The sequence below is a fragment of the Phodopus roborovskii genome, unplaced genomic scaffold, assembly GCF_943737965.1.
Source record: "Phodopus roborovskii unplaced genomic scaffold, PHOROB, whole genome shotgun sequence".
NCBI classification, from domain to species: Eukaryota; Metazoa; Chordata; class Mammalia; order Rodentia; family Cricetidae; genus Phodopus; species Phodopus roborovskii.
In genome coordinates, this window is record NW_026125540.1 from 5,167,058 (window position 1) to 5,281,347 (window position 114,290).

General features: G+C 39.9%; 2 protein-coding genes across 3 annotated transcripts; both read left to right on the forward strand.

Moving 5' to 3' along the window:
* The first annotated feature begins 2,181 nt into the window (after positions 1-2,181).
* Positions 2,182-66,473, forward strand: Naa15 (N-alpha-acetyltransferase 15, NatA auxiliary subunit). Its single transcript, XM_051176896.1, has 20 exons — positions 2,182-2,399; positions 24,957-25,041; positions 27,728-27,832; positions 30,447-30,604; positions 31,431-31,565; positions 32,768-32,921; positions 34,462-34,581; positions 37,787-37,882; positions 37,996-38,102; positions 40,276-40,348; positions 45,406-45,575; positions 47,041-47,193; positions 48,239-48,367; positions 49,945-50,158; positions 54,766-54,959; positions 57,132-57,240; positions 59,744-59,842; positions 61,489-61,632; positions 62,867-62,964; positions 64,079-66,473. Exons 1-20 carry the CDS (start codon positions 2,346-2,348, stop codon positions 64,277-64,279), a joined length of 2,598 nt encoding a protein of 865 aa, XP_051032853.1. The 5' UTR covers positions 2,182-2,345; the 3' UTR covers positions 64,280-66,473.
* Positions 66,474-90,144: 23,671 nt separating this feature from the next.
* Rab33b (RAB33B, member RAS oncogene family) lies at positions 90,145-101,066 on the forward strand. 2 transcript variants are annotated; one of them, XM_051176913.1, is made up of 3 exons: positions 90,145-90,332; positions 90,522-90,789; positions 98,459-101,066. In XM_051176913.1, the coding sequence occupies exons 2-3, from the start codon at positions 90,541-90,543 to the stop codon at positions 98,897-98,899; spliced, it is 690 nt and encodes a 229-aa protein (XP_051032870.1). In that variant the 5' UTR covers positions 90,145-90,332; positions 90,522-90,540; the 3' UTR covers positions 98,900-101,066. The 2 variants fall into 2 exon arrangements, with proteins under 2 accessions (XP_051032870.1, XP_051032869.1); XM_051176912.1 differs by lacking the exon at positions 90,145-90,332 and having other exon boundaries at positions 90,465-90,789.
* The last annotated feature ends 13,224 nt before the right edge of the window (positions 101,067-114,290 follow it).

A 114,290-nucleotide genomic window follows, 5' to 3' on the forward strand; every position in this document is an offset into this window, starting at 1 on the left:
TTCCAGAGGATCCAAGTGGGTGGCCAACAACCACTGTAACTCCAGCTGCAAGGTATTTGACACTTTTTTTTTTAATGACCTCTACACACTCGTATATGTGCACACAAACACAAGCAAACAAACAAAAGCTCCCCACCCAAAACCCTGCTGTTTAGATTTGGATGGGGCACTATCTGTAATGTCAGCATTAGAGAAGCAGAGGAGGGGGAGGTGAGTTCAGGGTAAGCCTGGGCTACTTACTTAGACCAACAAACAAAATTGTTATTTAGTGGAAGGGGATTGACAGTAGCGGAGGCAACCAGAGAGATGGTAAGGGGGAGAAGTGTGTGTGAGAATAAGATTGAAATATATTATGTACATATCTGAAAATAATGCAAACCATTATTGTGTATAATTAAGATGCTAATAAAACATTACAATTTTAAAAAATTGTATGTACAATTAAAAAAAAAAAAACCAAGAGTCGGTTTTTTTTTAGTGCTGTGGGTATAGCTAGCTCAATGGTAGAAGTGCTTGTCTGGCAGGCACGAGGCACCAGGTTACAGATCCAACAGTAACATCCCAAGAAAGGCTATTTATTTGTGTCTTTGTATGTGTTGACTTTTCTTTATTTTATACCTATGAACATTTTGCCTGCTTGTGTGTATGTGTACCCTGTGTACAGCTGGTGCCTTCAGAGGTGCTGGGGCCCAACCTAGGTCTTCTGTAAGAGAAACAGGGCTCTTCCTCCATGAGCTCCATCTCTCCAGCCCCATAACTTCATTTATTATGTGTGCCAATATGGAGGGCAGAGAATAACTTTGTGGAACCATTTTTGTTTTTCCACCTTTATGTGAGTTCAGGGTTCAAACGTTAAGTGTTGGACTTGCATATTAAGAGCCTTTACCCACTGTGCCATCTCACCAACCTAATTTTCCTAAATCTTTAGAGAGATCATAGTGTTCAAGGAGCCCGTAGGGTTTGACTGCTATAATCCCGCCCTTTGGCCCTTTGGTTTTTCGAGACAGGGTTTTTCTGGGTAGCCTCGGATGTCCCGGAACTCATTCTGCAGCCTAGGGAAGTTAAGGAACAATTTGAAAACCATAACGTATCTGTTTTCAAAAGAAAGTCAAAGTCTTGCACAGCTTTATGATTCATGATGCATAGAATACTACAAGGCTTGCACGAGACAATCGAGGGTAAAATGGCTCTTATGACTCAATGGCATGTCACTCTGTAAAGGTTTTATTGTCAAGTGTTAATGACACGTCTGCAGGTGGAAGGGCTCCTCTTCACTTTCAGGTCTAATCCTGCGGAGTGGAGTTTGGCCTCTAGGGTTTGAGGATTTCTGGTAACTCCAGGAGTTTCGACCCTTGGCTCTACTACATCAAGGTGACTCACACTGCTCATACCTCAACCCTGCATTATATGATCAGCAATGAAATACACACATACACTTCAACCTTCAGAGGCTCCTTTGGCAGTACAAACATGCCACTTCGAATCGCTAACGACCTTTCCTGGCTATCTTAACCATAGTCAACAAAATGTCAGATACCCTGGCCAGCCAAGCCCATTTCGTAGGTCGAGCTCTTTGACGCTTTTCAAAGACGATTACGCCCTCACCTCTTCGGATCGGTTCACAAGTCCCCGCTTAGGCGAAGGTTTTCTCATCTAACCCTTCGCCTCTGCTCACAATTTAGGCACCTGGGCCGTGAACGACTACATCTCTTCTTAAAACAACCTCCACCGGCATTTTGGCATTTGATGCTCAAACTGATTACACCACCTGGGCGAGTCTACCCCAATGAGTGAAAGGCCGGTTTAGCGAAGAAGGAGCAAAAAGGCTGTTTGCGCCGAGGAGGCGGCGGAAGCGCCGCTGGCGCACCCCCCCCCCCCAGGCGCTCCGCACTGGAAGGACCGGCGGAGCCAACCCGGCTTCGGCCGTTCCGCAGGCCCGGCCGGCCTCCGCGTTCCCGGCAGGCTCCGGTGCAGCGAGGGTGGGGAGAGCGGGTCACCGCGCCTGCGCGTTGGGAGGTGTGACCCGGGTGGGAAAGCCCTCGGCGTCCGCCATTTTGGCTGCCTCTGTCGGTCTTTTCAGTTACCACGTGAACCGCCGACGGAGACCCGTGAGGGGGGAGGTGGCGGCAGCGTTAAGTGAGAAAGGGGGGAAAAGGGAAAAGAAAAAAAGGGGGGAAAAAAAGGAGGCGGAAGGGGTGTCAGGACAGGGCGGCGCGGCGACACCCGAGGCCTAGTGGCGGCGGTGCGGATTCAAGGCTGAAGCGGGCTTGGGAACGGCGGCGGCGGGCGGACAAACGGACTGACCGAGCCGGGCGGTGGCGGGAGCCGCGGGAGGAGCCGGAACCATGCCGGCCGTGAGCCTCCCGCCCAAGGAGAACGCGCTCTTCAAGCGGATCTTGGTGAGTGCGAGGCTGCGGGCGGGCGGCGGGGAGCGTCTCGCTGGGAGCCGGGCCTGTCACTCCCAAGCCCCGGCCGGCGGACGGGCGGGCGGGTGGACGGGCAGCGGGCCACCCCGCGGGGACCCCGCCTGGGTAGTGCTGGCCGGCGGAGCGCACTCCTTCGTCTCGCCCCGGCGGTGCCCACCTCGGTCCGCGCGCCGCGTACCGCGGCCTTCGGAGGCCTCGGTTCCGGACTAGGCCCCGACTCTCCGGCTTCCACACGGCTGCCTTTTACCCTCCTAGAGCGAAGGGAGGAGCAGCCCGGCCTCGAGCGGGACAGCAGGCTGCACGGGCTGCGAGTCGCGGGCCCACCCGGGCCAGGGATCCTGCTGGCTGGTCGGGGTGCCACCCTCGGGAGGAACAGGTGGTGTGGCTGAGGCCCGACTCATTCATTGCTTGAACGCGTTTCTCCCTCCACGGCCCGTCCCTCCCTCTTCCTCCCCACCTGGGATTCACCTGTCCCCGCCCGGGATCACTGGGACTCCAGAGGGGGGGGGGGAAGGACGGAAAAGCGAAGGGAGCTTTGCAGTCTGCCACCTCCATAAAGTCCCTTGCAGACTTGACCCCGCAGCCCCTGGGCCTCTTTTTATGGGGGGGGGGAAGAAGACACATTTCTTAGTTTGAGAGCAAACCAGCCCCACCCCGCCACCCTTCTCCGGAGGTGGGACTCATTTTTAGGGGCGGTCCAGTAGGAAGTTCTAGTACAGACTTTTACTTACACCGTGAAGTTTTAAAAACACCGACGCAAACACTTAGCAGAAAATAATATAAAAATCTTCTGAGATGGATCTTGTTGACGCTAACTCTGTGTTTCAGATATTTGCAGTTTGCCTAAAAAATGCATGCACTGATACTTAACAGAGGTACTGGATTGAACCTGTTAACATTGTAATCTATGCTCAGGAGTCTTGGTGTTGTCATTAATACATTGTAGCACTTTTGTTGTTGTTTGGTATTTAGTGTATGAGTCTCTTCTTTTACGCAAACATTTCTGTGTGAAAGAACTGTATTTGCCAAATTTAAGACTTGAATGGCAGTGGTGTTGCACACCTTTAATCCCAGCACTGGGGAGGAAGAGGCGGGTGGCTCTCTTGAGTTCGAGGCCAGCCCGGTCTACAGAGTTCCAGGTCAGCCAGGGCTATACTGAGAAAAAACAGGGAGAGGAAGAGATTAATTTGAACTTGAGTGAGTGAGTGAGTGAGTGAGTGAGTGAGTGAGTGTGTGTGTGTGTGTGTGTGTGTGTGTGTGTGTGCCTTTTAGCTCGCAGTTATAATTCACTTGCTTGACAAAGAAATATGGAGATCTAGGGTTTGAAATATGGAGATCTAGGGTTTGTTTTTTCTTTCTTTCTCTAAATTACTCAGCAGTTGGGAGCACTTGGGCTGCTCTTCCAGAGGTCTTGAGTTTAATTCTCAGCAACCACATGGTGGCTTACAACCATCTATAATGGGATCTGATGCCCTCTTATGGCATGCAGGCGTACATGCAAATAGAGCACTCAAATACATAAAATACATAAATCCTAAATAACTATTTATGTCGAGGTAATTGATTTTTCAGAAATATCCATGTTATGTTGTAAATTAATCAGTTTGTGTTGAAAAATGATAGTCACATACTATTTATTGGTATTTCGTTTTCAGACCATTTGAAGTGGAATTGTAGCATATCTCCCCTTCCCCCTATGTTCTGAGACATCATTTTCACTGTCTGAAAACAACAAAAAAATTTAAAAAGACATAAACCAGATTTGGCAGCAAGTGTTTTCACTCACTGTGCCATCTCATCCACTGAAGAATAATAGTGGCTGTTATTTCTGTGCTGGAAATCTAACCCAGGGCTTTGTGCATTCAAAGCAGGTGATCTATCACTGAGCTACACTCAATTATGTGAAGACTAATTGATGTGTAGGTGGAACTATAGCTTTTTTTTTTTTTTTTTGCGTTTACCCACCCCCCTTGTCCCATTATTTATTTATTTTTTATCCTTTTTATAATGCTGGAGGTTAAACCCTGTGCTAAATACAAACAGCACTATGTTCCCAAAACCCCTCTCCCTCTGTGTATACTGAAAAAAAAAAAAAAAAAGAAAAAAAAAACGAGAGTAGGAGAAAACACTTAAGTCTTTTACCTATATTTAACAAATTGCCAATATTATTTTTTCTTTCCATACATAGAAAAAAACTGTATACTTATGCTTCACTCTTTAGGAATAAAGACATTGCTCTGTATAGTTGTAATACCATTAACAGTTTTTTTCTAAAATTCAAGTTTTTCAACTGTTAGTGACACCTTTCCATTGCTTTTTGTTTTTGGAGACAGGGTTTCTCTGTGTGGCCTAGGAGTCTGTCCTGGAACTTGATCAGTAGACTAGGCTGTGCTTAAACTCTGAGTGCTGGGTTTAAAGGCATGCTCCACCATGGCAGGCTGAGTCTCTATGTAGTTCAGGAAGGCCTCCATTTAGTATTCCTTGTGCCTCAGCCTTCCAGTACTTGGATAGCAGGTGTGAGCCATCATGCTGGATAAAATCAACTGTGTGCCTTTGTATAAGATACACGTGTTGGGGTTGACTCCAGGGTGTTGCACATGCTAGGCAAAATACTCTCTACCCCTAAGTAGTTTGTATCTCCTCCCCTAAAATTACTGTATTTTGAGAGAGCCATAAAGTCAAATGTAGCTTGAGGTATTCTTTGTATATTTTACCTACTTTTCCAAATATTATATCTTATAGTTGATTGTAACATTGACAATGTCTGCCAATTTTATTTACATTTCCCAAGTTTTATTTGTAGTTGTGCATGTGTTTAGCTCTATGCAGTGCCATTACATGTGTAGGTTCTGTCTCTGCAGTCAAGATATTATAGTTCTATAGTAACACAAAGGAGTCCTGTTCCCTTTTAGAACCACAACCACCTACACCCTTCCCATTCTTTTCTCTTACCCTTCAACTATGACTAGTGTGTCTCCTGTTCGAGTAATTTTCAAAGACTTTAGTCATAAAGTGTATATAACTTACAGATTGGCACTTCTTTAGTGCAGCAGAATTTCCTAGTGGTTCATCCAAGTTTTCACTTGTATCAGTAGTCTGTTCTACTATTATTGCAAAGTAATATTCTGCAATATAGACTTGGGGAGTTTGTTTAACCATTTACAGAATTGCGGTTCTTGGTTGTGGTGGGACAAAAATCTTTAGTTTTGTTGGTAAAATCACAGTGCAAAAGGATTTATTATTTTAAAGCAATTTTATTAATTGTATGTTTATGTGAATGTGTGCATGTGTGCCTTCATGCCAACACATACATGTAAGGGTCAGAGAAGAGTTTTCCAGAATTGGTTCTCTTTCTACTATGTGGGCCCCAGGGATGAAATTCAGATCTTTAGGTGGCAAGCACTTTTATTCACTGAACAGTTTTGCTAGCCAATTAAAGGATTTATTGTGATAAGGCTTAAACAAGAAAAATGTGTAAATCTCTAAATGGAATAAGAAAAAAAGAGATACAATGTTTTTATTATTGACATACATTAGGAATGAAGAAAATGTTACAGAGCAAAATAATAGTTTTGTTTTAAAATCGCATCTGTTTCAGTTTTTATAGTGTTAGCTAGCTCTCTTGCTTTTTGCTTGTGTGTGTGTGTGGGGGAGAGAGACAGACAGGAGAGGAGTGGGATGGGGTGGGGTGTCTCTCATATAGTTCTCAGTGTCCTCGAACTCAAACTATAGACCAGGTTGACCTCAAACTTACAGAGATCCGCCTGCCTCTGTTTTCTGAGTGCTGGGATTGAAGCGACATTCCCTACAATTCTGGGGAGCTTCCCTCACTTTTTCTTGTCAGATAAAGAAAAGTTGGACATATCCTAGTGCTAAAATCAAGTGTTGGTAGGTTGGTGACAGTAGCATTCATTTCATTGTGGTGTTCCATACTTAGTAAACTTACATAGGGCCAGCCCCATATTTCACAGAATGATGAACTGTTTCTGGCTCTGTATTTTAATGGAAACTGATATAATAATATCACTTTATCACTTTGCACAATTTCATAATTTCTACAGTGGATTTACTTGGCTTAGTTTAGTTTGTTTGATACCTGCAATAACATTTATTGCATATTTGCTTCTCCCTTTCTCCTCAGTGCTGTTTTCTTACTAAGCATTATTATAAATTGACAAAAATATGTGTAAAATATTTCTTGTCTTCAGTAAAGACGGTTAATTGGTATTCTATTATATTACGTGAGGTTTTGCTTGGTTGCTTACCAGTCCTTTTAAAATTTCACATCCTCTTAATATATTTAGAAAATTAAATTATTAGAAAATTGTGGTCTCTGCAAACCTTTCCTGCTGTTTGTTCATCTAAATTAGTGATTCTCAATCTTCCTAATGTCTCAACCCCTTAATGCAATATTTCATGTTGTTGTGCTCCCCAACCATGAAGTTATTTTCCTTGCTACTTCATAATTCCAGTTTTGCTGCTGTTATGAATTGTAATGTAAATATCTGTGTTTTCCAATGGTCTTATGCAACCTCTGTGAAAGGGTCATTCAATCCTCAAAGGGGTCATGACCCACAGGTTGAGAAATGCTGATATAGTTTTGAGAATTGCCCTAGAACTCTCTTTGATTTTTTTTTTTTTTTTTTTTTTTTTTTTGAGACAGAGGTTCTCTGTGTACCCTGTCCTGGAACTCTAGCCTCAGACCCAGAGATCTGTCTACCTTTGTCTCCCAAGTGCTGGGATTAAAGGTGTGAGTCATCAATGCCCAGCTTTATATCACTTTCTTGGGATCTAGGTTTATGGTATGAAAGATGTGCTTGAAAGGTGTGGCCAAAACTCATACTTTTCAGATTTCAGCCTCTTTAAAAAGTGGAATATTCTTAATACCTGAAATCACCAAGATGGTTGTTGCTACTGCTTTGTCCTTCTCTCTATATGTTAACGTGAGTGATAAGAAAGTAAAACCCAAGTTGAGAATACTTACCACTGTTGATAAAATAAGTGTTTTGGGGTTGGAGAGATGGCTCAGCAGCCTCTTCCAGAGCACCCAGGTTTAAATACCAGCACCCACATGGCAGCTTACACTTGTCTATAACTTCAGTTCCAGAGGATCCAACACCTCCACACAGATATACGTGCAGACAAAACACCAGTGCACATAAAATAAAAATGAATTATAAATGTTGTTTTGAACTTTAGTTTGTGTGATTTGCTGTAAGTTCCAAGGACAGAATATTTCTTAGAAAAAGGTTAGAAGCCAGGCAGTGGTGACACATGCCTTTAATTCCAGCACAGGGGAGGCAGAAGCAGTCAGACCTCTGAGTTCAAGGCTAGCCTGATCTACAGAGTGAGTTCCAAGACATCCAGGGTTACACAGAGAAACTGTCTCTAAAAACCAAAAAGAAAAGAAAAAAGTGTTGTAGGTTAGATAAATGGCTCACAACCAAAAGTATAAGAAAAATGTTAGCATGATGACAACTTGGTGATAGTTTGTGTTTTATGGAACACCTTTCATTTCCCAGGCTGTGCTTTGGAACCTTCAGAGTAGCCTCAGATTTCTGAGTACTAGATTGTGGGTGTGTGCTGCCATGGTTCCACTGTGTACTTTTGAGAGTTCTTTCTTAATCTCTAAAGCTTGCAAAGCAGACTTCAGACTTTAATTTACATATTTATTTATTTCATTTGTGTACTCTTGCATGTACATGCCCATAAACACATGCCGAAGCAAATGTGATCAGAGGCAGTTTGTGGGAGCTGGTTCTTTTTCCACCATGTTGGCTCTGGGGGTCAAACTCAGGTCTTCAGGCTTGGCAGCAAGCACCTTTACCTGGTGAGTTATTCTGCCACACTCAGAATACCCCCCCCCCCACCAAGACAGGGTTTCTCTGTAGTTTTAGAGCTTGTCCTGGAACTTGCTCTGTAGACCAGGCTGGCATTGAACACATAGATTGCTTGCCTCTGCCTCCCAAGTGCTGGGATTAAAGGCATGTGCTAACACCACCCAGCTTCAGGCAAACATTTTTATTACACAAAGAGACTGAAGTTAAATTAGGATTCACACATAGAGCTTGGAGTCAGGAATCAGACTTTAATTTTCAGGGTAATTAAATCATACTTATCTAGTATTTACTATTGGGGGAGAGAGATGAGAGGAGAGAGTGGAAAAAGAAAGAAAAGTGTCTTTATAACTAATGACAATTAGGTTAGCTTTATGTGGATGAAATTCATATTGGAATTATTAACAAGTAGATTTCCATATACACAGGAATGATCACCTGCCTTTTTTATATTATATCTGTCCAAGTTGGAGATCAAACCCCTTGGCACATATATGCCAGGCTCAGCTATCATTTAAATTTCAGGGTAACATTATTTTAGTTTTGTAGTTGGTTTCCTTTTTCCTTTTGAAATTAGTTTGAATATGTTTCTGTCTCCCTGCACTACATGCATGTAAACCAGGGCTGCTAAAATCTTTTCTACTTGTGACTTCCTTTTGCCTGAAAATTTTATAAACTTCTTACTGGAGATACTTGAAGTAGAAACTCAGATCATACTGATTATAAATAAACATTTATTTATTAAAAACTTTAATGTTGGGGTTGGAGAGATGGCTCAGTGGTTAAGAGCACTGACTGCTGTTCCAGAGGACCTGGGTTCAATCCCCAGCACCCACATGGCATCTTGCTGCTGTCTGTAACTCCAGTTCCAGGAGATCTGACACCTTCACACCAATGCACATAAAATAAAAAGTTAAATAAATTAAAAAATGTCTTTATTAGCATATCTTAGTTACACATGACAATGAATTTCATTAAAATAATTTAAGAAATATCTTAAAAAATTTTACATTTATTTATTTTGCATGTTTGGTGTGCATATCACAATACTCATGTGGAACCAGAGGACAACTTTCAAATGTGTGTTCTTTTACTTTGTGTGTCCCAGGGTTCTAATTCAGGCCTTCTGGCTTGGTGTGGTAAACACATGTACCTGGCCTTAAGGTTGTTTTTGTTTTTGAGACAAGGTCTCATTATGTAGCCTAGAATTTGCTATGCAGACCAAGCTGGCCTTGAACTCTCAGAGATCTGCCTGTCTTTGTGCTGGGATTAGAGGCATGCACCATCAATGCCAGTCAAGAAAGTTAAGACAGTTCTTTGGTACACATTAATCTTACCAATTAGTAAAGAGAAAACTAGACTGTAAACTGTGATGGCTGGTTTTAATTGTGAGCATGACAACTATAATTACCTGGGAAAGAGTATCAATGAGAAATTGTCTAGTCCCAGCACTGGGAGGCTGAGGCAGGTTGATCTCTGAATTGAAGGTCAGCTGTAGGTGGAAGTTTCGTACCACCAGCAGCTCCTAAATAACAGTAGCTCCCAAATTAGCACATGGAGGCTTATATTAATTATAAATGCTGAGTTGATAGCTCAGGCTTATTACTAACTAGCTCTTAAAACTTATCCTATTTCTGTTAATCTATGTGCTGCCCCAAGGCTCCTGGCTTTTACTTCTCTGGAATGTCTTGCTTACTCTGCACCTTGCTGGCAACTCCTCTGACTCCACCTTTCTTCATCCCAGCATCCTTAGTTTGGTTGTCCCTCCTGTAGTTTTCCTGCCTGGCTACTGGCCAATTAGCTTTTTATTAACAATGAGAGCAATACATATTCACAGTGTACACAGATTGTTCCACAGCAGTCAGCCTAGTCTATAGAGTTCCAGAGAAGTCCTTTTTTGAAAAACAAATACAGGGAAAGGGGGACGGGAAGGACAGGGGTTATCTAGATCAGGTTGACTTGTGGGCAGCAATTGGGAAGTAATGTTGATTGTGATAATTGATATATGAGTATCTGCCCAAAATGGGTGTCATCATTCCATAGTAGGGTTAACTACAACTGAATGCTAACATGAAAACTTATTCATTACTCTGTTCCTGTTTAGCTCTGTGTTTGCTAGGTCTGTGTCAGCTTAACCAAACATAGAGTCATTTGGCAGAGAGAATCTCAGTTGAGAAAATGCCCCTAACATTGGCTTGTGGGCAATCCTGTGGTACTTTTTTTGATTAATGATTGATGTGAGAGGGCCTGGATCAAGGGGGCTGTACCACCCATGAGCAGGTAGTCCTGAATGCTGTGATAAAGCAGGCTGAGCAAGCCAAGCCAGAAGGAAAAAGCCAGAAAGCAGCACTCCTCCCTGGGCTATGCGTCTGTTCCTGTCCTAACTCTCTTGTGTCATGAATTGACATTATTCAGGGAAAAAAGATGAAATAAACCCTTTCCTCCAAGTTGTTTCTTGTCAAGGTATTGTATCAAAGCAGGAGAAACCCTAACAAAATAGCTCTTGATGTGACTTCCCTGCAGTAATGCATTATAACATGGAATTGTCCTAAGTTGCTTTTGTCATATTACAGCAACAGGAAATGAAATTAAGATATATACTAATGAGATAGATGTGCTTTGTTTATTTTTACATGAAGAATTAATTAAGTCTTGACTGATCCCCATCACAACTCATCCACCCCTACTCTCCAGACAGGGTTTCACTATCTAACAGCATTGGCTGCCCCTGGAACTTGCTTTGTAGACCAGACTGGCCTTGAACTCACAGAGATCTGTTTGCCTCTGCCTCCTGAGTGCTGGGATAAAAGTGTGCACCACTATGCCCAGCTCTGTTTTCAGTACTAATAGACGGTACTCTATTCTTACGAAGCAGACAAAAGTTTTATAGGAACTGAAATTACGGTTACATTTCATAGATACAGTGAAGCCATATATATATATAGTCCAAGATCATTTGGGGTGCTCACATAGACTCATTTGATAGTAGAACTGCCATCCCAGCTATTGTGAAGCACTGACTAGAGTTTTCCAGAGGGAAACACTTGGCACCCTGCAGAATGGAGGTCTGGAGTGCTGCTGACCAAGTGGTCTCAACTGGATGGATTACTTTCTAGTGCACTGTCTTATTTTCTTTAATACTTCTGCTTTTAAGAATGTACATATGATAGAGGGTTGATTCAAATACAGTTTTTGTTCATAAAAGTGTGTTTGTACACGAGAGAGCATAAACAACTTGGTGTTGGGAAGTTTCACTTCCAAGAAAATGCATGGTTCTGTCCTCATATTTCTCTTGGGCCTATATTTAGCTCGCTGGAGTCCTTTAAATGTTCAAGTCCCTTCCTCCCTCCCTCTGTTCCTTTTTCCCTCCCTCCCCTCCCATCCCCTTCTCTCTCTCTCTCTCTCTCTCTCTCTCTTTTTTTTTTTTTTTTCCCCTTCAAGACAGGGTTTCTCTGTGTTAACAATCCTGGCTGTCCTGGCACTCCCTTTGTAGGCCAGGCTGGCCATGAACTCACTGAGATCTGCCTGCTGTTGTCTCCAGAGTGCTGGTATTAAAGGCCTACACCACCACCGCTGTCTGGCAACTTAATTTCTTTCTTCCTTCAAGGTTTTGTTTTTCTCCAATATAATTATGACCATTTGATATATACTTAGCTGTATATTTATCACATATCTTTTGCAATTAAAATGTGGGTTTTATGATAGGGACTGTGTTTTGTTAATTGCTATGTTCATATTGGGTAATGTATATATATAGTATTTATAATATGCTATATATATGCATAAAACAGGTATTAAAATGCAAGTACAGAGCAAGAGAAAAGGCTCTTTGGATTATGTTTGCATGAGTATTTTTGGAGAAGACAGTTGAGCTGGGCCCTTGGCTATATTAAATTATACAGGGTAATTGTAGGATATTGGGCAGAGTCTGTGTTGTTTGGTAAGACCTTGGAAATTGCATTTATGAATGAATCATGGTATTAGTTCATTTGGTGGCCTATTGTCATAAAAGCATAATAAAAGGAAATCTTTGTCACTATTTCATTTTTGCTTGTTTTAGCATAGAGAAAAAAACTGGTAAAGTTAAAGGAGTTTGTTGTTGGGTGCCTGATGAATTAGTCTCTATAAGTGATTTTTACACAGCTAGAGTGGGGGCTATTATGTGTAATGTTATAACTATGAATATAAATGTTCAAAAACCCTCCCCCCCCATGGGGTTTCTCTGTATAGCCCTGGCTGGCTTCAGACTCAGAGATCCTTCTGCCTCAGCCTCCTGAGTTCTGGGATTAAAGTTGTACACCACCACCACCTGACTTAAATATGTTATATTATACTTTGTGATTGTTTTTCCATACAATTTAAAAATCAAGTTGAGGTTTTAGGTTTGATGAGGGTTGTGAAGTTGGTGTACGAAAGAGAGTAAGCTGTTGACTTGAGCCAATTCTCAGATTTCACCTTTTTTTTTTTTTTTTTTTTTTTTTTTGAGACATGGCGTCTCTGTAACTTTGGAGGTAGTCCTGGAACTAGCTCTTGTAGGCTGATCTCGAACTCGCAGAGATCCGCCTGCCTCTGCCTCTGCCTCTGCCTCCTGAGTGCTGGGACTAAAGGCGTGTGCCACCACCGCCCTGCCAGATTTCACTTTTTAACTAGACTACTTTCTTTGTAGGCAGTATCATGTGGATAAGAGAAAATGGATTCTTAGGAAAGTTTGTTCTGATAAGAATGTCGTTTTGTGTGTGATATTAGGATGTGGAGGGACCCTAATGTGGTTGTAATCTTGACTTTGAGGATTTCCTTGGAATAGCAAATGTACACTTAGGTATCTAAACTCTTAAGTGTGCTTTGCCTTTTTTGTATAGATTTATATTAAAGCTGTGACTTAAAAAGACAAAACAGGGCCGGAGAGATGGTTCAGTGGTTAAAAGCACTGGCTGCTCTTCCAGAGGTTCTGAGTTTGATACCCAGCAACTGCATGGTGGCTCACAGTCATCTATAGAGGGATCTGATGTCCTCTTCTCGTGTGCAGGCATACATGCAGATAGAGAATTCATACATAAAATAAATCTAAAAACATCAGGTTTTAAGTCAATAGTAGTGACACAGTCATGGTATTCTGGGAAGTGGAGGGAGGATTGAGATGAGAGTTGGAGGCCACCCTGGCATAGTTTGAAGTCATTCTAAGTTTCTTAGTGACATCCTGTCTCAAAACCCCAAAGGTTAGGGATGTTACTCAGTAGTAGAGAATTTACTTCACGTTTCAATCTCTAGCACTACCTCTTCAATCCTCTACCAAAAAAGAAACAAAACACCAAACCAGAAGCAAAACCTAGTTTAATTTGTTGTGTGTAGGTCTTTCATTCCTTGGGTGGTGATGGCATACACCTGTAATCTCAGCACTCAGGAGGTAGAGGCAGGCAGATCGGATCTTTATGAATTTAAGGCCCGTAATATATTAATTCTAGTGGAGCAAATGCGAATATTCAAAATGAGCATTGCTACAGAGTTTGCTGTTTACTGCCTAACAGCATTGTAGAGACCATACCGGATCTTTGTGTGAGCTCTTCAGTCTAAGCTGGGCCTTGGCCCTCATGTGCACATCACCTGAGGCACCCTCATTTTTTTTTTTTTTTTTTTTGCTATTTTAGTTGCCACTGCCATTATGATAGTATGATAAGGCAGTTCTCTCTCTCCCCTCCCATACCCTCCCTCCCCCTGAGTTTTAGAAAGGAGTTGTGTCCCCCTCTCCCCTCCTTTCTTTTTTCTTTTTTTCTTTTTTTTTTTTTGAGATAGGGTTTTTCTTTGTAGCCCTGGCTATCCTGGAACTCACTCTGTGTACCAGGCAGGTCTGGTACTGCCTCTGCTGGGATAAAGACATGCACCACCACACCTGTTTTTTAATTCTGTGTGTTTTTCACATCATATATCTTCATCCTATTCATTCCCCGTCCCATTGCATCTGTCCCTGCCCCCTCCCCCAATAAAGCAAAATTCAAGAAAAAAAATGAAGAAAATAAAAATGAGAAAAATGTTTTGAAAAAAGGAAGAAATAAAAAATCTTGTCCTGGAAGCTGCAGTGGGACCCAGTAAGTCACGCTGTATAACCCCTTGACCATACAGTTCTACTTGCAAGTGTTCACTGTAGAGTCATTGGTCTGGTCCGAGGCTTCTGGCTTCTGCTACACTATTGATGCTGGGCCCTTACAGGACTCTTTTTGGATATCCTGTTTTTACCCTGTGTTGTGGAAACCCTGCAGTTTTGGGTCTGTAGGTCGGGTTCCTTCATGTACTCCAGCAGATAATAGATAGGGTGGATGTTGGGATAGGCCAACTAACTAATAACCCTGGGTCTGGGCCTGGGCACCTGCAAGGTTGGTGTGCCAGATGAGAAATGGGGACAGCTATATAATTTCATGGCTGCCTCACCTAAACTTGTGCTGCATGTGTTGGCTCAATTGTGCTGCCCTAATGAGGTGGGGGGCCTGCTCTCCTAAGTGTTGAAGCTGGTGGGGGTCAGAGCTCTCCCACTCTTTGACCACAGGGTCAACTCTCCTACCTGCCTCCTTCTGGCATTGATGGGCGGGATGGGGGGGGGGGAGGGTATTTTCCTTGCTCCTGTTGTCACAGGACAGATGGATAATGGGCTCTCCCTTCCGTGGTCAAAGTTTTGGGGCTGACATCTTCACTAACAGTGTTGACTCAATTGTGTTGCCTTGACAAGGTTCAGGGCCTGCTCTTCTGGGTGTTGCAGCTGGTGGGGGTCAGGGCTCTCCTACACTTAGGACCACTGGACACCTGACGTCTTTTTTGTTTTTGTTTTTGACATGAGAGTGTCCATGTCCCTTGGTACTGGAGTTAGACAGTTGGGAGCAGACATGTGAAATCTGGCATGTTTTATGATCCGTGAATGGGACTGTAGTGCCAGAAACTTGTGGCAGCTGTTACCCTCTGTTCTGCTGGTAATATTGAATCTTGTAGTTTTCACTTTTTGAGCTCCGAACCTACAGAGACCCCCCCCCAAAAAAAAAGACTTCCTAATGTCATTATTCTTCAAAAGTATTGGTGTAAAATTCCCATGGATCTTTCTATATTATTCTGGGACTATATACTTGTTGCTTTAAAAAGCAACTGACATATTAAGTGCCAGTCTAAGTGGTGCACACCTAGTCCCAGGGATAGGGAGGTAAAGGCAGATAGGTCTCTGAGTTGAAGCCAGACTGGTCTAAATATTGAGTTCTATGCCAGCTCCATAGTGAGACTGTCTCCAAAAATATATTTACCTTAAGGAGCATTTTGTTTTATGAAATGCTAATAACATTTTTTTATAAACTGTACTTAGAAAAATTAGAAGATGTATTTCAGTTCTTCAGTTTTCTTTTGAAACTTGACAAGCTTTTAAAATATGGGAACTTTGTGTTCGGAGAATTAAGGAGAGACACTTGAAGCTTTCATAAGGACCAGCTAAAAGAATAAAGATGTTTTTATTGAAATAAGCTGGGTGGGAGAGGAGAGTCTCTAAAACCTTATAGAGCTAGACTCAATTTTGGAAGTTAAAAGGAGGTATAGTTTAGTGGTCCAAAAAAAGGGGGGGGGCTGCTAAAGTAAGATTTAACAAGTATTTTATAGTATCCCTTAATCTAAAGAGACCTTAAATCTCATATGCTGGTGCTGGAACTCAGGTAGATCTGCTTTCCCCTGTCTCTCGAGTCTGAGATTAAAGGCATGCACCACCATACTTAGCCTGTTTCCCCACCTTCACCCCCAAGACAGAGTTTCTCTGTGTGGATGTCCTGGAACTTGCAGAACAGACTGGCTTCGTATTCACAGAGATCTGCCTGCCTCTGCCTCCCAAGTGCTAGGATCAAAGTCATGAGCTACCATGCCTGGCTTTTAAGACTTACATTGTATATGTAGGAGTGCTTTGCCTGAATGTATGCAAGTGCGTAGAGGTCAGAAGAAGAACTTCAAATCCTCAGAAACCAGAGTTACATATGGGTCATGCTAGGAACTGAACTTAAATCTTGTGCTAGAACAGGAAGTATCTTAACCATATTGTGGGTTTTGATGCCCTGTTTTCAAGGCACCATGCTGCTCCTTTGTTCAGTCATGGCATAAAGGATAGTGGGTAAGTAGTCATTTGATGTCTCACCCCTATATGCCTTCCTTTTACTCATTTTTATAACCAAGTTGAGATATTCCTGTTTTTGAATGACACTTTTCATACTGAGTCTTGTTCGTGTCCTGTGGAGAATGTTATTGATTTTGTTCAGCAGGTCAGTTAAACTCAAACTGAATGTCCTAACTCTAATGTGAATCTAATATCAGTTTCTTTTTCAAAACTCTCATGTTTCTGCTTGAGTCTATCCTTCATATGCCCCTTCTCACCTCATAGCCATACTGTTCTTCCAGTTCAAATTCTTTAATGTGAATAGGATTAGATCCAGACATGCAGAGTTTAGGGGTGAGCCCACAAATTCATAACTTTGTATGGTTGCTTTCCCCAGTTCTTTTGTTATGTTCTTTCTGAGTGGTTCGTGCCTCTCTTTTCATCCTCTGGGTAGAAAGCTTGGGCTTTAATTACTCTATGGTGTCCTTTTGAGACTATGCTTTTGGTCAGAGGTTAATTCCATCTTTTTTGTTACCGAAGAAGTAACTTTTTTTAAATAAAGATTTTATTCACATATTATGTATACAGTATTCTGTCCACATGTATCCCTGCAGGCCAGAAGAGGGTGCTAGATCTCATTTTAGATGATTGTGAGCCATCATGTGGTTGCTGGGAATTGAATTCAGGACCTCAGGACCTCTGGAAGAACAGCTGGTGCTTTTAACCACTGAGCCATCTCTCCAGCCCCAGCTTTTGATTTCTGATATTTCCCTTTTCATTTCACCGACTGAAATTGCCTTTTTTTTTTTTTTTGGGGGGGGGGGTGTGTTTTCAAGACAGAGTTTTGCTATGTATCCCTGGCTGGTCTACAACTTAATGTGTACACAAGACTAACCTCAAAGTCACATCTTTGTCTCCTGAGTGCTGGGACTAACAGTCATGCAACTGTTACACTCAACTTTCTGAGTTTAATTGCTTTTATTTTTCTAATTTCTTAATATATAAGCTGAATTAATTAAAACTTTTGGTAATAGACTTTTTCCCCTCCCTGATTGCTTTTATAATTTTTTTTTTTTTTTTTTGAGACAGGGTTTCTCTGTAGTTCTGGTTGTCCTGGAACTCACTCTATAGACCAGGCTGGCCTCCAACTCAGAGATCTGGATTAAAGGGATGTGCTACCACAGCCAGTGCTTTTACAATTTTTTGTCTTCAGAACATTTGTTTGGCTCTTTTTTTTTTTTTTTTGCACAGGGTTTCATGTAGCCTACCTTGGCCTCATACTCCCGTAAGCTAGGATTATAAACATGTGTTACCATACCTGGTTTCAGTATTTTTTCACTTATTTTGGCCTTTATCTTCTCTGGCACATGAGTTATACTTGATATTGTTGTTGGAACTCTATTCATTTACTTTGAACTATTTAAGCTTCCATTTAGAGTCTATTACCTTGGCTTCAAGTTTTCTTTAGTGTTTCTATAAACACAATGGTTTCAACATCACTGTGATGTCTAGTAATATTTTTAGTTTCTGTAAGTAACTTTATTTTTGATAGTTTTCCATTCAGGATTTCCATTTCTATTGAAGTTTTTAAATTTCCTGATTGTGTTCAGGTTTTAATTCTTACATATTATAGAAACTTCTTTGAAAGTCTTTGCTGCCTCCATCATTATTTCTGAGTGTGAAATTTGTTACTCCTGTAGACCATGGGTCACTTTCCTGTGTACTTCTATTTCTAGTAGTACTGTCCTTTCTTCATAATTTAAGATACGATGAACAGGCTGTTGAATATGTGGATCCTGTTGCATTTATTAATAGCATTTTGTCTTGGCAGACATTTCTTTTTGGGGAGAGAGGGCGTGCATTAGCCTTTTCATGATTGTCTTTTTTTTTAAATTTTAATTTTTTTTAGACAAGGTTTCTTGGTAGTCAGGTAGGCTTTGTGGGCTTGTATTGCTTTATAGTTGTCCTTTCCCTGGCTTAAGTGTGGTGTGGGCCTGCAAAGATTCCTAAGGAAGTTTCTAAAGCTTGTATCTGTCCACACTTTGTTGCCCTTCCTGAGAGAGTCTAGCTGTTTGTTCAACAGTTTCTCACTCTATAGCTGCTCAGATTGTGACACTGCTGAACGTTTTCCACCTCTAGTCTGCAGTCAGGAAAATGCCTTTAGGCAGAAAAGGGGATTTACCTCACCCCTGAGATCACAGTCCTGTATTGTTTTTTGTTAAACAGCTGCTAACAGATATTTTCAAATTTGTTGTATGCTTTTATATTTGGCATATGTCTAAGTTGATGGCAGTTATCCTATTCATTTGGAGGCAGCTATCTCAAAAGTGTTGTGTGGGTGCCAGAGATGAGGCTTTATTATCTATTAGAATAGTCCACTCTGGCTCTCTTTACCCTGTTTTCTGAGGAGGCAGGTCGCTGTCTCTCTGTCTCTCTTTTTTTTCCTCTTCTTCCCTTACTCCCCTACCTTCTTCCCGTAAACTTCTCCATGTAAGTTATGTCTAGGGGGGGAAAAACAAGAACAAAACACAGGTTTTGTTTGGGGGGGGGGTGCAAGGTTTCACTGTAACAGCTATAGCTGTCCTGGAACTTGCTTTGTAGATCAGGCTGACCTCAAACTCAGAGATCTATCTCTGTCTTCTGAGTGCTGGGACTACAGTTGTGTGCCACCACCACTCCCTTCCACTGGCTTTCAGTCTTTTAAAAAATAATAGCATACTGAGAGTGGGTGGTCTCTGTTCTATTTAATTTTCATTTTTCTGATGCTTTGTTGAATATCCTCCCCCTTTGGTTTTTCGAGACAGTTGTGTAGCTTTGGAGCCTGTCCTGGAGCTTACTCTGTAGACCAGGCTGGCCTCACACTCACAGAAGTCCACCTGCCTCCTGACTGCTGGGATTAAAGGCATGTGCCACCACTGCCCTGCTTTGAGTATCTTTTTCTAAGGTAATTGTACGTGTGTGTGTGTGTGTGTGTGTGTGTGTGTGTGTGTGTGTGTGTGTATGCGTGCATGCGTGCGTGCGCGCACACGCGCATGCACGCTCTTACATTTAAGAGAACTTCATTATATGACAAAAATATGCAAGCTGAAATACAATTAGCAGGGTGTTTCAATCCAGCACTTGGAAGGCAGATCTCTTAATTTGAGGCCAGCTTGGTCTACAGAGTGAGGTCTAAGACAGCTAGGACTGTTGTTACATAGAGAAGCCTTGAAGCCTTGTCTCAACCCCGCCCATTAAAAACTTACTGGCTATTTATTTGTTTATCTTTTCAGATAATTTTCTTTTTGAGTCAGGGTGTCACTACATAATCCTTGCTAGCCTGAACTTGCTATGTAGATCATGCTGGTCTCAAACTCACAGTGATCAACCTCTTCTCCCATCCACATGTTGGGGCTAACTGTTTTTATTTGAGGAGGAAGATTTAAAAATATATTTTAATATAGGCCCTAGCATGTGTATGCACACATGCATGCATGGATGCTCTTAGAAAAACTGAGGAAGACTCCCAGAGGGAATGGTTCAGTAGTTAAAGTACTTGTTATTCAAGAATAAGACCCTAGACCCATATAAATGCTGGGTGAGAGGTGGCAGGCCACCCACCTGGAATTCTTGCACTCCAGAGATGGTCCTAGGGGATCCTTGCCCCCCTTTGGCATTTAAGTGTGTGGCACTAGAAAAACAATACTTTCAATAGTAGAGAATGAAAGAAACCCATTAGAAGGAAAGAATGGGCGCAGAGTCCATTCTGGAGAACTCCCGGGATTTCTCTGTTCTTCAAGCTGAGTGAGAAGCCACAGAGGCTTGGAGCCACTGCTTAAAGCAGGACGTTTCTGTATTTTCAGTAACATCATTTAAAGAGCAAAGAGAACAAAAGCACTGTGGTGGTTCTGGGTGGGCAGAGGTAGAATTGGTGCTAGGAAGAGGCTTAACCTGAGCAGTGACAAGCTCATTTCATGCCAGGAATTCAGAGCAGGTGTCATGGACTATTTGCTTAAGATCTGGCCTATAAAATGCCTCAGGGTAAAGGGGAATGACTTTTGAGTAACAATTACAGTGACTCAAAGCAGAATCCTGGTCTGAGCTATAGACCCAGGTGGGCCATGAAGAGATAGTTTCACCATTTGTACCCTATTTACCAGAGGATTGGAACAAAGGCAGGCTTAGTGTCTGCCTTGCCTAAGCAGGGAACTGGAAAGAGATAGGGTTGACTTGGCTCCCCCACAGATTGCACAGAATAGGATCACTTCATGCTGCTTCCTGACAAGGGACTGCAGAGGCACATTTTTATACCCCTAAGCCCCCTCCCCCCTAGTTTAGTGGCAGAATGGGCTGCTTGAATAGCACCTGTGTGGAAGATGACCTCAAGCTCAGGCAAAGACCACATAAATTGCTGTACAGCTACCTCATTCTCTTTTTCTTAAAAGAAAATAGTCTGCTGGGTGATGGTGATGCACGCCTTTAGTCCTAGCACTTGGGATGTAGAGGCAGGCAGATCTCTGAGTTCAAATCAAGGTCAGACTGGTTTACAGAGCTGGTTCCAGGACAGGATATGCCCCAAAGTTAGAATAACTGCCTTGAAAAACTAAATAAATAAATAAATAAATAAATAAATAAATAAATTAATAAACAAACAAACAGAATCTTTGATAATTTATTATATTAATTAATATATTAATAGTGTATTTAGATCATATATGTATATATGTGTATATATATCTGTATATCTGTATATATATACACATACACACACACACACACACACACACACACATCTATCTTCAATCCCTCCCCTCCATCCCATTTCTACTTTTTCTATGATTATCAGCACGCCCCCGCCCCCATCTACTCCTGTGCTGCTCCTGTGCACTAGAGCATAGGGTGTCTGTCTATCATGGGCCCCCTAGTGGCATTTAGCTGCTGCTCTTCAGCTAGATGTGGGGCTCCCTTTCCTCTCCATGCTGGAGTGTTGACTGACTTAAATCTTGTGCCAGGCAGCTTTATTTAATATCTTTCTTTAGTTTAATGAACTGGCTTTGTCCTGCCCAAAATTCAGATTCTCTTGGAACTGGGAATAGATCTCCCTGATGAGTGCTGAGATCATTTAAGGATTTAAGGTTGTTTAGTTATACTTCCTCCTTTAACTCCCCTCCCCCCACTTGTTTTTTAAGTTTTTTGTTTTGTATTGAGACAAGGTCTCACTATGAAGCCCTTGGCTCAAATGGAGCTCACTAGCTCAAACTTTCAAAGATCCACCTTAAAGGAGAATACATCCACACCTGGCTTTCATGATTTTTTAAATTAGTATTTTGTGAGGGGGAGAGGGAGAGGTGAGTGTCAGTGCCTATGGCAGCCAGACATTGGATACCCCTAGAGCTGGGTTTAGAGGTGCTTATGGGCCACCCAGATGCTGGGAACCTACCACAGGTCTCTGCAAGTTCAGTATGAGCTCTTGCCACTCTGCACCATCTCTCCTGCCTTTCTTTTTATCCTTTCTTTAGCTGGAGCTACCTCATCTCTTCCCTTCTTTGTTATTATTCTCTGCATTTTTTTCTCTTAAAAATTTCTTTTAGCACTCAGGAGGCAGAGGCAGGTGGATCTCTGTGAGTTTGAGGCCAGTCTGGTCTACTGAGTAAGTTCTAGCCTCCAAAGCTACAGAGAATCCCTTTTTTAAAAAAAGAAAAAAAATTTCTTTTAGATATAAAAACATTTTTATTTTATGTGTGTATTTTGCCTGTGTGTGTGTGTGTATACCACATGCATATCTAGTGCCTGCAGGGGTCAGAAGAGGGTGTTGGATCCCCTGAAATTGGAATTAGAGATGCTTATGAGCTGTCATGTGGGTGCTACTGAGATTCAAGCCTGTATCCTCTCAAGAACCAATGCTCTTAAGCACTGAATCATCTTTCTAGTCCCACTTTTCCTTTTTCTATTCCCCATTTTGTTTACTTTCTGCTCTTCTGTTTTTTATCTGTTGCTCTAATACTAATCCTAATCTGCACATATCAATCTTAATTGGTATGTGTCTTTTTCATTTTTACCTTTAGTTGATGAGTATTTTAGCATGCATTATAATGTACTTTGTTCTTTATCTCCCTCCCAAATTATTGGAATTGAAGGGATGAATTTTTTATGTTCACTGTATTTTCATAGTGGACTCTTTTCATTGTGTGTTTATGTCATAAAAATAGTATTGTATTCTCAAAGGAATACTAGAGAGCAAACCTAGTGCATTGACTGATTGTGAGCTTAAGGCTTAGCTGTGAGCTGCACCTCCAGTCTAGTGGGGAGGAACTCTGCCTTACTGTAATCTAGTCCCTCTTCAGTATTGCAAATACTTTCTACTGAAAGTGATTAAGTAAAAATTCCAACCAACCACCATGTCTCATTTCAGAGACACATGAAACATGGAAATTCAGAACATAAGACTTTACAATTATTAATTCTGCAGTGGTGTACTCTTTGAGAGTAAGGTGGAATCCCAAATAATTCAAGAGAATGATTATAAGACTAGATAGCAAAATCAAAGCGTATACAGATTTCTGAATGAATTCAAAAAAGAGCAGAAGCAGACAGATAAGGACATGAGCACAATATAAAAGTAGAACTTAACAGAGAAATACTGAAAAAAATTAGGAATTTTGGAAATGAAAAAGTAAATTGAGTAAAAAATTCTGAAAAGCCTCACTTACAGAATAAATAAGTTAAGAATGTGAGGGCATTCCAGGAGTGGTGGTACTCACTGTTAGTCCCAGCATTCAGGAGCAGAAACAGGTATATCTCTCAGTTTGAGGTCTCCATAGTAAGTTCTAGGACACCCAGGGCTAATCAGAAAAACCTTCTTCAGGGGAAAGAAAAACAAAACAAAACAAAGGAATATGAGAACTTTGAGACAAGGCAGATTCATTAGGTCAGACAATGGCACAGATAAACTAGAGTATGGATATAGGACACCATCTAGCACTGTGGGCATAGATGAGAGAAGTTCAAGTTAAAGAAATAGAACACATATTCAATAAATCACAGCATGAAATTATTAAAACCTAGGGGAAGAGGTGACTAGATAAGTCACACAGAAAAGACTTGAAACGAGCTTCCTTATATGATATTGTGAATATATAGAACAAAGAAGGTTGAAAGCTAGCCTGGCAGTGGTGGCCTTTGATCCCAGCATTCAGGAGGGAAAAATAAATGATAAAGAAGCTTGAAAACTGCAAGAGACTGGCTTTGGGTCATACATAAAGGCAAATCCATTGGAATAACAGTGGTTTTTTTCAACAGAAGCTCCAAAAATCCAGAGGGCACAAAGTCTGAAAGAGAATAACTGCTGATATAGCAAAGCCATCCTTCATAATTGATGGGAAAAATAACGCTTTCCATGACAAATACAAACTAAAGGAATTTGCTTAAGACCACTTATAGTGGCACCACAGACAATATTGGAGAGAAACAAGAAGAATAAGTAAAGTGCTGCTAGAAGCTAAATAAGTAGGTATAAGGATTAGGAAACTATCAGTACAAATGCAACAATGGCAGGTATTAATACATAGCTCTCAGTGCTAATGGTTTTCTTATTAAAAGGCCCATGAGCAGACCAAGTTATAAGACAGACTCCATCTATTTGTTGTCTAAAAGAAATCTCACTGTGGATGAGAGACATACTGTCTTAGTTTGTAAAAAGATAACTTTTTTGGGGGGAGGCGGGCGGGCTCCAGTCAGTTTCTCTGTGTAACAACCCAGGCTGACATCAAACTCACAGAGATCTGTCCACCTCAGTCTTCTGGTTGCTGGAATTAGAGTCGTGGGCCATTGACACCCTGCTGGAAAAATATTTCAAGAAAATGGAACTAGAAATCAAACAGGTGTAACAAGCAGTATTTATTGCTGACAAAATAGAGTTGGAATCAAAATCCTTTTCTTGTGATTTTTTTTTTTTTTCTTTCCTTCTCCCTCCTGCCTCTCTTCCAACTTCGTTTTTCTCTCCCTTGCCTTTTCTCTATGACACACTAATATGCTGTGGTGCAGGTTCTTTTTTTCCAGTCCTTTTGCGCGTATTTATTTAGTCCATTAAGCTTAAAGACTACCTTAGTTAGAAAAGTGTAATTTTAAAATATAATTGCTGTTTCCTTTTCATTTTTTGTTGTTGTTTAGTTGGTTTTTTGATAGTCTCTCTCTCTGTAGATCAGGCTGGCCTCAAACTCAGAACCCACTTGCTTTTGCCTCCTAAGTACTGGGATTAAAGGTGTGAACCACTATTCCTGGTCTGTACCTTTTAAATCATATTTTCACTTTTCCCATGACTCTGCTACTAGATTTTTTAAAAATGAGCTTATGGTTTTTCAAATATAAATTTTTCACTTTGTCTTGGTTTTAATTTTTGTATTTAAGTCTTTCAACTTTTGATGATTGAGCTTTAGGTGTATGAGGCAAGTGCTCTGCCACTCGATTGCATCCTCATCCCCTTTTGGTGACTGTTTAGTTGGACTCAGAATCTGAAAATAGCATTCTTTTTAAAAGCATAAAAAACTAATAATGAACTTGGAAAGTTTCTGCATTTATTGATAAATTGACATGCTTTCTTTTTTTTGACAGAGATGTTATGAACATAAACAATATAGAAATGGATTGAAGTTCTGTAAACAAATCCTTTCCAATCCCAAATTTGCAGAACATGGAGGTAAGGACATAGTATGCACCTTTAATTAGATTTGGTATTATTGAATGACTGGCTTCCCTTATTTTGCTCTGTTATTCAGCTATTTTTATTTTCCAGAGTAGACCTTTACCTCATATGGGGAGATAAAACTTAATAATACATTTTGAGTTAAATACCAAGAAAATGATAGCACATTTGATTTAAGCTTTGGTTAAGTCTTCTAACAGCTAATGGAAAGGCAGAAGAGTCCATTTAGGCCTAATGTTTGTTTTAATTAATGTGTTTACAAGAAAATTTTACTTTAGAACTTTGAGGTGAAAGAATTTTATTCTTTACTGTGAGCTTGTTCAGAAAGTGATCATTTAGTTTATCTTAATTAGCTCATCACCACTGAGTCTTGTTTAAGACATTTGTATTCACAGCCAGATATGTAGCTTTTGTCCAAATAATGGTGGTTGATTAGATATTTGTAGAACACTTGCATAGTATGTGACTAAACTTATAAAGAAATAAAAGGAAAATAACAATTTTGTGGGTTTGATTTCTACAAATTTGGGAAACATGACTTACTAATATTTATTGACATTATGTATTGAGGAGGGGAGAATGATAGTTCACTATTAAGTTTTTATTCCTTCTCTTCATGTATTAGGTTCCCCTTTGTTTAAGGTTTTACTTATGCTGCAGTTTGGAGGTGAATGCAATGACAGTAAAAATACCTAACTTGATCTTCTTTCTTATTGAAAACCTCTCTTCAGTTATCTGGATAGTAGGTTCTTTTGTATTCTATTTTTGAAGTATGTGTTCTGGTAAAGGAATTTTTAAATTAATTGTGGTAGTTTCATAATCAGAAAGTGTCTTCCCTCTCTTTTTTCTAAAACATTTTAGGAAGAAAAATATTTTCCTTGTATTTTAACAGATTGAAATTAGGTTGAAAATCAAGTAGTCACTGGAGATACTTTTAGACAGATAACATCTTAGGGCTTTAATTTGTTAGTTTGTGAGAACTGCCATCTTCTAAGTCCAAGGGTTACATATGCACACATATCTGGGCCCATGCATATCTTTATTCTTTCCTGTAGTTCTAAATATTTTTTTTTTCCTTTTTTTTTTGTGTGTGTGTGTGTGTGTGTGTTTGAGACAGGGTTTCTCTGGGTAGCCCTGGTTGTTCTGGAATTTGCTTTGTAAACTAGGCTGGCTTTGAACTCAAAGAGATCTACATGCTTCTATTAGGGTTAAAGGCTTGTGCCACCACCACTTAGCTTTAGTTCTAAAATTTGATCTTAAAAATTAGGCAAATCAAAATATTTTTATTTTAGCGCATAAGATTTCTGCATTTCAAGACTTACGATTACTTTTTTGAGAAGTTACTATTTCCCACAATACTCTTAATTTTAAAATGTTCTACTTTTTAAAATTTATTTTTACTTTATGTGCATTGGTGTTGCCTGTGTGTATGTGTGGTTGAGAGTGTCAGAGCCCTGGGACTGGAGTTACAGACAGGTGTAAGCTGCAATATGGGTGCTGGAAATTGAACCCGGTACTTACCCACTGAGCCATCTTTCCAGCCTTACCCCCACCCCACTCTTAAAGTGGTATTGGGAATGGTGAGCTTCTGCCATCTTTAGCTGCACTCGTCATAGTAATCAAAAATACATTTCTGAAAGTCAGAAGTGTAGGGGATGTATAGATGGCAGTGGATAAAGTACTTCCTAAAGCAAACATGAAAAGCTGAGTTTGAATTCCTCTAAACCACAAGAAAAGCCAGACAAGGCAATGTGCACCCTTGTAAGCCCATTATACTTATGGGGAGATAGGAAACAGAGACAGAAGAAATCTCAAGAATCTGGGAAGCCCTATTTTATCATACAGAATTGCAAATGACACCCACATGGCAGCTCACAACTGTCTTTAACTTTTAGGATCTGACACCCTCACACAGACATGAAGACAAAACACAGATGCACATAAAACAATAAAAATAAATAAATTTTAAAAAATTAAGTCTGTTTTTAAGATAGTGTTTTCTATTTTAAAGGAATAGGTATGTTTGTAGTCAAGGTCATGAATTTCCCTAACAATGCCAATAAAGTAAGTGACTATTACTAGATAGTCTGCTTAGTCTGCTCGTATATTTTGTGGGGTTTGTTTTGTTTGTTTGTTTGTTTGTTTGTTTGTTTTGAGATGGTTTCTTTATGTAGTCCTGACTGTCCTAGAACTTGCTTTGTGGACCAGGCTGGCCTCATACAGAGATCCACCTGCTTCTGCCTCCCAAATGCTGGGAATAAAGGTGTGTGCCACTACTTTACTGCCTGGTGATTTTGTGATTGTTATTTTATTTTTGTTGAGACAGGTTTTTACTATGTTATCCTGGCCAATCTAGAATTTTGTATGTAGATTAGGCTGGCCTCAAAATTATAAGAGGTTTTTCTGCTTCCAAGATAAATGTCACCATGCCTGGCTAGGCTTTATCTTAAATTATTTGTTTAAAAAACAGCAAAAAATTCTATGAGAGCCTGCAAGAACAGAATCTAGAAGTTTTTGCATGTTGGCTTTTAAAAGTATTTTCATTTAGTACAAACCTGGAAATGCCTTACTAATGTTTTGAGACTAATGTCTCAAAATGTTTGTATTCTTTGCTTTTGAGATTATAGTTATTTCTTACTGATTACTTTCTTCCACATTCTTTTCTTTGTTATTAAACCAGAAACCCTGGCTATGAAAGGATTAACATTGAACTGTCTGGGAAAAAAGGAAGAAGCTTATGAATTGGTTCGCAGAGGTTTGAGAAATGACTTGAAGAGTCATGTGTGTATCCTTTTGAAATGTATTTAAGCTTGAGTGGGCTGTTCCCTCTTACCGTGAGGTAGTGCTTTTTTTTTCTTAAACTGAATGAAAACTGTAATCTATGAAACTTCTTCTCACTTTGGGAGAGGACATTGCTATGGCTTGAGTATTTATATTCCTCTAAATTCATATGTTGAAGCCTGGTCACCAGAGTGATGGTATTAGGAGGTTGGGTTGTCTGAAAAGTGATTAGGGTGTGGGGATAGTGCCTTCAGAAATGGAATTTGCATAATAGACCTTTTGGCCACATGTTATGCCATCTATGAAGGAGATAGCAAGACTCACTAGGTAATGGATCTATAGAAGTAGTATGAGCAGCAAATTTTTTTTTTTGTTTATAAATTACCCAGTTTAAGTATTTTGTTACAGCAGACTAAATGGGCCAGACAGATAACATGGTGACTTCACTGATCCGTGATCATAACTTTGGAGAAGTCATACTATAAGGAATATTTTTTAAAGGTTTATTTATTGTTCATTATGTATACAGTGTTCTATCTGCATGTATGTCTACATGCCAGAAGAGCGAGCCAGGTCTCATTACAGATGGTTGTGAGCCACCATGTGGTTGCTAGAAATTAAGCCCAGGTCCTCTGGCAGAACAGCCAGTTCTCTTAACCACTGAGCCATCTCGCCAGCCCCTGTTATAAGGAATATTAAAGAATCACATACTATATTGAGTAAGAGGCTGTGAAGTATAGTAACTTCACTTAGACCTTAAGCCCTACTGAGCCCTTTCCTGTTATCTTAGGACTTAGTTTCCTCATTTGTGAAATGGGAATATTTATACTCTATTGGTTGTAGTGACTTAATGTTGAAATATTATGTTCTGTTAAGCGATTGATAAGGGCTGTATTAGAGTAGAAATGCATTCAGGAAAACATAAACAAATGTACTTTGGTAGTTTTTAGTCTCTGTTAAGGACCTGTACCTGTTTGTGGGCTGGCATAATTAAGAGCTGAGTCATTTAGCATATTTTCAAGTGATTAGCAGTGTATCAGGACAGTACAGGTGAAGTCAATAGTCTGTTGAAGATAAGTACTAGATACTATATAGAACATTTTGAGTAAATATGAAGCACGGCTTGTTCAAAGAAGTGCCATACATTGTGCAAAGCAGAAGTGCGTCAAGAGTGATCAGACTAGAAAGGTAAGTCAGGGCTCAACAGTACAGTTGTAGAAACCTCCCACTTTGGATGTTGATGTATTAGCATTCTGCTCTGGATTAACTTACCCACAGTTGATGTAACTAACTTAATTTAAGTTAGATTTATTTTATGAGTATGAGTCTTTTGCCTGCATATATATGCATTTATACCATGTGCCTCCCTGGTGTCTTGGAGGCCAGAGAGGTTGTAAGATTCTCTGGAACTGGAGTTACTGATGGTATGAGTCACTATGTAAATCCTGGGAAATGAACCCAGGTCCAGCAAGTGCTCTGAATCACTAAGCTGTCTTTCTAGTCCTCTGATGAACTTTCTGGGAAAGTTAAACTCTTTGACTGTTTAGGGGAAAGAATTAAAGACACATTATCTTGGTTTTTAGCTTTTGGGTTTTAAAAAAAGGATAGGATAAAAAAGAGGGAACTGGGATTGACATGTAAAATAAGCTTGTTTCAAATTTATATTTAAAAAGGGGGGAGGAGAATGCTGGGACGGGGGGGGGGGGAGAGAAAAGACCAAAGGGGCAGTAGGATTGACTGATTAAAGTGATACAGTAAAAAGTGCTTATACTAGGTGAGATATTATTGCCTCATCCATCTCTCGTTTCTCTGTGTAGCCCCAGCTCTCCTAGAACTCTGTAGACCAGACTGGCCCTGGATACTGGGATTAAAGGCATGCACTATCATCATGCCTGGCTATATAGTATTTTTATCACCAGTTGTCAGTTTCCTTCCTTATCTATTTTATGTAGGAAATAAACCCCAATTATTGAGAGTTTGTATCAATTACTTTTTAAATGTAGTGTTTTGGTTTTATATGTGATTGAGTGAGTTTTGGGAACTTTGTTCTATATGGAAGCATTGTTCTAAAGATCTTTTAGCCAAAGGAAAGCTCCTCAGGATATCATATAAGTTATATATCATGGAACTATTTCTCTTAATGCTAAAGCTTATTCCTTACATTTATGTGGTGTTTGTTTTGTGTCAGCTAGTGATCACTTTCATGAATATTATTTCAGTTATCATTATTTTGCTCTGATGTGTAGGTATTTCTATTTATGTTTTGTAAATGAGAAATGAAATAAAGCTAATTTATTTGAGGTTATAGCATTGATAAAACAGGTTAGATTTAATTGTCTATGGCTTCAAATGCTATGTTCTGTTCATTAAATTCTCTTTTATCTTTGTAATTTTTTCCCAGTGTCCTTGTTTACATTCAGGAATTTACAAATGTTAGCTTTCTAAGTTTCTTAGGAGATTGTTTGGTGTGTATGTGTAAAACATTTTTGTTTTGAGACAAGGTTTCACTGTGTATCCCTGGCTGACTTGCTGAGTGCTGAGATCAAAGGCATGTGTATACCAGGCTGGGAATAGTATTTCTTGACATACAGGTTATATCCTTAACTAAGTTCCTTTAGGTTGGCATGTTTATGGCCTTCTTCAGAGGTCAGACAAGAAATATGATGAAGCCATTAAGTGCTACCGAAATGCACTGAAATGGGATAAGGACAATCTCCAAATCTTAAGGGATCTTTCCTTACTACAGATTCAAATGCGAGATCTTGAGGGTTATAGGGTAAGTAAAATACATATTTTTTTTTTTTTTTTTAGCGTAAGAGAAAAAGCTTGTTACTTAGAACTTTTATTATATTCTGGTAAAGACATTTCTGCTTTTTTGTTTTGTTTTGTTTTTGTTTTTGCAAGAAATGTAACTGACTGCTCCCCTTAGTGAATATACCTGTGATTGGAACAGTTAGGTTTTAAAAACAAATCTTTTTATTGTGAGATAGAGTAGATGTATTGTATAGCCTTTTACTCATTTTGTTAAACATTAATACTCAGAGTGTTGCTATTAGTACTTTGTAACTCTAGTCTTGTTATTTTCTGTAAAGCAAGTTTTTAAGTTTTGTGTTTATCTCTTTATATTAAGAACATCTAGTAGCTTCTGTTTAACCCTTAAATCAGTCTTGGGTTTATTATTTCTTCTTTAATATTCTAGTTCTTCATGTTAGTTCCTGCCACAGTGTTTCTTTACATGCCTTAATTAAATATTTGGGGTATACTTTCTAAACAGTTTGATTTGCTGCTTTTGCTTAAGGATATCTGGTATCAAGTTTAAAAAAAATACTATAAGATTAACACTAGAGGCTTCAAAGTATTTCTTTGTCGCCATACAGCTATATAATATCAGATGTTGAAATTTTTCTAAAATAGCAGAATGGTGTTACAGAATGAATAATTGTGAAGCAAATTAATGTGATCTTTTGTTTTTTTAGGGCCCTGAGAATGAAATCCAGGACCTTGTGTGCTAGTCAGTAGAGAAGCATTTGCTTTAACTGTAAACCTAAGTGTAAGTTTTTGTTTTGTTTTGTTTTTGTTTTTTTTTTTTCTGCTCCTTGAAGGAAACAAGATACCAGTTGCTTCAGCTTCGACCTGCACAGAGAGCATCATGGATTGGTTATGCTATTGCTTACCATTTACTAGAAGACTATGAAATGGCAGCAAAAATTTTAGAAGAATTTAGGAAAACACAGCAGGTAATAACAAGCCAGTGTATTGCATCTGATTTTATGTATAACTGAAAGAAATTTATATAGTTTAGCCAACATTTTATTTGGAAAGTAGCTTCAAACTTGTTCACAATTGAAAGAGTAATAGAAAAAAAACTATAGGAATTACCTATATTATATAATGGTAAACTTGTGGTACATGTACTTTAAAAATCTTTGTGGTTAATCTGCTTACATTTTCTTCCTTAAAAGATTGCAGACATGTTCTTTTACATACTTCACCATGCTCCTAAGAATTACTGTAATTGTTATAATTACAGATGGTATCACAGATGATCAAAATTAGACTTATTTCTAAGCTATAGTACACAGTGAAAATTATCCTCATTTTTTTCTTCTAACAATTTTGTTTTCAATTCCATTGTCTGGTTTTGAAGCATACCTGTCATGTGGTAATTTCTTGGGAATCTATATGAAATAATTTTTAAAGAGTTTATATTTTCTGGGGTTGCAGAGATGCCTTAGTGGTTAAGAATACTGACTACTCCCAGAGAATCTGAGCTCAATTCCCAGCACCCACATGGCAGTTCACAATTGTCTGTAATTTAATTGTCCAGTTCCAGAAGATCTAACACCCATGGCAAAACACCAATGCGCGTGCACACGCGCGCACACACACACAGACACACACACACACATACATTGGATTTGTTTGCCTTTCCTCATTGTTAAAACTGTACCCTACACAGAAATCCACAGACTAATGATGGTTGTTTCTCAGTTCAGCACATCAACTGGCATATAACTTGCTCCATTGTATTACTGTGTTAGGGTGGTATTTGCAACTGTAAACTTGTTTATGCAAAACCTAAGACCAAACAGCTCATCTGTCATCACATTTTGACCACCAGCCTTCAGCATTCACTGCCTGGGTCAGTTGTTAAAATGACAACTTTGAAGTAGGGATTTTCTCACTCCCTTTTTTTTTTTTCTAGATTGTCGTTGGCATATTTCCCTTTCCATTTATTTATTGTATATCAGAACTTATGGATTATTTTATTCAATTTATTATAAGCTATTCTTTATTTAACATTTCATAAACAGATATTTAGGAATTTTAAAAGTATTGCTATTAGCCAGGTGTTATCTTTTTGTTTGGAGGTGTGCAGATAATTTTCTAATACAAAAATACAATTCTTATTGTTAATACTCCTTGTGTCTACATGCAGACATCTCCCGATAAAGTGGATTATGAGTATAGTGAACTCCTTTTATATCAAAATCAAGTTCTTCGGGAAGCAGGTCTCTATAGAGAAGCCTTGGAACATCTTTGTACATATGAAAAGCAGATTTGTGATAAACTTGCTGTAGAAGAAACCAAAGGTATTTAAAGAAATATATATATATATATATATATATCATATATCATTGTAACTTAATTATAGCCAAGAGTTTGCTGAAAATTCATACTTGCTGGTGACAGTTACATATAATTCAGCTTGTTGATGATGGGAAAATGTATCAGTCATACATTTTGAATAATTGTGATGAAGGAAAATAGACATTAAAGATGAACATTGTTGATAGAGGAGAAAAGACCACAAAATTCATTTACTAAAACAACTTCGGTAAAGTGTTTGTTTTGATTTTTTATTTTATTTTATTCTCTTTAAAAGGGACTATGCTATGTCTCTTCTCTAGTCTCAAACCCCTGGGCTCAGTGGTCCTTATTCTCTAGCTGGGAGTAATTGAGACTACAGAGTTAAACTTAACACCCATTGTAAGCATCTTCTCTGTAAAGGGTCCTTGTTTTGAAAATACAGGGATGGGGCTATATCTCAGTTGTAGAGCACAAGCCTAGTATGTGTGAGTCCTTGAGTTCCAATTCCCAGTACTGCAAATAAATTAAAAAAAAAAAAAAAAAAAAAAGAAGAAGAAAAAGAAAGAAAAAACAAGGAACTCACTACAGGATTTGGCCAAAACACAGGAGATAATTGTAATTTTATAGAACAAGATTAACTATTTTAGAAATAACTCATTGGAAAAATTACAGTGTAAGAACTGTATACCAGATTTTATTACCAGTAGTATATATTTATAAATTAGTCCTTACTAACATACGTAGAGGAAGCTGGATTTAGCGGTCCGTTCCTGCAATTCTCCAGTGAAAGGACTAAGGCAGAGTCAAGCGTTTGAGGCCAGCCTGGATTCTAGAGCAAGATTGTGTCTTAATCCCCAACTCCCAAAAGACCAAAAACAAGCAAATAAGAAAATAACAACAGCTAAAGCAGACCAAAAGAATTCCCAGATCTCTTTGTGGTTTATCTGAGTTTCTTTGAGAAAGAAGACCATACATTCTAGAGGGAAAGGAATAAGATTTGGATTCTTTTGTGATAAGAGAGGTAGGTCCTTAAATAAATGTCTCCAAATGCTGTCATTATTCCTAGGTTGAGAAAAATTGAGCTTTGTAGTGCTGTTCATTTTTTAGTTGATTATTTGAGAGTAGGTCCTTTTTGTTGGTATAGGTTAGCCTTTTTAGGTATTCTGTTAATGTTCTGGCCTGGCTGGATATCTCTTGTGTGCATTGTAGGATGTTTTTACAGTATCCAGAGATTTGTCCAGTTAGAAGAGCAAGCAAATGTCATTAAATATTGTCAAATGCACTTTGGTTAGAGCCCAACCACATGTTGGAGTTCAAAGTATAATTTTTACAACACTCTGAAAGACCCTTCACTTACGTTATATCTTTCTTAAAATACTGAATAGTAGTGACTAGTTTGATAATTCTAAGCATGAGAGGGAAGCTGGAAACTCAGGAAAACACTATCCACTGTCAAACATTAATTCAAAATGAGACTGTGGAGAGAAGTTTTAAGGGATAGTTTTCCTTAGACATTTTAATTATTGTGTTTTTGTTAAACAGGGGAACTTCTGTTGCAGTTGTGTCGTTTAGAAGATGCTGCTGATGTTTATAGAGGATTACAAGAGAGGAATCCTGAAAATTGGGCCTATTACAAAGGCTTAGAAAAAGCACTGAAGCCAGGTAGTGTGACTTGATAGTCACTGTTTTCATCCTTTTCTCTCTTTTTCTCCCTCTTTTGTTTTTTTTTTAGACAGCATTTCTCTGTGTAGCCCTGGTTGTCCTGGAACTTGTCTATAGATCAGACTGGCCTCGAACTCACAGAGATCTGCCTGCCTCTGCCTCCTGAGTACCTGGATTAAAGGTGTGTACTATCATAGCTCAACTTTGTTTTTGTTTTTCTTCATCCTTTTCTTAATGTATGTTTTATTAATTGTTTGTGAAGTGCAGCCAGAAAAAGGTGGTGAAGACTGTAGAAAATCTAGAGCTAGGTCCCTAGGAGGTGAATTCTAGACCTGCCAGGGCTACATAGTGAGACTATGTCTCAAGAAAACTAACCAAACAAGCAAAACAAAGCCAGATTGGTTCAAAGTCTAACATGCTAAATTTTGTTAGTTTGTGCTTATCTCTGTACTTGAGAGGATGAAGTAGGAGTTTGAAGATAGTCTGACTTGAAAAATTAACTTCAAGGCCTGATTTTACATACTAATATCCAGAAATAATGAAGCAATGTATCCAAAATTAAATATAAGGACACTTCTCAGTCCTATAAAAGATTGAGAATATTCTGAAATCTATTTTTACAAGATGATAGAATTGCTTGAAAATGGCCAGTGAGATGACTTGCATGTTGGAAGAAGAGACTTGACTCTCAGTCTCTGACCTTAAAATGTGTATTAGAATTCAGATGCATATGTGTGCACATACCACACCACATCACACTCAGAGAAGTAAATGTCATAAAGGTAAATTTTTATGTATATGAGACACACACACACACACACACACACACACACACACACACACACACACACCAGTTTCTCTGTAGCTTTGGATCCTATCCTAGAACTCATTCTGTAGACCAGGCTGGCCTCGAACTCATAGAGATCCACCTGCCTCTGCCTCCTGACTGCTGGTATTAAAAGTGTTTGCCACCACTGCCCAGCAGTGTGTGTTCCACTTTTAACATGCCTGATACCCTTAGTGGACAGAGAAGGCATCAGACCCCCTTGGACTTGGATTACAATTGGTTGTGAGCTGTATTCGGAATCATGACCAGGTCTTCTGGAGGCTATCCAGTGAGTGCTCTTAACCATAAAGCCATTCTCCAGCCCCATGAATTTTTTTTTTTAGTTAAAAAAAGAAAAAACTAAAACAAACAAACAAACAAAAATATACCTTTAACCCAAGTAATTAGGAGGCAGACAGATCTCTGTGAATTTAAGGATAGGTCAGCAAGGGCAATGTAGTGAAGCCCTGTCTTCCAAAAGGAAGGAAGGAGGGAGGGAGGGAGCAAGGAAGGGAGGATTTGAAATAGTGTTTTTTCTTGGTGGGGGGGGATCTTTCTGTTTCTTCCTTGGCTGGCCTCAGATTCAGAGATGGCCTGCCCCTGTATTCAATGTACTGATACATTGTCATACCCAGCCCGAACTAACTTCTGAAAGAAAAAAAATGGTAAATCCACAATTAGCTTTAAAATCATGTAAGGGACTCATAAATTTATTCTTACTGTAATGGGCCTCTCTCTGAAAGAAGAAACCAGCAAAATCTCTGGTGAGCTGTGGCAGGCAGGCAGCCCCTTCACCTTGTGAATGTCACCATGATCCACATGCAAAGTGGTTTTGTGAGAAGATGTGTTAAATTTCTATCTCTCCCTCTTTCCCATTAATGGCCTAAAAAAGCAAAAGAAATCACTACATCAGTAACAGCTTTGCATAACCTGCACTCATTCAAGTAGAAGCTGACATGAAGAAAACAGGTAAAGTTTTAAAAAAGTACAAAAAGGAAGAAAGGTGTAGAAGTATCTAAACTGCAAGCTGGGAAGACTCAGTATGTACTATTGGGTACAGGTGATTGAGAACCAGTTGTTCCAAATACTGAGCTTGATAACCAAATGATCACCAAAAATTAAACATCAGCAGAATGTGGTGGTGCTGCCTTAAATCCCACGACTTAGAAGGAAGAGGTAGGTGAATGTGAGTTTGAGGCTAGCCTGGTCTACAGAGTGAGTTCCAGGACAACCAGAGCTACACAGAGAAATCCTGTCTTGAAAAATCAAACAAACACCACACAAGAAAAGATCACCCACACACTCTGGTTTGACCCAGTTCATCTTAAGGCTGAAATAGTGGTCCATTTTTCATGTCAATGATACATACAAGAGAAACCTTGCTGGTCATTACTTCAAATCAGAGACTTACACTTTCATAGGAACATCATCATTATCATCATCCTGTATTAGATAATGGAGGAATCTAAGATGGATGCAATTATAGCCACAAAACATAGTTATGAGAAAATACTAATTAGAAATCTGAGAGTGTAAAACCTACTTACTGAAATAAAAATCCTTCAATGCTATATTATTTTTAAAGCTATTTAATATGTATTTATACACATACATTTGTGTGTAGCGGGGAATGCTGGTTGATCCAGAAAGAAGGCTTTGGATTTCCTGGACCTTGAGTTGTGGACAGCTGTGAGCTACCTGAAATGAGTGCTGGATATCTCAGTTTGGAGAATTCTAGATCACAGACCATCTCTTTTTTCCTGAAATGAAGATCTGAAGAGACCCATTAAGACAGAGACCACATCAGACAAAGGGGAATTAGGGAAATGAAAGATTAAACTGAAGAATGGCTTTGTGCTGAGAGTAAAGGAAAACAAATATGAAGACATGGAAATAAGGGACACATCCAAAGGTTCTAAAGAAATCAAAGTTTGAGAGCTAGAGTGGAGAAGCTCAGAACAGCCCTGTACAGTAACTTAAGGTTTTTACAGGAGTCCTGAGGTTTTAAATTAATTAGTTCCTTTGTATGGCTAATGAGTATTTAACATACGAAATTATTTGGAAATACTTTAAAATGATTGTCGATACATTTAATTGCCAAGGTTACACAATTTTCTTGTACAATTTTCCCTTTTACTTTTTTGTTTGTTTGAGGCAGTCTTGCTATGTAGCTGTGATTGGCTTGAAATTTGCTGTGTAGACCATGCTAGCCTCAAACTCACAGAGATCCACCTGCCTCTCATTGTATTTTTTAATTTAGATTGTAATTTTTTATTTTGTAAACTTGTAATTGGGTAGAAATATATAATTTGTATGAAACATGTAATTTGTAATTACATATAAAAAGGAATCTCTCCCCTCCCCCCCCTTTATCTACAGCTAATATGTTAGAACGGCTAAAAATCTATGAGGAAGCCTGGACTAAATACCCCAGGGGACTGGTTCCAAGAAGGCTGCCATTAAACTTTTTATCTGGTAAGTAGAGTAATTGCAAAGGGAAGAAACAATGTTGTGATTTAAGTATGAATATGTATATGAAGGCTAATGTATGCATTGTATGAGTTGTCAGCAGAATCTTTCTCTTCCAGGAGAGAAGTTTAAGGAGTGTTTGGATAGATTCCTAAGGATGAATTTCAGTAAGGGTTGTCCACCTGTCTTCAATACTTTGAGGTCTCTATACAGAGATAAAGAGAAGGTAAAGTCAACCACGATGTCCTCTGTTCTCAGAATCTGCCTGGCTGGCTCTCCGTTCCCTGGGCCCAGCACTATCTCTTGTGAAACACAAAAGTCTCCTGGCTTACAGTGGGAATGCTTCTATTCCCTTTTCTTTTGTAATCTGTTTACTCTTTGGTGCTTTAGTGACATCAGTATTTGCTTTCATTTCCTTTAGCTCACACTAACATTTTTTTTTCCTAACCCCTTTTTATTGTTAAAAGTCAGAGTGATTTTTTTTTTCCTTTTCCTTGAAACTCTATTTTAGCCTTGTAATCTTCCATTTTTATTTAATAAGATAGTACTGTCAGAAGAATTTTTTTTTTTTTTCTTTTTTTCTCTTTTTTGGTTTTTTAGAGACAGGGTTTCTCTATGTAATAGTTCTAACTGTCCTGGAACTCATTCTGCAGATAGATCAGGCTTGCCTCAAACTCCCAAGTGCTGGGATTAAAGGCATGTGCTACTACCTTCCAGTCTTTTAAAGGGGTATTTTAATCTTTATGTTGATTGTTTCCTTGTAAGTACAGTGTCAGCAAGATATATTGGGTTAAAAACATGGAAGATAATTGGAAAGAACTAGAAAGGTGGGAGAAATTAAGCATGCATAATACAGAATGTACATTTAATTGCCAGTTTTCTGTGGAAAGGTCCAAGATATAGGCTTTATTGATTTCTCCTCTTTTCCTTACATAGGTCACATCCATAAAAATCTAATTTATTCTAGTTTTGGTGCAGTAGCAGTTCTTTTGAAGCAGTCTTATGTATATAATCCTATATTTTTTTTTATAATTTTCTTCTAATCTTTTCATAGTGTTCAACTAATTTTTGACTTTTACTAAGTTTACATGATACTGGACAAATTTGCGTTATGATAGTCTTTCAATTGTTATTAAATGCACCTAACGTGAACAGTTTGGGAATGTCATATTGCACCTTGGTGTAAATGTGTAGCCCGACTTGTGAAGAGGGCACAGGTGTACCAGAATAACCTGCTATGACAATTCTGTGCTTATAGTCCACTCACAAGGAAAATTGCAGTAATATGTTTGTTGGCCACGTAAGCAAGTTTCTTCAGTAGCAGAAATAATTAAGGGTGAATTAATTAAATAAATAAATCATAGTTTTTAAATTTTGTTTTTATATTTGGTGTGGATATTGTGCTATGTTGCCTAACCTGGCTAGAATTTCTGGGCTCATTTGATCCTCTTGCCTCAGACACTTGAATAGGACTATAGACACCTGCCACTGTGCTCTGCTTAAACTAGAGAATTAATAAAATAAAAGTACTCTGTGCCTCTGAGGAAGCCAGAAGTGTAGCTAAAACTTAGGAAAAAGTACAGCCTGGACAGACAGGTATTTTCCTGGACTTTAAGCACCCCACTTTGCTGGAATTCAGGGTTAATGATATTTTTCTTCTGGATTATGAGAAGAGTTCATTTACTAGACACTTAGAAAAATGCCCATTTCACATAACATTTAATTCATTTTATTTATTTGAGACGAGACTTCAAGTATCAAGCTTCAGGCTTGCTGCATAGATGGGGCTGGCCTTGATCAAAGTCTTGAACCTTCTGCCTCCACCTCCTATGTGCTGGCATTACATGCATGTGCCACCATGCTAGGGCATGACATTTAATTCTTAATTATAAAGAGCAAGTGATAACTGTTGGTATTCTTTATATGTTTTAAGATAAAAATTTAGATGTAAGTTATCTACAGCATTGCCTATGTCCAACACTCATCCACTGCTGGTTTAGTTGATGCTTTCTGTTCTATCAGACAAATGATGGTTTTAGGAGGCTGAATATTAATGTGTGTCTTCATTTTTAGAATTTTTTATTCTTTTTTTTTTTTTTTTTTTTTTTAAGATGGGGTTTCTCAGTGTAGCCTTGGCTGTCCTGGAACTTGATCTGTAGACAGGCTGGCCTTAAACTCAAAAAGATCCGCTTGCCTCTGCCTCTCTAGTTCCAGGATTAAAATGTATGCCACCACTGCCTAGCTGAGACTTTGTAGGTTTTTTTGTGTAGAGGTTAAAATACTCTTAAATGGAGGGGATGTGTGTAGGAATATTTATTTAATCCTTTATTATAAGGAACATATTTTGCATAAGAGCAGTAACTTGCTTTTATTAAAATGTGCTTATTTTTGTACTCTAGGTGGCAATTGTAGAAGAACTAGTAGTTGGTTATGAAACCTCTCTAAAAAGTTGTCGCTTATTTAACCCCAATGGTAAGTACATGCATTTTTAGTAGATTATAAAATTAGCATGCAGTCTTCATTATTTTGATGGCAAATATAGTGCATTTAATTTCTTTTTCTAGTATGAAGATTCATTAATTACAACATGTTATGATGTTTTATTAAGAATCATATCAATTTATTGGAAAGAAAACTAAGTCAAATTTAAAGGATCTATAAAACTTGATTTGATAATAAAAATCATCTTCCATTTACTCATCACTTAGCTGCAATAATTTTAAATTCATGTCCAAACATTTCATCATAGTCTAAACTTCTTGTCTCTGTACTTTTACTTTTCTTTTTCTGTTTTGGTTTTCTTTTTTCTTTTTTTTTTTTTTTTTTTTTAAAATCTGTTTTGGTTTTCAAGACAGGGTTTCTCCATGTAGATGGAACTCCATCTGTAGACCAGGCTGTCCTCAACTCACAGAGATCCCCTGCCTCTGTCTCAGAAGTATTAAGATTAATGGCATGGGCCATCATGCCTGGCTTTCCTCTAATCTTAAATCCCAAGCTTTACATTATTTCATGACGTTTTCAACATGCCTCAGAGAAGAGTTCATTTCAAAGAAAGCTATAACCTACTGTTAGTGGCATGGTCTCATAATCCCATCTTTTCAGAGTATTTGAAGCAGAGAAGTTTAAAAAGTTGAAGGCCTCTGGACAAGGGAGACCCTGTGAAGATGGGGTTTCTTTCTAGCCAGGTCCCATAGTCCCTTTAGTCCCAAATAAACACACAGAGACTTAAATTGACTATAAACTGTCTGGCCGATGGCTTAGGCTTCTTACTGGCTATCTTTCCTACCCATAGCTATGAATTTATATATTTCCACATGGCCTTATTTTACTGAGAATGCCCAGGTATCCTGCCTTCCCAATAGCCACGTGGAGTCTCCAGTGACTGCTTCCCAGAATTCTACTAGTCTGGTAGCCTCACCTATACTTTCTGTCTTCCTACTGACCAATCAGCATTTATTCATCAAAAGAAACATATTCACAGCATACAGAAGGACATCCCCCATCAGCTCCTCTTTTCTGTCTAAATAAAAAGGAAGGTTTTACCTTTAACATAGTAAAATTTTATACAACAAAACAGTTATCAAGCAAGAATTGTAGTTAACAATATTTTGTTCATTAACATTTGGCAAAATATAAAGAAAATATTTTATCCTATTTTTGTGAGTCTAAAGTTTTATATGTAACTTATCTTTTATCATAATTAAGAAAAACCAATACCATAACTGTCTTCAACTCCATCAAAGACCACAGAAGGATAATATATAAACTCTAGAATTAACAGAGACATCGCACTGCCTGGACAGTCACGAAAAGTTTCTCTGTAATGTTGGGGCATCCGTCTTCAGCCCATAGGCCATAGTGTCTAGCTGACTTTTTGATGAAGCAGGAAGGTGGAAGGACCATCCTGTCCCTTAGCAAGTTCAGCAGTCACTTTTCTTTGTAACCTGCTTGTCTAGTTTTGACAGCGTGCTGTCAAGCAGTCTAGGCAAGAACAGTTTCTTGTCCAAATGGCTATTCCTGCCATGTAAAAGGCAAACTCCATAATGAGTTTTCTTCGATGCCCATCTTCCTCTCTGATTTAATTGGTGTTGCCAGGAGCGGTTATGTCTCATTGTCATGAAAAACCTTAAATAATCAGTTTTAAATGCCATATTCTTTAGGTCTTTGAAAGGTTTGAAGAATGCCTATTCATCTCAAATATATCTCTATGTCTAGAAAACTAACATGACTATAAGTTTTGACTATTATAGGTGATTATTATCTGTATTTAAATATATTACATTTTAAATGAGCTGTTTAAATACAATGCCTAAACAAGAATAGAAATATACATATTACAAAATTGACCTTAAATTTGTATCAATAAACCAAAATCCATACCAATGTAAAGTGTTCATTTTTTTATTAGCCTTGTTGCAAAATTTTGAAAAAGAGGGTTGCTGATACAGCTCAGTGGTAGAGTATTTGCTTGGTGTGTCTTACCAGGCCATAGAGTTCAATCTTAAGTATACCATGCTCCCCCGACCCAAACACACACATACACACCCCTTGCAAATCAGTATTTTCATGGATACAGAGTTAACTCAGTGTGTAAAATATTTGCTGGCAAGTGTAAGAACCCCCAAGTTTGATTTCAGTGCTCACATTAAAAAAAAAAAAAAAAAAAAAAAAAAAACAATGCCTGGTGGCATGTGTTTATATTCCCAGTGTTAGAGAGGATTTGCTAGATAGCCAGCCTAGCCTAATTTGCAAGCCTAGGGTCCCAGTGAGAGACCCTATCTTAAAAACAAGGTACATTGCAACTGATATGCAACACTTGTTGTTTCCTCTATCCTCCACATATTTGTTCACTGCGTCTCACTCAAATAGGTACGCATGGGCACAAAATAAATATGTCTTTAATTCTTATTAACCAGTTTACAATCACATTTTCAGTTGTATTTGTCTTTCCCTCCCTTCTAATTCAGTCCCCTTTTGTCCTTCTTCTCTTTCCTTCTTTTTTCTCCTTTCCTTTTTTCTAGAGTTTGAGACAGGGTCTTACTTTATAATCCAAGATATTTTTGAATCCAGGACAGTTGTCTTAGTTAGGATTTCTGTTGCTGTGATAAACATCATGACCAAAAATAACTCGAGAGAAGGGTTTGTTGCAGTTTATCTCAGGTCACTCATTGATGGAAGTCAGGAAGGAGTAGGGTAACAAACATTTTGAAGGCAGGAACTGAAGTAGAGGTACTTACTGTCCTGCTTCCTAAGGCTCAGCCTTATTTCTTAGGCACCACTGACCGTGGGCCTGGGCCCTTCCATATCAATCACTAATTTAAAAAAAGGCACTACAAACTGCCCACAGGCCAGTCTGGTGGGAGGGAGTATTTTCTCACTTCAGGCTTCCTCTTCCTAAATCACTCAATTTGTGTCAAGTTGACATAAAATTAGCCAGCTCAGCAATACTCATTTACCTACCACACCCAGTCCTTCCCTTTATTTGAAGATCCAAATAACAATTCATTTTTCTCTATCATCTGTTGAACCTGGAATTTATTTATTGGAGATTGAATTTTCTTAGTTTAGATTTGTTATGTATACTTTTTTCTGCCCTTACAAGTTTGTTTTTTTTTTTTTTTTTTCTTAAATTGGTAGTTAGATGAAATGGATTATCTTCTCTGCTTAGCATTAGCCACATAGAAAAGTCTGGTTCCATAGTTCTCAATCTTCCTAATGCTGTGACCTTTAGCACATTTCCCATGTTGTAGTGCCCCAATCAATCTATAAAATTATTTTGTTGCTAACTATAATTATGCTACTGTTAATGAATTGTAATGTAAATACATCTTGTTTCATAATGGTCATAGGCAACCCTTGTAAAGGGGTTGTTTCCCACAGCTTGAGAACAGCTCATCTAGTTCTTTACAGTACAGTTCAAATGCTGGTTAGTAGTTACATGTATATAGCTAATGTCTGTTCTACTGAACAGGGCAGGTGAGAAACATGTCTGTTGCTCCAGGACCTTCTAATGGATAGGCTTTAGTTAATGGTTTGATAAAGGTTGATTTTTGGGGGGGGGGGCTGGGTTTCTCCCCTCCTTCTCTCCCTCCCTCTCTCTTCCTCTCTCCCTCTCTCCCTCCCTCCTTCCCTTCCTCCTTCCCTCCCTCTCTTTTAAACAAAAATGTAAGCTGAGTGAGCCAAAATGATTTTCTTCTATCAGGAGGCAAGTACTGTTATTTTGAAAGCTAAATTTTATTTCACTTAAAATTTGATTTCCAAAAGTTTCAGCTTACATGGAAAAAGACATAATATTTTTTTTTCTCCTATGCTATACTTTGATTCTTTACCAACTTTCAAAAGATTAGACTGGTTCATTGCATCCTTAATCTTGGCAAGTCGTTTTATTTTATGTTTTTTTTTTTTTTTTTAAATATGAATTCAGGGCCTGGTAATTTCTGAGTTTAGTCCCTGGATCCCACATGGTAAAAGAACTGAACTTACTTGAATAAGTTGTCCTTTGACCTGCATGTGATGCATATACTCACAACAAATATAATAAATGTTTTCAAAGAAAATAATTTACACTTAAGCATTCTTTCAAGTGCTGTGGTGGTAGGTGATAACTTACTTGCTGACAAGAGCTTGAGCACTTAATCTTGTGCAGTACCACTGAAGATCTGGAATCATTTTTCCCACAGAGTTCTGGCTTCAGTAGTGGACTAGCCCACCGTGGGACCTGGGGTACACATTGCTAGTAAGCTGGCCATTGTTTCTAGGTCTCAGATTAATTTTAAAAGTACTTTTAGTGGTTTCATTGGTTAATTGTCATGATATTCCTTTGATTATCAGCATTTTTCTACATATTTTACAAATGTGGAAGAGGCTCAATGACATACCCATGAATATGCAGGACTTTTGTTACAGATCTATCAGATGGGGAGTTGGTGAGTTCCACTCCTATTATTTGTCCACTGAGCCACCTGTTCTTATTAGGGAAAAAATAAGCAAATAGAATTTGAAAGCAAATATGGTTTTGAGGTTATAGAGATTTATATTTAAGGACAAAATTTTTGTTGTGTGAATTGTATGTTTAACTTTCACATATACTTATTAAGATTACTTCTTGAAAACATTACATCTTGAACTGAAATATAGAGGAAGAAAGTTTTTTGTTTCCCTTATTTTCTTTGGATATAGGTCTTATTCCGTCTATGTTGTTGATCTTTACATGTTTGGCATAATATTAAAACATAAAATAGTCACCAAAAAAATGTTCACATCACAAATGTATAGGTGGGTTAGTATATTACTTTGAAACTTCATTAGGCAGTCACACTTTTTAAAATCTTACTGTATGCAAGGTATTATGCTAAGGTGCATCTAAGATACAGAATAGAAAATGTGCTTAGCTGTAGATTATATCTAGACACATGCATAAGCTACTTTAAATCTACTTTCCTTATAAATGGAGGGGCCATAATGGGGGTTGGATATTCTCTTAATGTTTGTAATGTCTAATCTTGATTTCTTCATTCTTCCCTTTCAAGATGATGGAAAGGAGGAGCCACCCACCACATTACTTTGGGTCCAGTACTATTTGGCACAACATTATGATAAAATTGGTCAACCATCTATTGCTCTGGAATACATAAATACTGCTATTGAAAGTACACCAACATTGATAGAACTCTTTCTTGTAAAAGCTAAAATCTATAAGGTAAAATATTTATCCCCTTTTTTCTTGTAACAATGATATTAGTCATAATTTTTGTTGTTGTTTTATAGCTTCTAGCTAGAATTGTATGAGAAATATTAGGCTGATGTATTTTTGGAGTTGTCATGGTAATGTTTATTCATTCATCAATAACTGTACAAACAATACATGTGCATGTACATGTATATGTTATTTACTATAAATTATATGTTTCTGCTTATAGTTAAGTATGATCACATTAGAGGGATACTCTCTCAGCCTAGATACACACAGGAGGACCTAGACCCTGCTCCAAATGATGTGACAGACTTTGATGACCCCCATGAAGGCCTCACTCTCCCTGGGAAGTAGATTGGGGTGGGGGTTGATGGGGGCTATGGGAGAATGGGAACTGGGATTGGTATGTAAAATAAAATTGTTTCAAATTTAAATAAAAAATTGAATAAAACAAAAAAAACAAGAAATGTATTATCACATGTAAGCACCTCATGCTAATGAAGTGAGACAGAAGTTTATTTTGAGTGTACATGTTGCCATCTCTTGACTCAGTTCCTGAGTTATGCATGAGACTCTCCTGTTACATGTTCTGAAGTCTCACAGTTGCCTCTTCTCTATCTTATTTGCCAGTATATCCAGTAATAAGGCCTTTTAAAGGAGTTACTGTAATTTATTTAGTAAGAAAATAATGGAATTTAATAGTATTTCAAAGTACTTTATGCCACTCTTGTACTGTGTTTTGAATGCAGAGCTTTATATGCACTATATAGATATTAATACCAAGTTGCCGCCATCTGCATATTTTGTTTATTGCTGTATTTTATTTGAGGCATGGTCTTTGTAATCTAGGCTGGCTTTGAAAGTAGGACTTCTGATTCAACCTCATAAGTGTTGGTATTACCAGTGTGTACCACCTGTGTTCCAGAACTTTGAAAATATTTGTAAACTTACATTTATTTATTTTAATGGAGGCAGCATGTGTTCTATATATAGCATGTGCATGTAAGTCAGAGAAGAACTTAATTTTCTTTCTACCGTATGGTTAGAAACATTTGAACAGGTTCATCAGGCTTAGTAGCAGTTTCTCTTTAACTGTTGAGTAGCCATCTTGTTTTCTACCTCAAATGTTTTAAAGCCAAGTTTTACATCTTTACCAGATGTGCTAGATAAATTAATTGTAAATAGGATAATGGGGAATGTCCATTAATAGCTGTCTGACCTTTGACTGTTCGGCAACTTGATGGTGGGTTCTGGGAATATTCCTGTTTTAACCTTTCCCAGTAATAGGATGAAAGACTCAAGCTACTTCAACTGGCTTTCTTACGTGGGTGCTGGGACCCAAATTCAGGTCTTGAGTCAGGAGAATACATTTTCTTTCATTTGTTTTTTTTTAGTTATTTATAGGTTGTAAGTTATTTAACATAGTAAAATTATCATATTTACTGATTAATTTTGTTTTTGTACCTTCAAGCATGCTGGGAATATTAAAGAAGCTGCCAGGTGGATGGATGAAGCCCAGGCCCTGGACACAGCAGACAGATTTATTAATTCCAAGTGTGCAAAATACATGTTAAAAGCCAATCTGATTAAAGAGGCTGAAGAAATGTGCTCCAAGTTTACAAGGGTTTGTATGGCTAATGTTCTAGAGTATAAATAGGGCATGGTTGACTTTGTACTCATACCTTTCTCTTTCAAAGTTAGTTCTTTTTATGTGTATAGATACTTTACCTTCATGTGTGTCTGTGAAACCTGTGCATGCCTGCTGCCCACTGAGGCCAGACTCAAGCATTATGTTTCCTTTAACTAAGGTTAAGACAGTCGTGAGCAGCTACGTCAGTGCTGAAAGTTGAACCTGAATCTTCTGGAAGAGCACCCAGTTTTCTTAATCATTGAGCCATTTTTCCAGCCCCTAAAGTTTGTTGTTAGTATCGCAATTGTCCAGATATTAAATTACTGTATTAGAGAAAGAATAGTCAACATTAGATATTTTTTTATATTGTTGGACAATGGTTTTCAAAACTAATTTGTAGGTGATTGTGGTGGCACATGCCATTAGTCCCAGCACTAGGAGACAGATCTCTTTGTTCAAGGCCAGTCACTTTACAGAGTGAGTTCTAGGAGAGCCAAGGTTACACAGAAAAACTCAAAAAGTCAAAACAAAAACAACAAAGAACCCCCCCTCAGAAAACAAAACAAAATAAAAAACAAACAAACAAAACAAAACAAAAAAGCCAAAAAACCAAAACTGGCTTGTAATGATTAATGTTGAGAAGAATGTTTTAAGAGTTAAGGGAATTAGTTATTACTTCTCTGTCATATGCTAGTATTTAGTATGTTAATCCCTGCCATCCAGTTATTATAAACCTTTTGTGGAGTCATTTGTAAGATTATTATCTTTAGTGCTTAGAAAGAGAATTTAAGCTAGGCGGTGATGGCACACACCTTTAATCTTGGTACTCCAGAGACAGAGGCAGGCAGATCTCTGAATTTGAGACCATTCTGGTCTACAGAGCAAGTTCCAGGACATCCAATACTGTTGTACAGAGAAACCCTGTCTCAAAAAATTATTTCAGAAATGTGATGATTTGACCATTATTCTTTTTTAAATCTTACGATACTGTAATGTAATTGGTGGGGATTGTCTGGAATCACTGTGTGATTTTCATTAGGAAGGAACATCAGCAGTAGAGAACCTGAATGAGATGCAGTGCATGTGGTTCCAGACGGAGTGTGCCCAGGCATACAAAGCAATGAACAAATTTGGTGAAGCACTTAAGAAATGTCATGAAATTGAGAGAGTAAGTATCTAACATATGTGAACTTCTAATTTTGTTTGGTTAGATCTTGAAGCCTTTGGGAAAGCTATCATATCTCCCCCCCCCCACCTCCCTCCTTTATAATTCACAGTGTGTGATTTTAGAATGAGTAATAACCATATTCAAGTTTAAAAAATGAAAATATCTTCTGTTATCTTTTATTCCTTTAAAAATCCTTTTCGAAGACTTGAGGAAACCTTTGTGTCCTGATGATGTTTTTAATACAGTTCTAACTTTTGAATTGCAGCTGCTTACTTCCTAATACATAAAAGCAAATTAATTTCCAAGTTTTTTTCATTGTGGTTTAATTCATGCTGTCTACACTTAATAAAGATTTGAGCTTTGAAGCTTTTTTGCTGTCTTTCTATGTCTTTCTATTTGCAGTGCAAGTAATAATTTTCTTATAAAATAATTTTTCAGCCCAGGTATACTAATGTGTTCTTGTAATTCCAGTAGTTGAGAATAGAGGCAGGAAGTTCTGGAGTTCAAGGCCTATTACCACTGTTTCTTTGAGGTCAACTTGGGCTATGTAAGACCCTGTTTGGGGCTGGAGAGATGGCTCAGAAGAACACTGGTTGGTCTTGAGAGGTCCTAACTTCAATTCCTGGCAACCACCTGATGGATCATAATCACCTGTAATAAGATCTGGTGCCCTCTTCTTGCTTGCAAGAATAGATGCAGGCAGAACACTGAATACATAATAAATAAATAAATCATTTACCCTGTCTGAACATCACCACTACCTCCCAGATGAAAATCATTGTTTTTGGTAGTCTTCACTATAAATATATTTCTATAACTAGTGATGGGCTGTGGGGGGGAGGGGGGTTTTACGGATAAACATAGGTTCTGTTATTAAGTTGATACTTGTAATATCAAGTGTAGCATATCTTTCTTGGTTGAACTATGAGGTTGCTGATTTCTTGACTTATTGGCTACTTAATTTTTCATTTACTTAAAAGTGCATGCTACATGCAGTTCAGATTTAGAGCCTCAAAAAAAAAATCTCTGTAGTATATGTGCCAACTATATAGCAGTGTCATATATACCAGTTGGTGGGTAGTTTGTCAGAAGTTTTACTTAAGTAGGACTGAAGAAGGAAATATATATGAGCATAGTTGAAGCGTTATTATTTATCCCCTTTCACTTAAATAGTTCTTTGCTAGGTGGACGCCAACTCTAGTTTTTAATGATTTGTTTATTTACTTATTTATTTTTAGTTTTATGTTCATTGGTGTTTGCATTTATGTCTCTGGGAGTATGTTGGGTCCTATGAAACAGGGTACACAGAGAGTTGTGAGCTGCCATGTGGATGTTGGGAATTGAACGTGGGTTCTCTGCAAGAGCAGCCAGTACTCTTAACCACTGAACCATTTTTCCAACCCCTGCCAACTGTAGTTTTTACTTTATGTTCCAAATATATCAAATGATTATAATTTTTTATGTTTTTATTTTTCATGCTAGTGAAACAAGCAATCCCACTGTTTTGCTTCTATTGTTTTTTTTTTTTTTAGACAATGCTATACTCCACTGTGATAATAAAAAGATAATTCTGTTAGCATTTTATAGAAATCACCGATGACCAGTTTGACTTTCATACATACTGTATGAGGAAGATCACCCTTAGATCATATGTGGACTTGTTAAAACTAGAAGATGTACTTCGGCAGCATCCATTTTACTTCAAAGCAGCCAGAATTGCTATTGAGATCTATTTGAAGCTTCATGACAACCCTCTTACAGATGAGAATAAAGAACACGAGGCTGATACAGGTATAACATTAGAGATTTATCATTATTTACTCTTTGTGTTTATAGATACTTACATTCAGGAATAATGTAGTTGCCCTGCCCCCAGAGATTTTATTGAGTGTCTTGGTGGGAGGTTGTTATCCAAGAATAGAAAATGATGGGTGTTTTGACAATTTGTTTAAGCAATATAGGTTAACACCACTTACACTTCCAAAATAAGTTAGACTTAATTTGGTGTTTGATTTTGTTTTTGTTTTGAGAGTTTTGTTTGAGCATTTGGTGGGTGTCTAAGGATCCAATCCAGTGCCTTTTCCTTAATAGGCATTCTATTATTGATCTACTTTCCCAGCCAGGGATTTAATTTGTGATTAGATGTTTTTACCTAACAAGCTTGAATCACCTAATTTTCACATTTAATGTCAGATTTACTCAGCTAACAATAATACTGTGATTGTTAACCATATAATTAGTGTGGAAATTCTACATTACTTAGTGTTGACTCTAACTTGATACTCCTTAGAAAGAAAAATTGTTACATTTATTTGGTGTATGCATTTGTCTGTGAATGGGTTCTGTCTTTCCATCATGTGAGTTCTAAAAATCTAACCTAGGTTGTAATACTTGGCAGCAAGTTCCCTTACCCACTGAACTACCTCACTTGCTCTAGTCATTGCTTTTTTAGTAGCAGTTTGTAATTAATCCCATAAAAGATGCATTGTGCTTGAACATTAGAATCTAGTATAGAGTTAAACTACAAAAATTCAGCAGAGAAGATAACTCACCCCGACAATCCAAGAACTCAGGAAGGTAGAGGTGAGTTCAAGGTCAGTCTGCGGCATAGAATGAGAACCTATGATGAAAAAATACGATTGTTTGGTTTTGTTTTCAGGACAGGGTTTTGTCTGTAACAGTCCTGGCTGTCTTAGAACTTATTCTGTAGACCGTGCTGGGATTAAAGGCATGTGACACCACAGTTCATTGAAAAAATAAGTTTTAAAAGAAGATTAGAAAAATTGCTGTGATTCATTTTCACTTTACCATTCTTTAGTGAGGTATCAAGATTTCTAGGGAGAAGCCATCCCTAAACAGTTATTTGAGAAATAATCTCAAAGTAAAAGTGGTCTTTCATATATGATAAATATATATGTTTTTTTAACTTATGACAACTTTACTATATTGAACTAATGTGAGTCCTTTTAAGATAATAGCAGATATATGACCACAGTCAGGCATGGAGACAGATATAAGAGAATTTGGACTTCAAGGCTAGTTTGTAGGATAGCCTCGGGTACATAGTGACTTAGTTAAGGTTTACTTTGGTGTGAAGAATCATCATGACCAAGGTAACTCATCTTATAAAGTAAAATATTTAATTGGGGTTGGCTTTGTAGTTCAAAGGTTTAGTCCTTTATTGTTGAGTCAGGAACCATGGTGCTGGATAAGGAGCTGAGAGTTCTACATCTGGTTCCCCAGCCAGCAGGAAGAGTCAGTGAGCCACTAGGCTTCCCTTGAACTTCTGAGATCTCAAAGCCCATCCCCAGTGACACAATTCCTCCAATAAGGCCACACTTCCTAATAGTGCCACTCTCCATGGGCCTGTTGGTGCAACAAACTCTGTTAGAAGAGGCAAATGTTGGAAAAGTAGCTCAGTTGGTTCTTTTAGCACATGTGAGGCCTTGCAGTATAGTTTTTTTTTTAAAAAAAAAAAATACAGTCCATTTGTCAAATCGACATAGTGATCTGACTTTGATACTAGTTAGTTATGAGAGCTTTACACATAAAATTGAAAGTACTGAGTATCTTCCCTGCTGCCTAGAAAATGTGCTCATTTTAGCATAGTATTTATTATATATGGCTTGTATATATAGCACCATTGAAAATCTTAAAGTTTTGGAGTCAGCCTGAAGTAGGCCTAAATCCTTGCTTTGACTTTCATTGTCTCTTCAAAAATCCACTTGGCCCTACATCTCCAAATCCTTAGTTTTCTAATATAGTGATCTGTCCATATCATAGGATTATTTTAAGACCCTCTTTAGCTACTGTGTTCTTGAGATTTAAAACCCCTTACATAAAACAATGTAGTATTTGCATAAAACCCATTCACATGGTTTAAATTATCTTTGGATTACCTATAGTGCCTTGCATGATGATTAATTTTTGATGAACTTTTAAATAGTGTTATTTTTGGAGAGGGGACTGTAGACAAAGGGAAAAGTTTACCCCGTCAACATAATTTTTATTGTTTTTAGTTTTTTTGAGATAGGGTCTTACTTAGTAGCCCAGGTTATTCTGGAACTCACTAAATAATCCGTTCTAGACTGCAAAAGGAAATTGGAGAGAAATAAAAAGGCCAAATAAAGAGCATTTATTTGCAACTGAGTAGTTTCATCATCTTTCTTCTGCTAGTAAAAATATGAGAGTCTAGCTGGTCACTGGTGGCACACGTCTTTAATCCCAGCACTCAGGAGATAGACACAGTCAAATCTCTTGCGTTGCTGGTTTTCCTTTCCTGCCAGGTTGGTCCTACAGCAGCTTCAGCCCCAAATAAGCTCACGGATGCTATATTAATTATAAGTCTGTTGGCTGATGACTGGGGCTTCTTATTGGATAGCTTTGTCTTACTTATTAACCCATTTCTACTAATCTATGTATTTCCACATGGTCTTATCTTACCGGAGAGCACCTGGTGTGTTCTTTCTTCCCAGTCCTTACATGTCGACTGTTTCTGCCTACCTTTCCCAAAATTCACCTTGTCTCCTAGTCCTGTTTATTTTTTTTGCCTTATCAGCTAACATCGTTTTATTCATCAACCAATAAGAAAATCATATATGTACAAGGACGTTGCCTGTCACCCTTGAGTGTTCGAGGCCAGCCTGTTATACAGAGCAAGTTCCAGGACTACCAAAGCTACACAGGGAAATCCTGTCTCCAAAAAGCAAAACAGAGAGAGAGAGAGAGAGAGAGAACACCTAAATGTCTCTTAATTTTTACATGTTTTCTTTGCTTTTTCAATCCAAATTTGATGTGATTCTGCATATACAATTCTATTAAGAATATAGTGGCTCTTTCTGTGAATTTTATTGTTAGGAGTCCACACATACCTTTACTGTATTTAGCGTCTCCTTTTTGTTGTTTTCTTCAGGGTTAATGTTACTCTAGGCACTATCTTTCTGAGTTCTGGATTTTAGTGTCCAACCTTTCGCTTGTTTCAGCCCCGGTACTTCTTTAGATTGTTTCTCTTGCATTTTCTATTACAGCAAGAAGAAACAGGTGTTACACTCAATACTTGGATTAGAAAATCACTTTAGATAGCTAGGTCACTTAGTTTATTTGATATGTTTTGTAGCACTATTGATACGTCCCACCATGTTCTCTTAAACTTGCCCTTTCTCAAGGTCTTTTTTTTTTTTTTTTTTCTTTTTCCCTTTTTCTCTTCACCCCTTTCTATTTTCCTTTTTGTCTTTTTCCTTTTTTTTCTTTATATAGGGTCTCACTACATAGCCCTTGCTAGCCTGGCTCACTGTTTAGAACAGGCTAGTCTTGAATTTACTGAGATTGCCTGCTTCTTCTAACTTCCAAGTGCTTGGGATACAGATATGTGCCATTGCTCTCTGCTTTAAAAACAAAAATGTAGGATCACTCTATCACAGTATGATTTTGTTTGTTTGTTTTGGTGGGGGGTGTTGTTTTTCTCTTTTTTCCCCCTCCTGAAAGGGTTTCTCTGTGTAACTTGCTCTGTAAACCAGGCTAGCCTCGAATTCATAGAGATCCTTTTGCCTCCGCCTCTCGAATATTGGAATTAAAGGTGTGTGCCACTACTTCATGGCTACATTGTTGTTTAATATGTAGACAATATTGCCATACACAAAATAAAGTTGGCTTAAAATGAATAAAAAAAAAAATTAAGAGCAAGGAGTGGTTAAGATCCAGTACTTGTAGAAGACCCAAGTTTGGCTCCTTCCACCCATGTTGGGTGGCCTACAATTGCCCATGTCTCTGACTCTAGGATGTCTGACATTGTCTCTTGACCTTTGTAGTTATTGCAATTACATGCCCCTCACCCCTTAAATATTTAGTTAAATAACTAAAGCCTTAGGGGGTAAAAATTAGAGCCTGGTGAGATAACTCAGTAGTTAAGAAAACTTGCTACTCCAGCAAATGATCAGAGGTTAGTTCCTATGCCCACTTCTGTTTCAGGGGCGATAATGCAGCTTGTCATAATCATTGTTTTATTGCTGTGAAGAGATACCGTGATCAAGATTAACTATTATAAAAGAAACATTTAAGAGAGCTTGCTTGCTATTATCATTATGATGGCAGGTATGGTAGTGAAGTAGTTGAAAACTATATCCTGTTCATTTAGGTATCAGCCAAAGAAAGAGAAGCTAGTCCTGTCATGGGCTTTTGAATACTCATAACCTATCCCTAGTAATACACTTCCTTCAATAATGCCTTACATCCTAATCTTTCTCAGATGTGCCACTCTGATGACTAAGCATTCAAATATGTGTGCCTGTGGGTGTTATTCTTATTCAAACCACCACACACCAGTAAATTTTGAAAGTTTCTGAGGTAGTTACAGTGACTTATTTTGTTAATGTTTATAATTCTATTAACACTTCCTACAGCAAACATGTCTGACAAAGAGTTAAAGAAACTACGTAATAAACAAAGAAGAGCGCAAAAGAAAGCTCAGATAGAAGAAGAGAAAAAAAATGCAGAGAAAGAAAAGCAGCAGAGAAATCAGAAAAAGAAAAAGGACGATGATGATGAAGAAATTGGAGGCCCCAAAGAAGAACTTATCCCAGAGAAATTGGCCAAGGTATTTCATAGTTGTGCCTAGCACAAGTGTCTGAGTGCCATGGCAGACTTTGGTATTTTAATCTTATTTATTTATTTATTTATTTATTTATTTATTTATTTATTTATTTATTTATGTGTTTTGTGCAGACATGTGTGTATGTTTGTGTGTGGCTGTGCTTGTAGAGATTAGAGGACAACTTGTGGAAGTCAGGCTCACCTAAGTTACCATGTCTGAAAAAAATTGCTTTGAAAGTGTTTTTTAAAAACCAAACTTTGGCTGGGTTGTTGACTCAGGAGGCAGAGGCAGGCAGATCTCTCTGAGTTCAAGGCCAGCCTGGTCTACAGAGCAAGTTCTAGTACTGGCTCCAAAGCTACAGAGAAACCCTGTCTCCAACAACAACAAAATAGTCTCTATTTTATGGATTTTAACCATTGTGCCCAATTATTGATACTTAATAATTATTACCACATGAGTTATTTTGGTTAGTAACCTGTCTTCCTTTTGACCACAGGAATTCTATCCCATGGAGGTAATGTTTGTGTAATGCATTGTGCTAAATGGATAGAATAAATGCATTTTAGCATCACTAATCATTTGAAATCTGAAATCATTTTCTTCACTGCCTTATGTAAGAATTAGGATATGAAATGAACAGTTGGGAGAATACATGTAGAATTATACAGGACAAGTATTTAGTACCTTCCCTTAGGCATAGCAATAGTGGTGTAAGAAAGCAATTTGGTTTGATGATCATATGGGAATATTGGCATGTTTAAAGTATGTAATTACTAGGACAGAACATTGTTTTCTGAGCTCTCTGCAAAGCGGAACTGCTATGCCAGGCCTCCTTTAGAAGGTTTTCCTGAGTCTGAGCTGCAGTGTTGTTTCTGTGCCAGGTGTCACAATATGGTTTAATGATTATTAGTAGCTAGGGCTGTAGATTTTCAGAACTAAGTGTTTCTGGGTGCAGTTTGAGAACATAGAAGGAGCCCCTCCCATTTATTTTTCCCCCCTGATTTCATCTGCTAGGAACATAAAGACACCTCTTTTCCTAATTAAGTATTTCAAAAATGCCCTTATCCAGTAGCATTCACACTTATCTGATAGTGGCAAGGTCAGTTTACATCAAGCCTTCATAATTAGTAGTTGCAACTTGAAGACTATTTTAAAAGTCGATGCCAAATAGCCTGAAGTGGTGTGTGTTTGTATGTGTGTGTGTGTGTGTTAGTGTTAACTCAAGATAGCATATGTATGACACAGAACAAAACCATTAAATCTTCAGTAATTCTATCCATGGAGAAATGGAAAGTGCTATAGGTTTAGTTAATAAGTTTGGTACTCAGTCAGCTAAAGATAAATCTTTAGCCCAGGCTACCCTCAAGCTGGTGGCAATCTTCCTTCCTAAAACTCAAGTGCTAGGATTACAAGCATGAGCCACCCATGCCCAGCATATGATCTTTAAATTACAAATTGCCTGAAATCTAATCTTCATGAGATAGAGACATACTGTATAGGAGTTTATCTTTCTGTCTCTCAGCATAGCAACAAAAATGTTTAAATTGTTTCTCTAATTTAGCATAAATTCTTCATATACTACTGGTATTTCTGTTTATATACTTTGCAAGGGCCATCAAACTGTAGTGTTCTTTTTACAAGAATAAATCATTTCTTTTAGATTTACTTTATTTTATGTGTATGTGTATTTTTCTTGTGTGTGTGTGTCTGTGTACCACAGGAGTGCCTGGTGTCAGCAGAGGTAAGAAGACAGTGTTGGATTCCCTAGAACTGGAGTTAATGTATGATTGTTAGTTCTCATGTGAGTGCTGGAAACCAAACCTGGGTCTTCTGCAAGAATAGCAATTGCTCTGAACTACTGAGCCATCTCTCCAGCACATAGTCAGTTTTTTAAAAGCTGTTTTTATAGAACACTAGTATCCATTTCATGGCTTACAGCAGTCTGAACTCCACTCCTAGGATATCCCATACTCTTCTGGCCTCTCAGGGCACTGCATGCTTGTGATGTATAGGCACACATGCAGACAACACCAGTATGCTTAAGAATAATAAGATTTTTAAAAAATCATTTAAGAATTCTATAGTTGTCTTTTTATAGATTATAAAAGGTTAAAATTTGACAGTGTATTTCTGGGAATCTTAGTTCCTTTTGTATAATGTCTTTTATTTTGTTAGGTTGAGACTCCATTGGAAGAAGCTATTAAGTTTTTAACACCGTTGAAGAATTTGGTGAAGAACAAGATAGAAACTCATCTTTTTGCCTTTGAGATTTACTTTAGGAAAGGTAGGTATTAGGTTACAGTGGCCCTGATCAAACTGATCAGGTTTTAGGGTTAGTGTCACCCACCACTGTTGCATTTCTTGGCAGATGCCAATATAGATTTCTGGTAGAAATGCATGCTATGTACAGAATGTTGTGGGAAAATAACAGTGATACTGTTTGATTTCTTAGAGAACACAAAGCCCAACAGTACATACATACCCAGGATTAAGTTAGCAATAATAATCACCTCATGTGTGATTATTTAGGATTTTATGAATAAAAATACTTAATATAAATTATATATATATATAATTAATGTTTCCCAGCATTTTGGAGGCAGAGGCAGGTGGAGCTCTGTGAATTAGAGGCCAGCCTGGTCTACAGAGTGAGTTCCAGGACAGCTAAGGTTGCTCAGAGAAACCCTGTCTCAGAAAAAAAGAAAAAGAAAAAAAAAATTAAAGAATAGTGGGTGCTACAGTTGAGCTTCAAATAACTTTTAGCTGTTACCATAAATGGAAACTAGTCTCTGAACTGGATCTTTAGTTTTCATGATTGTGAAAGAGTAAGTGTCCATTAAGAACACTAGAACATGTGAACAGTGTTGGGTGTTTGCATTTTTTGGAGGGGCCAGAAGAATGGCCTTGTCTTTCATATTTAGAATGCTCGTGTGTACACACACACACACACACACACACACACACACACACACACACACACACACACACACACACACACGTACATTTTTACGTACGTACACACATACAGTTTCATAGTATTGGGTTTATGTAATTTGGGTAATTCATTGGAAAGTTTATTGTGGTAGTGTTAATTGAAGTAAAAAAGAAACTGATTATTAGTAAGAACAGTCTAAGGCTGTTACTTATCATAAATAAGTAATTGTTGTAAAGCTAGTCTTAGCTACTGGGAAGTTGAGGCAGGAGCATTGACAATACAGATAAACTGTAATATAACTTTTATTTTGAAATAGGATGCAGAACTTAGTATTAATTGTTTATTAAGACAAGTCCTTGTGTTTCCTGGATGGCCTGGAACTCAATGTGTAGGTCAGGCTTGACTTTAACTTGTCAGCAATCCTCCTGCTTTCGCTTCTTGAGTCTGGGATCGTGGGTGTGTGTTAGCATGCCCAGCTGTTGGAAATGGATCAAAAGATAACAATTGTTTCTTGATGGATTTTTTTTAAGTAGTTAAAATTTATCTTAACTATATTTTCTATTTTTCACAATTGAAACTTTGAAAATAAGCTCATTAAATAGGTAATTTTCCCATTTTTTAAAAACACTTAGCCCCCTCCCCCCTTTTGGGATGGGGCAGAGAGATAGGGTTTCACCATGAGCAATGGCTGGCCTACTTGCTTTTGCCTCCTGAGTGCTGGATTTAAAGGGGCGTACCACCAATCTTGGCAAACCCAGTTATTTTTTTTTTTTTTTTTTAATTAATCTTAAAGGGCCAGTGTGATGGTTCACCAGATATCCCCATGCTGGACATTTTGAGTTCCAACCCCAGAAACCATTTGCAAGGAGAAAACTGACTCCTGTAATTCAATGACCTCCACAAACACACACAAAATCAGTCAGTCCGTACAATTCTTAGTGCAGTGTAGCAGCTGCTCTTGTAATCTCAGCAGGAGGTGCATGAGTTCTAGGGCAGCCAAAACATAGTGAGATCCTTGTCTAAAATGTAAATTAAAAACCAAAAGTGTTTCTACGTGGAACCCCCAGATACACTGAAGTTGCCCTGCCTAAAGGGACAATGAAGGGCTCTGTTGAATTGGCTTCTTGGCTGTGTTCTAATCTCAAAGGTGCCTCAGCATCTTGCACTGGTGTCTAATAGATGATGATTAAAGAGCATGGCAGGAATTTTAATGCTTTCTTTGTTTTGGGTCCATGGGAAAGAAATTATTTCAAAGTAACTTAGGGTTTTATACTTTGATATTTGAAAGATACCAAATTAGGAAAGTCTCAACAAAGAGGTGACTATCAAGAAGACTCAGTGTAAGTTTCTGTTTAACAGGTGGAGGCACCGCTGAGACTTGGGAAAGGTAAGCAGGTGGGAATAGGGATAGTGTAGAGCAATTAGAAAATATAGTCTTGGTAGATGCATCCAGAGTTGTCAGAGGAGTCAGAGATGGACAGTCAGGTGGAAAGGGGAATTGTGTGTCATTAAACAGAGGAGAGAGTTTTTCTAAGGAATGTAACATGTCTTTATTTTGATTAAAGGAAAATAGAAACAAGATGTTTTTAAATTTTTTTCTCTTTTTTTATGATACTAGTTCATGTATCACAGAATGCCTTGTAAGTTCTGTTTTGTGGAACCACTTAAAGAATGGCATATGAACATAACTGACATGTAGCCAATTGGAAGGAAAGTGTTTGCTTCAGAGGTTTACAGCTCGAATGTGATTGAGTCTAAATTCACTTTTTGTGTTTCTAAGGTCCTTGGCCCTTCCAGGAAGGACAACTTATTTTTTATCAAATTATCAAATTACTGTTTTTTCTTTTTATAGAAAAGTTTCTTTTGATGCTACAATCAGTAAAGCGGGCATTTGCTATTGATTCTAGTCATCCCTGGCTTCATGAATGCATGATTCGGCTCTTTAATTCTGGTAGGTTTTTATTTTCATACTGGACATATTTGATTAGTAGCTGGTACTGAATGTAGGATTGGAGGGTTGCTCATTTGGGTTAGAGATTTTGCTGGTCCTTCAGAGAACTTGAGTTTGATTTACAGGACCCACATTAGACAAATACCTCTTAACTCCAGCTCTGGGTTAACCAGTGCCAATTTTAGGCCTCCAGTGACACCTAAAAACACATGGCATACACATACATAAGTAAAAGCAATAAATATTTAAAAAAAAAAAAAAATCTGAGGGCTGGAGAGATGACTCAGAGGTTAAGAGCACTCACTGCTGCTCTTCCAGAGGACCTGAGTTCAATTCCTAGCAACTATATGGTGGCTCACAACCATCTATCTGGTGCCCTCTTCTGGCGTGCAGACATAACACTGTATACATACTAAATAATAAGTCTTTTTTGTTTTCTGAGACAGGGTCCCTCTGTGTAGCTTTGGAGCCTGTCCTGTAACTCATACTGTAGACCAGCCTGGCCTCGAATTTACAGAAGTCTGCTTGCCTCCGCTTCCCAAGTGCTGGGACTAAAGGCATGCACCGACACTGCCTAATCTAATTAAAACTTTAAAAAATAAAACTAAAAAGAATCTGATCTAAAGTCGGCCATTTTAAAGTTATTGCATATTCAGTTAGATAAGAGAAAAATTTTGTGATCTTAATTTAGAGGCCAGAAATGCTATGTAGTGTTGGTATAGAATTGTTTGGTTCACGTTTTTTGAGAATCTTATTTTGCTCTCTTTCTCTGTTTCTGTAGTGGGAATTGAACCTAGTCCTAGCACTTGGTAGGCAAAACACGCTTCTGCTAAGTTACAACCTATCTATAAGTAAATTTTGTTACTTTAAAATAATCACCTGAAAAACGAAAAACAATCATGTGCTTTTCAGTTATTTTGACAATCAGAGCAATACATTGTCAGTGTGTGTTAGAAACTTAGAATACACACTGTTTTCAAGTCATTTCTTTCCATCTGGGATAGAAATGTTAGGGTTACAGATGTTCCTGACTGTATCTGGCTTTTTAATCCAAGGTTCAGGAGTTGAGAGCAGGTCCACAAGTGCTTTTACCTGCTAAGCCATCTCTCTGGACCTCCTTCCTTCCTTCCTTCCTTCCTTCCTTTCTCCCTCCCTCCCTCCCTCCCTCCCTCCCTCCCTTCCTTCCTTATCTATTTAAATTTATTTATTTATTTTGGGGAGCCAAGTTTTCTCCACGTTGTCATGACTAGAACTCAGTATGTAAACCAGGCTGACTTTAAACTAACCTACCTCTGCCTCCTGAGTGCTGGGATTAAAGACATGAAAGAAAATCTACTTATTGTTTTCAAAAGTATAGTAAAATAATAAGTATAATTTACTGAGTACCAATTACATAATTTTTGAGCTTTGACACATAGTAGCTTTTCCTTAAGGCATCTTTTAGGTTACTTCTCACCCTCTTTCAAGTTTGTTTTAAAGTGAATAGCTCTATCCACAGTTCCTGAAGATAAAGGTTGGTGAAGTTGGTTATATTTCATTTTTGCTTTATCTAGTAAAGGCTCCTTGGGTGTAGAGGACAATGAACTATTATAAGCTTTATCAGAGTATCTAGCTGCTAAGAGTTGTCTTTTTAATTTATTCAACAGTGTGCGAAAGTAAAGACTTACCTGAAACAGTTAGAACAGTATTAAAACAAGAAATGAATCGTCTTTTTGGAGCAACAAATCCAAAGAATTTTAATGAAACTTTTCTGAAAAGGAATTCTGATTCATTGCCACATAGATTATCAGGTAATTGCTTTATTTGGTCCTTCCAGTAGCCTTCTTGAACAGCTTTAGCATTTTAATGAGTCACTGTCAAGGTAAAGTATATTACTTTGCTCAAAATGGCAATATGTACTACACTTTTTAGTAGGAGGAAAACAGGCAGCATAGAGTTAGTTGCTGCTTCTGTTTTAAATTTTTGTGAAATTTAAATTGTTACAATAAAACAAGATATGTTGTTTCTACTGATTTAGAGTCAACATTATAAACAAATAAGTACAACTGATTTTTTTTTGAGGGGGGGAGAGGGGATAAGGTCTCACTGTGTACTCCTGCCTGATCTGAAAGTCACTGTGTAAAGAAGGCTAGCCTCTAATTCACAAACATCCGCCTGCTTCTGCCTCCAAGTGCTGGGACTAAAGGCATGTGCCATCCCACCTACAAGTACAACTGAAGTAAGTGGGTTTTATCTCCAGTACCTACCCACCCCAGGGTGAACTTGTGTATATTATAAAGCTGTGCGAGTAGAGCTTGTGTTCTTCTCATGCTTCCATTATTGTGATTATAAAGCTCACTGAAAGTGATTTTGATTTCTCATACTTATGTGTTTATCAGACTTGGTAAGCTAAACACCTGAAAACCATCTTACATTTCAGAAAGTTTGAGGCAAGAAGAGTTAATCATGGTGAACCAAAGTCTGGGCTTCATTACTGTGCTTTTATAAAATTGTTGGCACACACTATTAATCCCAGAACTCTGGAGGTAGAGGCAGATGGATCTTGTGCCTGCCTCAGTGAGCTTTGTTTCAGACCAAACAAAGCAAACCTCGCTAAAGCCTATAGCTTTGTATGTCATTGTGGGAAGATGAATGCAAGCTTTCTTTCGTCTTAGGCCTTTCAGCTCCTGGCTATTTTCTCATTGCCTTTTCCCATGTGAAATTACTGAACCATTTGAAAATGGCTCACAATCTCATAACACCAAGACAAATATTAGAGTATTTGTATTGCTTCATGTTTTTTGATTATGTATGATTTAACTAATATTCTGTTCCATTGGGCAAATCTGTTATGGTTCTTAATCCTTTCTCTAACTGTAGGCAATTTAATCCTCTTTAGGGTGTTATTTTAATAAGAGTGTCTCTCCCATGGCTGTAACATGTAGCACTGCTTGAGCATATGTTCTATTTTAAATCAGAATGAATAGATACCAAGACTGTTCAAGGTTCCTAAACTAAGGCATCTCCCTTTTCCCTCCCATTTAGCTGCCAAAATGGTATATTATTTAGATTCTTCTAGTCAGAAACGAGCAATAGAGCTGGCAACAACACTTGATGGATCCCTCACCAACAGAAACCTTCAGGTAGGGAGGCCTACTCATTCATATTTTATAATATATATATATATATATAATCTCTGTAAGAGAAATTAACTACTCTTTTACTTCTCACTAAAAGTTTTGAGGGGCTGTATGTGCATATGTGTGTGTGTTTGTGTTCTTGTGCACAAGTATGCCAGGTTAGTTGGTATATAGAGAATAGTTTATGTATATAACTTGAAATTACTTAAAAATATGTTATGAAATTACATGTATTCAGGCTGGGATATGGCTCAGCAGTTAAGAGCACTGGATGTTCTTCCAGGATACCTAGGTTCAATCCCCAGCACCCACATGGTGCTCTCTTCTGGCATAGAGACAGACAGAACACTGTTCTTTAAAAAAAAAAGACAGACAGTGAGGAATGCACTCAAGTTAGGGATGGTTGTGAACCAAACTTGAGGCCTCTGCAAAAAGCAACAAGTGCTCTCAACTGCTGAGCCATCTCTCTAGCATCAAGATTCCTTGATTTGAATTCAGAGTTTAATGACAACAGGAATATATTTTGTTGTTTGTTAAGAAGTCTTGGCTGGAATAGACTTCACTATGTATAACATAGACCACACTGGCTTGAACTTATAAAAGTCCACCTGCTTCTGCCTCACAAGTGCTGGGATTAAACATGGGCTATCATGCTTGCTCATTGCTTCCTCAAAAGAAGGAAAGTTAATATCCTGTATGCAGAAACTGGCATTGACATTGTAAGTTTAACATTTATGCATAGGGCCAAGCTATGCTGAGTTAATGTTATTTCATAAGGTTGTGTACTTGCTCAAAGTACCCCTTTAAAAAAAAAACAAAAAAAAAAAAAAAAAAATATGGCTTTAATCCCAGAAGCAGGAGGATGTCTTAGTTCTTCGAAGTAAGCCTTGTCTACAAAGTGAGTTCCAGGATAGCCAGGGCTACAGAGAAACCCTTTCTCAGAACCCCCATCCTACCCCCCAATAGACAACAGCATCAAAAATGGGACTTACAAGCAAGAGGAAATGTTTTTGTTTTCCTTAAGAATATTTTATTCTTATTTTGGAAATGGTTGAAATGTCTCATGAGAAGATCTGTTTTGTGCTGAATTCTAACATGACCTTTTCTTTTTTTTTAGACTTGCATGGAGGTATTGGAAGCCTTGTGTGACGGTAGCCTAGGAGACTGTAAAGAAGCTGCTGAAGCTTATAGAGCAAATTGTCATAAGCTTTTCCCTTATGCTTTGGCTTTCATGCCCCCTGGATATGAAGAGGATATGAAGATCACAGTTAATGGAGATAGTTCTGCAGAAACTGAAGAACTGGCCAATGAAATTTGAACATCATTAAACAGCAAATGGAATGACTTTGGACCATATCTAGTGTATAATATTTTTGTCACGCACCTGCTGCATTGCTCTAACTTACACAGAATGAGAGGAGTAAATGTTCTTGCCTTCAAATAGTCTTTTACGTTTTTTATCCTGCTGAAAACTATATATAAAATACCTAACAATACAGGATATAGGTTCAGTTTCTTAAAAATTAAAAGCTGCTAAAATTGAGAGGTTAAAAAAATTCCATATCCTACCTTCCCTGCCCATGTTTTTAAACTAATTTATATAAAATCTGGAGGCTATTACAGCTAACATAGCAGGTGTGTGGCAGAAATATTACCTTAAATTTGTCTTGTGAGATTTTACTATATCTCAGACAGCATAAATGCTGTTTTAGCACTGGATTCTTTCACTGAGCACAAAGAGTTGTTGGGGCTTTAGCATCTGACTGATTTTGTTACGGGGTTGATTCTTGACCATAGGAAGTATGCAATGTGAATCACTATGTACAGAGCCATCTACAACAGACGCTTGACATTGTAGAGACTGGGACACATAGCTACCAAGCAGATTATATGAAACCTAGAAGGTGTTCAGTACGCGTGTTGTGTTTCCAAAATTTGCTGTACACGATCAGTTTGGTGTTCTTGTACCACAGTTTTTAACCGAAGGAACCAGTTGGAACAATCTCAATTTTAACAAAAACTTGAAGAACTAAAATAACAATGCAAACTTTTAGCATTGGTTTGGCCAAACTTGTTAAAACTGTAATGCAAGAACCAAATGCACTGTGATGTGGCACCAACTAATTAGCAAGCATGAATTTTTCACCTGAGAGTGAAAAAAAAAAAAAAGAAAATCTACCATGGCTTGAAGTTAAAGAGCAGAACTCCTGACTACCATTCTATGACTGATCAAGAGACTAATAGCTAAAAACCTCAGCAGGCCTTGTTCACGATATGCAGAAAAAAAGTGCTGCAGTTTAGATACCTCTGGAACTTTTCCACAGTGTCACAGGTTTGTAATACTTGAAGCCCTTCATTTCTAAGAATATATTTCTTGCTCAGTTGTTTCAGGCAAGCCCAAGACTTTGTAATTTTTAAAGGGCCCAAGATTTTTTTTTTCAATAACAGACCAGCTTCTTTTTCCTGCAGTTACAAATGTAATTTCTTTTTTGTTGTCAAACATAAGGTACCAAATATGATGCAATAAATTGTTTTGAAAAACAGTTGTGTGAATATTTCCACTAATCCGAGTTGGGCTTCTGTGAAATACACAGGTGGAAACAGAGATTGCAAGCCAGAGGCAATGGAATGCACTGTAGAGCTAGTACAGATGGGAGCTTTTTAGAGCGGGCTAAATGATGGTGTCAGGGAAGTTCCAGAATGAAGTAGAATGCTGCTCCTTTGTTCAGATTTCACTGAGGGCTAGGATTGTGGCAGGTTCTATGAATGTAACTCATAATCTGAAAGGAAAACTAAACACGACTATTTTGATTGGGAAAATGAGCCTTAAATACGTCAAACCTGTACACTGAGAACTAGCCTCAGGCTCAATATTCTCTTTATGTTTGCAAGGTCTGAGCAATTAAGTTTAAGTAAAATGAATTAAGTGTATATAAAATTGAACTTTTGTAGTATTTTAGTTATAGATAGTTCATATGCTAAAGGGAATTTTCAGATGATCAAATCCTTTTATCTCATAGTACATGATCTGCATTCCACATCCCAGTCTAACAGGTTAGTGATGCAAAGATAATTGCAGTCTGAACTCCAGTGCTTTGCTTTAACAGGCCCTGTCTCAGGAACATCTTAACAGATGGCAAAAAAAAAAAAAGTAAACTTAAAAAAATTCTTATGAGTGGCAACTGAGGCTCTTATTGTATGTTTAAAAAAAAAAAAAAAACAAAAACACTAGTGCTGCCTCTGCCACTATTCAGTGTTGGAGGAGGCACCAGCCATATAGTAGGTGTGTACGTGTGCATTTGTTTAGACTCTACTGTATATCACAGTGAAATCCGTCTATTTGTCTTGACAATGTTCAACGATGTAGATTGTCTTAGGCTGAACACTCAGAAGTACTGAGAACTCTAATGCAGATGCCACCCAAGAGGAGCTAAATTCCTATCATGTATATTGTATTCCAACACAATTTTACTGGAACTATTGAATAAATCTTTTATTTTCTTTCAGGTTTACTTGATAGTGTATACATTGTCTGGTGTCAAAGGACCTTGACTGGGTTCACCTAAAACATTGTACTGTACTCTCTTGAGTATATCAACTGGATCATTTCACATTTATCCCATCCATATTCAGTTAATTTCCAGTGATACTGTGGGGGAAAAACAGGGTTAGATAAACAAGTTGGAAAAATGCAGTGTGATGTTGTAATCTAAACAAGTGCCTTATGTTTATTGCTAAGAACTGGTGTTATCAACCCTTTTAATAAGAAGGGGTTCTCTCGGCCTGTATTAATATAGGAAAGTAAAGATCCCTTTTGTTTTTCTTTATATTTACTTATTGTCATTTCTCATTGAAAAGCTAAACTCTGACTAGCTTAGTTTACTTAGCTTTAATTAGTTGAGTCATACATTTTCACTATTTTTTCTGTATTTATTATGCACAACAATAAAATGATCTCTAATAGCATGACTAAAAGTAGTGCCGATGTCACTGGAAAGCTTTCTGGGCCTTATTAGGCCCTGTTTTTTTCACCATGATTGTACTGCATGCTCTATTGCTCCCAGAGCTGTGAAATGAAAGCTGTGTTTGTATGAAGAGCTCAGAGAACCATGGTCCAGAATCAGGTGGATTGTAACAAATTCAGAAAAATCCTTTTTGGTCACTCGGTAAGACTAGTTCCATTGCCATGCATAGCCTCCATTTGGGGAAAGCTTAAAAAAGTAGAGTAATGAATATGGTAGGTGTTTCTTTTAGATAATTACAGTCCTTGAATTCTGAAGACAATGATACTAAGAGAATTCAGACCAACCTTTCTGATGGAAGGGGTCTTCCTTTTTCTGCCTCATGCTCCTGATTTTTTAACTGAAAGATTATTAATACCATTTTGCTATTGTCTAAATTTTGCTGAACCAGTTGTTTAAGTCCAAGACACAAACAACAAAACTATGTCATACCAGGAGAAACAGAAATGGTTTCAATTTTTGCTGGTTAGAAACTACAATTTGTAGCAATAAAAAGTTTTTGGAAAAGGTTATCAAGTTCACTTTTCCCTTTTACAGCTATGAGATGGACATGGAAAGTCTTTGTAGTGTCTAAGAGGTACTGGAGAATTCTGTATTTAACAGAGAATATCTTATGTATATTCTAGTTCATATAGTAAAATGACTACTTCCATGAAAGCATACTCATGGAAATACTAAAAACAAGCAAAGGGTGTTGTGTGTGCTGTAACCCCAGCACTTGGGAGCTGGAGTTGAGGGCCAGTATGGAAGGAAAGAAAGAAAAACTTAGGGGGAAACTAGAAAAGGAAAGAGTCTAACAGACTAGTTTGTTAGTTCATGCACTTAGCTCTGACGGATCATTTTGGGGTGGAAGGAAGAGAAGTTTGGTATAATATAAATTGGAACTTGGTGTTACAACCCCAGTGTTCAATCTTCTTAAACCAGACTATAGCCATTGTTTCAAGGCTGCTTATACCAAATGTAAGGGTGTTACTAGCAGTGCCGAAAAACCATTCTGAGATCTGTCATATTTTTTGACAGCATTTCACTATGTACCACTCCTTGCCTCAAACATAGAGGTCTGATTCCCTCTCCCTCCTGAGTGCTGGGATTAAATAGTGTACCACCATGCCTACTTATGAAAGTTTAAAAAGATGAGTGGGGGGGGCATGCACATTTGTGTGAGAATGCATGTGTGGAAGTAAGAACAAGTTCGGAATCTCACCATCCACCCTTATATGTGTTTCAGGGATCATACTCAGGTTACCAGGCTTCATGGCACCTTAACCTGCTGAGACATTTCACTGGACCTTAAGTGAGGTCTTGTTCTCTATTTCAAGAACCTGTATTTCATGCAGATGATTTATTTCTATACGTTGGGAATCTCAATGTGCTGTAAAGATGCCTGGGTTCTCTGAGAACACACTTGTCTTCTCATTTAGGAGTAACAGGAAGTGAGGTGGTTTTGAGAGTGTTTCAGATCTCAGTTGACTTCAACTAATGATGCTTATCTTCTATGTTTACATGTACATGACTGGCACATGGGCCCTCTGTGCTGTCTTTGATTTTCCATTGTTTGGTCCTGAATGAATTTGCCACCTGTTTACATTGTAATTGGAGTTTTTCAGGACACATAGCTATTGTTCTTCCAAACTGGCTTTTCTTAGGAGCTCTACCTATCTGCCCTCAAGTACTCATATTGCTGCTTTGTGTCTTTTAAAATGAGAAAGTTGCCATTTAAAGTAGATGGTAACAGGACTACCCCCTGGTTTCTGGAATACCAAATATTCATAACTCTTCCTTTGGTTAACTTAGTTTAAAAAGTGAGAGTAATAGACATATTTAGGAACATGTATTCAGCATTACTTGTTCAGAAGTTCATTAAAAAGGACTTAAGACTAAGCCAACTGCTTCACTTGTTTTTGTTTTGTTTTTTAGAGTTGAAAGTTTTAAGTACTTCATTGAATATAGCATTTTCAGCTTACAGAATAGAACTATGTGAGTGAAATGTCCAATTGTAGCATGAAGTTACATGACTCCTGGTTTGGCTCAAATTCTGTTATGTTCACACACCTTTAATCCCAGCACTCAGGAGGCAGAGGCAGGTGTACAAAGTGAGTTCTGGGATTGCCAGGGCTGTTACACACAGAAACCCTGTACCAAAAACAAAATCCTATAAGTACATTTTAAATTTTGCTTTTATTATATATAGTGTGAACGTGGAGGTCAAAGAACAAATTGCAGGGGTCGGTCAGTTCTCTTCAGGGGTCAGTTCTCTTTACCCACCATGTAGGTCCCAGGATTTGAACTCATATTGTCAGGTTTGGTGGCAAGTGCCTTTACCCACTTAGTCATCTCTTCAGCCTGTAAATCTATAAAAATCTTAAAAAGACAGTCAGGTGGTGGTGGCATATGCCCTTAATTCTAGCACTCTGGAGGCAGAGGCAAACGGATTTCAATGAGTTTGGATGCCAGCCTGGTCTACAGAGTGAGTTTCAGGAAAGCCAAGACTGTCACACGGAGAAACCCAGTCTTGGGAAAAGACATAGTAATGAGAGTGATGCATAATAGATGTTCAAACTCTTTTTGAGGGTGGTGTGAATAAAATTGCCCCACAGATGTAGGAAGTAGCAATGACAGTGAACTTAGGTCATCTGCAAAATCTTAAATTTCCTATCTCTGTGGTTATAGAAGATTCATCTTGGTCCTATCTGTTGGCCATAAGGAATCATCTCAAAATATTGCAGATACATTTTTATTGATTTTATCAGTATTTTTCCACATGTAATCTGTGCTCTCTTTTTGTAGTTTGTCAGAAATGGTTGTGTCTTAAAGAGATGGTGCTGGAAGTACCATCTCTTTAATTTTCTTCACTGTCATGATACTGGTTGGCAGTGAACGAACTCCTATCTTTAGCAGGCTCTTTCTAGCTATTGTCATGCCTATTAGAAGTGACTGACTGACTGTAAAGGATGCCATTTCAAAGAATGTAAGGCCATTGGTGACAGACATACTACATATCTAGACTTTTAATGGCTTCTCCACACCATAGTCAATGACAGTCATCAGTCTAGTCTGCCAGTGCCTTCCTCTATGTGGAGGAGATGGTTCAGTCCTTGAAACTGTAAGCTTAACATTGGTTCTGTATTCAAGTTCCAGGAGAAGTCTGAGAACATTAGCAAATTTGATTAAAATGATCTGCAGTTAGTGTAATCACTATTGACAGCTGCCTGACCCTGACCTTTCCAAGAGATTGTAAGGTACATCCAAAGTTAAGAGGCAGTCTCAGTCAAGTGTGTATATGCCTTTAATCCTAGCAGTGAGAACTCAGAAGCAGGTGAATCTCTTGACTTAGAGGATAGCCTAGTCTACAGAATGAATTCCTGGACAGCCAAGAGTACACAGAGAAACCCTATCACTAAAAGTAAAAGGAAAACTGGGAGTACAGAGATTGTGACTTCTCTTATACTAAGTAAATGAGCCCAGAATTTTAACTCTGTTAAGAGCTTTCTGATTGGTTTCTCATCTACAATGTCTTGATACTTCAGTCATGTCTACTGTACTGAGGTACAAGTAGAGAACAAAGAAAAGGCTAACCTGTTTGTTAGTTTACTTCATTGAAAAAACTTTACATTTTCCCTAGAAAACAGCACTTGTAAGTGGGCATTGAGTAAATCCTTGAGCTTTTAAATAGGTAGATCTAGTATTTGTGAAAACAATTGAGTCTGACCACTTGTTTCCCCTACAAGATTCTGTTAGCTATAAATGAACACTTACTACAGTGTTAGTTGTGACAGGAACTTTGGTAGTAGAGTGTTTGGTAAGGAGGGTGACAGGATCCAGACAGGATCAAGTAAACTTACCTTTTGAGGGTGTTTGCTCAACACCCTCAGATCTAGCTAGTATTTTTAGTAAAGGAAGATACTTTTGTCACCATGCCTCAGTTGTGTCTGGAGTGTTTTTCGGCAGTTAATAGTTATTGGACAAGTAGTAGGATTGATACTATTCCTTGCCATTCTTGGGTTTGTCTTTTGTTCCTCGCCTTGGCACACCTGGAAGGCTACCCTTTCCATCTGTCTTCACAGAAGGTCCTCCATTAGCAGGTTAATCTCTGATCTTGTGATTCAACTGTCAAGTACCAGCACAAACCCCATGAAGTTTAGTCCCCTGGCAGTATAATGGAGTTAGGACAGCTTGTAGATGAGTTAGAATCATGTTACTAACTGACTTAGATATCTCAGACAGTGTACCAAAAATTCCTAGGTCAAATAGTTGGAAGGGTTAATGTTTTTGTTCCACCGTTTAGTCCCAAATAAACACACAAGCTTATATTAATTATAAAATGTTTGGCCGATGGCTCAGGCTTCTTACTGGCTAGGTCTCTCTTAGTTATTAATCTATAACTATCAAAAAGGAAAGATACAATGCAACTGATACAAAATATCCCAGGAGGGAGGGTGGGTATGGAGGGGTATCAAGGTTATCACAAGGGAGCCCACAAAAACAAGCTGGGCTCATAGGCCCTCTCAGACTCTGAACCAACCACTAGAGAGCCTGCAAGGGACCAACCTAGGCCCTCTACATATCTGTGACAGTTGTGTAGCTTGGTCTATTTGTAGGACTCCTAGCAGTGGAATCAGGGCCTGTCCCTGTGGTTATTTTGTATATGATCAAACAAATAAGTGTTAGGAGCAGTTTCCCACCAGCCTGGTCCCACAGCAGCATCAGTCCCAAAATAACACACAGAGACTCTATTAGTGATAAAGTTGTTGGCCAATGGCTAGAGCTTCTTATTAGCTAGCCCTGTCTTAAAAATTAACCCATTTCTATCAATTTAAGTGTTTCCACATGGTCTCATCTTATTGAAGAGAGGGTCCGGACCTCTTCTCTCATGCCCTACATCTTGACATTCCTCTACTACATCTCCCAGAATCCTCCTTGTCTCCTAGTCCTGCCTATCTTGTTGTCCTATTGGCTAACAGTGTTTTATTCATTAACCAATACGAGAAACATATTTATAGAATGACATCTCCCATCATCTCCTCTTTTCAGCCTAAAATTTTAAAAAAGGGTTTTAACTTTAACATAGTAAAACATATAACAAAATAGTTATCAAATAAGAACTACAGTTAACAATATTTAGTCCACTAACTTTTAGCAAGATTTAAAGAAAATATTCCATCATCTATCCTATCTTTGTGAGTTTAAAGTCTTATATGTAACTGGTTTTTAATCCTAACTAAGGAAAACTATAATCATAACTATCTGTATTCAACTCCCTCAAAGACCACAGAAGGATAATATATAAACTCTAGAAATGACAGAGACATCTTGCTACCTGTCAGTCACCTGAAGTTCTTCTGTAATGTTCCATCTTCAGCCTATAGGCCAGTGTGTCTGGCAGATTCCTCAGCAAAGCAGGAAACTTTAAACTGTCCACCTGTATTGGCAGTTTGTCAGTCATTTTTCTTGGTGTCCTGCAGACTGTCTGGTAGACTCTTCCATGGAGCAGGAACCCTACAGCATTGCCCATCTTGTTTCAGCAGTCACTTTTCTGTGGTTCCTACACATCCAGTTTATAGCATAAAGTCAAATAATCCAAATGGCTATTTTGGTTTCTCTGTGTAACGTCTCCACAGGCTCCCATGTTTAAACACTTGACACCCTGACTGGTGGTGCTGTTTTGGGTGAGTGTAATTTAAGACCCTGGGTCCAGCTAGAAGATATAGAATCATAAAATGGGGCTTGAGAGTCACAGGCTCTCTCCACTTCTGGCCTGAGCTCTGTTTCCTGAACAGTCAAACTGTGAGCAGGCAGCCAGCCCCCTATTCCCATCACCTTGCCTTCCAGGCCATGATAGACTACAGCCAGTCAAAGCATGAGCCCAAACAAATCCTTGCTTCCTTCAGTGTTTCTATCGGGAAAAGGAACTAACTACACAGGTCAGAGGCAGACAGGGGCCTGACCACATGTCCCATGGAGCAATGACTCCATTTTCACCTAGTCATCTTTTGCATGGATGTTGGGGAACAACCTACTATAAATAACCACTGTCTTCATGTTCTTCACTAGTGTGTCTGCACTGGACCAGATGGGGGACCCGGACACTGCATTTTTATTGCTACACAACTCCTTGTGATACATGACCTTTTGTGAATGAATGACGTCCAAAGCATGATGGGTATGGTACAGAAGTAAAGGACACCCAAGGCATCACGGGTACAATAAAGAAAAGCAATTTAGGAAATGAAGCAGGGATCTTTATGGATTTATAAGCTCTGTGCTGTGACTTTATGTATATTTTCATTATCTTCCACATGCTGGTGACATTCCACACACTGGCCTGTCATTCACTCATGCCTCTATGGAGTCCCTGAGGACCCACTATGTGCCAGGTACTATTCCAGGAGTAGGGGAAGAATAAAAAACAAACAGAAAAACAAACCTTTTTTGTTTTGTTTTGTCTTCTGTTTTGTTTTGGAACTTTTCTTGTACTGGAAGAAGATGACAAAACAGAGGGCAGAGAGTTGCTGGAATTTCAACATGATCATCTGAGAAAATCTTATGGTGAACACAATGCTAAGTTTCTGGGATCTGACACCCTCTTTGACCTCCATAGGTATCACCCACACATGAGTGCATACATGCCAGCAAAATTCTCGTTAATGTAGCATAAAAATAAATCTTAAAAACAAAAATACAAAAAAAAATGAATATCTGAGTTGGAGAAATAACTCATTTTCTACCCCAGAATGCAAAATGCAATAGTTAGGAGAGACATGGATCCAAAGACTCCCTGACTCCCTTCCTCCCTCCCTCCCTTCTTCCTTCCTTCCTTCAGTTTTTTGTCTGTGTAGCCCCACTTGTTCTAGAACTCACTCTGTAGAGCAGGCTTGAAATCAGAGATCAACCTGCCTCTGCCTCCCAAGTGCTGTGATTAAAAGCTTGTACCACCTCCAGGCTTAGTTTTCAAGTTCTTAATTCTATCCCATAGCTTAAAGCATCTTCATCATGCTTAAGGGACATGTGCATTTACACACCTGGTCAAGATACAAACATGCCTACACACATACACACAACTCTTCTAACCACAATTAGAATTTCTTGACACAGAGTGCTCTGTGTTTCCCTCTCACTCTTGCCCTATTAGAATCAAACTCCATAACGAGTTTCTTTGATGTCCATCTTCCTTTCTGACGCAGGTGGTGTTGCCAGGAGCAGTTGTGCCTCACTGTTAAGAAAAACCATAAGCTATTTTAAATGCCATATGCTGTAGGTCTTTGAAGAATGCCTGTCCATTTGAAATATATTTTTGTATATCTAGAAAAACTATAAGTTTTGACTATTATAGGTAACTATAATCTGTACTAAATTATACATTACATTTTTAAATGAGCTATATAAAAACAATACCTAAACAAGAGGAGAAATATACATATCACAAAAGTGACCTTAAATTTATATCAATAAATGAAAATCCATGCCAAAACAAAGTATTTGTTTCTATACCATAATCCCCTTTTTACCTTTAAAAAGAGATTGGTTGTGATCATTAACTAACTAACCCTATTTAAATGAAAACAAACATTTATAGACAATATTTGGGAATTTGGGTGTCATTCTTTCCAAACTGTTTTTTGATGGTAGGGTGTGCTGTCATGGGGATACTAAGAAGATGCAGAAATCCAGGCTGTAGTGGTCTGTAAGGCTACCTTGGTCCAGCTGTTTTGAATGTTGGATCACCTTGGACACTGTTTCAGCAGGTCTTGCTTGATCAAACCATGTTAGTCTGGAAGGAATCTATAGCTTTTCATTTTCTGTGGAAATAGAAATAGAAATTCATTTCCCCAGTAACCTGTTTTTAGAATTAAATTTTGGAATCAAAGCATTTTTAAAATATATAAATTGGATTAATTCAGCAACATTGATAATCAAGTGTATTGTATCAATTGTTCCTTCCTTAGCAATTGAACAATTTAAAGACAACAAAATAGCATTCAGTATCCAGGCCCCACGAATTTGGCTCAGGTAAGACAGATAACCCAGGGACGAGAGGAAACTCTGACTGCATTTTTGGAGAGGCTAAAGGAAGCCTACCGTATGTATACACCCTTTGATCCTGATAGTAACGAACAAAGGGGCGATGTTTCTATGGCTTTCATTTGGCAGTCGGCTCCAGATATTAGGACTAAGTTGCAGAGGCTAGACGATTTACAGGATTATAGTTTACAAGACTTACTAAAAGAAGCGGAGAAGATCTTCAACAAGACGGAAACACCGAGGAAAAGGAAGAAAGACTTAGAAAGTTGCAGGAGGAAAGAGAGGACAAACTAAAGAGGGAGTTGGAAGAAAAGGAAAAAGGAAAGAGATCATAGGAACTGGAGAGAATGAAGCAAAATCCTGGCCACCGTAGCCCAGAATAGTCATAATTCAGGGAGTCAAGAGAGGAAGGGAGATGGAAGGAGGCCCCGGGTAGATCGAGACCAGTGTGCCAACTGCAAAGTAAAAGGCCATTGGGTCAAAGATTGCCCTAAGAGACTTAGAAATCAGAGGCGAGGAGACAGACCCTGGAGACCAACTCAGCTTCTAGCTCTAGATGAAGACTAGGGTAGTCAGGGCCAGGAGCCTCCCCCCCTGAGCCCAGGCTAACCTTAAGAGTCGGGGGCAACCAGTCACCTTCCTGGTAGACACTGGAGCCCAACATTCGGTTCTCACCGAAACTGATGGGCCACTGAGTACCAAAACAGCCTGCGTACAAGGGGCCACAGGAGGAAAACAATATCGATGGACCACGGAGAGGAAAGTTCACCTCGCATCAGGTAAGGTCTCACATTCCTTTTTGCATGTACCAGACTGTCCATATCCATTACTGGGCCGAGATCTACTGACCAAATTAAAAGCTCAAATTCATTTTGAGGGATCAGGGGCCAAGGTCTCCGGCCCGCAAGGGGCTCCACTTCAAATATTGACTTTGCAATTGGAAAATGAATATAGACTTTTTGAAAAGCCTCCTGAGCAACAGGAAGGAATGGAATTATGGTTAAAAACAATACTCCCTGGCCTAGGCAGAAACGGGGGGCATGGGGCTGGCCATACAACAGCCACCCCTAGTTATACCCCTGAAGGCAACAACCACCCTGTCTCCATTAAACAATATCCTATGTCCAATGAAGCATACCAGGGGATAAGACCCCATATCAAGAGACTGTTGGAGCAAGGGTCCTGATCCCTTGCCGCTCCCCATGGAATACTCCCCTCTTGCCTGTGAAGAAACCAGGAACAAGTGATTACAGACCAGTCCAAGATCTCAGAGAGGTTAACAAACGAGTGGAAGATATCCACCCCATGGTGCCAAATCCCTATAATTTGCTAAGCACACTGCCGCCCACTCATCTATGGTATACTGTCTTGGACTTGACAGATGCCTTTTTCTGTTTGAGACTGAGCCCTCAGAGTCAACCCCTGTTCGCCTTCGAACAGGAAGGACCCTGAACTGGGCATTTCGGGACAACTGACCTGGACGAGCCTACCCCAGGGATTCAAGAACAGCCCTACCCTTTTTGATGAGGCCCTTCACCAGGATTTGGTGGATTTTCGAACCCAGCATCCATCCCTGATAATGCTCAATATGTGGATGACATCCTACTTGCAGCCACCACCAAGCAGGACTGTAAAGCAGGTATCGGGGCCCTATTGCAGAAACTGGGGGACCTAGGCTACAGGGCCTCTGCTAAGAAGGCCCAAATATGCAAGAAGGAAGTCACTACTCTAGGATGCAATTAATGGATGGACAAAGATGGTTAACCCCTGCCCGCAAAGAGACCATATCCCGCATCCCCGTTCCCAGAAACCAACGCCAGTTGAGGGAATTTTTGGGGACAGCAGGCTTTTGTAGGCTCTGGATCCCGGGATTCGCAGAAATGGCAGCCCCTCTCTATCCATTAACCAAACAAAATATTCCCTTTGAATGGGCTGGGGAACAGCAGCAGGCCGTCGATGCTATCAAACGAGCCCTGCTGTCCTCACCAGCTCTAGGGTTGGCAGAAATCACCAAGCCATTTGAACTTTTTGTTGATGAAAAGCAGGGCTTTGCCAAAAGAGTACTTACCCAAAAATTAGGGCCTTGGAGGCAGCCCATTGCATATTTATCCAAGAAACTAGATCCAGTAGCATCAGGATGGCCCCCTTGCCTACGGGTGGTAGTGGCTATTGCGGTCCTCATCAAGGACGCTACTAAATTAACTCTGGGACAGCCCTTGACCATATTGGTGCCACATGCCATTGAATCTCTCATCTGTCAGTCACCAGACCAATGGCTATCCAACGCCCGCCTAACCCATTACCAGTCCCTGCTCTTGGACGCGGACAGAATTCAGTTTGGGCCAACCATGGCCCTGAACCCAGCCACTCTGTTGCCGCTGCCAGAGGGACCCGCATCCCATGACTGTCAGCAGATCCTTGCAGAAATGCATGGAACGTGGCCTGATCTAACTGATCAGCCCTTGAAGGATGCAGACCTCACTTGGTTCACAGATGGCAGCAGCTACCTATTAAATGGTGAGAGATGGGCAGGAGCTGCAGTGACGGATGCCACAAAAGTCATATGGGCCACTGCACTCCCCAGAGGTACCTCTGCTCAGCGAGCCAAGCTCATTGCTCTGTCTCAGGCTCTCCAAATGGCAGCAGGTAAGAAGCTGCCCACTGATAGCTGGTATGCCTTTGCCACTGCCCATGTCCATGGGGAAATTTATCGGAGAAGGGGCCTTTTGACATCAGAAGGCAAAGAAATTAAAAATAAAAATGAGATCTTGTGTTGTTAAAGGCCCTGTTCCTTCCCAAGAAACTGAGCATAATGCATTGCCCTGGACATCAAAAGGGTTGGAAAGCCTAGAGGCAAAAGGAAATTGCCTGGCTGATGAAGCAGCCAAACAAGCAGCCTTGGGCCCCCAACTATTGACTATAACCATATTGACTGAAATGGAGATAGCTAAGGCCCCAGACTGGGACTATGATGAAACAGATTTGGACATTGTTCAAAAACTGAGTGCAGATTATGACCCCAATCGACAATGCTGGGTCTACCAAGGAAAGACTGTGCTGCCTACAAAAATGGCAAGAATATTGATAGACCACCTCCATAAACTGACTCATCTGAGCGCCAAAAAGATGAAAATTTTGCTAGATAGGCAAGAAATTGGAACTTACCTTCACAATTGGAATTTATTACTGGAACAAGTAACTGCCAACTGTCTGGCCTGTGCCCAGGTCAACCAAGGAAAAAACAAACTGGACCCTGGGATCCGGCTCCGCGGCCATAGGCCTGGTGTTCATTGGGAAATAGACTTTACTGAGGTTAAACCTGGCATGTATGGTTATAAGTTTTTACCAGTTTTCATAGATACTTTTTCAGGATGGGTGGAAGTGTTTCCCACCAAACATGAGACTGCAAAAAATGGTCACCAAGAAACTCATGGAAGAGATCTTTCCCAGATATGGGATGCCACAGGTAATAGGATCAGACAATGGGCCTGCCTTCATCTCCCAGGTGAGTCAGGTGGTGGCCAGGTTGCTAGGGATCAACTGGAAACTGCATTGTGCGTATAGACCCCAGAGTTCAGAACAGGTAGAAAGAATGAATAGGACAATTAAAGAGGCTCTATCCAAATTAACGCTTGAAACTGGCTCTAAAGACTGGGTGCAGCTCCTGCCACTAGCCCTGTACCGGGCCAGGAATACCCCAGGTCCTCATGGCCTAACACCTTTTGAAATTTTATATGGTAACCCACCACCAGCTGTATCATTCTTTGATGCCAATATTTCTGATTTTGCAAATACTCCCTCCATGCAGACACATCTATGGGCCTTACAGATAGTCCAACAAGAGGTCTGGAAGCCTCTGGTGGCTGCCTATCAAGAAGGTCGAGAGGCACCCCCCCCCCCCCAACCTCATTCCTTCCAGATTGGCGACTCCGTCTGGGTCCGGAGACTGTGCTCCTGACAACTCCCACTGCCCTGAAAGTAGACAGGATTGCTGCCTGGATCCATGCGTCCCACGTGAAGGCCGCACAACCAGAACATCGGACCCAGGACCAGGCCACCCCACCTGAACCAGCATGGAAAATCCAACGCTCACAAAATCCTTTAAAGATAAGATTATCCCGCTTGTAATGTTTCTTAATATAGTTAAAGGGACACTTTGTTCTGAATCACCTCACCAGGTCCAGTCCTTAACATGGTGATAGGAGATGTCATTCTGTAAATATGTTTCTCATACTGGTTAATGAATAAAGTACTGTTGGTCAATAGGAAAACAAGATAGGTGGGACTAGGAAACAAGGAGGAAAGAGGAAGTAGGAAGGAGGAGTCAAGATGGAGAGTCTGGAGAGAACAGGACACCAGCCGGCTCTCCAGTAAGATGAAAGCACATGAAAATACGTAAATTAACAGAAATGGGTTAATACTTAAGACAGAGCTAGCCGATAAGAAACTAGTACCTGGCCAACAGCATTATATCAAACACAGAGTCTCGGTGTATTATTTGGGGCTGGTGCGGCAGTGGGACAAGACCAGCGGCAGGAGGAAAAACTTTACTTCTTACAACATGGTACATAGAGAATCCAGAAACCAACCTCCGTATTCCCTTGGGGAATTCAACCCAGGCGGTAGGCGCATGGTACCCTACCCTATCTTTTGATCTATATGCTCTAGCTAAAAATTCTTGGGAAAGCACTAAGAAAGATTCTTACCCTGAGTGCAGATTCTGTAGCTGGCATATTTGCCCCAGGGGGTCCCGAACTCGCACCTGTGGAGGACCAGAGGCATATTACTGCGCCTCATGGGGATGCGAAACATATACTAATGCTTGGTGGTCAGGAAAGGGAGGGGGGCCAATCAGATTTACATTCCCAATGGCCGGAGAGTCAAAGATAAATATGACTTTTACGGAAGAGGGAAAACAACTGGGTGCTGCCTGGGTAATGGCAGGACATGGGGTCTCCGATTATATGCAGGAGGAAAACCCGATCCTGGTATAATATTCACGGTCTGACTCGGGATAAACCAACCTAATCCACGAGCCAATCGGACCAAACTCTGTCCTTCAGACCAACGGCTTCCTTCCAAGCCCCAACCAGCTCCCCCTAAACCACCACCCCCACCGGAGAACGCCGCCATCACAGTGGCCCTGGTCACTGAGAGTCCTAGTGTCACCCATTTAGTCCCAATTCCAGGTACCGGGGATAGGCTATTAAATCTGATTAAAGGGGCTTACACGGCCCTCAACGCTACGCACCCTGACCAAACCAAAGACTGTTGGCTCTGTCTCCTTCCGGGCCCTCCATATTATGAAGGTATAGCTATTAATGGGAACTTTTCAAACCATACCAGTCCCCCTAACAATGCTCAAATCTCTCCAGTCATGGTTTAACTCTCCCTGAAGTCACAGGGTAGGGACTTTGCTTGGGCACGGTACCCAAGAGCCATCAGAATCTATGCAACTGGACCCAATGGGTTTTATCAGGCATTACCTCTCAGTTCCAAATGGGACTTATTGGTCATGTAGCACTGGGCTGACTCCTTGTGTCTCAGCTGGAATTCTAAATCAGACCTCTGATTTTTGTGTTCTAATTGAATTATGGCCTCGTATTATCTATCACACCTCAGAAACTATTTTTGAATTTTTTGAAAATAGACATAGAGTCAAAAGAGAGCCTGTGAGCTTGACCTTGGCCCTTCTGATGGGGGCAGGAATAGCGACAGGGATTGGGACAGGGGCGGCTGCACTAAGCCAGACTAGTCAATATACATCTCTTCATGCAGCCATGAATGCAGATTTACAAGCCCTTAAGAAATCTGTCAGAGCCCTCAAAAAACTCCTTAACTTCATTGCCTGAAGTAGTCCTTCAGAATCAGAGAGGGATCAATCTATTATTTCTGAAGGAAGGGGGCCTTATGTGTCACCCTCAAAGAGGAATGCTGTTTTTACGTGGACCAAACAGGAGTTGTGACTGAGACCCTAGACAAACTACAGGATCAGTTGGCAAAGAGACAGAAAGAATTTGAAGCCCAACAAGGATGGTTTTAATCGCTCACCTTGGTTCACGACCCTGATAAGCACCATCATGGGATTGCTGATTATATTTCTTTTAATTCTCACCTTTGGTCCCTGCTTTTAGAATAGACTAGCACAGTTCATGAAAGAGCACTTGTCAGTAATTCAAACCTTAGTTTTAACCCAACAGTATCAGAGACTAAAACAATTAGAAGTTGAAAAACCATGAATAAAGGGTTTTATTCATTTCATAGAAAAAGGGGGGAATGAAAGACCCCCCACTATGTATATTGCCTGCTTGAGCTGCTCTTGCCAGGGCCAAGTTATGGGAAAGTAAGTTATGGGAAAGTACAAGAGGGACCAGTTCTCATCTGACTCCAACCGTAGGATATATGTGGTCTACGGCTTAGCTAAAAACAAGGTCAGTAGAACAATATCTAGGAACAGAAGGTCCTGGGAGCGTTCTATCGAAACCACCAGAATGCTGAGATAGTCATAACTGAATTCCTTGTGCCTAACCTGAATAAACAACTCTGTCCTTGGTTGACCACAATCGCCTTATTTGAATAGACCAACGAAATCCCTGTAACCATGCATCTGCTTCTGTAAGCCCGCTTTTTGCTGCCCAAACCCTATATAATCCCCTGAAATTCTAGTTTGGGGATGCTCAGTCTCCCGAAAGACTGAAGTGTCCACAGGTACCTGTGTGAGCAATAAATAGCCTCTTGCGCTTGCATCCAGTGGTCTCTGTCTCATCTCTCGGAGTAGGGGGTCCTCTTGGATGACCCAAAATCACTGGGGTCTTTCACAGCAAGGTTTGCACTTATGCTGAGTGAAGAAACTTCCTTAAAGAAGCCATGTAAATCTCTGCTTGTCTCTAGCAAAACAGAGCCCAACCAAGAAAAAAGTTGCTATCAAAAAAGACTTGTCTCTGTTATTTAGTTTTTAAAATTCTTTCTTAAGCTTTTGTCAAGATTTAAGTGAAAATTCTTAGTACCCATGTTGTTTGCACTATTTTGTTACTAGCAGTGTTCCCGCCAGCCTGGTCCCAGAGTCGCATCAGCCCCAAATAACACACAGAGACACTGTATTAGATATAAAGCTGTTGGCCAGTTACTAGCATTTCTTATTGGCTAGTTCTGTCTTAAATATTAACCAATTTCCATTAATCTAAGTGTTTCCATGTGGTCTTATCTTACCGGAGAGAGGGTCTGGACCTCTTTCTCTCAAGTCTCTACATCTTGAATCTCCCACTACATCTCCCAGAATCTTCCTTGTCTCCTAGTCCCACCTAGGTTGCTTTCTATTGGCAAACAGTGTTTATTCATTAACCAGTAAGTGAAACATATTTACAGAATAACATCTCCCATCAATAAAGCTTGCCTGAAGATCAGAGTGCAAAGCTAGCCATATTAATTAGCCAGAGGCCAGACAGTTGTGGCACACACCTTTACTCCCAGCATTTAGGAGACAGAGGCAGATCTCTGTTAATTCAAGGCTACCTTGAGCTCTAAAAGAGAAACAGAGCTCAAACAAAGATGATTTCAGTACTTGGGATCCCATACCTTTAATCCCAGCACTAGAGAGGAATATACGGCTGGAGGAGACAGGAGCTCAGTACTGTCTGAGGTTTGGTGGAGACAAATGCAGTCAATCTGGATGTAATCTGAAAACAGGATCGCCTTTTCAGTCTGAGCATTGGCAGAGGTGAAAACTCTCTAGTGGCTAGCTACTTTTCTTTTCTGATCTTCAACTATAATTCCAATATCTGTCTCTGAGTTTTTAATTATTAAGAACAATTAGAATTCTTGCTACATGTCCCTAATGTGTGAGCTGGCTCTTTGGAACCTATTCCCCATACTGGTTTGTCTCACCCAGGCTTAATACAAAAGGAGGAGCTTGGTCCTAGCTCAACTTAATTAATATGCCATGCATTGTTGACACTCATGGGAGTCCTGCCCCTTTCTGAACAGAAATAGAGGACTGAGTGGGTGGGGGAGGACAAAGGGGAGGTAAAGGAGGGAGCAGGAGGAGAGGAGGGAGGGGAAACTGTGGTTGGGGTGTAAAATAAATGAACAATTTTAATTAAAACAAAGAAACAAACAAAAGCCAAGAAAATATCCCAGGAGGAACAATTTGTACCTAGTTAAAGAAATACACGAAAAATGTGGATTGCAACAAGGAAAGGAAGTTTCAACCAGAAAGAATTCTGAGAAGAAGTAGGGTGGAGTCAGAGGATGATCTTGTTCATCTGATCTCCCATCTTCATCTCCCAAGGGCCATGATTCATGTGCAAGGATTCAAATGCATCACCATGCCCAGTTTTACATGGTCCTTCAAGTCGAACCCAGGACTTTGTACATGCTCTCTAGGCTCTGTACCAACAGCTACATCCCCAGCTGAAGAATTTTTCAGTGATTTTTAAAAATGACTATTTCTGGTACTAGGGATAATTCTGTGCCTCACACATGCTGAGCATGTGATCTACTATTCAGCCTAGAATTGCTTTACAATTCTATTAGTGTTACTTAAGATGGCAGTGGGAAAAACAGTGCATCCAACCCCTGTAGCCACCAAAGGGTGTGAGTGAAAAGCCTAGTGGCTATCCCATCATCCTGTTTTGGGGAAATCTTTCTTTCACTATACAGGTTCACTGTAGGAAAAAAACAAGTTTGGTCATTCATAATCATTTGTTGTAAGGCTGTTGACATTTCTAAGGGGTTTTCTTCAACACTGGGGGTCTTTGAGAGGCAAGTGCTTTGCCACTGAGCTGCATCCTGGCTCTGTGTTGGCATTATAACATGTTCTTCATATATATGTTGGTTTTATTATTTGACTGTGTGGACACATTAGGTGTACTATTATTATGTGGACATGGTTGGGAATATTGTTTATTTGAGAGCAGATGTTGCTAAATTCAGCAGGTTGACTTTGAACTTGGCATCCTCCTCCTGCCTTACCCTCCCAAGGTTCCCAGCTATGTGCCACCTAACCTGGCTGACAAACATGAACATGTTTTTTTTTTTTTTCTTCTTCTTCTTTTCACAAAATGTATTGAGCCTATGCCTTTTATATGCCAAGCATATGTTCTACCACTTGGCAATGCAGATAGGAGTAATAAAAAAAAACCTTTGGTATTTTATCTAGTTGTATATTCAGGAGTATTTCCAGAATTGGATGTCTAGGCAAAGCCCATGTGCTTTTTTTTTTTTTTCCCTAAAACATCAAGTTGTGTCTCACTATGTTTTTGTGTCTGGTAGAGCATGGTCCCTCATTATTGCCATCTTTTAGACAAGGACAGTCCATACCGATGATTTTCTTCATGAAATCTGAAGTCATCCTTGAAGCACTCAGGCCCTCATCTAGGCCCTTGCTTTGACAATCCTACAGCCATGAGAGGCTGCAGAAAAGACTCTGCAGGATGTAGACCCCTGACTAAGCAGGATATGCACAGGATATGCTGTGCCCTAATTACTGGAAAAAAAAAAAAAAAAAAAAAAAAAAAACCAACAACAACAACAAACCAAAAAAAAAAAAAAAAAAAAAAAAAAAAAACCAGAACAAAATAAACAAAATACAAGATATTTCCCCACATGGTAAAGAACCAGACAAAGGCTAGGCTAACAAGCTCTGGACCTGCTTTACTGATAAGGATAGAATGCAGTAACCACAGCAACCGCCACCAGCAGCAATTTTCCTGCTGCTGTAGTTAACCAATCACCTTAGAACAGGTATCCCTAGTCTGGAGGTGCACCAACCCTGAGACTGTTAATATGCAACTTACAGGTCCCCAAATCCCCCTTGCTCTATCTCCAATAAATGTCTTGCATGACTGTGGCTCAAAGTCTCTCTCCTGCTTTGCCACTTCATCAGAAGGACAAGAGACCCAAGTTCAAACTTGCATCAGATCTGGTCTCTTGGTGGTCTTTGGGGGTCCAGACTCTGAGCACAATAATCCTGTCAAATTTTACACCACATTTTCCTCTATAAATTCCATTTATTTGGCTATGTATGGTGGAGCATGACTTTAATTCCAGCATGGGGAGACAGAGGCAGGAGAATCTCTGGGAGTTTCTACAGAGGGATTTCCAAGATAATCAGAACTCCATAGAGGCTGTCTCAAAAAAAAAATCCATTTATTTGTTTTCGACATGGTCAGGGTCTGGCTATATATGAGGTTGGGAATGAAAGTATAGGAGCTGGTTGGTTGGCCAAAAGAAAATGCCAACTATATTTATCCTCTGCCTCAGTATCCTAGTATTCTAAGTACTGGGATTAAGGCATGCACTACAATATCCAGACATACATTTACAATAGAATTTATATAGCACCCAAACTGCAAGACAAAATGTTCAAAATGTCCAGGATGTAATCCCAAATTACTGAGCATACAAAGAATGAGGAAAATCTCAGTTCTCCTAGGAACAACAATGCTAACACTAAACATAGATGGAAGAGTTATCTGGTGAAGTGTTAACCATTTAATGAAGGTTAATCCTCACTGGTCTCTCATGTCTGCAGATTCAAGCAAGGGGATCAACAGCTTTCTGATGGGAGATGTCATTCTGTATATGTTTCTCATACTGGTTTAATGAATAAAGCACTGTTGGCCAATAGGAAAGCAAGATAGGCGGGACTAGGAGACAAGGAGGAAAGAGGAAGTAGTAGGAAGGGGTCAAGATGGAGAGTCTGGAGAGAACAGATCAGCCATTCCTCTTCTCTCGGTAAGACCATGTGGAAATACATAGAAATGGGTTAATAATTAAGATAGAGCTAGCCAATAAGAAACTAGTAACTGGCCAACAGGATTATATCAAATACAGAGTCTCTGTGCATTATTTGGGGCTGGTGTGGCGGCGGGACAAGACTAGGCTGCCGGCAGGAAAAACCCGTACTCCTTATAGCTTTCTTCCTGGGCTGTCTTTTCCAGGGCATTTATATAGCTCTTATCTTTGTAGGCCAAAGATAATTCCTTCTTGTTGTTCCAAGGGGAATCTTGTTTGCTCTCTAGGATGAAAAAAAGGCACTGCTTGCAGTGATACACTGATGAGGGATTTCCTTCTATATATTTGTTTCTCTTATTGTTTAATGAATAAAACACTAATTGGCCAGTAGCCAGGCAGAAAGTATAGGCGGGGCTACTAGATGAAGAGACTTCTGGGGAGAGGAGGCAGGGAGAAGCTGCCAGGGAGATGCCATGCTGCCAAAAGAGTAACATGCAGGATTACAAGTAAGCCACAGACTAGTGGCAATACATAGTTTATTAGAAATTGGTTAATATTTAGAGAGAGCTAGCCAAAAAGTAGCTTGAGCTATCAGCCAACAATTTTATAGTTAATATAAGTATTTGTGTGTTTATCTGGGGCAAAGTGGCTGTGGGACCAGGAGGAAAAGAAACTCCATCTACAAGACAGTATTTATGATTCATTAAAGCTTGCCAGAAGATTCAGAAAGCAAAGTCAGCCACAAGCCACAGAAGCCAGGCACAAACGTTTAATCCCAGGAGCCAGAAGCTAGGAGGTGATGTTTGATCCTAGAATTCAGGATTAAGAGGTAGACGGATCTCTGGGTCCAAGGCCACCCAGATCTACACAAGATTGAATCAGTCTAAAAGAGAATTATAGTTTACACCTTTAATCCCAGCACTAGAGGGGTATAAAAGTCAGGAACAAGTAATCACTATGAGGCATTTGTTCTCCAGCCACACTAAGAAGAGGCAGCAGTTTGAGACTTGGTGAAGAGGTTGTACATGGATCAGCCCTTTCAGCCTGAGCTAAAGGTGAGATCAAGTGACCAGCTGATTTGCTTTTCTGATAATCAGCTTTAAGTTTTAATAAACCATATATAATAATCATTACAACTATCATTCTCCACGATAAAGATGTGCAGATTCGTTTGCCATTTATGAAGACCAGTTTTCCTGAAGAACTATTGTCCTGTAATGTCACTACTTATATAAAACAGGCATCACCAAAGCCTCATAGCATCCATGCTGGGAATGGGGTACACGGTGATACTCTGCCTCTTGTAATAGGTACCCTTTCTTTCTCACCCAAGAGTCTCATGTCTCTTGGTCATTACTAGCACTCAAACCTGTTAACTTACAAATTGTGTTAACCGATCCTTCAGAGTTCTTAACTCTAAACATTCTACAAGTAACCACTAGCAACTGCATGGGCCAGGCAGGCCTTGAACTCACAATCTTTCTGTACCAGCCTTCTCAGAGCTGGGATTATACGCATGTGCTATTACACTTGACTTCAATAGCATTTTGAAGCCAATGGAAAAATCCAGCCAGGCATAATGCTCCCATCTGTAGTCCTAGCACTCAGGGGGCTGAGGCAGGATTACCACAAATTCAGGGCTAGTTAGAGGTATATTGTGAGTTCTAGACCAGCTTCAGCTACGGTTCTTTGGTAGTGGATGAAGATGACTTAGTGGTTAGAGTGTTTGCAGAGCAAGTAAGAGGCTCCAAATTTGGATCCACAGAACCCAGAGCAATTCTGAGCAGGCCTGGTAGCTCTCCTGTAATTCCTACTTTGGAAGATCTGAGGGCTCCCCAGAGCAAGCTAGCTACCAAGAGGCCTACAATCCTGCGGGGTCTTTACTGTAGCCTGTTATGGCTGCAAGATTGTCAAAGCAAGGGCCTGGATTAGGGCCTGAGTCCTTCAAGGATGACTTTAGATTTCATGAAGGAACTCTTCGGTATGGACTGTCCTTGTCTAAAAGATGGCAATAATGAGGGACCATGCTTTACCAGATACAAAAACATAGTGAGACACAAATTGATGGTTAAAGAAAAAAAAAAAAAAAAAAAAAGCACATGGGCTTTGCCTAGGCATCCAATTCTGTAAATACTCCTGAATATGCAACTAGATAAAATACCAAAGGATTTTTGAATCCTATCTGTATTGCCAAGAAAGTGGTAGAACATATGCTTGGCATATAAAAGGCATGAGCACTATACATTGTGTTAAAAGAAGAAAAAAAAATATTCAAGTTTGTCAGCCAGGTTAGGTGGCACATAGCTCGGAACCTTGGGAGGGTAAGGCAGGAGGAGGATGCCAAGTTCAAAGTCAACCTGCTGAATTTAGCAAGCTCTGCTCTTAAATAAACAACAATATACCCAACCGAGTCTACATAATAACAGTTCACCTACCACATTGTCATTTTGAGTTCAGAGTTTAATTAAGAGATCCTGCCTCAGCCTGGGGCTCAGAGGTTAAGAGCACTGGCTGCCCACCCAGAGGTTCTGAGTTCAATTCCCAGCAACCACATGGTGGCTCACAACCATCTAGAGATCTGACACCTCCTTCTGGCCTGCAGGCATACATGTAGACAGAATACTGTATAATAAATAAATAAATAAATAAATAAATAAATAAAACTTAAGAAAATCTGCCTCACAGAGTAGATATGCATATGCTCACTGCCTATGCAAACATGTATTACATACCCACCGCACACATACACATGAAAAGGAGTAAAAAGGGAAGAATTGAACGAGTCACCAAAGTGGCAAAGAATCAGTATGTGAAGAAAAACCATTTGTTTCATTTTGTCTTTAATGGCAGCATCTGTTTGGACCTGGGTATCCTGAAACTCTATGTAGAAGAGAGTGTCAAAATTCAAGAGATCTTCCTGCCTCTGCCTCCCAAATACTGGGATTAAAGGCCTGTGCCACCTGGACCAGTCCAAACCAATGGTTTTGTGTGTGTGTGTGTGTGTGTGTTTTAAGACAAAACAAATTTAGCTGTAGTACTGCACATTTTTCATCCCAGCACCTGGGAGATAGAGACAGGAGATTCTCTGTGAGTTTGAAGCTAGTCTGATCTGTGTAGTACAGGACTACAGTACAGAGAAAAACCTTATTTCAAAAAAAAAAAAACAAAAAACAAAAAAAAAAAACCCTAATTTTATTGATTTATACTTGTTTGTATTGTTTATTCTCTGTTTGTGAGGTTTTCATTTTCAAGATAGTATCTCTCTGACTTTTGTGTTTGTTTTTCCAATACAGGCTTTCTCCTTGTAGCCCTTCTAGCAACTCGCTCTGTAGACCAGGCTAGCCTCAAACTCAGAGATCCACCTGCTGGGATTAAAGGTGTATGCCACTAGGCTTGGTGAGGCAGAACCTCTTATAGCCAAGGATAGCTCTGTACTTTACAAAATTTTTCCCATATATTTTTAGGACCATTTTTATTAGTTTCAAGCAAGTTTATTCTTTCTACTAAATGCAGCCTTTCATCATTAGGTAATTCCTTTCTACTTCTAGTAACCTGTTTTTTTTCTGCCACCAGGACAAGTTAGATTGTCAACTCTCTGAGTATACCTGGTTTTTGTTTTGCTTTGTTTTACGGTGCTGAGATTTGAAACTGGGCACTCTACCAAATGAGCTACATCCCTAAGCCTGTTTGTTTTTTGAAGACAGGGTTTCTATAGTCATGGACATGGGTTCAAGCAAGTAGAAAGTCCTTTTTAGGTCCCGAGTGCAGTCAGCCTTTCTCAGGGTGAGTTTTTAATCAAAGAAAAATACATATTCTAGGTTGGTTTACATACTTCAGTTAACAAGTACAGTTAGCCATAAGCAGAACTACAGAAGTTGAAAAGCAAGGCTTACCAAATTAGGGACTTTCCCAGAACTGTGGATGTTGATGGATTAAATTAGGGACTTTCCCAGAACTGTGGATGTTGATGGATTAGGTCTTTGTTCTCAATTTATTTTTCGCAATGTAGCTCAGGCTGGCCTTGAATTCATAGATTCTCCTGCCTCTGCCTTTCAAGTGCTGGAATTAAAAACTAGGCTCCCAACCCTGAGGACTAGGACTTCATACATCCTTCTGCCTAGGCTCGAACTAGCAGGCATTCTAACCGTGGACTGCCACGCCCAGCTGTGTAAAGGGTTCGGATTTCCCAAGAGTCCCACAGTGATCGGTGGTATTTGAATCAAACAAGGCTTGGGTGCAAAGATCCAAGGATAATAACCTCAAGGGACTATGGCTGCGCCGGGAAAGGCTCGGGCCTAGGGACTGAGCAGCCTCGTACTCTTCTGCCCACGCGGTTCCGCTCTGCTCGGATGCCCGCACTGGCCAGTGGCTACCACCACTGCGCGGTCGCCTCTCGCGAGACAGGGTCCGGGCCGCACCTCCTTCCTCTCCGCCGTCTCTCTCCCCGCCCCTGAGGAGCTGCGCCGCTTCCTTCTGAGCCGGGGAATGTTGGACGTGGCGGGGCCGGTCCAAGTCCGGAGTGCCTCACACACAAGTTCCCCCGGGCGGACCTTCCGTGCTGCACTCCAGCCAGGGAGCGCCGACCCGTCTTTCCAGGTACACAGCGCCGGCGGAGCGGGGAAGGCCTGAGCGGGGCGCCACACCTGGGAGGGCAGGGGCGGGCGGGGCTCGCGCACGCGCGCTGAGGGTCCCGTGGGCCCTGGGGAGTGGGGTGTTGTGAATCGCTGCAGGAGACCACTGTCGCTGAGGTGGCGCCATTCCCGAGGCTTCCCTTCTCCCCCTCAGCTCAGAGAGAGTAGGGAGGATGGCTTCGGAGATGGAGTCGTCGCTGGAGGTCAGCTTCTCGTCCAGCTGTGCGGTGTCAGGGGCGTCCGGGTGTCTGCCTCCCGCCCGCTCCCGCATCTTCAAGATCATCGTGATCGGCGACTCGAACGTGGGCAAGACATGCCTGACTTACCGCTTCTGCGCCGGCCGCTTCCCCGACCGCACCGAGGCCACGATCGGGGTGGACTTCCGAGAGCGAGCGGTGGAGATCGATGGTGAGCGCATCAAGGTGAGCCGGGGCCGGGGTGGGGGCTGTCGCGGCGCAGGGCCGCCCGAGCTTTGCAGGTGTCTGGACCGCAGGAGTGTGCTCTCCGTGTACTGCCACGCTGGCGTGGAAAGTGCGTTTGTAAGTAGCAAACTTCTGAGGCAGTGTCCCCCTCTAACGTGCATCAACTTTTCGTGGGTCATCTTGCTTTTCAGAAAAGCACGTATGATTTGGTAAGCTCCTATATGACGCACATGCAACAAACCTGTGGACCACACTTTGGGTGTCAGTGGTGTAGGAGACAGTCATTAACCGCCACCCCCATTGCCTGAATTAAGTTCTGGGAAACATTTTCAAGCACAGAAAACTCAGTTATTTTTAAGAATTCATTTGAACATTGCATAAATGCTGAGTATTGTGGAAATAAAGCCTGTTGCGTTTGAGGCAGTTTCTGTATGATAACCAATTTGTTTAGGGAAAAAAAAAAATCTATTTTCCTATTGAAGCATTATATAGGTAATGTTTTTTAAGTGGGTTGCCAAAATCATATCTTTTGATGCAAGCACAGACCCTCTCCCAGGTGGCTTCTAAGACATCAGACGCTATTATATTAGGGAAGGCGGGACTGGGGTTCTGAAGGGCTGGATTTCTGGGACTGCAGAATAAGGATCCTTGTAAAGTTAGGGACCTTGGTGTAAACCTTGGCACTCTATTGCAAAACCACTAAGTTCACTTAATACTGCTCCTTAAAACCTGTGAAGTGGGGGTGGGGGACTACAGTGAGACCCCATCTCAAAATATGAAAACAATTAAATCAAAACCCAAACACAAAACCTAGGAACTATCCTGACTTCCATAAGCAACTGCTTTTGCTTTGCTTTTATATTGGGTCCTCTACTTCGGACTACTTGGAAGAGATTTGATTTACTACTCCTACACTTCTATCCTTGAGGCACCGAGTTTCTGTTTCTTTTTTTTTTTTTTTTTTTTTTTTTTTTTTTGTTTATTTGTTGGATTTCTGAGATAGGGTTTCTCTGTGTAGCTTTGGAGCCTGTCCTGGAACTCACTCTGTAGACCAGGCTGGCTTCAAACTCACAGAGATCCACCTGCCTCTGCCTCTTGAGAGTTCTAGAATTCAAGACATGTGCAACCCCCCACCCAGCCAATGTTTCTGTTTCTTTGCTCACCACCCCTCCCTGCCCTCAAAGAGCTTTTACCCCTAGTAAAGGAAAGGGGAGCCTAGAAACCATTTCCTTTTATTTTTATGTTTATGGATGCACATGTGTGCATAAGAGTGTATGTGTGTGGGGTGGGGGGCTAAGTCTAGACTCTATATGTTCATGTCTGTCTTCTGAAGTTGCTCTCCACTTTACATTTTTGAGGCAGTCTCCCAGTGAATCTGAGCTCACTGATTCAATGAGACTAACTAGCAAGCCCCAGGGATCCTCCTGTTTCTGCCTCCCTGAGGTCCAAATTTAGCTTAGCAAGTACTTCTCTCTCTCTCTCTCTCTCTCTCTCTCTTTTATTTTATTTTGGGGGGACAGGGTTTCTCTGTGTATCTTTGGAGCCTGTCCTGGAACTCAGTCTGTAGACCAGGTTGGCCTTGAACTCACAGAGATCTGCCTGCCTCTGCCTCCTGAGCATTGGAATTAAAGGTGTGGGGCACCACAGCCATTACCACCCAGCAGCAAGTACTTTCTTGACTGGACTGATCATCTTGTTCAGGCTGCCAGTATTGGTCATTAGGGTATACTGTAGTATAAAGTAAAGGGAGATTTAGTCAAAGAAGGTGTTATTCAGTGGTAGGGTGCTTACTAGCACATGCAGGGCCAGGTGTTTTATCTTTAGCGGAAGCTGAGGAATAACATTTGTATACATAGCAAGAAGAGCTAGATGAGTAGAAGGTGAATTCTTTATTTTTAAAAGCAAAACTGGGTTAGATGTAGAAGTTGGCAGCAGGAGGAAAGATTAAGGTTTCTGGTGTGTGCATGTTTAGCCTGGGATAAGCAGTTGTGGGGAAGTTGCTCAGGCTTTGGTGCCCAACTGTTACAGGTGCAAGTGTGAGCCGCTGAAAAGCTTTGGGCTGTGGTGTAGCTTGTATTTGTCTTCCAAGTTCACATGTTGGAAACTTAATTCCCAAGTTCCTAAATTAATAAGACTTGGAGGTGGGATGTTTGAGAGGTGATTGGGTCCTTTGGATTTATGAATGGGTTAATCCCTTCATAGATCAATTAGACTAATCTGTTGATGGGGTAAGGGATTAGTTCATTCATAAATTAGTAGATTAATTTCATTTATGGATTAAAGGGTTATTGGGAGTGGCTTGCCCACCTATAAAGCTGTGAGCCAAATGAAAGCCTCTATTCTCTAGATTAGTCAGCCTTGGAAGTTTTGTTATAGCAACAGAAAACAGACTAACATATATGGGCTATCAGGCCTTTTGCTTTGTTTTTGCGTTTTTTTAAATTATATTTTTTGTATTTAATTTTGAGTCTTTTAAATTAAAATTTATTTATATTTCTTGTGCATTAGTGTTTGCCTGTATGTATGTCTAAATTGGGTGTTGCCATGTGGGTGCTGAGAATTGAACCTGGGTCCTTTAGAAGGGTAGCCAGTGCTCTTTTTGTTTGTTTGTTTCAAGACAGGGTTTCTGGATGAAGGCTCTATGATGGCATTTAAGTTGGTCATCAGTCTCATTACAGGGGAAGGGCTTAAGGTATTGCTTAGATTGGTAGTTGGGGTCATCCTGGTGGTTTCCTGAGAATTTCCCTAGTGCCATGTTTCTAGCTAAGCCCATAATGGCTCCCTCTATTAAGGTATCTCTTTCCTTGCTCTCCTTCTCTGTTCTTTTCCCAACGTAACCTTCCTGATTCCTCATGTTCTCCTCCTCCTTCCCCTTCTCCCCTCTTCTTTCTCCTTCCTCCCTCCTGCTATGTTCCCAATTTACTCAGGAGATCTTGTCCCTTTCCCCTTCTCAGGAGTCTATGTATGTCTCTCTTAGGGTACTCTTTGTTCATTCAGTAGCTGATAGAAGCAGAGATTCACAGCTAAGCACTGAGCCACCTGGAATCCAGTTGTAGAGAGGGAGGAGTGATGAGCAAAGGGGTCAAGACCATGTTGGGGAAATCCACAGAAACAGCTGACCTGAGCAAGTGGGAGCTCATGGACCCCAGTCTTACAGCTGGGGAACCTGCATGAGATAGAACCAGGCCCCCTGTACGTGGGTGTCATTTTGGGGCTTAGGCTGTCTATGGGGCTGCTGGCAGTGGAACCAGTATCCCTAGTCCATGAATGGGGTTTTGGAGCCCATTCCCTATGGAGGGATACTCTCTCAGTCTGGATACAGTGGGGAGGGCCTTGGTCCTGCCCTAAATGATGTGACAGACTTTGATGATTCACCATGAGAGGCCTCACCCTCCCTGAGGATTGGATGATGGAGTGGGGAATGGGAGGAAGAGGGAACTGGGACTGGTATGTAAAATAAGATTGTTTTTAATTTGAAAATTAAAAAAAAAAAAAAGACAGGATTTCTCTGTGTAATAGCCCTGGCTGTCCTGGAACTCCATTTGTAGACCAGGTTGGCTTCCTGAGTGTTAGGATTAAGGGCATGGATCATCAGCCAGTGCTCTTAAATGCTGAGCTATCACCACCCCTGAAATGGTCTTTCTCAGAGTTCTGACTGACTGTCCTGGAACCCTCTATGTAGATCGGGTTGGCCTCTAACTCACCTAGATTCACCTGCCTTTGCCTTTAATCCCAGCACTTGGGAGCCAGAGGTAGACAGATCTCTGAGTTCTAGGCTAGCCTGGTCTACATAGTGCAGTAGCTCTTTTTTGTTTTGTTTTTTGAGATAGGCTTTCTCTGTGTAACAATCCTGGCTGTCCTGGAACTTGCTTTGTAGATCAGGCTGGCCTTGAACTCACTGTGATCTGCCTGCCTCTGCCTCCCAAGTGCTGGTGTTAAAGTTGTACACCGCTGCTGCCCGACTAGTGCAGTGCTTCTTAACCTGTGGGTTGCAACCCCTTTGAGGTGTTGAATGACCCTTTCACAGGGGTTGCCGAAGACCATCAGGAAACACATTATGATCACTAACAGTAGAGAATTACAGTTATGAAGTAGCAATGAAAAAAAATTTTATGGTTGGGGGTCACCACAACATGAAGAACTGTATTAAAGGGTTGCAGCATTAAGAAGGTTGAGAACCACCGACGCAGTGAGTTCTAGGACTACACAGAAACCCTGTCTTGAAAAACAAAAAAAGTAAGATAAAAGAAAATTCACAGGTGTGAGGAATAGTCAATTAAACCTTGTTTTCATGTCAGTCCTTGGCTCAGAATAAAGAATGTACTTTCTTTTCTGAAAAAATATCTCACAAAGTTATGGAGCCAGGCGTGGGTGTGGGAGTGCCCATCTTTAATCCTAGCACTCAGAAGGCAGAGGCAAGCAGATCTGGTTTGAGGTCAGCCCAGTCAAATGGCAAGTTCCAAGACAATTAGGGAACAGTGAGACCTTGTCTCTAATACCTACCTGCACGATCTTGCATGCAAACACACACATGCACACACATGAATACACACACCCCCTCTTCATCTTGTCCACCTGTCCAGTGCATCTGACAGATCACCTTAGTCTTATCTGCTAGAGAAATATGTACTGGTTGTGGTTGTGGTATTGTTAGGGCTTGAATCCAAACCCTACCTATTAGTTGAGTGTTCTACCACTTCCACAACTAAGGCACACCCCTGGAACTTAAAAATATTTTTATATTATGTATACTGGTACTTCCTGCATGTATGTCTTTGTACCTTGTGTATGCAGAGCCTACAGTGGCATTAGGTTCTTGTGGAACTGGAATTACAGAAGATTTTAAGCCACCACGTGAGTTCTAGGAATCAAATCCTAATCTTTGGGGAGAGCAGCTAGTGTTCTTAAGCCATCACTCTAGCCCTCCATGCCTAAAACTGACTTCAGAGTGTATATATTCAAGGATGACTTTGAACTGTATGTGTGCGCATGCGTGCCTGTGTGAATAAGAGTGAGTGTGTTCACATGTTCATTCACGTGTGTGGAGGCCAGAGGTTGATGTTTGATGTCTCTTTCAGTTGCTCTCTGCTGCTGTGTTTTTTGAGACAGGGCCACATTTCCCATACCTAACCTTGAATTTGTAAATCTCCTATCTTTGCCACCTGGATCCTGGGATTACAGGCAAGCACCCAGGTGCTGGAGTCAAATCCAGGGCCATGTGTGACAGCATTCTGTGGACTAATCTCTGTCCCCATCCCTGTGTGTATACAATCTTTGTAAAACCTTTCCTTAAGCTAGATGTGGTGGTCCATGCCTTCCTTCTCGCCATTCCTGGAGCAGAGATGGATAGTTGTATGTGAGCTATAGGCCTGCCAGAGCTACATAGTGTGAAGTTGAGCCAGAAGGATGGCCTTAAATTCAAGGCTAACCTGACTGCTTAATGAATTGCAGGCCTCCTTGTCTCAAAAAACCAAAATACTGAGGCAGACATGATAGCACACCTTTAATCCCAGCACACACAGATCTGTCCAAAAAGGGCTCCTCAGGCTATGCAGCTAGGCAACTGAGCTGCGTATCAGTGGTCACCAAGCCTCAAAAAGAATCTTCCTTTTTAATTCTAGGACAGCCAGGGCTACATAGTGAGAGCCTGTCTGAACATACACAGTACAAAACACAGAAAACAAAACCACAGAACGTCTGTACTTGCTGATCGATTTCTGAGTGCTGTATACATACGCTTGAAAGAGGGCAATCTTGTTCACAGAATTTTGGCAGTTGAATAAAAATGAATTCCTTAAATAAAAATGCATTTGACTTTCAAATTGACTGTCCCAGTGTTAATCCATATGTTCCCTCCTTGACTGTTTAGCTGTGTTCCTCTCTCAACATTTTGCCCTGGCAGGTGCTTCAACCTGATATGTTGAGATTTAATCCAGTCTTCCATCAGGGATCAGCAGCCGCTGTTGTATGTCAGTCATTTATAGTGGGAGAAGAGATTTTGCCATGTTAAAGACAAGATGTTAATATTAACTAAGGAGACACAACCAAGATATCTCCTCCCCATAAATCAAATGTATTAAGCATAAAGAACGCTAGTGCAGGGTAAGGAGTAGGAAACTGTGACAGTCAAATGCTCTACTTCCTGTCTTTATGTGACATACAATCTCAGAATGAATTTCGTATTGTTTTCTATGCTGGGTTGAACTCAGGGCTTCCTCTTTATGTGCTACACAAGCCAGTACTCTTCCCACTAAGCTATATCCCCAGCGTGTTTTTGTATGATTGGAGAAAATGAAAATCATATAAAATTTAGAATCTACTAGGTCATCCTAATGTAATCTTTTTCTTTTACTCCCTTAATCCAACTGGCTTCCTACTGCAGTTTTTCCTATTACTCCTCTCATCAAAATCCTAGCTGCAATATTCCTTTTAAGCCTCCCTTTGAGGGGATAGAGGTCTAGAAGCTCAGTGATGGAGCACCTGTCTGGCATGTTCAGGACAACAGATTTCATCCTCATTACTGGGAAAAACTTAAGACCTGACTTTGAACTTAGATAGTAGCTCAGTTGACCTCACTTAAAAACAGCTAACACGGCTTTCCTTTGTCAGGTGCCTGCTGCCTCTTCCTTCAGTCATCCTGCAGTTCAGCCAAGTCATTTGCTGGTTTCTTACTGTTTGCTTTTCCTGCAAGATTTTAACTTCTCTTTAGAATCCTAGCCATTCAGTTTCTTTCTATGGGAATCCCCTTAGCACTCCCATCAACTGACACCATCTTACTGTGTTATGCATCTGTCTTCCCTGTTAGGGTAGGATCTGGGTCTAGTAATGCCTGTACTAGTGGGTTAGAGCTCAGGGCCTAAGTATTCAGTTATGCAAACAGGTCAGTTGACAAAATGACAAAGAAAGCCAATGAAAAGACAGGTGAGAAAGAACAAAATAGTGACTGAAGGCAAAGCCAAGGGTTTCAGTAACTGTCATTTGTTGATGAAGCCTGCTCCCACCCAAGGCAAGTCATGGTAACTGGAGGTGATAACTCCAGGAGCAGAGGTCATGAGACTGAGGTGGGACATCCACTTTTAGGATTTTAAAGAAAGGTTTCGTTTAATTTTATTTTGTGTATATGAGTGTGTATATATCACATGTGTGCCTGACGCCCACAAAGGGGCCAGAAGAGGATGTTGGGTTCCCGGAACTGAGGGTTAGCCCAATGGCTAGAGGCACTACACCCTGCATCCCACAAGTGTCAGTGGAGAGCAAACTCCTGAGTCGACCTGACCTGCATGTGCTCATCATGTACATATGCATGTGTGTGCACACAGGATACAAATTAAAAACCACTTACTCAGTACATTTGACTCAGTGCTGGCCTTTCATAGCTCCAGCCTACAAATATTCTGAGTCTTTTGTCTTTTGTAACCTTTTCCCCTCAGTTTTCTTAAAAAAAAAAAAAAAATACTTTTAAGACGGTACTTTTCTGATTTTATAATTTATATTTAGTTGTCACATGGTGACTAGACTAGAATTGTGAAGTCTAGGCCCCACAGGTAACACAGAAAAGACAAGCTCATAAGTGGAGAGGGGTTAGGGAGCAGGTAGAGGTGATTAAGTTGCTTGATATGTGTCACTGGACTGAACTTGTCGACTTTGCTTTCTGTCTCCCGTGCTCCAGATCCAGTTGTGGGACACTGCAGGACAAGAGAGGTTCAGGAAGAGCATGGTTCAGCACTACTATAGGAACGTGCACGCTGTCGTCTTTGTGTACGACATGACCAACATGGCCAGCTTCCACAGCCTGCCATCTTGGATAGAGGAATGCAAACAACACTTGCTGGCAAATGACATACCTCGCATTCTGGTTGGAAATAAATGTGACTTGAGAAGCGCCATTCAGGTGCCCACAGACTTGGCACAAAAGTTTGCTGACACGCACAGTATGCCTTTGTTTGAGACCTCTGCTAAAAATCCCAATGATAATGACCACGTAGAAGCTATATTTATGACATTGGCTCATAAGCTGAAGAGCCACAAGCCACTGATGCTCAGCCAACCGCCTGATAACAGAATTAGCCTGAAACCTGAAACAAAGCCTGCAGTGACATGCTGGTGCTAAGTCACAGGTATGGCCGTTACAGGTCTGACTAAATCTGAAGGGACACCGCTAGTAAGTGTAATTAAGTTTATAAGATTAATCTTAAACATAATGGATCATCCCACTGTTACTGTTGTTGCGCTGCCTTTTGTATGTTGCATTCTCTTAATAAGTTTGTCACTGTGACGACACAAAGAAAAGGCCAGTTTACAGTTGGGATGGAAAATGAAGCAAAGATAGGATGACCCAGGCCATCTTTCCAGTGCCAACCGGTTGAAGGCGGCCTCCAGTGAGCATGAAGGGACTTGAAGGCTCAGTCTTGGTTCCACTCCATGTCCCTGCGCTGTGAAAGAAATACGTGTAGGGTACACTTACTGAGCAGAGCTAAAGGCAAATGGCGAGTTAATATGGTGCTTTTCATTTACAGTGGCATCTAAGCACTAAAAAAACTAATCAAAAGAACCCAAACACTTGGAGTTTATTTTATCCATGACTTTTAATTGAAATGTCAGAGGTGGTTCCTGGTGTCCCTTGTCCTCTGCTTCTAATAAGTTGGGAGACTCAGGACTGATTCTCTCAGCATCCATTTGGCTGAGAGCTCTGAGGGCGTGCCTCAAGTCACTGAGTCTACATGTGCTCCTGTAGTAGTAAAATTATTTTATCTGTTCCTCACTGGTGAAAGAAATAGTTAAAAAAAAATTTTTTTTTACCCTAAATACTTTTAGTTTGAATTTAAGACTTTGCACAAAGAAAGTAACACGTTTGCAGTATGAAGCTGTTTGCAGAATGGAGTATAAATTGTGTTTGGCCTAAGTTTGCACATCCTCATTCTGACAGCTTTCAACCCTGGGCAATTTTAGAGGAAATTAAGCCAAAATAGATTTTACTTAAATATTTTCAGAATGTGGGAAACAAAGACACTCAGACTTAGTTTCAGATTTTTTTTTCTTTTCTTTTTGTTTTTGTTTTTGTTTTTTTTTTTTTTTTTGAGAGGGTTTCTCTGTATTGTTTTCGAGTGTGTCCTGGCACTCACTCTGTAGACCAGCTGGCCTCGAACTCACAGAGATCCACCTGCCTCTGCCTCCCGAGTGCTGGGATTAAAAGCGTGCACTACCAATGCCTGGCTTAGTTTCAGATTTTTGTTTCATTATTCTAAAGGTCCCAATTGGAAACTTCAGTTACAAAAGTAAGTTTATTTTACTTAACTAAGTGAAAGTAAAATACTTTAAAAAAAAATGTTTATACATTTTTAAATATTAGGGCCCAGGTTGGTTTTATTTGCACTTAGAGAGATTTTTCTTTTTCATTTTTTAAATATGGGGTCTTACTTTGCAGGCCTGACCGGCCTGGGACCAGAGTAGCCTCAGACCACTTGCCTCATCCTCCAACTGCTGCGGATTAAAGGCTTGTGACACCAGAACTAGCCTATTACATTTTTCTTAATCATGCTAGAATTAAAGATTAAAAATTTTCTTACCTAAATTAATGCTGACTTGCGAACTCTTTTTCTAGTGAAACATGGCTGTAGTAGCAGGTGGCTCCAGATGTTTTTACAGAAGGGAGGCTGTTCACTCTCTCTCACACTCTGTACAGCGAAGGAAAGAATAGGTAGGGTTTCCCAGCACATCTGTGGTTTCCTTCTGTACTGCCCTCACATTTTATTTTTAAAGTGACAGACTGTTTCCTTTTTCAAGGAGTTAATAAGCATTCTTTTCAATTCTGTGAAAAGCATCATTTCTTCCCTTTAGTATTTATTAATTAAAACATTTGTATCTCATTTGTAACAATCTACTACTTTAGTAGTTTCTTCTTTTAAAAAGATACTTATCAAGAGAGGGCCTTTGGATGTATTTTAAAGTGTTTGTGAAGCACTTGATGGACTGTTGACATCGCTTCCAAAATGATGGTGAGCTGACATGTAGTTATTAATTTTTTTAAGCACAAATCACACATTTTGTATCTCTGTGAATTTATTTTAACTGACATTTAATTGGAAGTATTGGATGTTTTAGAAGAATCTTACTTTGAGAACCCAAAGCAAACTACTTTAGAACCTGTTGTGGTTGACCACAGACTGCTTGGTTGTATTGCTCTTTCATGTTTCTTCAATGAGTAGTTTTGCTATACGAAAGTGTCACTCTTACGTTTCTCCTATGAAGTACAATAAACCATCTTTGCCATGAAGAAATCGTGTTCCATTTCCTTTGTTTTCTGTGCTGAATATAAAATTGAATAACATACCTCCTCTCTGTCTGTTGTAGTTTTTAGAAAATATATATATAGTCTGCAATTCCTTAATTTGAAGAATACAAAATCTGGTATTTATTTCATTTAGAAACTTTCAGATTTTGGATTAGGATTTTTTAGATTGGGTATTCTGAACCGATGAAGTTGAGGTAGATAACTAAAAACAAATCCAAAGTTTAAAACATAAAGGGGTTCTCAAGAATACTTAGTGCAGACTGCCTAAGCTCTAAAAATGGCTGGTGTGTTTTTAGTACTAGAGATAGAGAAAAAGAGTGTGTCTCACGCACAAGACTAACCTAGACCCCTTTGGACAGTGCAGTGGTGGTTTTTCAGTGGATACTGCTTCCTGCTGGACAGCTGCATTAAGTTACTCTTGTATTCAAATACTGAACTGTATCCAGAGACAGCTGTCTTTATCAGATACTGGGTTCATCAGTTGGCCATGGCCTTCAGACACATGTATGCAGGTGTCTGTGGAGCCCAGAAGACAGGACCAGATCACTTGGAGCTTAACTTACAGATGCCTTAGGCACCCAGCATGGTTACTGGGGGCTTAACTGGAGTCTTCTCAGTCATCAATTGGCTATGTCCTTCTAGATTTGCTAGAGCTAGCATAATGGTAATTTACTTGGTGAATTGTACTAATCGTGTCTATCCATTGTTTATCAAATTCCAACTATGTGTGCCCCAGTGGTGGTAGGCTGTAGAGTTACGTAAACAAATAAGACTGCCTTTGAAGAGCTTAAAATGCACATAAGGGTCTAGGGAGATGACTCAGTGGTTAAAAGTACTTGTTCTTCCAGAGGACTCAATGTTGGTTGTCTCACAACCACCTACAACTACAGCTCCAGGCCATATGATACCTTTTTCTCAGTACCACAGGCACTTGCATACACAATGGCATACACTGACAAACACACACACATATAATAAATGAGAGTTAAGTGCATGGATGTCACACTAGCAAATCAGACTTCCTCTTGGAATAGTTTGACCAAGAGTGAGCACAAATGTGAATTCCCCATTTCTCTCCATGTGTCTTCCATTTGTAGTTGGTGGTTTCTGACCTGTCTGTAGCCCATGTGTTGTGTGTCTTATCTACCCCCATTACCTGCCCTGTGTTTCCTGTGTGTTACACCTGCCCTAGCAAAGGGCTTTGTTCTGTATTTATTGACCAGCACAGGAAACATATATGGAGAAGAAATGAGGGTTTTTTTTTTTTTTTTTTTTTTTTTTTTTACAGAACTCTTCAACAAGTTTACATGGGAAGAAACCACTGACCTCAGCTGACCCACAATAACACTCAAAACCTCACACATGTTTATCAACCAATGTCACTTGCTTCTAACATTTATGGTTGATATTCGTTTTAAGGTTACTTTTAACCCACTAGCTGCTTTCAGTAAACACACACACACACACACACATACAATTCTGGTTCATGGAAGAGTATATAATTTTTAAGAGTAAAGCTAGGTTGTAAAAGCTGATTGCATGGAAAATTCAAAGCATATAAAGAGTGGTTATGTTGTGTTGGAGAGATGGCTCAGAGGTTAAGAGCACTGGCTGCTTTTCCAGAGGTCTTGGGTTCAATTCCCAGCAACCACATGGTGGCTCAGAGCCATCTATGAGATCTGGTGCCCTCTTTGGGTGTGTAGGCAGAATACTGTGTACATAATAAATAAACAAATCTTAAGAAAAAAAGATTGGTTACATTGTTTGCAGATTAAACAGGCTGAGCACACAGTAGGACAGCAGGTGAGGCACATAGTCTTTTTGGTTTGGTTTTTTTTTTTTTTTTTTTTTTTTTTTTGGTTTTTGAGACAAGTTTTCTCTGTGTTAAAGTCCTGGCTGTCCTAGAGCTTGCTTTGTAGATCAGGCTGGCCTCAAACCTGCCTCTGCCTCCCAAGTACCAGGATTAAAGGTGCGGGCCTCCACTCCCTGGCAAAGCACATAATCTTAAATGGCCTCCAGGTATATTACTAACTTGGCTTCGAGGTCTAACAAAAGTTCAGTCTCTTTGAAGGCAAGACATTTTCAGAAAACACCTTGCAATAGGTAAGTAGAACTGCCATCACATTGGATGTGTGATTGACTGGATAGGCATATACCAGAGGACAGTGAGCAGAGTGGAGCATTGTGGAGCCTCGCAGTGGTAAGGACCTCTGGATGGCATTCTGAGGTTCACATGAAGTATTCTTTAAGGGAAAGAAGCACCCAGATGATGACTTGAGGAGCTGGATTCTGTACGGTGGTTCAGGACTGTTGGGTACAGGTACCAAACAGTCCAAGCCAGGCCTGGGATGGAGTTGGAAGAACGCTTGCCTAATGTGCTCAGAGGCACCCAACAGACATGGTAGGTATCTCTAGAATCCCAGCTCTCTGGAGGTAGAGACAGGAGTTCAGTGTTATCATTGGCAACCTAGTGAATTCAGTGCCAACTAGACTACATGAGAGCCTACCTAAAAAAACAAAAAGAGAAATAAAAAGTGGAAATCAATTCAGAAGGAGTTTATAGGAATCTGATCTGCCCCCCTTGGACAGCTCCCATGGAGCTGAGGTTGACCTTGATTTTCTGACCGAGCCCCACACTGAATGTTCTCCATTTTTCTGGCTCAGTAGGGAGGAAAATGTGGTCACTGACCATTTCTGATGCTGGATACTGCAACCATCTAGACAGAAATGAACTAATTGTCAAGCAATTTCTAGAATGGACTGTTGATTGGTCTGGCCAGTCAGGTGCTTGCCCAAGGCTATCATTTTAAAATGAGTAAATAAATAAACAAATAAGGCAGTGTTCACAATTTTAGAGAAGGTATTTGGGCTAAGGGAGTAAAAAAAGGAGTAGCTGTGACAGCTTCACACAACCATTTGAGCTTTGCTGTACATGGGTAATATATGAGATCATTTAGCAGGGTAGCGAGCGACATGGTCTCACTTCTGCCGAAAATTCTGTGGCAATGAACGGTATGTGGAAATGAGGTCATGGTGACAATTGACTTACTGTAATAGCCTAGAAGACAAAGCTGTAACTGAGGCCCTGGCAGGATGCACTGTACACCTCTAATCCCAGCACTAGGGAGATGGAGGCAGGAGGGTCAGAGTTTAAAGGTCATTCTCGCCTACACAGTGAGTTGAGACAGGCCTGGTTTGAGATTCTGTCTCAAAACTGAATGGGTGAATGCATAATTAATAAAAATCTAGAAGGTTGGTAGTACTGTGTTGTGATATGGCACTTGCCTAGGATGCTTGAGGATCTAGGTTCCACGCCCTATGCCCAACACACTAAATACATAAAATAAAAAGGACAGGCTTAGAGGATTTGGGTAGCTTTCATAATCATTAAGTGGACCCAGGAAAGAAGTGGATGTGACAGACACAAGAACAGCAGCATCCAAGAGAATACTCACTGAGTCCTCTATCATTACTGCTCTCCTCAGCACCTGTGACATCGAGGGCCTGCCATCAACATGTCCCCAGAGTTGCTTGCCAAGTACTAAAGCCTCAAACATTGTGCTGCTCAAGAGGTCCATTTGCCTGTTACCACGTCCCTGCCTGAATACCCTCACAATATATATAATAAATATATTAAATAAATTAAATATGTTAAATAAATATTAATATATTGAATATCATGGGCACAGAGCAGCAGACATGTGTATCCGTGTAGAGAAAAGTCTCTGTTTTAATATTTGGGGTTATTGTTTTGCTTAGTTTTAGAGTGCTGAGGGCAGAAGCCCATGCCTTGCCAATGCTATGCAGACTGACAGCCTCATTCAACTTTACCCCCTGGCCAGCATACCTGCCAGCATATTTACATGACTCTGTCCACATTTCTAGTTCTTCCATCTAAATGTGTCAATATTTGTCAAGATGGATGAGTTTTGCTAAGGAATCATGCATGTGTCAGCCAGAACTGAGGTGATTGTCCTGTTTCTTGCCTGCCTTGATACCTAGAGCTCTTGGCATTGCTTGTACAGTTTCTGATCTCGTTTGTTATCACTGGGCATGCGTGTGTGTGTGTGTGTGTATGTGTGTGTGTGTGCGTGTGTGCGCACGCACCAAAGAGCACTATGGTGGTCAGAGGACAGCCCTGTAGAGTTGGTCTGAGTTTTCTCCTTCCACATTTTTGAGTCCCGGGGACTGAACTTAGGTTACCAGGTTTGCACAGTCACCTGCTGAGCCATACCGCTCCCATTGGCCTCCAGTCTCCTCATTTTATTTTATTTTAGTTTTTGCTTTTTTGAGACATAGTTTCTTTGTGTAGCACTGGCTGTCCTGGAACTAGCTATGTAGCCCAGGCTGGCCTCGAACTCACAGAGATCCACCTGCCTCAGCCTCCTGAGTGCTGGGATCAAAGGAGTGCTCCACCACAGCCAGCATCTCCTTATTTTAGAAAAGAGACTTGACAACGACTGTTGGGGTTATTGTGACAATTAAATGATTTAATATACATGTCATATATATTGTTGCCTAGCAAATTTCCTGGAAGCTTAGTTGATAAAACAAATTATGTATTGTCCCTCAGTTGTGGTGGGGGAGAGGTAGCAAGCTGTTCAGCTAGGTATTTTCAGGTGGGTGTCCAGGACATTGTCATCTGAAGGGTAGTCAGGAAAGGCAGGACATCTGGGGTGACACAGTCATCTCTCAAGGTTGGTTTTCCCTGTCATTTGTACCCTTTCCACATGGCAGTTTCAAGTCAGGTGGACTTCTTGTACTGTAGCTGGAAAACCCCCAGAGCAAGTGGCTCAAGGTAAATCTTCATGGACCCATTGCCACTTCTAAATAGGCACAAATGCCTCTCCGAAGAACAGTTGGAACAGCTTCCTCTGGCTTATGTGGGTAAGCTCTGTTGGAATGGGAGGCCAGGCTTAAACAAACGGTGGCCTTTTACCATTTTCACACAGGGACTGTGGGTAGTTACTGCTCACAGTGGCCTCATTTGTGCCGTGCTAGAGCCAATTGAAAGCCATGCGAAGGGGAAAGCTACGCTATGTTTCCGCAGAGAGTGAACTTATACCAAGGAATATGCTACCTTAATGTTTTTCGTTGTTATTGTTTGTTTTTTCTGAGACATAGTTTCTCTGTGTAGCGCAGGCTGTCCTGGAACTAGGCTCTGTAGACCAGGCTGGCCTGCCTCTGCCTCCCAAATGCTGGGATTAAAGGTGTGCACCACCACCGCCTGGTTTCTACACAGATTTCTACACATATTCTCTCTCTTCCTCTTCTTTTCCTGCCAGCACACTTTAGGGCCTTCTTCCCCATCTGGGCTCCTTTTTGGTTTCCTGATCCACATACATTTTAATGTACACACACACACACACACACACACACACACACACACTCAATTTTAAATCAAGAATCTTCATGTGAGAGAATACATGAGGTATTTGTCTTTCTGAGTCTGGCTTATTTTCACTCAGCATAATATTCCTAGTTCCACTTATTGTCTTGTAAATGTCATTTTACTTTTCAAAAAAAGATGTATGTATGTATGTATGTATGTATATATGTGGGTGCTTTGCCTGCATGTATGTCTGTGTACTATGTGATGGGGGATGTCCTTTTGTATATATGTTTCTCTTATTGGTTGATGAATAAAACACTATTTGGCCAATAGCCAGGGAGAAAGCATGGGCGGGGCTACCAGACCAGGAAAAGGCTGGGGAGAGAGGCAGAGAGGCAGTGTGGGGAGATGACATGTAGGGGCTTGGAAGAAAAGGTGTGCCAAGTGTTCTCTGGCATTCCTTTATGGCCTCCACTCCAGTTCCTGCCTTCATTGTCCTCAATGATCAAGTGTGATGGGGGGGGTGTGTATGCCAAATGAACCCTTTCCTCCCCATGTCCTTTTGGTTATAGCAGCAGAAAGCATACCTGGACAGTGTGTATAGAGTATGGGCACACATAGAAGTCAGAGGATAACCTTTGGGAATTCAATTCTCTCTTTGATGTGTGTCCCTGGAATTGAACTCAGTTCCCTAGGCTTGGCAGCAAGCACCATGACTCATTAGCCATCTTGCTGAGAATATGTGACCTGAAGAGTTGAAGACCCTGGACAAACTGCTCTGCTAGTGGTTTGTAAATCAGCCTTTTCAGGTGCTGTCTTTTTAGCTTACAGCTATGAGACCTGTGGCTCTGTAGCCTTGGGAGGCTGTGGCCTTGTGGCATCGTGCCTTCTTACGGTGGGAGGCACAGTCAAGGGCTTCTGCTTGCAGGTTCATATCAAGTACCTCCCCTGGCTCCTCATGGTGGGAAGGAGAAGCGGTCTTGTTGATTCTGTTTATAATAGCCTTGATTGTAACATTCCCCACATGTTGAGGCCAGTATCCTGTATTTGATTGCCATGCAATCATCCTTTCTCCCCAAAGCATTTGACATTCGAAAATCACTCCTTAAATGGTTCCTCTTGACTCTCTACCAATTTAGCTCCAAGGGCTTTACAAGAGGAAATGTTTCCCGATGTGATGGTTGAATCACGCTTTGTGAAAATGAGCAATTTCTGCCCAGCACGATGCTCTGGCTTTATTGCCTTGGGATTTTGCTGGGAACATGTGCCTTCTGAGAGTTTCATTACAGGAAAAGCGAACACAGAGGCATTCTGCTTTTGACTTCTCTGCTAAGCTGAGTGAGGTAATAGCATCTCTTCCTTTTAGAAGGTCGTTGGAGGGAGGCATGGCTCACACACCTGAAATCTCAACACTCAGAAAGCTGAGGGAGAACAGCAAGTATGAGGCTAGCATGGGCTACACGGTAAGACCCTGTCTCAGAAGGAAAGGGAATGAAAATAGACTAATTTCTTCACCTCTTTACCATGTATTTTGACATCATCTAGCAAGGGCCACTGCTGCTTGTTAAATCTCTGTGAGAGCCCTGTGAAGGTTGTTCTCAGCCTCAGCCTTCCTGTTTGGGGACAGGTACCCCACCTGCCTCTGTAATTCTCAAGATTCTTATTCTTTATTGGGCTGGTCTTTATTAATTAAAGTCTCTTACACACATAAACAGAATTTTGTTCTTCTGCAACTCACAAGGTCGTCTCTAACATAAACACATCCTAAGGTGAGCACTTTACCGTACAGCTATCTACATCCCCAGGGCTCTTCCTTTAATTTTTAATTTTACATTTCAAAGCAGGAGCTCACTAAGTTGCTCAGGCTGACTTGGAACACACTCTGTAGTTGAGGTAGGCTTTGAACTCATGCACCTCCAGCCTCAGCCTCTGCAGCAGGTGAGACAGAAGAACCAGAGAGGGCAGCAGGCATTGAGCTGTGCAGTGTGGGCCTCATTAGCTGTTTCTGCCCAGGACAGAGGACAGAGGGCTGGGCTCTGGCTTGGTATTTTGCTTGCATGTATGTCTGTGGGAGGGTGCTGGATCCTGGAGTTAGAGGCAGGTGTGAGCTGTCATGTGGATGCTGGGAATTGAACCTGGCTCCTCTGGAAGTGCTGTTAGCGCTCTTAGCCATCTCTCTAGGCCCAGCTGGTGTGTTGTAGAAGAGCTTTAGCTTTCTGGCCCTGCTTCTTTCTTCGTTTTTCTCACAGCCTCAGATTATCTCACTTCTACTTTGGTTCAGTTTTGGAGCTTGTGGATAGCAGCTGCCTGATGGAGCTGGTGGCTCTGGCCTCCAGCTGCTGTCTATTTGTGCACTGAGCTGCTTTCTTACTCCTGACCTTTGCAAGGCCTCTTTAATAATCATTAGTTTTGAAAGACCAAGGAGCTTTCAGATGGCCTATGAAAATGTAGATGACTCAGAAGAAAACAAAAAAGATTGACCCCAAAATATGAAAATAAAGTGGATATAAGAAACTAAGAATTTAACTAAATATCTATAAACTAAAATTTACACTGACATTATTAATTGATAAATGTTAGTATACACTATGCTGGGGATATGTAGCTCAGTGGTAGAGTATTTACCTAGCATGTGCGAGGCTGTGCTAAGACCACAAGAAAGCTAGTATTCATGAAAATAGTGATTATATTTAGAGACAGAACCGTACTTTATATTATCCCTTTTCAAAAGATTGACAAGTATTCACCATGCATGCTGAGAAACTGACAACAAATTAAAAGGTTTACTTGCAACTAAATCATTTTGCAGGCAAAAGTATTTTAAAAATCAGGCTTGCATGGGAAATGCCTTTATCCATGCCAGCACACAGAAGCAAATAAATAAATAAATAAACGTTTAAAGAAAAAAAATTTACAATAGTATAGGTGTATGATAATAAGGTTAAATCCTTCTGCCCAAGAATGTAAAAAAAAATCTATTTATTTAGCTTTTCTTTAATATCTTTCTTTCTTTTTTATTTTTGAGACAGGGTTTCTCTGTATAACAGCTCTGGCTGTCCTGTAACTGACTCTGTAGACCAGGCTGGCCTTGAACTCACAGAAATCTGCCTGCCTATGCCTCCTGACTGCTGGAATTAAAGGCATGCGCCACCAATGCCCGGCTTCTTTAATATCTTTCAATGAAGATTTATAACTTTCTTCTTAAAGGACTGGATTTATTTCTATGAATTGTTTTTTTTTTTTTTTTTTTTTTTTTTTTGTTGCTTTTTAAAAGGACTTTGTTAAGTTGGGGTTTCTATTGCTGGGAAGAGACACCATGACCACAGCAACTCTCATAAGAAAAACACTTAATCGGGGCTGGTGTATAGTTTCAGAGGTTCAGTCCATGGTGGTGTGCAGTTACATAGTGCTAGTTACATCTTGATCAGAAGACAACAGGAAGGGCAGTCAGTGTCACATTGAGCCAAGGTTAAGCAAAAGAAACCTCAATCCCATTCCCACAGAGACACACTTCCTCCAGCAAGGCCACCCCTACTTCAACAAGGCCACACCTCCCAATAGTGCCATTCCCTTTGGGGACCATTTTCTTTCGAATCACCACAGAATTTTGAAGTGGGTTTTTTTTTTTCTTTATTGAGTATGTATGTAGTATGTGTATTTGCTTGTGTGAGTTGGTACAAATGCCTCATCACCTTATTGTTACTTCTTTTGAGATTTAACTATTTTGATTTATACATGTATGGGTGTTTTGCCAGATGCATGTCTGTGCACCCCATGTGCCTGATTCCCCCAGGGAGCAGAAGAGGAGTTACAGATGGTTGTGAGCCAACATGTGGTTCTGGGAATTGAATTCTACAAGAACAAGTGCTCTTAACAGCTGAGCTATCTTGTTAGCCCTGTGATTTTTAATTCTCTCTCTCTCTCTCTCTCTCTGTCTCTGAGACAGGTTTTCTCTGTGTAACAGCTTTGACTGTCCTGGGACTCACTCTATAGAACAAATGGGCTTGAACTTACAGAGATCCACCTGGCTGTGCCTCCCAGGTGCTGGGATTAAAGGCATGTGCCACCATTGCCCAGTGATTTTTAATTTTCTATTTGCTTGTTGCTAATGTATGGAAGTAAAATTGACTTTAGCATATTGTTACAATACCAAGGAGCTAAATGGAAATTCTGAAAATTTACTTGTAATGAGTACGGTTTTTTCCTCCTGCCTCCAGTCTTGTCCCGCTGCCGCGCCAGCCCCAAATAACACACTGAGACTGTATTTGATATAATTCTGTTGGCCCGTTACTAGTTTCTTATCAGCTAGCTCTGTCTTAATTATTAACCCATTTCTATGTATTTTCACATGGTCTTACCAGCGAGAGGTGGCTGGCGGTTCTGCCTTCTCCCGACTCTCCATCTTTGCCCTCCTTACTACTTTCTCTTTCTTCCTTGTCTCCTAGTCCCTCCTATCTTTATTTCCTATTGGCCAACAGTGCTTTATTCATTAACCAGTATGAGAAACATATATGATGGCATCTCCCATCATCTCCTCTTTTCTGTCTAAATAAAAAGAAGGGTTTTAACCTTAACATAGCAAAATATATCACACAACGGTTATCAAATAAGAATCACAGTTAACAATATTTAGTCCCTTAACATTTAGCAAGATTTAAGAAAATATTCCATCATCTATCCTATCTTTGTATGTCTAAAGTCTATGTAACTTATCTGTAATCCTAACTAAGTAAAACTATAACCATAATTATCTGTCTTCAATTCCTTCAAAGACCACAGAAGGATAGTATATAAACTCTAGAAATGACAGAGACATCTTGCCTGATCAGTCACCTGAAGTTCTTCTGTAATCTTCCATCTTTAGCCCATAGGCCATAGTGTGTCTAGCAGACTCTTTAGCAAAGTAGGAAACTTTAAACTGTCTTCTTGTATTGGCAGTTTGTCAGTCATTTTTTTGTGTTCTGCAGACTGTCTGGAAGACTTTTCCATGAAGCAGGAACTCTGTAGCAATGTCCATCTTGAATTAGCAGTCATTTTTCTGTGGGTCCTGCATGTCCAGTTTATACAGCATAAAGTCAAAACAGTCCAGACAAGAGCAGTAGTATCTTGTCCAAATGGCTAGTTTTGCTATATTGAAAGTAAACTCCATAACGAGTTTCTTTAATGTCCATCTTCCTTTCTGACGCAGGTGGTGTTGTCAGGAGCAGTTGTGTCTCATTGTCAAGAAAAACCCTAAACCATTTTAAATGCCATATTCTGTAGGTCTTTGAAAGGTTTGAACAATGTCTATCTATCTCAAATACATCTCTGTATATCTAGAAAACCTAACTAACTAACGTAACTCTAAGTTTTGACTATTATAGGTAACTATCTAAAATCTGTACTAAATTATACATTACATTTTTAAATGAGCTATATAAACACAATACCTAAACAAAAGAATATACACATCACAAAATTGACCTTAAATTGTATCAATAAATGAAAATCCATTCCAAAACAAAGTATTCATATCTATATCATAATCCCTTTTTACCTTTAAAAAGAATTGGCTGTGATCATTAACCATTTATAACCAATCCCATTTAAATGAAAACAAACATTTGTACACAATATGTGGGAATTTGGGTGTTGTTCTTTCCAAACTACTTCCTGTTGATAGGGGGCGCTGTCATGGGGATCCTAAGAAGATGCAGAACTTGTCCATTTTTTATGGTGCTGTATATTAGAAATCATATCATCTACAAGTATTAACCGCTTTAAACATCCTTCCCAATTCTCATACATTTTAATATTTGTATTTTTGAGAAAGGGTCTTCCTATATAGTCCAGGCTAACCTCAATCTTTCAATCCTTCTGCCTCAGCTTCCTGAATGCTGTCATTACAGCTGTGTGTCACTATGTGCATGCAGCTTCCTATGCTTTTTTCCCCCCCTCAGACAGGTTTTCACAATGTAGCACTAGGTGTCCTGGAACTCACTATGTAGACTAGGTTGGCCTTGAACTCATAGAGCTCTGCCTCGGCGCCCAGCTTCCTATGCATTTTTTACTCTTACCTCATTTCTTTATAACAATTTTATTCCTCATCGTAATTATTAGTGTATATGCATGGTGTATGTGTGTGTGTGTGTGTGTGTGTGTGTGTGTGTGTATGTGTGTGTGTGTGTGTATGTGTGTGTGTGTATGTTTGTTTTGTGTGTGGACATGTACCAGGGTGAGTGTGTGGAGGTCAGATGGGTATATGGTGTGTGTGTGTGTGTGTGTGTGTGTGTGTACATGCTCCAAGGTGAATGTACATGCTCCAGATGTGTTATGGCGTATGTGTGTCTGTGGACATGTGCCAGGGTGAGAATGTGGAGATCAGAGAACAGCTTTGCACTGAAGGTGGAAAGAGAGAGCTGACTCCACAAGGCTGTCCTCCTAACATTGCTTTATTGTTCTGGACCAGATGTTTACCACAGTAGTTCATAGAATGATGGCCCAGCGCTTCCCACTACCCAATACTTCCATTCCCATCTCAATTGCTCTCTTGCTGTATTGATTGATTGGTTTTTTGCCACTTTGGCTCCCCCAATTACCTCTTGCTGGAAGTCATCCAACCATTCTGTGTGTCTGCTTTACACTCATTACTCCTGCCATTTAGCCCAGTTTTTCCTTTACGAAAGAACAATCACAAGTGGAGATTCCCAGGAAAGATTCGTTCATGATTTCGGTCAATATCAAGCGAGAATCTCCAGTGTTTTAGGCACCATACAAAGAACTAATGAATTGCAGTGAACAAGCAAAGGCTGTAGCTAGTGGTTCATGTATCACAGCAGCAGCAGATGCACAGCTAGGAAGTATGCACATATACACCACGGAGAATAAGGGAAAACAAATTGGGAATGATAGAGCAGGCCAGTGGAGGGTACCTATGTCCTGGAAGGCATCTCTCAAGAGGTCATGATTCTGAGTGCAGAGGATGGGGAGGGAGAACCTGTATGGAGAACTGGGGGACAACACTGGGGGAGATGAGCAGGTGTCATGCCTGTCAAGCTTGAGATACACACAAGGCAGGAGCAGTAAAAGAGACAGGGTTGGACGGAGGAGGTAAAAGTAGAGATGTTCATCATCTCAGAAAATCTTTCTTGGCCAAAGGCATAGAGCATAGATGACTCTCCTCCTCATTATTTTTACTCGGATGTGTGTATGATACACACACACACACACACAAACATATATACACACACATACACATACACACACATGCAGCCATGCACCCACGTGTACACACATACACACAGGTGCTTTTGGAAACCAGAAAAAGGTGTCAGGTCCCTTGGAGCTGGAATTAGCATTTGTGTACTGTTTGATGTGGGTGCTGGGAATTGAACTCAGGTCCTCAGGAAGAGCAGTAAATGCTCCTAACTACTTATTGAGCCATCTCTCCAGCCCCCTAGAACCTGGATGTTTTGTCTACGTGCTATTAATAGCTCTATTTTGAGGGCAGATCTATTAACCAAACTCGTAAGATCAATGTTCAGAACCAGAATTCCAGTGTAGTCACAGATGGTGAAAAATGTGACAGCCACAGGGACTAAGGAGCTGCGGAAAGGCATCCCCAAAGACAGAACGGCAGCCAGAGAGCAGCTTAATGAGCATGAATCAGGGTTCTCTGATATCAGTGCAACATTTAATGAAATATGACCCATCCATTTCACAATAGGGATTAGATGCCACTGGGCCCAAGAAATTTAAAGAAACGCAATTGCTCAGGTAGAATTATGACAGGTAATGTTTGCCTCAATCAGGTTCAGTGATTTTTGCACTTGATATGTTTATAGTTAATAACCTTTGGGAGTCTTAAAATTGTTTTATGGTTTCTTTAATTCCAGATTT

Coding starts and splice junctions, on each gene's coding strand:
- Naa15 (XM_051176896.1), top strand. CDS start 2,346: ATGCCGGCCGTGAGCCTCCCGCCCAAGGAGAACGCGCTCTTCAAGCGG. Junction 30,605..31,430: donor GAGATCTTGAGGGTTATAGG/GTAAGTAAAATA, acceptor TGCTCCTTGAAG/GAAACAAGATACCAGTTGCT. Junction 45,576..47,040: donor TAAAAGCTAAAATCTATAAG/GTAAAATATTTA, acceptor TGTACCTTCAAG/CATGCTGGGAATATTAAAGA.
- Rab33b (XM_051176913.1), top strand. CDS start 90,541: ATGGCTTCGGAGATGGAGTCGTCGCTGGAGGTCAGCTTCTCGTCCAGC. Junction 90,790..98,458: donor TCGATGGTGAGCGCATCAAG/GTGAGCCGGGGC, acceptor CCCGTGCTCCAG/ATCCAGTTGTGGGACACTGC.